The sequence below is a fragment of the Momordica charantia genome, assembly GCF_013281855.1.
Source record: "Momordica charantia cultivar OHB3-1 chromosome 8 unlocalized genomic scaffold, Mcharantia_2.0 BLBB01000008.1, whole genome shotgun sequence".
Taxonomy (NCBI): domain Eukaryota; kingdom Viridiplantae; phylum Streptophyta; class Magnoliopsida; order Cucurbitales; family Cucurbitaceae; genus Momordica; species Momordica charantia.
The window spans coordinates 12772711-12886441 of NW_028275166.1; the positions used below are offsets into that span (position 1 = coordinate 12772711).

Genomic DNA, 113731 nt, shown 5'->3' on the forward strand with positions numbered 1-113731 from the left:
AGTTTAATCTCAAACATTAGTAAAAATTAAATATATTTTATGAAAATATAGGATAATAGCCTTGATTTTGTTCTTCAATATTGCTATTTTTAGGTTTGGACTATTTTGTAATTAATTTTAATATCATTATTTTTTATTTTAAATATTTTTACCTATTTAAAATTGTTAGGTTGTCTGTTTTATTTAAATACGATAGGATTAATCTTTGATTTTCTCATATACATGAAGAAAAAATAACTATCCTATCATTTTATTTTATGATATACTTTCAATGAACATTAAATAATATTTTTAGGAATGCAAAGTAAAAAAATAATTTTACTAAAACAAATATACCATTATCTAAAGTTATTTTATTTAAAATAAAAAGTTAAAAGTAATACGTGTCTTCATAATTAAAACTTTGTTTGAAAGTAAATTTTATTGTTAGACACACAATAACATTAAGGTCTGTAGACACCGTATTTGGTCCGGCTTAATTTTTGTTATTTATCTATTTGTTTTTATTTTTTATTATTACTTTATTAAGTGGTATTTTAATTGTTTTGGTTTAAATTATCCTAAGTTTACTTTATCATAAAGTTTTAAATGTAATGTTTTAATTGAATTAAATATTAAAGTCGGTTATAAAAAGAATTTGTTTATTATTATTATTATTTATTATTTATTTATTGTTTAAATGGTCAAGTAAAAGAGAGTAATTTTCGTTCTTCCCCCTGTTTTTTCTCAAAATCAATTTTACTTCCTATTTTGGCTCACATCTTCCCCTATATAAGGAGAGTCTTTTTGGATTCATAGGGGGCAGAGAAGAAAAGTTGGCTGAAATACTAAGCATACTCATCTCATAAAATCACTCAATTCCATCACTTTCATTCTTCTTGTACCAAATCCCCAAACCTCCATTTGTTCCAATCTCTTGGTGGCGTTGGGTTTCTTTCTAGCCATTGTCTCCAACTAACTTGCAGCAACTGACACAACGGGACTTCCAACGACGACATAGCTGGACCTGGCAGTAAGAATACAAACTCTAGTGACCCATCCTGGTGTAGCGACGACCAGCACTTCTGCGACCTCCATTCCGGTGATTGAGGGCAGCTTAAGTGAGTAAAGGAGGTGTTTTTTTATTTTTTATTTTTTTTGTTAATAAACAAAAATGATTTTGTAAAATGTTTGTTTGTTTGTTTTTTTTTTTACCAGTAAACCAAACCAAAATTTTTATAAAAGGTTTTGAAACAAAATCGAATAAGAGTTTATTTTAACTAAGTTGGAAAAAGTTTTCTTTTAAAGTAAAGTTTTTAGGAAAGTAAATAGGATATTTTAAAAGGAAATAAATTTTGCTTTTAAAAATACAAAGTAATATTTGCTTTTAAAATGAAATAATTATTAAATAAGGTTTTGAAAAAATTGAATAGGAATTTATTTTAAATAAGTTTGGTTATATAATTTTTTTATATATAAATAAAATAGTTTTAAAGGAATTTCAAATCCCTAAAATAATTTTTTTTTTTACTTTTCGTTAATATATTTTGTTTAATACGAATTTCGAAGATAACTTTATTGTTTAAAAAGACCCTTAATAACATATGTTAGAGTATGACATAGTGGCAAAAGCATTCATGTTACAAGTTCAGTCTTCATGTGTAACTCAAAATGATTTATTATTTTTTTTAACTTTATTTCATCTTTTTTTATTGCTTTTACCAGATAATCATTTTAAATAAAAATATTTTTTCTTCTTTTTAAATAAAGGATTTTCGTTTATTTTTTTAAAACAAAATTCAAAAATAAAAAGTTCGAATTATAAAAAAGAATTTTAAATTGTATCCTAAGGTGTGCGCACATTGGCAAGGCACTTGGGTATTAATACTCAGGATTTTCAAGTTCGAATCCTTATGTGCCTCAAATTAAATTTCATTTCATTTTTTTAAATCATTTTTTTAAATAATTATTTCAGAAGCTCCAATGACGAAAATTGTTCATATTTTATTGCAAAATAGAACGAATAAATTTGGGACATTTAAAATCAAACACTATTTTTCTATTTGGACCAAATATAATACGATAATTTTTGACAAAATATGGTACCGTTTTCGAACGGGCGTCGTAGGGTGTAACACCTTCCCTATGCTCAACCGACTTCCGAACCAAAATTCTGTTTTCGTAGACCAAGTTTTTTTAAATAGGTGACCGATCACACATGATTGGTGGCAACTCCAACCCTAATCTCGAAAGACACCCGTCAAGGGATGACGTCGGCCGCCCCGCGTAGCGATGACGTTGCAACAGGGCCAACCAAAGCATAGTTGATCAACGATTAATGCACGTTTATCCAACCATGAGGTTGTTGTGAATATATATAAACTAATTTATTCAATCAAATTGTGAGCTATTTATTTTAATAAGTGTTAGTAAATTTTAAAAATAATAAATAATTATCAAAATACATTGGAAAAATCACTTATAGATAATTTATTTTGTTATAAATAAAAATGATTGTAGTATTTGATTGATTCATAACTTTTTTATAACTAAAATTGACGTTAATATATGGTTCGTGCATGACACGTATTAAATTACTAGATCTAACAAATATACGATCAAATAAAGAAAGATGAATTACAGATAAAGCTTTGGGCTTCTTCAATCTTCTGTTCATGCAATCCGATTTGATTCAATGTCGGATTTTCTCCCAATGGTTGAGGATTGGCATCTATTGAAATTGATTCCCAAGATTGCATTTTAACAACCCAAAATTGGTAGTTTTCACCACTAAAGTTTGGAGGAGAGGTAACACCAAAATTAGAAGACATTATCAAATAAGAAATTTGAAATTCTCTCTCAAATAAAATCACAACCCTTTAAATCTAAGGCTCTGATATAAGTGTTGATTAAAATGTTGATTAAAATGAAAGTGATAAAAATGATGCAGAAGCAAGGGTAAAATTCTCAATGTTTAATGAACAATGAACAAATATGAAATGTGAGAGAGTATAATTCAATAGAAGAAAAAATCAACTTCTAATTGAAGAATAAACAAATGAAAGTACAAATGTTGGGGATATAAACTTCTAATGGAAGTTCACCCTTTTATAGGTAGAATGCTTGGCCTATTTAGTAACCAACATATCATTTGAAACATTAAAAAACTAGAAACTTACGAGTTATAAAACTGAAATTTAAAAGATAAAAAACATAAAATTAAATCTAACCATTAAAGAAAGAAACTTAGGTGTTATATTGGATTTGAAACAAATCTCGGATCAATCTAATGGATTCATCATTCAATTTGAATCACTTCAAAAACAGAATTTGGGGCATTCCAAAAACTCGGAGATCCAAAAAGCAAAGGTCGAGCTGTAGGTCATGTGACCTACACCAAGTTTGTGGCTGACTGCGCCTGCAAGGAACGTGAAGCCCTTTTCAATATCTTCCACTCACTCACTGGATCCAGGAGGCAAGTTGGTGAACCTTGTGATGGGAAACCTGAGAAATAAAAAACTGAAAATCAAACTTGAGTTACAAGAAAAAACTCATAACTCAACCATCTTTACACCATCATCAACGTGTAAATCACTTCTCAAATACTTTGTCATACTTGTAAGGGAAATGCTAGAGATATTATCAGGATATTAGGAGGGCATATTGGTCAGAGAGGGTTACTAAAGACATTTATAATATAAATATAGGGAGTTTGGGGTAGGTAATTTCTGGAAATAGTTTGTGGGAGAGCTTTAGGCATCTCAAAGTACTTGAAAAACTTGTAATTTGACTTTTTAATACCAATACTTTTTTCCCTCTCTTTTTTTTTTTAAATATTCATTTTGATTTCTAGTTCCTATCATACCCCTCAAGTTTCTCTGATGTTTTTAACTAATGTTTTGGTATTGTATTCATGACTGCCATTTCCTGATCCCTTGTAATCAAATGCACAAGGTCTTTATGAGGTTTGGTATGTTTAGCTAATGCTTGGTTTCGTATTTGTATTCATGGCTGCCATTGTTCTATTTTTTAATTTCCAAAATCATATATAAGCAATTTTCTCCATTTTATATTCTCTAATCAAATGCACGAAGTGTTTAATTATGAGAGGATTGATGTGTTTAACTGATGCTTTGGTATTGTATTCATGACTGCCATTTGTCTATTATCCAAATTCCAAAAACATATTGGAAAATTTTACCTTTTTTCTAATCTCTGTCTGATAAAATTCACATGGTCTTTATTAGAGGATTGATGTGTCAGCTAATGCTTTGGGGTGACCAAAAAGCAAACCTTGAGCTTAACCAGTTGTTGATGATCACTTTTGTGGTTCCCAACAGGGATTGAGATTTCAATCCAGTATATGTTAGAGAAAATATATATATAGGAAATTAAGGAAACACAAAAATAAGGAATCCGACCCCAACAGTAGCGTTGTTTCTTTAAGATAATTTTGTTTCCTCTACGGTGCTCAAGGTTTCACGAATAATTGTCTGGATAGGACAAATTTACCAACCTGTAAGTTCAGTACTTAACACACAGGACTCAACGAACTTTAGTATTTATAAGTACTCGTACAAAAGGAAAAGATAGAATTTTGAGAGATCAGTTTTCTGTTTTTCAAAATTGAAAAGAAACCACAATTTATAGACTATTTGTGACCATGGTCACATCTTTTCGTATAATATCTTTATACATATCCTTTCATATAGGGTTGTACCCTTTACAAAAGACACATCCTATCACGAAAAGTTGTGTTTCTTTATTTTATCAAAAATAATTTTATTCAAAAAATTCCAACAGTACAAGAATACCTTTTTCGTGATTCACCCTTTTCCTAATCTCTTATAATCAAATGCACAAGGTCTTTAGGATCAATGTATTTAACTAATACTTTGGTACTAAATTCATGGCTGCCATTATAATATTATTGTTGGGTTGGTAAGAAATACAAACAAAATCCCACGTTGGCTAGGGATGAGGTGATCCATGGTATTAAGGGAGAACAATTATCTCCATTGGTATGAGATATTTTGAGTGGAACCAAAAGTAAAGCCGTGAGGGCTATGTCCAAAGCGGATAATATCATATCATTGTGGAGATATTCAGAGTACGACGAGTACCGTTATCCTCAACAATTATCCAAATTCCAAAAGACTTCATGAGCAATAATTTTCACCTTTTTCCTGATCTCTAGCAATCAAATGCTGTAAACTTAACCATCATTATTGCCTTTAAGGTTTGTTTTCTAATGAATGAAGTTGTTCCAGGTCAGCATGTTTATGTTGAACTTTGAAGAGATTTCTGGGACAGGTTAATAGAGAAGCTTTCTGTGGTGGTAAGCTGTGAAAGAGAAGGCATTTAGGTAAGCCCACCAATTTGGTTGGTTTTTGTTTCGACTTATTTTGATAGACATTGACATTCCACAAATACTTGGTCTTTCTTTGTTCACTCTCTTCCCCAAACTTTTGTCTCTCAATTGTCCTTTTTAGTTGGACCACCATCCACTTCAAATCTTCTTTTGTGTTTTTCGAAAATTTTTGTATTATGATGTTAGATCATTTTCTCAAGGGAAAAAAATCTGGTTTGTTAATGGAATAAAGGAATGGTTTGGATGAGTTCCCTGTTCTTCAGCCAAATCTTTACAAGAGAGCTCAGTGTTATTGAGAATGATATTAAAAATAAAAATGTCAAACGATCGTTTTTTTTTTGCCCGTTTAGTAACATTTTTATTTCTTGTTTCTCTTTCTTTATTTTTTATGAAGAAAAATGTATTGCATGGAACAATATTTTCATTTATGTTTTGGAACAAATTGGAAATGTGAACAAGAAAGAAAAAACTTGTTTTCGTTGTTTCTAAAATTTATATGCAATTGTGAGAATATTTCCAAAAAATAGAGAAACAAGAAACAAAAGGTCTGTTTGATAACGTTCATGTTTCTTATTTCTGTTTCTTTATTTTTAATGAAGAAAAATGTATTGCATCATTCAAACTCCCAAGAATTAAAGTATGATAAAACAATCTTTTTATTTATGCTTTGAAACAAATTTGAAATGGGAACAAGAAAAGAAAAAGTTGTTTTGGTTGTAATCAAAATTTCTATAAAATTGTGAGAATATTCTCGAAAAAGGAGAAACAAAAAACAAAATTAGTTGTAAAATGCTTAGATTTCTTAAGAAAATTGGAAACAATAAACAAGAAACAGTAACTTTACCAAACGAGCCCAAAGTTAGTCGTAAAATGTTTAGATTTCTTAAGAAAATTAGAGACGAGAAACAAGAAACGGAAAGGTTACCGGTAGATATCCATAAATGAATTAAATTTACTCAATCTATCAGCTTAAGTTTTTTGGTGGAACGATAGTTTATTCATCCTTAAAAGTTACCAAACGGTCCTTTGTTTCTTGTTTTTTATTTGTTTTTTTATCAATTAAGAAAAAAAAATACCACATTTGATAATTGTTTGCCAAACATGTAACCATTTTTTGTTTTTATTGTAAATTAAAATTAAAATTTTAGATTAAAAGAAAACTAAAAGTTTTGTATTAAATTTATTTTTTTCGAATCTTGTTTTATTATTCTGGAATGCACGGCCATTGGGACCTGCAATTCTATTTTTCTTGTTTGGTAATGTTACCAAACAAGTCATTACCAAACAAGAAAGACTTGAAAGAGTTGTTTGGTAACATTTCCGTTTCTTGTTTCTCATTTCCAATTTTCTTAAGAAATCTAAGTATTTTTCAATTAACTTTGTTTCTTGTTTCTCATTTCTTGGGAACATTCTGACAATTGTATAGAAATTTTAGAAACAACCAAAACTAGTTTCTCCTTTCTTGTTCTCATTTTCAATTTGTTCCAAAACATAAATAAAAATATTATTGTATCATACTTGAATTCTTAGAGGTTGGAACCATGCAATACATTTATCAAACGAGCATGAAATGTTATCAAACGAGTCTTAAATGCTTACCAAACGAGAAACAAGAGATAAGAAATTATAACATTATCAAACAAGTCCTACAATTTCAGATTCTTAATTTTAATAGTTATGTCAATTTAGTCTCTAAACTCTAAATTTCTTAGCTTAGGTTCAATGAGGGGCCGCTCTCTTTTTTGCTCTGCATCAATCCCCATTCACCACATATTTTACTTTTTTTTTTTTGGGTGTATAACACCTTAAATGTTTAATCTCATCAGTTTGATCCTTAAATAAGTAGTTAAATTAATACATCTTAAAAGTTAAATTAGAAAATTTCTCATGAATTGAGGAACAATACTCAAAATTGAACTAAAGAAATGTTTAAAATAAACCATGGAAATACATGAAGATAGTCATAAATTTAATTGGGTTAAAAAAAGTGTTCAAAACTAACAATAAAATGTTAAAGTTAACTAAAAGAATTTTTAACCTGCCTTAAGCAATCAATTTAATTAGACGTATATTCGTATCTAACCACAAATTGAAAATTGATTTCGATTTAATTTGATGAATTTTAAAGTCCTTCCAAATTGGCTCATTCAGCCTAATAAGTACTAGAGGTAAAACTTTATCCAAAAAAAAAAATGTATATATAGTAGAGGTAAAAATAAATAGATTTTCTTAAAGTTTTCATTGGGTAACTAAAATTTGAATTGTAGCCTGTCATTAACATGGATAAAACTAGGCAACATGGAGGGCCATCAAAATAGATGAAAATTGGATCTAAAAAATCAATTAACAAAAAAATATAAAAAAAAAAACTTTGTTTTTTACTCTCGTGTTTACTTTTCACTCGCAGGATCATGGTCTCTCTTCTATAAATATAAAGTGAAGCAAAGTGCATTACATTGAGGTGAAGAAAGATCAATAAATACGTAAGAATACGGTGCATAACTCAACATGACATTTACTAAGGTTAGAAGTTCAAAGTCTCAGTAATTGAAGTTGAACGTTCTTTTTTTAAATTTATATAAGTATTGTGTTGTAAAATGAAAATTTGGTTTATCGGCTTTTTCTTTGTTCATTTTGGTACATATGCTTCTATTTTTTTTTTTAATTTTAGTCTCTATATTTTCAAAACATCATGTGGTTTTTTGACTTTAAAAAAGTAACCATTTTGGCCTCTATTTGTAAAACATTTAACACAAATTTGGTACACTTTGAAAATTATTTAATATAAATTTATAGATACATTTTAAGAATTTACTAAGTGAAGTAGTAGGTTAAAATTTTGATTGAAATAAATAAGATAAAAATAAAAATGAAAAGGAGATGTTGGGACCAAAATAGTATTTTAACAAAAAGATTTTAGGATTTTTTTTAAATATTACAAATTTTAAAACTTATTTAAGAAATATTTTAGATATCAAACCTGTTCTAAAAGTAGTACATTTAAGTAGCGATAATTGTCATATATAACGTTGTGTTGATCCCTACCCACTACTAAAACAAAATCTCCTTACATTTTTGTTAAATTTATAATATTTCAAAAAATATAATCGAATTACGAGATTTATTCGGATGTAGATTTTTATTAAAATAGAAAAGATTTCCATATATTGTTCATAAAATTAAAAAGATATACACTTATTTATTAAGTTGTTATTTTCTTTTTCCTTTTACAATATGTTACAGTCATCTTCAAAATTTGACCTTGAATAAAGAGAATATACCTTTATGAGAAAAAATAAAATAAAATGTGGCACATGTGCCACGTTTGGAAGTCACTTTGCGTTGAGAAAAATCTTTTAAATTTTTATGTACATTGTTTATTCATTTAAGGAAATCAACTTTAAGAAAAAAAATCTACATGGAATAAATCTTATAATGTAATTATAATATGAAAGAGACTTATGCCAGTCTCAAACATTAATTTGTTGGGAAAAAAAACTTAGCTGCATGTAAATATTTTGAAAGATTCAGAGATGACCTACATGTGATAAAGTTTGATATATGAAATTATTTTGAAATAAGTTTTAAAATTTGTAATATTTAAAAGAAAAATCCAAGATTTCAATGTAAAAAAGTTAGAAAAAAAGGTCTTTCATAAATTGCAATATGACCCGACCCGACCCGACAATTGGATATTTTTGTAAATTCCACTGCCCCACTTTCCCCATTTTGCACCTCAAAAATAAATATTCCCACCAACCGTCCACCCCAAGAAATATAAAAAATGAAAAATAAAAAAGTTCGGACTCGCGGATTTAAGCTGCGATTCTATTTGAAGCCCAAATTTTCACTCACGAATATGTTCTTTGATATATGAACTGAAATCGCGTCTTGTGTCCGCGTGTTCACAACTTGCCGAAAGATTGATATAAAAAGGAGGGAGAGAGAGAGAGAGAGAGGGATTTTGATTGATAGAAGCTGCGAGAGCAAGCAGTCCACAGAGGGGATCTTCCAAGCTTTTTTTTCCCTCTCCCATGGCGGCCTCTGCTCGAGCTTTTTTCCTATCTCGCGTCACCGACTTTTCAATTAAACCACGCCTCCCTCCCCAACCACCGCCGCCGCCGTCGTTGCCTTCTTTTTCGTCTCCACATCTCGGCGTTCTACGACGGCGGTTTACCAGCTCGTCTGGAGCAACTACTGTGAGCTGCCTTGTCTCGGGAGTGGATGGCGGTGGAGTTTCCGATGACTTCGTTTCCACTCGGAAGTTGAAATTCGATCGCGGATTCTCCGTAATCGCGAACATGCTTAAGCGGATTGAACCGCTCGATACCTCCGATATTTCCAATGGCGTCTCTGATGCTGCGAAGGATTCGATGAAGCAGACTATCTCTTCAATGTTGGGTTTGCTTCCGTCCGATCAGTTCGCTGTCACCGTTAGGGTTTCAAAAAACCCTCTCCATAACATCCTCTCTTCGTCAATTATCACCGGGTAATAAGTTGATCGATTCTTTGCTTTTTATGGAAGTTTGGTGGAATTGTTATTGCTTTAGGTGTTGTATTCAATGGGACTTTCGGAATTGAGATGAGTTGGTCTGCACAGGTACACCCTCTGGAACGCGGAGTATCGGCTGTCTTTGATGAGGAATTTCGACATCTCGCCGGATAATTTGACGGGTTTGAACAGATCAAAACCAATGGAAGTTTCGGACGTTGAGGAGACTCTTGTTGGCGTTGATTCCGATGTGGAAGATTTGGATAGAACAAGGCCTCGTCTCTTAACCGATTTGCCCCCCGAGGCGTTGAAGTACATCCAGCAATTGCAGTCGGAATTATCGAATCTCAAGGATGTAAGGGTTTACGGAGTTTACAATTTCCAGTCGTGCTAATTGGCAATAATTTAGTTCTACTTATCGTCCACCCATGACTTGCCGAGCTGAATTCTTAAAATCATTTCTAATTTCTCTTTTTATTAAAATAAAATATTAGTTCTGAAAAGAAATTATCCTAAATGGGGCCATAGCCTTTCATTTATTTATGATGATTTAATTTCTAATAAACAACAAAATGAAAGGTTTAATTTACTATTTTAAGATGTAAAGTCTGTTGGATAGAACTCTAGTTTGATAATATTAGCTATGTAAGTTAGTGCGTGTATCATAATTCATACTCGAGACGAGGAGTTACCACGTTATCTCTGTATATAATTGCATTCTTAGTTTTTTATGTCTAATGGTCTACTGAATCTTTTTGTTAAGGATTATCATATGTTTCACAACAAATTTGATTTTAAACTTATTATCATTCAATTAGTAATTGCTTGTCAGACGCCATAAATAAATCAGTTTCTATATATAATCAAAGACAAGATGTTATTAGACTCCTGTAATTAGTTATACTATTGAGGGCTTGAACAATTGAAGTAGTACATGTTTTCTCTTCCCTTTCAGCTATTTACGTAGTTTTGCAACATTTTGGAAGTATTTGTAGTGAGATTCAGTAGTTTTGTTTTGTTATTGGCTTATATTTCATGAAGTTCATTGTCACCATCTTTATCTTGGTTATTTAGGGGGCATCCGGTTAGAGGTTATGAATTTGGTGGGAAAATATCTTCTGTTAGATGATGTGATTCATCATAATAGATCTGGACTCCAATTTAGCCAAAGAAATCATCATATTGGCTATCAAGTTTAGTAGTACATGCTCAGATTTGTTGTTTTGTGGTTGACGTAACCTGCTATCAGCTAACGCTCTTACTCTTAGGTTTAATCATATTCAGGCGCCCTTAATTTTTATTCTATGGATTAAGCCATTAAGGCGAAATAAACAACTGCTTGATTGCTTACTGATATTATCTGCCTTTTTAGTATATTTCATTCAGTTAAGATAGGGTGGTCTTCGTCTTCCTGTCTATTGGGATGGGGTTAAACGTTTTTTCTGGCTTGTTAAATGCACGCCCCTGCATCTTACTTGAGGGAAAGAAAAATCTTTATGATTCTCTGGCTTTACCTTCCCATATTTTTGTTCTGAATGTGCCAGGAACTAAATACTCGGAAGCAAGAAAACATGCAGATGGAATATGGCAGAGGAAATAGGAACAATTTGTTAGAGTATCTGCGTTCTTTGGATTCAAATATGGTACTTCATTGTTTTTACTTCTATAGCTTTACTTTTGTGCTTAGCTGCCTTTATTTTCCATCTCGCCAGTAGGCCGATGCTGGTCGGTGCCCAAGCTGTTGAACACCTCCATGTTTTATTTGTTTTAGGTGACTGAACTCTGCAAACCATCTACGTTGGAGGTGGAGGAAATCATTCATGAGCTTGTTGGAAACATATTGCAAAGGTTCTTTAAAGATGATGCTAGCTCTACTTTCGTTGAGGATTCGAGTGTGGCGGATTTAGGGAAACTTGCTAATGCTGGCGATGAGTTTTATGATACTGTAGGCACTTCTCGGGATTACCTTGCAAAACTCTTGTTCTGGTTAGTTGGCACTCATTGGCCTTCATGTTATCTTTAAGTATATATTTCTTTTAGTTTTGGATTTATGGAAACTTGCTATTTAGTCCCTCTCATGAATTTGGGCCTTGAGTGATTTATTGACCTACACTTAAGAAATCCCATTACAACTTAATGAGATTTTCATGTTACAAACTAAATTTTTGCAAATTTTACAAATTTTAAACTATAGAGGTTGATCATCTCACATTTCAAACTATAAAGACTAAATAGTGACATACTAAACTATAGTCGCATGCTAAAGTCTAGAGAGTAAATCATTACAAATTTTGAACTATACGGACTGAATTGTTACATGTTAAATGTATGGAGTAAATCAGTCACTTGGATGAATTACAATGTCTTTTAATCCTTATTTTAGTTTCTTGTGTGCACAATACTCGAGAAATGAGCCATGCCCAAGGAGCTAACTTGTTGAAGCAATTTACTGCTGCAGGTGTATGTTATTGGGTCATCACTTGAGGAGCTTGGAGAATAGACTGCAGTTAAGCTGTGTCGTTGGGTTGTTATAAGAGAAGGAAGTGTACATTCTCTCTGTACTTCCCCCCTTAGCTTTATATTATGTCTATACCTTCTATAATTGTTCTTCAATAAAAGGAATATTTTAGCCTCTCTTATATTTACTTATGATTACCAAAGCAAAATATCGAAGTTCTCGAACGAGCAATCGAAAAGGTCCCAGCTATTGAGGTATCCCCTTCGTTCTTAATTGTCTCAAATCCATGAAGTTTCTCCTTTTTTCCATAATGAATGTGGGAGTAGTAAGTAATTAATGGTCTCGAACTGTACTTGTTTGATTTGGTCTTTATATTTTCACATGCAGGGCCCGATAACCATTTCTGTTTTTAGGTTTTGATTTTTGGTTTTATTGTTTTTTTTTTAGTTTTCTGATTTTAAAAAACAAAAACCATATATGGTTGAGAACTGGTTTTTATTTTTTTGTTTTTAAAAAATAGAAAATCAATTTAATATTTTCTAATGATATTCTCTCTCTATACAAATTTAATATTTTTTCCAAACTTTTCTCATTCTCAAATTTCACTTTTCTTTATCTAAATGTTTTCTCGTTCAATTTTCTTTCACTTATAACTCTTCTTTCTCTTTTTATTTATTTACATTCTATAATAAATATATTTTTAACTTTTTCTTGTCTATTTGGGTAATTCGAGTATCTCCCTCGCCAAGAGTGATAGGGAGTTCGATACATCCTTCTGAAATGACACTTTCCCTTGAGAAACCAATTAAAGGTGTCGAGCTTTTCTTCAACTGAGCTTTTCCCCATCCAGAAGTTATGTAGGTCGAGAGGGATAGAATGTTGGTCGAGGTGCCAGCATCTATGAAGCCACGTCGCACCATAACATGGTCGATATTGGGAACTATGACCAAGACGTCTTTGTGAGGCAGGTGGATGGCTTGTAGGTCGACATTTGAGAAAGTGACAAGACAGACCTTTGGCTTCGCCTATATTGATCCGATCTCATTTCGAGCTTCACAAGCTAGCTCTTTGCATTTGTGGCCAAATTGGCCTCCATTAGGTCCTTCGTGAATAGTGTTGATCACTGGAGGTCAATCCTCACGCTTTTGAGGGGTCTTGGACCTCTCCCTTTTTCTCGTATTTTTCACTGCTCTCGATCCTTCTTACTGACGTACTTCTTGAAGTAGCTTTGTCGAATCAAGCCTTCAATGTGTTACTTCAAGTCGTAACAATCAGAGGTATGATGGCCGTGATCTTGGTGGAAACAGTAATAGTTTGACCTATCTCGTTGGTTATATCTCGTTGGTTAGGGTCTTGATGCAATGGTTTGAGATCTTTCAGTAGATTGAGCATTGCATCTTGAATTTGGGGACAAGGTCGTTGTAATTGCTCCGATTGGCGATTGTGACTGTTGGTTGTTGGGCCTGAGGTGAAAAACCTCAGTCAGCTTTTAATCTAAAACATGCAAACTTGATCTATCCTGTCGGCTTTATTGACGACTCGGATGACACCGAGTTGAATCGTCAAGTCCACGTGTCACGGTGTATTTTTCATGCTCAAGATGTATGTCCATTTAATTTCAACGATCCCAATTAACAAAAAGATTGATCAAGATTAAAGCAAATTTATCTCAATCCTCGTATAAATTGTGGAACCCTCTTTGTCTTTGTTCAAACACACAACCTTCACTTTCATTTTTTTCAACCATCAACCACTCTTCTATTTTTTCTTTCCAAAGATGAGTCTATTGTCTTCCATTTTTTCCAATGAGGAAGAACAAAATGGCTCAGAATCGAATTCTTTTACTTTCATTTATATAGATTTTTTTTACTTTTATTTTTTTTTCGAGTACAACAATCCATATCTCCAAAACCATCAAATTCAATTTGACCCAAAACCATTATTTTAAAATATAAGAGTATTTTTGTAATCTCACCTTCGTCGTCCAAAGAAAAGAAAGGTTAGAAAAACTTTTTTCTTTTTTTAGATCTGGGTCAATATCCTAAAATCAAAAAAATTTTAGGCCATTTTTACATTTTTCCAAAAAAATTTTAACAAGTGAAGTGTGATAATAAAATTATAATTGAAAAAATGAGATAAAAATTAAAAATAAATTGGTAAAAATAGATATTTTGAAACTTTTAAAATTAACAAAATTAAAACTATGGTGAAAATACATCTACCAAAACAATATTTCATACTTCTAAGTTTTAACCATTGCTTGAATGTTGGGGACTAGAGTAGACCTTTTTGAAGATTTATAACGAAAAAGAAAATATATTTGAAAGTTGAACGGCTACATTTTAAAAAGTTTTATCATTAAAATAAAATAAACAAATATTTAGCCGAAGAAAGGTGAAACAGAGACGAATAAAACCCAAGACGAAGCTCACCGATACAGAGGAAAGAAAATGTGGAACAATGGCAGTTCCAATCGGAATCCAAAGAAATTTCTGTATGGAAGAGTTCGATTCAACCAATTTTCAAGAGAAAAGGGAAGAAAAATGGAAACAAATGTTCCATTTTCTAAATATAGAAACACAACCCTGCGAGAAAATTGGATCTCCAATGGAAAACGAGGGAAAGAAAAAGAAAGAAAAAGTAGAGACAAATTTCCCTCCCACCACCGGATGCTACCATTTCAAATCCTAGTTGTTCGAAATCCAGAAAAAAAAAAAAAAAACAATGAACAGAGGTTCTGATTTGCAGAAATGGGACCCAATTGGAGAAGAGAAGGCAGAGATTCCGTAGTGTGATTCATCGGCGATCAACTTTGGCATCTATGTTCTCCATTTCCACAAAATGTTCGATTGTGGTGGATACAAATCGCAGTACATCGGCGGCCACAAAGAGAAATTTGTGAGGTACCTTACATTCAATTCTTCAAAACCTAAATCATCGATTACATTCTAATTTGTGGATTCAATCGAATGTTTGAATGGTTGTTGTGTGGTCAGGTTGGATGATTTGGATTCAAACTTGTCAATGCCATCAGGAACGAGCGGGATGAAGAGATGCCGATTCAAGCTAGAGGGCCTCCCACTGCCATTTACGAGCCGATCGAAGCACCGAAACGCGTCGAAAACGTTCCGGCGCGGCGTCCAGAGGAGCTCCGACGGGCTGGTCACCCTCGGCCGCTCCCTCCAGTCGAGCGTCTCCCGCGTCATCTTCCCGGAGGATCTCAAGGTCTCGGACCAGAAGATCTTCGACCCGCAGGACAAATCGCTGCTGTTCTGGAACAAGCTGTTCGTGGTGGCCTGCATCCTCTCGGTCTCCATTGATCCCCTATTCTTCTACCTCCCCACGTTCAACCACGCCTCCTACTGCCTCGGCATGGACTCTCCCCTTGCCACCGCCACCACCACCATGCGCACCATCGTCGATGTCTTTTACCTCATTCGGATGGGCTTTCAGTTTCGGACGGCTTACATTGCGCCATCGTCGAGGGTGTTTGGCCGCGGCGAGCTTGTCATCGATCCGGCCGAGATCGCCAAGCGCTATCTCCAGCGCTACTTCGTCGCGGATTTTCTCTCCGTTCTGCCTCTGCCTCAGGTCTGTGCTGTGCTACAATTTCTTAAATGAATTCTTTACATTGATTTTGTTGGGTTTGCAAGAAGAATGCAAATAAAGTCCTACGTTAGTATTAGTTAAGAACATGATCAGACAGAGGTCAATTATCTCCCTTGTCATTATATTTGATTTGATTTGCATTACATAACTGTGGCTCAGGTGGTGGTTTGGAGGTTTCTTCACAGATCAAAAGGTTCGGAGGTGTTGGCGACGAAGCAAGCGTTGTTAAACATAGTGTTTCTTCAGTACATTCCCAGATTCATCAGATTCATTCCTCTGAACATAGAGCTTAAGAAGACGGCAGGAGTTTTTGCAGAATCCGCCTGGGCTGGAGCTGCTTACTATCTGCTCCTCTACATGCTTGCCAGTCATGTAAGCCGAGCCAAGCCAAGATTGTGTTGTTCCTAAGAAACTGAATCTAAATAAATGTGAATATGGTTTGAAATTGATGAACAGTTTCTTGACAGATTGCAGGAGCGTTCTGGTACTTGCTGGCGGTGGAGAGGAACGACGCGTGTTGGAGGCAGGCGTGCAAAGCGAGCGGGAAGTGCAACATAAACTATCTCTACTGCGGGAACAAGCATATGTCTGGATATAAGGAATGGCGAAACATCAGCGTCCAGGTTCTGACCAAGGCCTGCTCCGCCATCGGCGACTACTTGCCCTTCAACTACGGCATTTACACTCAAGCCATCGCCTCCGGCATTGTCCAGGCCAAGCCTTTCTTCCCCAAGTTCTGCTACTGCTTGTGGTGGGGCTTGCAAAACTTGAGGTCCATTTTAACTCCACCATTTTCCTTCTTCCCCTTCACCCATTTCCCTTTACATTCTTCAAACTTTCCATGGTCTGTGTTTCCAACAGTACGCTTGGTCAGGGCCTGCTCACCAGTACCTATCCTGGAGAGATCATCTTTTCCATCCTCATAGCAATCTCTGGCCTTCTTCTTTTTGCCCTCTTGATTGGAAACATGCAAGTAAGCAAGATTAGATCTTTACCATCCCTTAATTCCATTGGCAACATTTATTGAAGAAGTTACTAGCTTTAATTCTACTGGCAACAACAGACGTACCTTCAATCTCTGACGGTCCGGCTTGAGGAGATGCGCATCAAGAGGCGAGACTCGGAGCAGTGGATGCACCACCGGCTACTTCCGATGGACTTGAGAGAAAAAGTTAGGCGCTACGATCAGTACAAATGGCTGGAGACCAGAGGAGTGGACGAAGAGAGCTTGGTCCAAAGTCTGCCCAAAGATCTGAGGAGAGACATAAAACGCCATCTGTGTCTGAACTTGGTGCGAAGGGTGCCTCTGTTTGCGAACATGGACGAGCGGTTGCTGGACGCCATATGCGAGCGGCTGAAGCCAACGCTGTACACGGAGAACACGTACATTGTGCGAGAAGGAGACCCAGTGGACGAAATGCTGTTCATCATCCGCGGCCGCCTCGAGAGCGTCACCACCGACGGCGGCCGGAGCGGCTTCTTCAACCGCGGCGTCCTCAAGGAAGGCGACTTCTGTGGGGAGGAGCTGCTGACGTGGGCGCTCGACCCCAAGTCCGGCGCCAACCTGCCATCCTCGACGCGTACGGTGCACGCGCTGGCGGAGGTGGAGGCGTTCGCGTTGGAGGCGGAGGAGCTGAAGTTCGTGGCGACCCAGTTCCGGCGGCTGCACAGCCGGCAAGTGCAGCACACGTTCCGGTTCTACTCGCAGCAGTGGCGGACGTGGGCGTCGTGCTTCATTCAGGCGGCGTGGCGGCGGTACTCGAAGAGGAAGCTGGCGGAGCTGAGGCGGAAGGAGGAGGAGGAGGAGGCGGAGGCGGAGGCTGCGGCGTACAGCTCGTCGCGGCTGGGAGCCACCATTCTTGCTTCGAGATTTGCGGCCAATGCGCTGCGGGGCCACCGGATGCGCAACATCAGCGGGAGGACCTTGATCTCTTTGCAGAAGCCCCCCGAGCCCGATTTTTCCGTCTACAAGGGAGAGTAGAAACAGAAACAGGGTTTCAAATCCTCCCTCCACTTTCTAGATTTTTCTTGGTTTTATTTGAACAATATTTAGACCCGGTTTACTCGAGGAATGAGAATAATCAAAATTTTTATGGATTGGATTCCACTGGTGACATATCCAACTTTGCAATCACTGTGTTAAAATAGTGTAATCATTCTTACTCTTCTCTGTTAATCCTGGATTTCATTCTCATTTCTTATTCAGGACTCTTTACAATAATTAATTATTTTATATTTTTACTATTTAGACTACTAATCATTTGATTTTATTATAAAATATTACAAATTTCTATTTAATTTTTTAACTTTTTAAATTTACTTTGTTATTATTAATTAATATCACTGTATTAATTCATTATTACTAAATATTTGAACAATAAAATTTAAAAAGTTTTTGCTTAAGGGGGTGATTATTAAAAATTATTTTAGTTAATGTAATTTAATTTAATTATTTATTATTTGTTAATATTAAATAAATTGTTACGATAAAAAAAATATTTACTATCAATAAAATAGTAATAAAATATATTTTATTACTATTTTTAAAAAACAGTATTAGTTTATAATTAGCTAGAAAGGAGAAAGAGGTATATTTTGAGTAAACAACATGCATCAAATGAATGACATTCTCATTTCGATTGATTTTCAGTATGATCCATTCTCATTCTGATTTCTTGTAAGTAAACGAGGCCTTGTAACTGTCTGACCATTTTTTGGTGATCATCATTAAAATCATTAAAATTTTGATAAGTAGATGAGAGAGATGTAGAAATTGAGATATTGCTTTTGCTTTTTCAAAAAATTAAAAAAGATGTAAAATTTTTGTTGGTGATAAGCATGAAGATAGATGATCACATGTTAGCACCTAAGTATTATTTATTTGGTTTTTAATTTTTTTTAAAATTCTCTATATTTTCTTTAGTTCTCAAATGTGCTTTTTAATTGAGAGATTGTTACGTTGAATTATTGTTTTATTAACATACTGATGTGTTGTAGGTTTATTTCTAGGCATGTTAACAAAATAATTTAAAGAAACATTAATTTTTTATTAATAAATTTTAACATCTCTGTATTATAATACCTAAGTGAGAGTTTTAACGTTGTATTTATAATATATATGCAGTAGATATTTCATATACTATTCATATTTTCTTTAAACCATAGTTATCTATGCAATGCAACATGCTTGGTTTCCAACCAATGTAATGTTATATAAAAGGGTTGAATTATAATTTTCATCCATATAATATTATGTTAGACTTGTACAAATGGTAGGTCCGACATTTGGCAACTAAGGGGTAGCTTATTAATGTATTTTTTTTTCTTCGTATTGTTGAGATTTACAGCACAAATCAATAATCAATGTATTTATAGATGACTTGATGCTCACTAATTGCTGAGATATGATTATTGTGCTTGGTGGCACAGTTGAGTGACTCTGATTCACATAAAATAATCTCTTTAAAATTTTTGTCCCTTGACATATGGTGTTGTGAAATTTTGGGAGGATGTACTAAACTTATTTAAAGGAGGATAATGAGGGTATTTAGGCTCTTATAAAGCACCCTGAGAAATCCAAACAGTGATGGAGAATAACTTTTCTTTTGGTCTCAGAAAGTAAAATTGTTACCCTATCATAATCATTTTTGTCTATTAATCCTGCGTATGGTTATAACCCTAGTTGTTTTACTTTCAGGTATTGAGAGTTGCCTTCTATTTTTCAATGGTGGATTCCAATTTATATATCTGCTTATTTTTTAGGTTTTGTGAACCAATAAGATCACGTGGGTAGATACCGTATTGCGTCTGGGTCATTTTAACTTTATTTGATATTTGTTATTAAAAATACAAAAGGTATAAAATAACAAAAAAAATATATATTAAAATGAAATTGAAATGATGGATTTAGAGATGAAAGTAGAAAATAGAAAATAGATTTTTTTAAAATATATAAATATTTCTGTTTAATTTCTTTTAATATCTTTCTCTCACTTCCATATTTATCTCTTTCTCTCTCCCCCACTCTTCAAGTTTTACTAACTTCTCCATCTCTCCCAAGAATATCTCCTTCACTCTCACATTTTACACATAGGGAGGGGGATCGTGTCAATTTCTCATCGAATATCAAAACGTGCAATACCAGAATCTTCATTTTTTATAAAGTGTTTCATCTCCAAAATCTCTCTCTTTTTATCCCCACAAAAAACTTCCATTTTTTTACTTACTGTGATACAGAAGAGATTCTATCCAAAAACTCTCCCATCACTACTCTCAGTATATATAATCCATTTTTTCTTTTTTCCTAACAGATACAAAAGGTATTAGTTGCCAGTATTTAATCCACGAAATCCTCTTGTAATCAACATTTACTAAAAGGTTCGAAATTCCATTGCCTTTTGTTGATGCGTGGATTTTGACCCTCCGGCTCTTCTTCTCGCACACACCAAACCCGATGATAAGGGAACCGATACCTGCAAAATCAAACCGATCTAAACCGGTGTGACCTTAGTCACACGGGCTCCGATGCTTAAGTTAGCGAAGGAGAGTTGAGAAAATAATTAGCTAAAGATTAGTCACCCCTTTTCAGGGTTGGATCTCACTGCTACTTATAGCGGTGAAGATGATTCCAGAACCTTCGTAGCCAAATCCTAATTCGGCTTTGCAGGGCCCGAGGGATCGTAGATCGTAGGCTGGAGATTCATGGGTTGGGACGTGGGCTGAGCAGGAGTCGGGACCGAGAAGTGGTTGGGACCGAGAAGTGGTCGGGATCGAGAAGTGGTCGGGAGTCGAGAAGTGGTCGAGACCGAGCAGGGGACGGGACCGAGCCCTCTCGGCCAGGTTAGTTCTCCGCCAGTCGCTTTCCTCGTTCTCTGCCCCGGCGTTAGGTCGTTCTTTGGGCCGGCCCGTTACGTCACGGGCCGGTCTCCCCTAATCAATGATCTCAGACTTCAACTCCTTGTCCCGTTTTAGGTCGTTTTTGTTCTCCATAACAATGACCCCCACTCTTAAAACAGAAGACAAATAATTGTGTAAAGATCTTTGTTTTGAGAGTACTTGTCGCTTGTCGTTACCACGAGATCATTGTATATCAGTGGCTAAAAATGAGAAGGTTGCTAACGCACAGGGCTTCTACCAAAAGCTTTTGATCCAATTTTGGATTTCAGTGCTTGGTTCCTGCCACTGGTTTTGTGCCTTGAACTTGTCAATACTATTCATGAATTGGAAGTTTTTTCCAATTTTCGTTGATCATAATCAAGTCTCCTGAGCCTGGTTTTATTCTCATCTGAGTTTAAACCATTTACTTTTGGCCTTGGGATCTAACTTTAACAGAACTAATGTCGATACATTTGGGTTTCTAACCTATTTGGCTTTTGCCCATGTTTTATACCTCAGGGTTTACTCTCGGGTTTCTAACCCACTTGGCTTTTGCCAATGGCTTTTATACCCTGAGTTTAGTCGGCACCTTTAGGTTTCTAACATATTTGGCTTCTGCCGGTTTTTTACCCCAAGTTAAATCAACACCCTCGGGTTTTTAACCTATTTTGGCTTTTGCCATATGATTTTCTACCCGTGGGTTTCGTTGATCGGTTAGGCTTGTCTGTTTTCTGTTTTAACCATGCTGGGCTTGTACGCATGCCTTTTTCAGCACTTCGAGATTCTTTTCCCTGGTTTCACTGATTGGCTTTTAGCTTTTCGGCCTGCTTCTAGGTCCGTCCCAATGTTGAGTTTCTTGATTGGTCCTAGATATGTAGATATTCAGGTCGTAGATATGTAGATATTCATATGATGCCCCCTGCTTGAGAAATTTATTTCAGAATGAACATAAAAACTCAAGTATCACGTCGAATGTCGAATACTTTATTAGTAGGAAGATCGTCCTGTCGAAGATTTAGTTACAATAAGCTTAGTTGGTCCAAATAATGGAGAAACATAAAAAATGTCTAGAAATATGTCGAACTAGTGGTAGTATCTTTTGAGGTGTTTGGCGTGCCACGGGTGTAGTAAGGTCTTCCCCCGTTGGTCTTCTAAAGCATAAGTGCCTATTCGCACCACTTTAGTGACTTTGTATGGGCCCTTCCATGTTGGCCCAAACGCACCGCTAGTTGAATCTTTAGTATTGGGCATAATCTTTCTTAACACCAGATCACCTTCTTTAAAGTCACGTTTCTTAACCTTCGAGTTGTAGTATCGAGCTATTCGATTTTTGTATTCAGCTGTCGTAGCCGTGCTGTTTCTCGATGTTCTTCTAATAAGTCGAGGTAGAGCTTTACGGATTCGTTGTTGTCAAGTAGACTGAACTGCTCTACCATTGGGGAGGGGAGTCCAATTTCGACTGGCACTACCACTTCAGAGCCAAATGATAATGAAAATGGCGTTTCTCCTGTCGAAGTACAAGGTGTTGTTCTGTAGGCCCATAATGCGTTGGGAAGTTCCTCTGCCCACAACCCTTTGAGCTTTTCTATCTACGGGGTGTCAGAGGCGGTCAGGTGCTGGGTATTCTCAACTACATTAAACGAGTCAGCCAGAATATGGTTCCGACAATTAAAACGAGGGTCAATCTCGAGTTTCAAGAGCCTGGCCAGAGCATTCGTGACCCTGTTTGTAGGGGGACGGTGTCGGAGCTGACCCGTGGCTTATCTTTTAACTATTAAACAGAGGACGAAAGAGAGTCTACACAACTACGTAGCTCGGTTCAACGAGGAAAAGCTGCAGGTAGAAGGCCTTACAGACACTGTATCTCTGCTAGCCTTCATGTCCGGCGTCAGGGATGAGCATTTGTCATTTTCGTTCAGAAAGAAAACACCGAGTACCTTCTCGGAGGAGCTGAGCCGAGCTCAGAGGTACATGAGCGCTGGTGAGTTCTTTTACTCAAAAAGGGAGCCAGACGAAAAGCGAACCGACCAAAAGAGGGAGAGGTCGGGAGATAAACCACCGAGGTCGAGATGGGAGAAGAGGGATCGGAGTAGCCAGAAAGATCCACCCCAAAAATTTGAAAAGTATACCCCGACCACCGTTCCACTCGAGCAAGTGCTGATGGAGATCAAAGACCAAAGGTTGCTTAAGTGGCCGGAGAGGATGAAGGCCCCATCAACTAAACGAAGTAAAGGCTGATATTGCCTTTTCCACCAGGATCACGGCCATGCAACTCAGGATTGTTTTGATCTCAAGGAAGAGGTGAAAGGGCTAATCCGAATGGGCTACCTCAAAGAGTATGTAGAGGACTCTAAAGCGACACAAAACGGCGAAAGCGACAAGTCCCCTGCTCGAGAGATTCGAACTATAATAGGAGGCCTAATAGAGAGAGAATCTGGGAGAAAAATAAAGGCAGATGTGCAAGAAGCTAGGGCGAACCGCAAACAAAATGAGGTCTACCACGCGTGTATTACAGACCGGCTGGTGACGATCGAGTTTTCAGAGGACGAGGCGACTCACTTCCTCCACCCTCATAATGATGCACTGGTTATCGCTTTGAAGATAGCAAATGTGAAAGTACATCGAATTTTGGTGGATGGGGGCAGCTCGGCAGATATCATCTCCTAGACGGCCTATAAAGCTATGGATCTAGGAGAAAAAGTGCTCAAGAGCAACTCAACACTGTTGGTAGGATTTGGAGGGGAACAGGTCATTCCCGAAGGGAGGATAGAGTTGTCTGTAATGTTCGGAAGCGGGCCGAAAAGTGTTACCAAGATGGTGGACTTTTTGGTCGTTAACTACACATCCTCCTACAATGCAATATTGGGAAGACCGACAATGCATATGCTCAAAGCGATACCATCCACATACCACCAGTCCATGAAGTTCCCAACACCGGGTGGAGTATGAGAGATAAAGGAGAACAACAAGTGTCGCTGGAATGCTACTATATCTCAATGAGGGGTAACGACAGGACTTCTACTAAGGGGGGTTGTTGATCTTTCCTTTTTTCCTTCAAGTGTGGTTGTTTTTGTTTCTCTACATTTAGTAAGATTTCTGATTATTATTTCTTTTATTCAATAAAGTATTCATTTGTTTGGTTCTCTATCAACTATGTCTTCTAAATTCAAAACGAGATGCCAAGCGACTTTGATAAAACACCTTGCCTCGTCTACAAGCGTACTCTCAAAAGATATTGACAATACATTACCTTGAGAATAGGGGGCCATAGGTACCGACTACTCGGCGACGTGAGCTTGGTAAATCCAACTCTACACGACGATGGTAAAACCAGCTCTAGCCGAGCAGGTCGAGCAGGGCTCAGGGCCGAGTGCGAACGGGCACAAATCTACATTAATCGGCAATTTTGAACTATGAGATAAATATTTGGTAGCCTATTTTTGTCAATAGGCGTTATTTTCGACTGAGCAAGGCTCGGGTCCGACCACCACTCGACGCCGACCACGTGCGATGGGGCATGAATCTACTTTAATAGACACATTTGGAAAGAACAATTAAACAATCTCAACATGGCCAAACCAGAAGCGAGGCGATTGACCTAGCACGGTTAAAACATGAGATGGAGTAAAAAACCAACAACGGGTATAAAACCATTGGTTATGGCCAACGGGTTAGAAACCTACGGAAATGAAAGCAACAAAACCCCATCATAGATGGAGCCGTAAGCCAATAAGTGATTGGTAAGAGGGTTAATTGATAATTCCAAAAAGAAATACAAGCAACATAGTGACAAAACACATAAAAGTCAACGAGACACTAAACACAGTAAAGCGACTCGCTCAAGCTACCTTATTACTCGTCGTCGTCATCATCCATGTCGTCAAGAGTGTCATGCTCGGCTCTAAAACGCTCCGGGAGGAAGGAAAAGTCAATGTCAGGGTGTTGAGTAGAAACCTGGCGAAGAGACCAGGAAACACTGCACTCCATGGCAGAGTTTTGCAGGTCGACGTACTCCTGAGTTTTCTTGAATTCTCTGGCCAAGAATTCAGAATTAGAGAGTCGAGCGTCTGCCTCGTCAAGTCTCCTCTGCAGGTTAGCCAGCTCGTCTCGAGATTTTCTCTTCTCCGTTTCTAACTCACGTTGGGTACCCTCCAGAAGGCTGTTGGCCTGGTTCAAGGAAGAAATGGCCTGTTCCAACTCCTCCCGAGGAGTCTAATGACAGCGGAAGTGGTTAATTTCATCAGCAACCCAACCCGAGAATACCACCAGACGATTGAAAATCTGCCAAGGACAGAAATCGACATTAGGAGAGGATGCTATGGCAAATACTTGAAGCTACAAAGCACTCACCTGGTGGAGATCACTAAGGCACGTGCTGATACTGTGCTGAGGATTTGACAGGCCAAAATCCGACCCGCTTGATGAGTCGCCGAGGCCTTGCCAAAGACCAAATGCTCTTTCCAGGTAAGCTGTCCCATCAGCATCAACATAATATGGGCCAGAGAAAGGGAAGATTGAGGCTTGATAGGAGCTCCCTGGATGACCTCGAGGGGAGGACGGGACAGACGTCCCGTGAAGTCGGGCGGAACGCCTCGGAGCTGTCGGAGGCATGGAAGATCGAGCATGTTGTGAAGGGAGCCCCTCCTTGGTCAAATCAGTCACTTCGATATCCGAAGCTCAACTAGAGCCAGCCTCCAAACTTCGGGCATTTCAACGACGCTTTCTTTCATACAAGTAAGCACTCCGTCTAGACATTTCTACAAATAAAGATAAAGGTAAAAAGCGACGTTCATGCAAAGTGAAGAGAAGATTTCGACAAAGACCTGAAGGGTTACGTGGGAGAGCCAAGCCAAAATCTACTAAGTTTTGCTCCGTAACCAAATCTGGGCCCCAACGCTCGATATCCGGTAACTGGATAACGGTATGATAGAAAGTGGACGCCTCGACGGTAAGCTCACAATTGCGAGAAACTGCCAACAAGAAAAGAAATATCATAATCGATATCTACGAAAGTCCCGATGGAGCTCGGAAGCTACTTACCCAACTCCCTACACTCGGTCGGGACGGGAGCAAAGAACCATTCATTCTTCCAATGCTTCACTGATGAGGGACCCATAACAAGAACTTGGTTCCGGGAGCTAACATAAAAATGAAAGTTATCCTCGGGGCTATGTTTGAGGTAATAAAGCGACATAAAGTCCGTGGCGGTTAGAGGCTGCTCGCCCCCGAGGTACAACCACAAAATAAAGCAACTGATCAAAGTAGACCACCCATTCAGGACGATTTGGGAAGGAGCTACTTGATTAAAAGCTAAAAAGTTTTGAAGGAAAAGAGGCAACGGTAGGCGGACTCCAAATTGGAACATCGCAGCATAAAATACAACTTCACCGGGAAAGGAGCCATCAATACTCTCCTGGATTCAGAAGACAAAGGCTAACCAAATCCGGGATACGGTATTTCGAACGCAAGCGACGCAGGTCCTTCGCTGTAAGAGTGGAGTTATCCATCCAAAACGGACGATAGGACTGAGATTCTGATGAAGGATGCGACGATGACCCATCATCCGAGGAGCTCCATTCGAAATTAAGGCTAGCCATAAAAAAACACGCAGAGCAAAGAGATGAATATCTTGTAAGGAGATTGACAATAAATGGGGAGGATGAAGGGGTTTAAATAGCCCTTAGCTCATAGCATGGTTCTCGGTCTAGAGGTCTTTACCCAACGGACCGAGGCGTGCACGACATGGTACCCAACACTCTTGTGACTACTCGACTCGGTACCCAACACTCTTGTGACTTCTCGGCTCGGTACCCAACACTTCGTGATCTCAAAGTCACGGGTCTACTGTAGATGTGACAATTGCATGGCAATTGCCTCGGGTCTTACAAGGAAAGGGAAAATCGACATGCACTTTCTTGTGTCTCGTGAAGATAAGACAACTCACTGCGGCTAGGGTACCACGGGCCCCACAATGATTCGACAACTCAATCGGCTCGAGCCACGGTCCTTGACCATTAGATCGAAACATTCTCGGTGCGAACCCCGAAAAACTTGCATTCTTCTGGATCACGGGCCTACATGACAAGATAAGTCACTACAAAAGCTATACTCCCAATGAGATCGAAAGCATCGCATTGGGAGTAGGGGCAACTGTTATGCAACGGGAATCGATAGTCGAGCTACAGGTCACGATCGGAGGGGAGCCCACTGGGCCACGAGGGGCTCGGGCCCGACCCGGGCTCAGTCCCAACCCGTGCTCGGCCCACGGCTCAGCCAACAATTCCCCATCTTCGATCGACGATTTCGCCCAGGCCTTGCAACGGTGAATTAAGGTTAGCTACGGAAAGTTCTGAAACTACCTCACGGCTATAAGCAGCGATCCAACCTTAGAGGTAAAGACATCTAAAAGTTGACTACATTTACATTATTCTCTTACTAATTTAAGCATCGGAGCCTGTATGAATAGAGTCACACCGGTTTAGCTCGATTTAGTTTTGCAGGTACTAGTCCCGAATCAACAAGTTTGGTGGGTATGAGGAGGTGAATCAGAGGACCGAAATCCACGCATCAACAATTTGGCGATATCTGCAAAATCAAACAGATCTAAACTGGTGTGACTTTAGTCACACGGGCGTCGATGCTTAAGTTAGCGAGGGAGAGTTGAGAAAATAATTAGCTAAAGATTAGTCACCCCCCTTCAGGGTTGGATCTCACTGCTACTTATAGCCGTGAAGATGATTCTAGAACTTTCGTAGCCAAACCCTAATTCGGCTTTGCAGGGCCCGAGGGATCGTAGATCGTACGCGGGAGATTCATGGGCTGGGCCGTGGGCCGAGTAGGGGTCGGGACCGAGAAGTGGTCGAGACCGAGAAGTGATCGAGACCGAGAAGTGGTCGAGACCGAGCAGGGGTCAGGACCGAGCCCTCTCGGCCAGGTTAGTTCTCCGCCAGTCGCTTTCCTCGTTCTCTGCCCCGGCGTTAGGTCATTCTTTGGGCCGAACCGTTACCTCACGGGCCGATCTCCCCCAATCAATGATCTCAGACTTCAACTCCTTGTCCCGTTTCGGGTCGTTTTTGTTCTCCATAACACCTTTCTTTTTCTTTATTTAATTATTATTATTTTAAATTAGAATTGGAGGGAATGCAATTTGCACTGTTATTTTGTGGAATATAGTTTGATGTAATTTGATTTACATCACAATTTCAATTTCACATATTAGTTAATGTGTTTGAGTATTGGCATCTTTTATGTCATGTAATATGTATTCATTGAACTATTGTTTAGAGTTAGTTTCATTTAAATGTTTTATTATTAGATAACATAGAAGATCTAATTTATTTTCTTATTAGTTATTATTTTATAGGAATTAAAATCACAATGTGAAGCAATTTACTGTTATATATCATTGTATTCTTTACATCCATAAAATTTCATGTATCTAAACATAAAATGTCAAAATAAAAAATAGAAAATTAATCAACTACAATTTTCTTTTCCCTATAATTTCAAAATAAATTGGAGAAAATAAATATAAAATTTTTTAGGCTTGATTAGTGTTCTCTTTATGAGTTTTTATTAAAATCTCATAAATACATAAAATTCCTCCCAAAATATAATTTTACAAAGTTCCAAAAAGTCAATTACTTTACCAACAATAACAATCAATAATTTTAGAATTGGTAGTGTTCTTTTTTGTGAATTTTTTTTAAGTTCATAAATACACGAAAATTCTCATGTAAATAAAAATATCAATTTTCATAATTTTCGAAAAAGTAGTATTCTCTTTATAAATTTTATAAATTCCATAAATACATGAAATTTTCATTCTAAAATGATTTTCAATAATTAAAAGCAAAATTTTCATTAAACAATTAAAAATTCAATTCAATTCAATCACAAATTTTCTAAACAAACAAAGGAGAGATGCAATAGTTTTTTTTTTGAATTTATTAAATTCCTTAGATACATGAAATTTATCCTAAAAATAAATTTCAATATTTTGAATGACATTTATGTCACCCATAATTATTACCCATGTTTTATTTCTAAAATGTGGATTAATAAACATAGAACATTTAAAAATAAAATAAATAAACTTTTGTGGACCTTTAATAATTTATAAATCGGATAATAAAAAATAAATTATTGGTAACCGTTTTTTACGGGTGTTGTAGGATGCTAATACCTCCCCTACACACAAATGACTCCCGAACTCAATCTGATTTACGTAGACCAATTTTATTTAATTTCTAATTGGGTGACCAGTCACACCTTTGACATGATTGGTGCCGACTCCAAAATCTTTTATTTTAAGGGACTCTTAAAAGAGGACATCGACCACTCCATGTCGTGATCACGTTGCGACTACGTGAAAGATTATATATAGGTATAATTGTAAATGCCAATTAAAGCTAACAATTGACTTAGAATTGTGTGAAAATATACACTTTCATTGCTTGAATTCAGGTCTTATATTACTTCCACGAAGGACAACAGAAAAAGGGAAAAAAAATTAAGCTAACAACTAGTCAATGACAGCTATAATTCTGGTTTGCTATAGAAGGCAAGAATCCTTGATTATATTCTGATTACCAAACTAGCGGAAGGCAAAATTCAAGGCAATATTCTGTTGTAAAAGGAATGAGTATAATGCTTCAGCTTCACTACGTTTCTATCCTTATTTATGTTTCAATTTAATAAGACAAGGTTGGGAAATTGTTGGTGACTGATTTGCAACCTTTATGAAATTATTTCACCATTGATAGTAACACATTTGGAGCTAAATAAGAGTTGTAAGAGCTGTCATATTGTCATGACACATAGAGCTAATTTCACATCAAAACCAACAACGGATTTTAGGAAGCCATGTTCTTAAGCCAAAAAATTACAACAGCTAAGTTATAACCAGCCATATCAAAAATCAAGCTTTAAAGCTAAAAAATTACACAAAAAAATTGTAGTAGTCAAGTTATAACCAACAACACAAAAAAATTACAGCAGCCAAGTTTACAACGGTGGAATAGCCATAAGTTTACACAAAAGAGAAAAAAAATGAAGTGTAGCTCTCCACCACCCCTGGGCCCTGTGGCCTGAGTGAGCTACCCCATGGCATATGCGTGTGTCATGGCATGGGAGAGCGTTGCAAGACCAAGGTCTTGGGTGTCTTCCTTCGAGAATGGGAATCTCAAAGACATTGTCGGACGACATGAGTGTGCCGACATTGTGCCTCGTCCCATGGGCTGAAGGTTGCACATAGGGGCCGTTATGCGTTATGGTATGCTCGAACGACACGACACTGGAGCAAGAGTTGTTGTGCCTCGATAATGTCCTGATGACTAGATGTCCGAATGCTCCTGATCATAAATACAAGTCCATGGGTCGGTTCTCGGTATGCGTGCCCAAGTGAGCAGCGAAGTCTGATGACATCCCGATGCTCGGGGTGGCATCCTACAATACCGGTAGGCACCCGGTAAGTGAGAAAAAGCTTGTATTGGCCAGGTAAGCGGCAAGACTCATCCTGGTTGCCAAGTTTAGTCATTCCTTGTCCGGATCTCAGTAGGAATCATCCCGGCAGTACCCGGTAAGGCCATTTAGCCCGTTATTGACTAGTTTCTCGGCAGAAATGATCTTAGAGGCGTCGGATGGGCCCAACAAGCTTGTTTTGACATAGTTAAGCGTTAGGAATCTCCCGGTTGTACCCAGTTGGCATTTTAAGCTCGTTCTAACCCCGTTATGGGTTAGAACTCATCCCAGTAAGGTCCTGGCTCATCGTGGGAGCGGGACGACCGAGTGGTCGAGAACCAAGATGGTTGAAAAGGCGAATTGAAGCTCAGTCGAGGAAGAAAGAACCTCGTCTAAGGTTCGACGAAGCCACAAAGGGCGCAAAAAGTAGATTAGTGCTAGAGTTCCCCGCAAGGCTGGCCATGGTCGAGATTAGATCATGGCGCGGCACGGTTGAAAAATGTACGACCGTGACACCTAGCGCCTCGGCCCATTCCGAAAATTCGAAAAATTATGATTTTAATTTTGGAAGTTAGCTTTGACTTCAAATAAAGGAGGGTACAATAATTTTTCGTTTTTAATCAAATTTAGGAGGTTTTTTAAAAAAATGGAGAGTATATGTGTTTTGGACTTTATTAAAAATAAAGAGAAGTGAGCTTTTAATTGTTTGAATCTTGTTGTTCTTTTTTTCCAAGAATAGCAAGGGATCATAGAAAGGGAAGTTGAGGGGTGCGTAGCATGAAAGTTGATGAGAGTTTGAATGCAGAAATTTAGGCAAGCCACTTGGCGCCTCCCTCTGTGACAATGGTCAAAAATTTGAGAAAACGCGTCGGTTCAGTATATTTATCTAGTGGAACAGTGAAGAGAAGTAGGGAGGATAATTTTTGGAGGTATACATTTAAAGAATGGGAAGCAATGTTTGAAGATGCCAGGAGGTTGGCCAGTCAAATCGCTTGAAGAGCTTGCTATATCTAACCTCTTGTGCAATCACCACTTTAAGGGAAGTTTCATTCTTTTTCTTATGCTTGTTATATTATTTTTGGGATTTAGTTGCATGTTAGGTTTTGGTAGGATCGTATTGTGAATCATTTCTGGTTGTTTCTGAGTTTAAATGTGAAAATATGACAATCTAGTTTCTTCCTGTTTCAATTATGTTCTCGCTCTTGGCCTTAACAAGTTATTTTTCTTAAAAAGCATGTTACAACCATAATTTTATTTAGCATTTTAGAGTGTCTTTTCTTATTTTTCATGTCGATGATGATTCTTAAGGATTAGATAAACCTTGTTTTCTTTTTGTCCAAAAAAGCCATGAGCCATTTGTGACCAAGTTCTTTTCAATAACATGTTTTCTTTAGTTTTCTTCTTTTTGAAACTTAAACTTTTTCAATGTTTTATGAAGTCCTTGTTCTCTTTCATTTTGATTTTTGCATTGCCTCTTAAAAAATCTTTTCCCAGTGAGGACACTGTCTCTCTTAAGTTTGGGGGACAGTCTTTTGCTTTTAGAAAGAAAATGTTATTTTTCCATTCATGAAAGAACATGCTATTATTTTTGCGAAAAAGAGTCACTAGAAAGAAAAAGAAATTGTGAGAGAAAAACTATCGGAAAAAGAGTCGAAAAAGAAAAAAAAAACAAGTTTGCAAATAAAAGGGTTTTTGTTGCTTGTGAGAAAAAATAGAGTGGGGAAAAGATTTAAATTGTGAGAGAAAAAGAAGAGAGGAGGGAAAAAGAGTGGCAAGAAAATGTCTTCATTTTATCACTATAGACACTCGTTGTAGCTTAGGTCGAGTGGCGTGAGCAACTTCGAGGGTACCAATTGAGTCTAGTGTAACATCGTGCAACCCACAGTAAATATGTTATGACCGGTTGTTACTTGAAAGGCCTCTACAAAGTTGTGGAGGAAATCCCCGCATAGGCTAGTAGTCATTCCTTCACTGTTAAATTTTAAGTGAAAAAGGAAGCGTGCAAATTCTAGATCGTTGTCAAAAAGTTTTCATGTTTTGAAAAAGGAAAGGATTTTAAGAAACTTTTTATTGTTTTGAACTTTGTTGGCTTATAGTAATTTGACTTTTGAAGATAGAAATACGATAAGGTTTTGATGATCTTTCCTGAGACACCATATGAAAAGCAAGTCTAGTCTATCCTTATTTTCGATGTTCCTTATGATTGTTGCATGTGATTTAAGAGATATAAATTGTTAAGTTTGCTTAGGGACAAGCAAAAAGCCAAGTTTTTGTTTATAAGGGTAAAAAGAAGCTAAATTGGTAATGTTTTCTAACGTTTTACATTCAGAAATCGTATTTTAAGCTTATTATAGTGTCCAAAACATTTAATTTGGAGTTATCTTAGGTTATACATGCATATAGGGCGTTTTACATCATTTAGAGTTGATTTCTAACGAAGTTGTAATCACTCAACCTTGGCGAATCGACCGAGTGTTGCTCCCCAATCTTGAAAGAGAACGGGTTATGGTCATTCGGATTACAACTCCACCATTTCCAGCTTGTTTTAATTCTACTCATCTTTTAATCATGTCGTCTACTTCAATCAACGTTAAATTCTGTTTTTCCTTTATCGTCATGAGATAAATTTATTTTTTCCAATTGCGGTTATGGATAGTTAGCTAAATTTTTTAAAAATCCAACAAGGCAAAAGGCGATTTTCTCCTCTTTTATCACTTAAAGTCGTTTTTCATAAGTTAAAACTTGATTTGGCCAATTAATGTTTTAACCAAGCATTAATACTGAAAGGATTGATATATTTTTACAACTATAATGATTTAACTTTGGAGAGAAATACTTTAGACATAAAGATTTTGCTCGGGTAGCCTAGACATAGGACCTCGACCTAAGGTTACGGTTGGTTTTTATTAAATTAATATCTTTTTTCTAATAAACATATTAGGAATGAACTTATACCTTCAAAATCACTTAGACATAAGAAGATGACGAAGTAAAACCGAAGAAAATTTACGAGAGGCGTCTGGCGCCTAGTTGGAAAAAAATTGTTGTATTTTTAGCTAATTTGAAGTAATTGGGTTGAGTTTATTGCATCGAGTCTTTAAATATCAGAACCAACATTATCCTTATTATTTGTTACCCCAAAGTCAATTACAAAGTCATCAATCATTAACATTTCTTATAAAAAGACTTCATTTGTCCCTGAGGATTGATACTCGGAATACTCATTCCGTTTTACTACTTGTGACGGGTGTACACTTGCGTTCTATCATTTATTGTCATTCCAAAACCCCAAATAGAAGCCCCCTAAAAAGATGATGAATTTCATGGAGAACAAGCTCACCGCGCGTTCAAACACAACAAGTGCATGCAAACCTCGCATGGATATGCCCTTCGCACGCTCGCCTACGCTCCACTGCACGCATTTGTGCCCTTGCATGCCCAACAAGATGCACGAGGCGCATGCCTCACCGCGCGCGCGCCCCTGCCGCACGCCCATCCATGCTAACCTCATAAGAGGCGGCACCTAACCCAGAGCACGCGCTCGCCGGACCGATGCCAGCACCCTCGCCAGCACGAGCGTCTGCCTGATGCCAATGCTGCCTGCTGCCCACGCCAAATGCCTTTACTGCGCGCCCACGCTCACTACCGCACACGCCTCGCACACGCCATTTGCCGCCCACGCCCCAAGCGTATCTACCGTGCCAATGCCTCACCCATCCGCACGCCGCTTGCCTCCAGCATTCTAGCGCGCGCCCACCTGCTCCATGCGCGTGCCTATGCGACGCCACATGCACGCCTGCCTGTCGTGCTAACGCCCCTGCGCACCTCACCTGCCCACGCGCCTCGCGCGCCCTGCACCGTTGCCAATGCGCTCGCTCACCGGCGTCAGCTTCCTTGCACGCACGCCACATCCCTCATGGGCACTTCCACCATTAGATTTTGCCACTCCCATGGGTGCCCCCTACTTGCCTTGCCACCCCACTCCTCCCATTTAAAGAATAGATTTCCTTATGATTTTGGGATTATTTTGGTAGATTTGTTTTGGATTTTATCTTTGATTTAATTGTTTTATTTATCATTTTTAAAATTCATATTTAGGAAAGTTTTAAACACTTTAGGAATATATCATTTTTAATTTTCTTTTTAATTTTGTTATTTTCCTTAAAAGGCCATAGGCCTTAGCCTATAAATAGGCGTGTACCCTCATTGTTGAGAATCATCTTTTGAATGACAATTTGAATAAAACCAAGAGTGTTTTTCCCTTGCTGTGTGCAAATTCCCCCTTCAAATTTTGGATTCCTTTGTGTGGTTGAACTTAGGCGTTCGTATTTGACCCTTCGGAGCATACTTGTTTGACTGGTCATCAAACTCTTTGAGTGTTTCCTGCCTCGAGCATAGTGAGTATTTTGTCTGCTCAAGGTAACGACTGCAAATGTAATCCCTCTAACTCTTACCCTTTCAAGTTGAACCATCTCTATGATTGAATTCAAGTGGCTTCTAGCTCAAGTAGCTCAATACGCATGGGTTGTCGCGTATCATTTGGTATCAGAGCTAAGGCTCTAGACCGGGATATGTGTTTATTTTCTATCTTTAAATTCTTGTCATTATCTTTACATTCCTTTATTCAAAAATCTCATAAAAAGTTCCATTGTTCTTGTCTTCTGCGTGCCATTCGATCTATCTATCTTGCATGAGAATTTCTGATTTCGAAAATTTCTTTAAAGTGTTCAAAACTTGTTTGTTTGTGTTTGCACCTAAAAAGCTTTCCAACAAACCAAGTTTCAGTTTAATCCGAGCCTTATAGCCAAAGTTATCAATTTTTCTTCGAATCCCAGAAAAGTGAGAGAAACTTGCAGAGAGCATAAGAGCTTATGGAAAAAATACATACATGCGCAGCGGAAGTGAGCAAGGATTGAAATAACAATCTAAATGCATAATACAACCTAGGATTAAATATGCATGATCATACATTATGATGCTTAGAGAAAAGTAGAGAAAAATACATACCTTTGTAGTTTTTCAAATTTCTTCAAATAGCTCCAATGAGGACCACCAAGAGATCTTCCTAGCTATTCTCAAGGCTTGGAATAGAGTGGTGGGACTCTTTTTAGAGAAGGAAAATTTGAGAGAAATATCGAGCTAAAATGAGCTATGTAAGCTTTTTGAAAAACCTCAAATGGCCAAAGGTTCCAAGAGATTTCAATGTTTGAACAAAGACCTTTTAAATAGGCAAATTACATGCAACTCTTGCATGTCGAAGTTCACCAAAAGCTTATAACACATTCCACTCATGCATGACATGGCTAAGTGTCAAAATGCATGTTTAAGTTCACCAAAAGCTTACAACACACATTCCACTCATGCATGCCATGGTTAAGTGTCAAAAAGTGGATTTTTTGAGATTATTTAAATGTTCCACTCAACAAGTTAGTGGAATTTTCCACCAACTTGGTTAAAAACATTATTTTAATCTTCTTAGTCAACCTTTGACTTTCTCTGGTCAAAGTCAACTATTTGACTTTTTCCGAAATCCGACTATTTGACGAAATCCATACCTCCGATTATGAATCTGCGTTCATAATTTTAATATTTAAATCCTATTTAAATATTTTGACCAAATTTCTCAATTTGATATCATATATCAATTACTTAATCATATCTCATATGATTAACCTAATTCGTACTGTTCGAATTATTCCTTCAAATTATTCCAAGTTTATTCCTATATGAGCTAGCCAGGGGACCTTATGGACCTACAGATCATGAGCTCCAATGATCCGAGATTAATCGGTTAAACTCTTTAACCTAGTTAACCAACATTCGTTAACTACTGAGTCACTCCACTAAAGCCCGTAGTTGCACTCTCCTCACTGTAGATATATTATGTCCATTTGATATAACCATGATCGGTAAGTCGATCCTTCACATGTTGTTCGTAATTACAGCGGGTCAAAATACCGCTTTACCCTTGTAATTACCTCTTGTTCCTTAAGTCCCACTGATCCTCTAATGAACAATGATTTGTAGTCCAACTATCAAATAAAAAAAATCCTCTTAAACCTTTTGACGAGGGTAGCGCCAATTGTTCAATACCTGAATTCAGCCCTTAAGAGAACAACCTCTCTACTATCCCAAAATTGGGTAGAAGCGAATTCTTTCTTGCACCCTATGTCCCTAGCTATCTACTTGGTCTTACCCCTGAAATGGGAGGCTTATTAAGCCAGCGTTGTTGAGCTGCTCTCACCCATGCAGATCTAAGGATAATCTCGAGTAAACAGAAGTTCATAGTTAGCTCAGGATTAAGATCGAGTTACCTAGGCTATCAAAGTCGAGATAGTGAGTTTCAGGCAGTAAACGGTGTTATAAAGTAAAAGTAACTATCTCATGGTCCGGTCTTATGCAAACTCTTTGCACGGGACGTCCTCACTCGCATGTCTTCACATGAACAAATTAGGATCACATCGTTTGTACTAGCTACAAAGTGGGCCGCATCCATAGTGTCCCAAGAATAAAGTGCCCAACCTTATTCCTATACTATAGACCATTTAGATTGTTAACTCAAACTTGATCCATATTTATATCTCTACATAATGTTTGAGTCTCATGTAACAGTCTAGGATCCTTAGTTTATTGGATTTAGATCTATTAAGAACATTTTATTAGATCAATAACTACTTATTGAATAAAACCTTCAATAACAACTTTATTGAATGATAAAAGTATATCCAGCATTTTCAAACTATTAGTTTTAGGACACAAAACGCAACAAGAGCCGACTTAAAAAATTCATAACTTTTTGCTCAGAAGTCCAAATTGAGTGAAACAAGTACCATTAGAAAGATCACTGTATTAGCTTTCCATAGAGTCTATAATAAATAATTTTCGATAAGTGGTTTGGAAGTTATCGAGTTTTCGAAAACACTGTGTATTCTGGAAATCCTGCAACCGCTGAAGAAGCAAAGTCGCAACTTCGATGAATCATATCTTACTGATTTTTTACTGAATATAGTCAAATCAGGTACCAAATTAAATGTCTTTTAAAGAGCTTTCCAGGAACATATAGAACGTCACCATCCGAGATCTGTAGCAGAAGTTATCGGCAAAAGAAGAGAAGATATCCAAGCAAAAAACTTTCCATATTTGAAGCTGGACGTTTTTGGATAAAATCTTTGGGTCACCAAATCTTGTCCAAATTAATTTCTTTTTGATAAATAATTCTAACATTGATTATATTTTGATTTAAAAATATTGTTGGATTATTTTGACCTATTTGGACAGCTCAAAAGGAGGACAGCCGCCTACCTACTGGGCCACCCGAGAGACCCCGTTGTGCAGCCCCAGAATTTTATTTGAGAGAGCAGCCCCCTCCAATGAATTCCAAACCCTTTGGCAGCCCACACACTTCAAGTACACTTGTTGTGCTAACTTTTACCACTGGTTGGAGCCCCATCCGAGTTGTATACATCACACACCCTTCACCCAAAGCTACCATATTTACCGCAAAGGCCACTGTTTTGTTGGTAAGTATTATTTTGTGTGTGTTTGCACTACAAATTGGATTTTGTACATCTTTTTAGATTATTTTTTATTTCATTGATTTTATCCGCATAGTTTTTTCTTTGTTTAGCTTTAACTTCAATTTGCATATTGTAGTTGAGTCCCTAGAACCAAGAGCATTAGGCTCAAGGTTGTCTATACCTTTGCTTGTCTTTGATCATAGCTATCTTTTGGTATCAACATTTGGTATCTTTGTAACTATCATTTGTTATTATTGTAGTCTTGTCTTTGGTATCATCTATACCATTGATTTCTAGTAAAAACAAAAAAAAAGATATTTTTGCAAGTTGCTTGTAGGCTTATACTCACTTGTTCTAAGACCGATTCGCCACGAGCATTCAATTGAGCATCTTCAAAGAGTATTCACACCAACATCCACCCTACTAAAGGAGAGGAAGCCGAGAGGATAAGTAAGGGAGAGAGTAAGTTATAAATTGTTATTTTGTTCTAACTTTACTTGTGTAGGATGGAGTCAAGAATAGAGATTTCACAAAGAGCCACCACCAACTCCCAAGGAGTAAGTCCACATTGTAAGTATTCATTAGATGCTAGGAGATGTCTCAATGCACAACCTAGGGAAGATTCCTTGGAGAAACATAGAGATAATTTTTTTTTACACTAGATGCATAATAAATACCACACCTTATAGTGTTTGTATTGATAGTGGTAGTTGCACTAATGTAATTAGCACCTATATAGTGGATAGATTGAACATAGCCATCACACCACATCCATGTCCATATAATTTGCAAGATTTAACTAGTAGTGGTGAAATAAAAGTCCAAAGTCAAGTTGGATTTTCTTTTGCAATAGGTAGGTTAGAGATGAAATTATTTGTGATGTTATATTTATGCATGCTTGTGACCTTTTATTTGGAAGTCCGTGGCAATATGACAAAAAGGTAAAGTATGATGGTTTTATAACAAGTACTCATTTGAAAACAATGATAAGAAAATCATATTACTTCCCTTACCTCCAAAAGAAGTGCAAATTGACCAAAGAAAGTTGGAGGAAAGAAGAAAGGAGTTCACAACCAAGGAGGCTACCAAGTTGGACGAAAGAATGAAAGCGGTTGCAATCAAGGAGGCTACCAACATCCAAGAGGAAAAGGTATGTGGCCCCAACCAAGGTGAGAAGGCCGAGAGCCTCAAGGTAAGTTCAAATGAGGTTGACTATAAATTGTCTTGCGATGATATGCATGTTGACCATATTTTACTTGATTGCATTCAATGTTATCTCCTCTTGTTTATAATAATATATAGACATTAAATTAAGAATAGAAAAATAACAATGGCTCAACAAAAAAACTAAAAATAGAATAACAAATGTATCAAATCCTAACTAATGCGAGATCTTAATATTTTCAAATATAGTATGCATTGAACAACACAAGGGCATGAGATTCCCGTCAAATTCCACTTTCTACAACTACATTTTCTATTATCTACGTCAATGGTATATTGTTCATTCCGGACTTCAACCTCAAATAACATATATCCACACCATTTAGATATACAAGTTCTAGAGACATCATTCGCAACATCCAATTCTTTCCTTGTGGTACTTATTGAAGCGTTCCAAAAACAATTCTTAATATGCAATCCCTTGTACATCTTTTGAAAGTTAGCATACGAATGTCTAGCACAAAACCTATGGTTCACACTTGGAAGGAAATCAGCGAAGGCTGGAACTAAGCCCGGTTAAAAATGGTTAAAACAATACAAACTTATCCAACAACATAAAAAATATACACATTAAACATAGCCAATATAGTTAAAAGAGTAAATGATATAATATATTTTGTTGGTCTGACATTAAAGTGATCCCTTTAAACTAAAATGGTTTGATGTCATCTTGTAACAACCGAATAAATCAAGTGGAACTATCATTTGTCTCTGCCTCTATAACAACCCAAGCAACTAGATAAATGAAGTTGTTATCGTCTACTCCTATTGCAGGCATTAATTGACCCTGACATGTACCCTTCAAGTGACATGCATCTTAACAAATAAATGGTCTACGATAGACAAATCCATCTTACATGCTTTGAAGCACATATATATTCATTTGAATATAGGGCCACTCAAATCATCAAGCCTATCACATTCAATCTCAACTTTACTCCCCTCATTGGACCGAATAAGTTATTCACAATAATCTCACAACCTTCTATATTGCTCAACTAGTGAGCCATTCAACTTTTTGTGGGCCTTTCTCCTTGCTCTAGTAGCTTGACTTTTTGAAATGTTAACTCTAAAGTCTACTTTAACAAGTTCTTGAATCTCATTTAATTTCATGTTAGGATTCGATTTAATTTGATCTAAGAATTTCTTTGCTACCCATGAAGAGTTCACATTTCTATTATGGAACTCAAAAGACAAGTGTGATTACCAAAATATCATTTTACTTGAAATGTGAGCTCACCAGGGATCACCGAGACATGCAATTTCCAACTACACCCACCAATACAAATAGCTCTCACCCGTACTTTATCATTCTTAATCATTTTAACATTATATGCACCATTCACAACATATGTCTTGATAGCTTTCCACCTCCTTAGTACTAAATGACATTCCTACTTGAAATGCAACGACCTACAAATCAGTCTCAATCTCCAACCTAAATACAGGATAGCTACGGACCTCCTCCTCATTCTTAGATCGATATGGAGATTTTAAATTCAAAGATGTAACATAAGTGAAATCACTATCTCCATCATTTAAATCTCGAAACAAATTCATTTCAATGGTTGACTCACTTGACCCATTAGAAACTATATCATCTTTAGGAAGTCGATAGAGCTTTCACTAGATCCTTTAGAAGAGAAAGTGGGATACCGACATAATAGTTTTACCTCTTCATTTGGATTATGTTTAACATAGATATGCTACGTCTTGTTCTCACGAATTTACTTTACCAGATGATGGGGCATACAAAAACAAAGAAATAGTTCAGAATAAGAGAGGAATCAGGGGGATTCACTATAAATGCTTGCACTCAGTCCCAATGAATGCTCTTGCAAAACTTACAGTGTTGATTGCCCAAGTAGACATAGTTCTCTCCCGAGATACTCATACATGCTCATTCCCAACTCTCGTCGTGAAACAAACAAGCATAAAATACCATTTATAAGCACGATAGGGTGAGCCTTATCCTTAAGTACTCACCATTCTATAAAGAGAGTAATCTAACACAAATAGAGATTATCATGCATCAAAAGGATTTTTCCAAGTCTTAAGGAAGCTAACAAACTGAAAATGCTGGCCAAACACCATCATTAACATGAAAATATTAAAACGTCTCTATTAAATCAGTAGAGTAAGCAGCTCCAACAACACTGTTCGTAAGCTACGGTGGCTATTGCATCTTGATTGACGGTGAAATCTCAGCTTCCCTCTTCCTTCGGTTCTTAGATGCATGCTCTGGTGAGTCAAATGTGCCCATTTATACAAGAAACAGTTTCACTTCAAATTCTTTTGTGAGAATTAAATTAAATGGTGTTTATTTAATCAACAATTTTATATTTCAATAAATTCACTTAATGGTTTAAACGCTTCACTCACCCTTCCATTTGGTTCACGACTTAAAACAATAAATAAAAAAATTCACAATAAACAAAGGATAAATTAGGCAATAGGTATGCAAGGAAATGTATTATCCAAAAAAATGTTTCTTCCACATTCGTACTCTTAAATATATCTAATTTCGTCACGATAACTCATTTTTCTTGATGGTTTTTAAACGTCACAAAAAGAAAATTTGTGACAGTTTAAAAATGTCACGAAATCATTTTTCTTGACGTTTAAAAATCGTCACGAAAACCTATATTTTGCATGACGCTTTTAAACCATCACGAATGTTACTTTTCGTGACGTTTTTTAAAACATCACAAATACCTTTCGTGATAGAGGCATAGGTGACGTCGTAAAAAACATCACGAAAGGATTTTGTGACGTTTAAAAAATGTCACGAGAATCCAATTTGTACTAGTGTATGTAGACGGTGGCTACTGCATCTGGATTGATGCTGAAATCTCAGCTTCTCTCTTCCTTCGGTTCTAAGATGCATGCGTTCGTGAGTCAAGTGTGCCATTTATACAGGAAACAGTTTCGCTTCAAATTCTTTTGTGAGAATTATATTTAATGGTGTTTATTTAATTAGTGATTTTATATTTCAATAAATTCACTTAATGGTTTAAACGCTTCACTAACTCTTCCATTTGATTCACGACTTATCACAATAAATTAAAAAAATTCACAATAAACAAAGGATAAATTAGGCAATAGGTAATGAAAGGAAGGGTATTATTGTTCAAAAAATGTTTCTTCCACGTTTGTACTTTAAAATATATTATAGATATAGATATCAATATAGATTATAGCTTTAGATTTGGAAAAGAACTCTCACATTGAAGCACCACTAACCCATTTATTTACTAAAATAACTCTCTTTTTTAGAGTTATCAATGGGGGTGCGTCGTGGGCGTGCATGGGGGCGAAGAGGCGGGTAGGCAGACTTGGTGTTCATTTGGGTCGATGGGTGTAAGTGCGCGGTGGATTTAAGCATGCACATAGTCGGGTCTATTGGAGGCATGGGCAAGGACGTGCGCGCAGAGGGCACAAATTACCAGAAGCTGCTAAAGGTGCTGGCAATAGCATGGCTATGCTAGTGCGCTAATGATGGCGTACGCATGCACACTATGGGCGTTCATCATGAAATGATACTATCCTCTTGGCGTGACTTGGTTCCAGGGACTTGGTGTCAGATATGATCGTATCATGATATCTATATAATAATTTATAAAATATTAACGAGGACTAAAATTGATGTTTTATGTTAAGTTTAAGGTCTAAAATATGTCAAAATGATTAAAATTTTAAAACTAAAATGTGAAAGTTTTAGGAAAAAATAAGATTTCAACATTCATGCGTCTCATACATAAATATTTTAAAAAGAGGTATATGTTAAAGAGAGAAAAATTTTGTAGAGATAAAAAAATAGATAGAGAGAAGTTAGAGAGGGAAGAAAATTAAAAAGAGAGAATTTAAAGCTAGAGACAATAGTTAGAGTGATGCAGATGGAGGTAATTAAGTTGAAAGGAGAAAAAATTGAGCATGAAGAAGAAAAATTAAAAAACAAAAATTTGTTTTTCAAAACCTAAAAACGTAGTCTATTTGATCACAAAATAGATCTTCTGGCTAAGTTTGGACCAAGGAAGCTGATCTACGCTTAAAACCTACTTAGAGAGAGAAAAAGGCTCCAACACTCAAGTCAATCTAAGTTCGTTATATCACTCAGAGTAAGTGGAATAGATTAGCGTACCTAAAACATGGAGTGGGTCCCCCTATTTATACGCTTGGATCAGCGAGTCTCACTTGCTCAATGATTATAATCCTTCCAAAGTTCACAACATGTTGTCGAAAAAGCGATTAAGAGTAATAGGGGGTGTGGAGTTGTGATAATTGGCTCGTCCTTTACTAAGGTCGATCTTAAGATTCGTATTGGTCAGATTGGCTTTTACGAAGGCACGCACATCCATATGATGCGCTCATTGGCTTAGCCAGGGAAAGTGGTCAAGCTACTTCATTGTTTATTTAGACTCATGCATTTACATAATAAGTTATTATGCTGATGTGGCACCTTCGAGCCTCTAGTTCTTTAACATGTGGAAGTCGTTAAATTGCCTCCAACATAGTCAAACAAATATATTAAAAACCAGCTGATTGGTTATGAAACAAAATCTTAATTTGTTAATTTTATAAATCTAAGTATGAACGAAATAATAAGTTAAAAGGTGAGTGGTTAGATCTCAACTACTATCTTATAAAATCTATTTTCTTCTAAGAATATTCCGTACCCTATCCCACTTTATGAGGAAACAAAGACCTTTACTTAAAAAAGTTGTTAATATTATAAATATTATTATATAATAGATGCATGCTAATTTGCTTAGTGTTCCAAAATATGCATGTGTCTCATTGGCTATGCCCCATATGTTTAATCGTCAATGCTTCATGTGTTTAATTGCTGCTCATCCTTACTGTCTAATTTCTTACACCTAATGTTTGTCCAATTGCCTATAAATAAAGGGAATTTGTAGTTCATTAATTCACACAATTTGAGAAGAAAAAATTTCAAGAGAAAAGAAAGAAAATAGAAAATTATTTTCTATTTTTATATTTTGTCAAATTTTATTTTCCTGTTGTTCTTTCTCACGTGTTGCCTTATTTTCTTTTTCAATTTGACAACACGTTATATGCACGAGTCTCTTTCATTTTCCCAGCTAAAGGTAGGTCTTAAAGGTAGGTTGTTGTTTTCCTCTTTGTTATAATGAGGTAAGTTATATGTTGTTTTTCATAATTTTTAATTATAAATACATTTCTTTATGATAGTGTTACCACGACAAATCTACTAAATTAGAGTTTGCTACCCTTGACATCAATGGTAATAATTATTTGTAATGAGTGCTTGATGTCGAAATTCACCTAGATGCCATGAACCTGGAGAGACTATCAAAGAAGAAAATACGACTTTAAGTCAAGAAAAGTCAAAAGTCATGATTTCCCTTCATTATCATCTCCACAAGAGATTGAGGATTAAATATCTGATAATAAAAGATCCTCGTGTTTTATGGCAAAATTTGAAATTGAGATATGATCATTAGAGAAGAGTTATTCTTCCTAAAGCTCGTTATGAATGAATGCACTTAGGGCTCCAAGATTTCAAATAATTAAGTGAGTATAATTCAGCATTATTAAAATCAGTTCAAAATTGAAGTTATGCGGAGAAAAAATTACTAATAGAGATATGTTAGATAAGACATTTTCTACCTTTCATGTTTTGAATATGCTTTGCAACAGCAATATCGAGAGAAAGATTTTAAAAGTATTCTAAACTTATATCATATCTTCTCATGGTTGAGCAAAATAACAAGTTGTTGATGAAAATTATGAATCTTGACCAACTGGAGAAACATCATTTCCTGAAGCAAATGTTGTGAATTTTAACAATCATGCTCGAGGTCGGGGTCGTGATTGCGGTAGAGGAATAAATATTTATTCATTTCGTGGTGGTCGTATAATTATCTAAATTTCAATAGCACCATACAAAATGATGATTATAAAGGAAAAGGTCCACAAGATAAGAGTTTTATAAGTGTTGAACATAAATGCTTTCAATGCGATATGACTGGACATTGGGCACGTACTAAACATCAAAATACTGAGTTGGTCTCTATATACAGCTTCCCTAGAGGAAAATGGGAAAACTGTGGAAGCAAACTTTTCCTACTAGGATGATGATATATTTGACCTGTCCAACATGACACATTTGGATGTGGCGACTTATTTGAATATTCTTAAGAAAAAATCGGCACAATTTATGGAATAACAAGTGCTTCTTTTGATTAGGAGAATATCTAGAGTTAATGTTGTTTTTTTTTACATATATCTTTGTTTTTCTAGCTAAGGTTGAACTTTTATATTCCAAGTTTTTTTTCTTCTTATTGTAATTGTTTTGTCTAGTGAAGAAGCATGAGTATTTTTCATATGTTGGATGACTAAAAAATGAGTAATGAAGATTTATGTTTGGCAGATAAAAGTAGATGGACAAGCAAATATTTTTCCAAAGCATAAAATATTTCTCCAGAAGTCAATACAATCTTAGGTTCTGCAAACTTGATTGAAGGTTTTGGAAAACAAATATCATTTTGTCAAGACGAACAAACTTTATAATTGACAACACATTGTTCTCTAGTCAATCAAAGATAAATATACTAAGTTTTAAAGATATATGTTGTAATGATTATCGTCATATTGAGACTGATAGTAAGAATGATATGGAGTATCTCTATATTATATCTATTATCTCATATGGAAAACGTATATTGGAAAAGTTGTCTGTTTTTATCTTTTGGATTATATTATACTCATATACGAGTAATGGAAACATATGCAACAATGAACCTGAATTATAAGATCCATATATAATTACTTATTTGACATGACCGATTAGGTATCCTAGGTCTATAAATAATGACAATAATTATTTAGAATCCACATGAACATCAACTAAAGAGCCGGAAGATCCTATATCAAAGGGAAGCCAATTATTTTTTAGGTTTAAATACTTTTTTATCCTGTAATTTCGACTTTATTCATTTTGGTCTATGTATTTTTGAACTGATAATTTTTAAAATGACTATTTTAGCCATACTTTCAACTTTTGTTTATTTTAGTACCTATATTTTCACAACGTTCGTTTTGGTCTCTGTATTTTTAAAAAAATGACCATTTTGATATCTTCATTTTTTTCCTCATTTATTTTGATCAAAATTTTAGCATGACACTTCATCCACTGAATTTCTATAAATGTAGCCACACATTTGTATTAGAGGGTTTTTATTGTGTTAAAAATTTTCAATAGGGATCAAAATGGTCGCTTTTTAAAAGTACATAGACAAAGATGGATGTTTTAAAAGTATATAGACTACAATGAAGAAAGACCAAACTAACATTTAAACTCAAGAAAAAAAAAGCCAATTGAGCAATTACTAATTAATATTTAGTTTAAAATACTATTTTAGTCCCTGTATTTTAGTGTTAGTTCATTTTGGTCCATGCACTTTCAAAATGTTCAATTTGGTCCATGTATTTTAACTTTAGTTAATTATAGTACCTGTACTTTAAAGAGAGACCATTTTGGTCCCTATTTATAAAGTTTTAAAGTCATGGTTACATTTCAAGAAATATATTTAGTGTAGTGTTGTGTTGAAATTGTGATAGAAAAAATGAGATTATAAAGTACCAAAATGGCCAGTTTGTAAAAGTACAGAGACCAAAACAAACATTTTAAAAGTATAGGGACTAAAATGAACAAAAGTTGAAAGTACAGGAACCAAAATTTTACACAGACCAAAATGAACCAAAGCTGAAAGTAATTGTATGACAATACTAGAGTAGGGGAATATGATTGCTTACCAACTTTTTAATTTAAAAAAAAAAAAGAATTCAAGAATGACAAGTGATCGTAAAAAATCAAATGTAGTTTTAGATGCAGAAATTAAAAGAGGGTAAAAGAAAAGAAATGACACCTCCCAATTAAAAGAGGCAACCACTCTTTTTGTGGATTCAAGAGTAAACATCCTCCCAATCCTTTTGTAGGTTTAGGATCCAACTTAACCAATCTTTTTCACTCGTTCAAGATCAAATCACTATAACCTTTCTCACTGAGGTAGATTTACACAAATTTTGTACTAAAGTAATGGCTAAAGAGCCATACTCTAATGTATTTCTAAAAAAAAAATAATTGTTTTTTGGTGTAAGAGTGAATTTTTTTAGAGCAAAAAATTGAAGAAGAAAATTTTATTTTGCTAGGATAATTGGTATAGATGAGTCAACCTAAACATATTTCAACTGGTTAAGGCACCTATCTCTAACTATAAGGTCGTGAGTTCAAATCTTCACCCCAACATGTTTTACTAAAAAAAATTGGCGTGGAAGAAGATGAATTTGATAACTTTAAATAAAATTTTCAAGGATTAAATTTGACCACTGAATTTATGGTAAAAACGAATGAATGGTAGAGATTAAAAAAAAAGATAAGAAAAAGAAATAAAGAAATTGTGGAGATTAAGTGAGACTCTGAAAATTATTATTTATGAATTTATTTGAATGCGCTACTATGTGTCGTCTTCTCACTCATACGATGAACTTCTGTCAAATCCAACATGTACAATTGTGACAACTCGTATTGTCACGTGTCGTTACATGATTTGTCAATATTCTACATTGGATGCCTTCTGAGTGGTCTACTTGTCGATGTCACTAAGTTACTTAAGTAACTTAGTGATTTCACGAAATTGTGGTCGCTGCGTGCGATTTAGGACGAAATCGCGACCTATGGCTGCGATTTCACTAAAGTCGCAGCCAACGGCTGCAACTTCGATTTGACATGGCTCCACGTGGAGCCACGTCTCAAAAGGAAGTCGCAACCAGGCTGCGACTTCCCTTCTGACGCCAGTCGCAGCCAGGCTTGCTAAGGTTTCGGTGGGGACAAAATTGTCCCCACCCGTGGCCTCCTCCCCTATTTCCACCTTTTCTTTCTTTCTTCCCATGGTCCCCCCTCCCTCATCCTTCACTGCCACCGTGTGAGCTCCGCCGCCCCCTCCATTGTTGCCTCCGTTGCTCCATTTCTGCCGCCGCTGTGACCGTACGTCGACCGCCGCTGGTATTTTTTTTTTATTAAGTTGATTTTGTTGGTAAATGTTTTTTTATTAGTTTGTTTTGTTTGTATATGTATTTTTTTTATTAATTTTGTTTTGTTTGTATACATTTTTTTTTATTAATTTTGTTTTGTTTGTATACGTTTTTTTTTATTAATTTTGTTTGTTTGTTTGTATTTATATGTCTTTTTTTTATTAATTTTTTTTGTTTGTTTGTATTTATATATCTTTTTTTATTAATTTTATTTTGTTTGTATGTCATTCTTTGTTTGTATATATATTTTTTGTCATGAATTATTTAATTTAGACATAGATGAATTAACATTGGATTATGGTTAACTTTTTTAAATTTATGTTATATGTTATGAATATTGTTGTATGTTTTTTTTAAATAATTCGTTAACATAGTTATAAATATTATACAGTTATGTCATTAGATTGTGATGAAATTGTGATACTTGAACCTGGAAATGGATCTGCTTCTAATATTGAGGTGGAAGTGGATGAATTGTTTGGAACTGAATTGTGTTTGAACATTCCAGTAAATTTGAATCCTCCACTCCCTAATGAGGAAGCTTCATCGATGTTTACTGAAATAGATTTTGAGATTGTAGACTCTATATGTGAAGAAGGTTCAAAGTTGGAAGAAGGGTCAATGTCTCCAGAAATGAATGTGGATAACATACGTATATGGTCAAAATTTAGGACCAAAGAAGAACTACAACTTGCTGTCAAGAAATATTGTATTTCACAACATTATCAATTTGTTGTAATTGAATCGAATCAAGATATGTGGTATGTAAAATGCAAACAGTGGAATGATGGTTGCAAGTGGAGACTTCGTGCTCGTCGACGTAAATCTCATGGGATGTTTGAAATCAATGTACTTGAGGAGGTTCATTCGTGTTTATATGTCGAGCTTACACAGGATCACTCACAATTGGACTCAAATTTTATATGCAATGAAATTCAGAATATTGTACGACGTGATCCTAGTACGTCTGTAGCTTCATTACAAGAAGTCATAAAAAAAGATTTTGGATATTGTGTGAACTACAGACGTATGTGGCAAGCTAAACGAAAAGCACTAATTAAAGTTTTTGGAGATTGGGAAAAATCATATGAAGAGCTCTCATACTGGTTGAATGCTTTAGTGCATTACAATGCTGACACTCGAGTACTCTGGGACTTGATACCTTCGAATAAACCTGGACATCTTATTTTTGGGCGAGTGTTTTGGTCATTTGGTCCTGCAATTGAAGGATTTAAACATTGTAGACCATTAATCCAGATTGATGGTACACATCTATATGGCAAGTATAAGGGAAAATTATTTATTGCCACCACAATTGATGCAAATGGACATATATTCCCTATTGTTTTTGCTATTGTGGAAGAGGAAACTACTTTTAGTTGGTCGTGGTTTTTGTGTGCCTTGCGAAATTTGGTTACCGAACAAGATGGAATTTGTCTAATTTCTGATCGACATTGAGGTGTTTTGGTGGCTGTGAAAAATAAGGAAAATGGCTGGAGTGAACCAAGAGCACATCATTGATTTTGTCTCCGTCATGTGGCTAGCAATTTCAACAAAAAATATAATTCGAAGCCTTTAAAAGAGTTGGTGTATCGTGCTGGGTGTCAATACCAAAAGCGTAAATTTGAAAGATATATGAGGGAGTTACAACAATTGAATCCAGATTGTATTGATTTTTTCACTCATATAAACATTGAAAAATGGACACAAGCACATGATCAAGGGTTTCGATATGGATGGATGACAACAAATCTAGCAGAGTATATTAATGGTGTTTTCAAGGGAGCTAGAATGTTGCCAATTACTGCATTGGTGAAGTTTACGTTTTTTAATACTATTACTTATTTCCAGAAACGTAGAGATGATATCAGTGAAGTAGTGAATCGGGGTGAAAAGTATAAAAAATATGCTTTAAATAAATTGAGGAGGTGGGAGAAAAGAGCGACGGCACATTCAGTGACTTCTATTGATCGAGAGACACAAACTTTTCAAATCGAAACATGAATAGATATGTTCTCTCCTTACAAATGCCAACATACTCAAGTAGTTTGCTTGAAGGACTATACATATACTTGTAACAAGTGGCAATCTTTCAAGATACCGTGTTCTCATGTAATTGCAGTCTGCAATCATGTTCACTTGCCATATTTGCCTTATGTCGAGAAGTATTACGAATTGTCATGGTACCAACTTTGTTATGCATCTCGATTCTACCCTATACAACATAGGGACTATTGGCCGGAAGTGAAGTTTGATATTATTCATCCGAACTCAAATTTGTTGAGGGAACATGGACGCCCAAAAACTTCTTGCATTCACAATGAGATGGATTGGCGGGAGACGGGTACGAAAGTTCATTATGGAATATGCAAAAAAGAAGGACATAACAAACGTACATGTCCAACTCGCAACTCTGGTGCTTCATCTTCGAGACAAATGGGTGATTAAGGTGGATTTCTTTAATTATTTTTTTAACATACTGTTACAAATCAATTAATATTGAAATCAATTCTATATTTTCTATGTACAGGTTGAAGCATATGCGGTGATATCGTTCTCAATTAGTGTGGGATTGTTGCTTTGTAATACCCTATATTTTATCACTTACTCAAATTCGTGCTTTGTAATACACTATGCTTTATTGAATCATTTGTTGCTTTGTAATAGTCAGATATTTGGAATTGTAATGTACTATACTTTATGTCATGTTATTTGAAATGAACTTTGATTATAATTGTGTTACTTGTCTTATTATATTTCAGCATTAATTATGGATCCAGGACTTTTGGATTCCCATCAGCTATACTTACAACGATCACATCGTTCACAATTAGTGTGGGATGATGGATCTACCATAGTTTTGCAATGTCGAAGAAGAGAGACCGTAGTATCTCATAACATTAGGCTAAATAATCGTATAGTGTCATATCTACAACCGTCTGGATTTGGGGGGTTTCATAGATAGACTTCACTCAATTAGATTGACATCTTATTACTGCACTAGTGGAGCGATGGAGGCAGGAAACTCACTCGTTTCACATGCCTGGTGGAGAGTGTACTATTACACTACAAGATGTTGCTGTGCAGTTATGGCTACCTACTGATGGAGAACCCATTACAGGATCCTTGCAATACGATTGGGCACAGTTATGTGAGGACCTACTGGGAGTACGACCTCCTCAACTTAAGGGATCTAGGTTGAGTATTCCTTGGCTAGCGGCACAATTCATTAAATTACCACAAGATGCTGATGAGGTTATGATACAAAGATACGCACGAGCATATATTATGCAGCTCATCGGTGGATTTTTATTTCAGGATAAATCTAACACATTAGTTCATCTCATGTTCATTCCGCTACTGACTGATTTCAAGGAAGTTGGACAATATTCATGGGGTAGTGCATGCCTCGCATGGTTATATCGAGAACTCTGTCGGGCTAGTCGAGTTGATGCCTTGGATATAGCAGATCCGTTGATACTTTTACAAGTGTGGGCGTGTGATAGGTTTCCTACAATTGCTCCACAACACCATGTACTCACTCCTGAACAATATGCTGGACGTCCTCTCAGTGCACGGTACATTCATTTCCATTTATTTATAAGTGATTTTTAAATTATATGTAATTGAATAAGTTTTACATAATGCAGATGAAATGAAGTTTTAATAGCTTTTGAACAATCTACGAACATGTTGGTTCAATATCAAACATGTTTTGATCGACTTAAGCCCAACGAGGTATATTACTTAGAAATAAATAATTATAATTAACTTAATAATAATATTAATTCTTATTTATTAATGATTTCAGATTATCTGGACACCGTACAATCACGACATTATGACTCTATTACCTGAATATTGTCATAATGGGCGAGATATTTGGTTGACTTTAAGCCCTCTTATATGTTTTCATATTATCGAGTGGCATCTACCGAATCGAGTGTTGCTATAATTTGGGCTTTTACAGAATAAACCGTTATATTGTAATACTGACACGGGTCTACATCAGATCGACCTACGAGGAAAACATGATCACAATTGGCAACGTCAACATGCAGTATATATATCACTATGGCGTCAACGTCGTGATCGGTGTGCATTTAGTGATGCGACAGATATGCCGGCCGTGTCAGATGATTATTAACAGTGGTATGATTCGATTACAAGAAAGTATATCACACGTGAATCTGCTTATCACGGTTACGTGGTTAGTATTATATTTCTTATATTTTTTAATTACAATATTTAAATCAAATTTAATATTAATAATTATTATATCAATAAGGATTCTTTTATTAGCAACGTACAAGATTTTGCAATACAAGAAAATCTACCTGTATTAAAATCAGTGTGTGATACTTGCATTAGCATAACTGAATCAAATTCAGTTTATCTAAGAGTAGCTTCAAACTTCGAAATGAGGCGTCCTCGTCGTAGGCGCAATCAAGCACAGCCAAATGAAGAAGTTCAAGAAGAAGCACAAGAAGCTCAACAAGTTCAGGAACAAAATGAAGATGCTATAGGAGATGAACAGATTATGAATACTCCTATACAATCACATTTTCTAATGATTCCTCTGCCATGAGTTCATTATTTATTTAATTTACATTTATTTAGTTATTATTTTTAAATTAACATTATTTTTGTAATTTCTTTTTAAAATGTCATTATTTTAAAACTTAACCCCTAATATTCAATTGGATTTTGTGATATTTATTTGCATTTCTGTTTATGCTGTTTTTACGCAAGGGTTGGGGGTTGCGAGTCACGTGCCTGACCCACGCAGGGCACTGGGGGAGTGTAAAGTCCATTTACAATTTGCACCCACTTCCTTCCTGCAAATCAACGTTCTCTGATTCTCTCCTTGGCAATCTAGGGTTTTTTCCTTCTGAATTTCTCTGTTTTCTGCTGCTCTTCTTCTCCCCAATTCCTTCCCCTTTCCGTCACTCTCTTTCTGCTGCTTTGTCGGGATGAAGCTTACGGTTAAGACCCTCAAGGGAAGTCACTTTCAAATTGAGGTTCAGCCTTCAGACACCGTGAGTTTTTCTTATTCTTTTTTTTTTTTTTTGAATCTTTAATTGATTCCTCGCTTCATGTTTGGTTGCGTTGGATAATGGAAAATTCACCGGATTGAGATAGAATATCGAATTTCTGTTAATGCGCTTGTGTTCTTTGGTGGATGATGTGAATTGGAGAGAGGGGTCCGTGAATTTCTATTTTTATTGATTTTGGTTGGCGAATTTTTATTGCAAATTGAAGTTTCCTTTAGAGGGTCATCAAATCAATGGTGGTATAGATGGTTGCATATTGACCACAATGTTTCCCTTCCAGGTTATTGTTTCTTCACCGTTTTTATGTTCCTTTTGTCTGTTTGTTCGTTATTTGCGTTATCAGTTATATTTTTGTAGGAGATGCTGCCAACCCATTCTATATTTCGAAGTTCAATTTCTGCCGGGCACACTTAAATGTCGATTTGAATTTAAAAGTCAGCTTTTGGTTTGCATAATAATGCACTATTTGCTTTTTCATTACTTGGAGCAATGATATTCTTAGTTTTTTCTTTCTTTTTAATTCTTTGTTGTTCTACTTTGTGATTTATTATGGTCCTCTATTTTCTTCTAACTTCCAAGTATTCTACATGGGTTTAGGTCTTCATTATTTATTGCTTCCATTATGATTAAATAATCAGTATGTTAAATGGCCCTTTTAGGAGTTATGCCTAGGTTGACCTTGAGGCGTGACAATTTTTTTACCCTTGTCCTTTTTGGTTAATAAAAGGTGTTTGCCTCTTGTTAGAATAGCCCAACACCCAAAACGGAGTGAGGTTCAGTTCAGAAGTTTTGTAATTCATGCAATGGCTTGAAATACTGCCTATTATTTAAAATTTTAAAGTACAAAAATTCATTATGTAATTAATGCTACTACAACATGTTGTTGTGGTTGTTTGGCATATTAGTACTTGAGCCAGGAATAAACAATAAGGTGATCACACTGATGTTAGAATCTTTACTAAGAAAGAATGCTACAATTGGTGGACGTGAGACTTTTTTGTCTTTATACTTTGAATAACCATTATATTTAATAACACACGATTTTGTACTTTATGATTTTTTTTAGATTGAGGTTTACGTTCACCTCTTTGGGACAAAAATAGTTGAGGTCAACTTTTACCCTTTTTTTGGCCTGTTATAGAATATATACAAGTAGGTGATGGAACTGCACATTTATGTAATATTTTTTAGGAAATTATCATATAACGACCAGGACAACCAGTATTTAGAACATTCAAGGATTTTAAATGGAAATCTTTGTTCCATTTCTCTGCATCAACCTTTTACTCCCCGTTATTTTATGTTGATTTTCAGGTTGAAGGTTATTAAGAATACTTAGGATTTTGTTTGGATGATGACCCTTAGAAGGATTATACACATGGTGAAAATTAAAAAGAGGCACCGTCTCGCATTCCTTAATCTTCTGAAATACAATCTCCATTAGGAAAGTGGGGGATATTGATGACTTGTTTGTCCACTATCACCTTGGCGGGAACTCATACAGTAGACTCTGAAACATGGTCCAGCTGTGTTGGGTTACTTCGATTTTGGTTGGAGTTGAAGTGAAGGCACCCCTTTTTATTTAACTTCTGTACGGACTTCTCTAAATTATTTTGTGGGGTGCAGTTTTTGCTACTTCTGTGAGATAGTGGAAGTCAAAGTTAGGATTCTAATGCCTGAGGGAGATTAAGGTCATGAGATTTGGGACTGATTGTGTGTCATATATCTCTAAGAAGAAAGGGGCCAAAGATCTCACGACCACTCATTTTTTTATATTGGTTAGCTGGAGAGCGGTTTTATTATATCTCCAATCTGAAGTTGATTTTGACTCCTACGTATCTCTTTAGTGCATTTGTTTGTCCTATTAATTGTATCTACAGCATTACTTTATGCCATAGTATGTTTTTATGAGTTCAATCCTAGCTCGTCCTGCCCAGTACCCTCTATTAGCTTTATTTATTTTACACATTTTTATGCTATTAATTACATCTATGACATTATTTTTATGGCATTCTATGTTTTTATGAGAAGTAAATTGTCTATTAAAGAGCTTAACATATGTCGGTGATTCGTAAATCATGCTGGAAATGATTTCTTTTACACAAGTTAAATGTCTTTCTTTTTTTAATTTTATTGAATATTCTTCTACCTTTTGTCCACCTAACTAGGTCTTGGGTGTAAAGAAGAACATTGAAGATGTACAAGGAAAAGATAATTATCCTTGTGGTCAGCAATTGTTAATCCACAATGGGAAGGTTTTAAAAGATGAAACAACCCTAGCAGAGAACAAGGTTTCTGGAGATGGTTTTCTCGTTGTTATGCTTAGTAAGGTATGTTGTGTTGTAGCTAACTTGAATACCCTTTAAGAAACAATAAGGCTGCTTTTCTGACTATTATATTGCATATATACAAATGGCTTTGGCTATGATGAACTACTACACGATTATCTTCTTTTATATTATGAGAATTGCGGATTAAAGTCACTGTAGTATACTATTAGTATCCATCTTGTGGCTATCATTGGCCTAGTGGCTCATGTTTTGATGTTCAACATCTGTCAAAGTGTGAAGTTATATTGATGTTACTTTAACACCCAAGGGTAAATATTAGAATTTTTTTACACTTCCATGAAAAATATGATATGTTTGGTAATAGATATTTTCATGCTGAGATGTCTTGTGAACGACAACAATAACTATATTATGAATCATTCTCTATATGCAAGAAAATTTAATCTTGTTGTTGAATATATTCATACAATTCCTTTCATTATTTCAAATGGTATCTTAAAATCATTGTTTTAGGAAACGGTTCTTTCTAGAATGTCTAAATAATATTGTTCTTTGTGACATAGATGATGTCAAGATAGTGGTTTGATGATTATAATTTTGGCTCCAAGGCGCAGCCCTGTTGGCAAGGACTTGAGATCTCTTGGTCACATTGGCTTAGAGGTCTCAGGTTCAAACCTTCTGGTGAGTTTAATACCAAAAATCCTTGATGTCTCTGGGTCTGGGCCTTGGGTGGGTGCGGGTGCCCTTGGGTAAAGCTCCGACTCCCAGTTATAAAACAAAAAAAAATTTATAATTTGCCATTACCATTCCTTAATATAAGTTTGATATGTATACAGGAGTTCTTGATCTTTATTCCGTTTCGTTAAATAGTTTCTTCATGCAGTAAGTTGGTTATTGGGGTTAATCCCTTACCGATAGTTATTGAGCAGGATGTGAAGTCTAGATCTGCTTGTGGGAAATAGTGCGAACTTTGTTTTTATGTTTTATGTTGACTACCTATTTGGTTAAATGGGAGACATAGTTTTATCAAAATTTATGGCTTTGCATTATTAGAAGCAGACTATGTGGCCAAAGGTTTTGGCTTCCTTTTTCCTATCTGGGAATTCCTTTGGGTGGCAATTATAAGAAAAAAGCTTTCTGGGATCCTCTGATTGATAAAGTAAGGCAAAAGATAGACAAATGGAAGAACCTCTTCGTTTCAAAAGGTGGTAGACTCACTCTCGCGCAATCGGTGATCACAAGTCTTCCCCTCTACTTCTTCTCAATTTTAAAGGCTCCTATGAAGGTCATAAATGAAATTGAGAAGCTGTCTCGAGATTTCTTCTAGAAAGGGAATGGCGATAATGGCTCTATTTCTCACCTGGTGAATTGGGGAAAGACCGCTCTTCCGTTGCAATATGGAGGTCTTGGTATAGGAGCTTTACAACGACAGAACAATAGTTTACTCCTTAAATGGATTTGGAGATTCACTCACGAAGACAATGCTCTTTGGAGGAAGGTTATAGTTAGCATTTACGGTGAAGATCCTCACTGGTGGAATACCCTTCCTCCTAAAGGATGTGCCAGGGGAAGACCGTGGTTCGATATTTTCAAGTATAGCTCGTTTTTTTCCAAGTTCCTTGAGTTCAAGATGAGGAAAGGGAATGTAATTAAATTCTGGTCAGACATTTGGATTGGGAATGATTCTCTCCAAAAGATGTTCCTTGACATGTTCAATCTCTCTACCAAAAAGGAAGCAATAGTCATGGAGTGTTGGAATGCTAATGAGAACGATTGGGAGAGGTCTTTTTGTTTGGGAGCTTGAAAACTGGATAAATCTTATCCAAGTTATCGATGTGGTGAGATTGGGGGAGGGAGAGGATCGGGTTTTGTGGTCTCTAGGAAAAAATGGTCAGTTCTTTCTCGCTCAGCCTGTTTGAAGCTGATGGATCGTAGCCCTTCTTTGAGATCACCCCTCATCTCGGCAATATGAAATTTTAAGGTCCCAAAAAAGATCAAAGTCTTTCTTTGGTCTCTAGCTCATAGAAGCCTTAATACACATGAGAATTTACAAAAAAGTGCAAGAATTGGGTGTTATCCCCTTCGGTCTGCTCCTTTTGTTTGAATCACAGTGAGAATATAGATCACATATTTCTGCACTGTTCTTTTGTGGAAAAGAACTGGTTTCTCCTATTAGACACCTTTGAAATCTCTGTTTGCTTCCCAAAAATGATAGATGATTGGATGGTTGAAGTGCTATACGGGTGGACTCTTCCTAAGAAGACTAAGTTTATTTGGAAATGTGCTTCGAGGGTTCTCCTCTGGAATCTATGGCTAGAAAGAAATTCTCGCATGTTTGAAGATAAGTTAACTACTTTTTTGTAGGAATGTACAGCACACGACCTCTCGGTGGCGTATCAATTATAGCAAATTCTTTTGTAATTACAACCTTTCCATGTTTATGCACAATTGGAAAGCGGTTGTTTAGCTTTTTGGTGGGGTTTCCTCTACCCCAGCCTCTAGTTTGTTCTTTCTTTTTTGATCAATACAGAGAAGTTTCTTATCTAAAAAAAAGGTTTTAAACGTAGTTAAATGAAATTCATAAGAGTTGTGATAAGATAATGTGAGAGTTCTAATAGGGATAGTTTGGGAATAGTATTAGTATATTAGTTAGGGACATTATGATAATAAGTTAGGGGTAAGTTGGATATAAATAGAGGTAATAGGGAGAGAAGGAGGACATCTGGGAGGAATAGTTTAAGATGGGAGAACATAGTATAGGTCTTGGGAGAGGTATAGCCCTCTTGAAAGGCTATTGATATTGTAATGTCTCTTTGATATTGCAATATAGTTATCTTGTTACTTTCTTGCATTCGGGTTCCTAACAAATTGGCATGAGATCATCAATTCTGGCCATGGGTCTTGTATTAGAATCAGTGCTGAAGTTACAGAGATTGTTGGTCGAAGATAGTGAAATTATGAGAGAAATTCAATGGGGTTTACCGGTAGAAGAAGCACGATGGATAATGCGATAAATGAAAAATGGGTTAGCGAAGTCAAATTGTTGAAAGGATCAACATCTAAGAGACCCATCCTATAGCTATTAGGCGTTCGGAAGCAGGGGCGGAGGGTTGTTAGAAGGTGGCGATCGAACCCAAGAATCCCGACTAGAGTGCTATGGAAAATCAATCAAGGTTTGAAAGCGTTTCCGTGCAAGGATCATCCTTTGAAAACATACGAGAAGAATAGTCGTTGACCGAGGGTGAGGATATTGAGAAGGAGAAAAAGGAGGCAATGACCACGACAAAAAAAGCTTGAAAGGAAGTACGAAGGAGAAATAAAATGGCAAAGAGGGAACTACAAGATTCTGGTGGGCATGGGGTCAGAGTTGCACGGATGGCGAACGAAGAAGCAGCAGAAGGGAAGTAGGTGAAGATGGAATGAGTTCGAAAAGCAAGATGAAGGAGAAATCGGAGGGTGAAGAAGGAACGACAAGAGTTCGGCGTGCATCAGATCAGAATTAGATGGTGGCTGACAGAGGAAGAAGTGGCAGAAAAATAAGTTGCGTAAGAGGGTTGGGCGACTATGGAAAAGTAAGGTGCACGGGGGGAGAAAGCATGAGGCTAGGGTTAGGGTAACCATACAAGGTTGTATCTAAAGGAAATAAACTATTTAGGCTGGAGCTAGGGCTAAACCAATTTAAAAAGGCCGATTTGTTAAAAAGACAAAAATATTGGATACTTTGGCATATGGATTTAATCCCAAAACTTGACCCGATTTGGCAAACACCCTACCCATGTGGAGAAAGTAACCCTACTCGCCACAAGAAACCCTCCAACCGTCGTTCACCTGCACCACCAATGTCGTTGTGCGAGGGCAATTTTCACCACCGACGTTTCTACTGTTGCCCTTTTCCACACGACTACATGCAGGGTGCGATGTCGCACCACAGAATGGACTCGGTGTCATCCTCCATCTCACGCAGACTCTGCTTCTACGATGACCGCTGCTGCCCGTCATGCATCTGTCGAACAAGTGTGCTGCTGTCTGCTGCATGTTGTTGTCCGATGCGTTTGTCACACACCAACGTCGCCATTGTTGTTGCACACCATTGCACGCCATTGTCTGGCGTTGCCACTACCCTGCCGACTCGCACACCATCACCACCGGCTATCGTACTAGGTTGTATGCCACCCACCACCACCATCTACCGCACGAGCCACCGTCCGCCGCACACCCATCAGAACAACAGATTCAAAACCTAGAGTTAGATATCTGACTAGGTTTCTAATTTTGTTGGTGAAAAAAAAGGTTAAATTTGTTTAACCACACCTTGAGGTCAAGGTGTCTTTGAAGGGTGGGGTAATGTGAGAGTCCTAATATGGATAGTTTGGAAATAGTATTTGTATATTAGTTAGGGACATTGTGGTAATTAGTTAGGGGTAAGTTGGATATAAATAGATGTAATAGGGAGAGGACATCTGGTTGGAATAGTTTAAGGTGAGACTTGGGAGGACTTAGCATAGTTCTTGGGAGAGAGATAGCCTTCTCGAAATTTTTTTGATATTGTAACGTGGCTTTTTTTTTTTAATACAACATCTGGGGGTGGAGGGATTTGAACTCACGACCTTCTAGTCGAACACATATGTCTTAACTCGCTATGCTATGTTGAGGTTGGCGATGTTGTAACGTCCCTTTGATATTGCAATATAGTTAGTTATCTTGTACTTTCTTATATTTGAAATCTTAACAAATAACCATCATGGATTGGTCCAGTGATCCAAAGGGGGTCAAGGTAAATTCTAAAGAATTTAGAAAGAATGGGTTCAAATCATAGTGGCCACCTATCTAGGTTTTAATACTCTATGAGTTTTCTTAGCAACCAAATATTGTAGGGTCAGACGGTTGTTCCGTGAGATTACTTGAGACGTGCGCAAGCTAGCCCTGACATTTACGAATATAAAAAAAGAGTTGTCATAAGATTGGTAATGTCACAACAAATTGTATTATTATTCCTCCGGATTGTCCACCTAAATAGTGGTTACTTGTTATTTGTTAATTCATTGATTTTTCAAGAGTTTTTGTTCAGTCATGCGTTTGTTTAATTTATTGTCATCACTTTTTCTCTTTCTGAGATTCCTGGATTTGTATCGTTATTTATTTATTTTGTCTCACTGGTTTTCTTAATGACAGAGTAAAACAGTTGGTTCAGCTGGGTCATCATCTACTCAGGTTAAATATTTTACCTCCTTTTTTTGTGGGCAATAATGTAATTTATGTGCATTTCTGTCTGAAGCTGATTTTGTATGTCTACTTGACAGACAACTACCAATGCACCAACAACTACTCCAACATCAAATTCTACTTCCACTCCTGAAGCTCCTACACAAACACAACCACCGTGAGTTTATTGATGATCCCAGTATAGTGTCCTCTCCCACTTAGCAGCACTTCAGTTAGATAATCCTATATTGCTTTTGCAGAGCCTCAAGGGATGTCGCTACTTCAGATGTGCCAACAACAAAGTATGAGCTCTGTTTCTGCTTACTACTGTATCATTTTGAATCTATAATTTGCTGCCTGCAAGTTTTCTTGTTCACTTTTGGAGATTCTTTATGTGATTGGGTCAATGCTCTAACTTTAATACCATGAGGTATCTATCTAATATTTTTGTTATGCTGTGAAATTTTTGGAGGATAGGTGGGATTTGATTAGATTTAACATAACATTTAGAGGGGTTAGAATTCTTGGGAGGAATCATAGGATTTGATCAGATTTAATACTTCTTTGTGGGCTTTGGTTTCAAAGGTTTTTTTTTCCCCCTTTTTTGTAATCATCAGTTAGATGTGGATTGGAGTCCCTTTCTTTAGGGTTGACCGGTTGAACTCATTTTATTAGGCTGTTTTGTTTTTTGATATGCCTTGTATATTCTTTTATATTTTCCATGAAAGCTTGGTTTCTTATAAAAAAGAATTATATACACATATATATATCTTCTTATGCTGCAGTGCGCAAATCGATACATATGGACAAGCTGCTTCAAATTTAGTTTCTGGGAATAACCTTGAGCAGACTATTCAAGAAATAATGGATATGGGTGGTGGCAACTGGGATAGAGAAACGGTTACCCGTGCACTTCGTGCAGCTTATAATAATCCAGAGCGGGCAGTAGATTATTTGTACTCTGTATGTTTAAACTGCTTCACTAATAGTCTTTTTAGTTTTGTGTCAAATTAGTTACTGGATGTGGCTTTATTTTCAGGGTATTCCAGAAACCACAGAAGTTGCAGCTCCGGTGGCTCGTCCCCCAACTAGCCAGCCTATGGAAACAGGTGGTGCAACTGCTACCCCTGTTTCTGGAGCTCCTAACTCATCTCCCTTGAATATGTTTCCACAGGTAGGACTTTGTACTTGGTTTGAAATTTTGTCATTTTTTATCATTTTTCTTCTTTTTAAATACTCATTGAGAGCTAGTGCTTTAGGAGTCCCTTGGTGCTACTGCTGCTGGTGGTGGTGGTGGTAGCCTTGGATCTCTTGAGTTCCTTAGAAACAATCCACAGGTATTCTTTATTTCTCCCCGTTTTTTTTTTCTCTCTCTTTTATTTTATTTTTTATAATGATTTTGGTATGACTATAATGCCATAATGCCTATGGCCTTCTGATAACTTTTTCATTGGTTTTGAAAATTTTCATTATTAAGAACAATTTTGATCAGAACATGTTCATCTTTGCTGCCTAGCTTACTGAGCCGTGGCATCTTCTTTGAAGTCTCATGCTAATTGAAAAGATGATCAGTCAACTTGAGCATAGTATTGCAAACAATTGCAAAGTAAAAAATACATTACAGCCAAAGGGCATTTCTTTATGTCACTTGATTATATGATCTGTTTAGGCTTCCATTTATTTGCATTAATTCTGACAAATCTGACATGTACTGTTACCATCCACACGAATGTTAGTTCCAAGCATTGCGGTCTATGGTGCAAGCCAATCCGCAGATATTACAGGTTTGTCTTATTCTTCTTAAAGACTCGGCTTTGAATCTGTGGTTCTTTTGGCTAAATCTCAAGTCGTGTGAACTTTACCTCTGTTTCAGGCCATGCTTCAGGAGCTTGGGAAGCAGAACCCTCAGCTTTTGAGATTAATTCAGGATCATCAAGCAGAGTTTCTCCAGTTAATAAATGAGCCTCTTGAGGGCTTCGAAGGGCAAGTCTTCTCGTCCATTTGTTGCCAATGCTTTATATTTGTTTATAGACATGTGTCTGAATTTTTCTTTTCTTCCAGGGATCTATTTGATCAGCCTGACCAAGACATGCCCCATGCTATCAATGTCACGCCAGCTGAGCAGCAAGCGATCGAACGAGTAAGTTATCTTCATTTAAATACGTCCTGATATCAATCAACAATCTATTTACTGTCTTCTCTCTTGTACACCCATTGTAGCTGGAAGCAATGGGGTTTGATAGAGATCAAGTGATTGAGGCATTTTTAGCTTGCGACCGCAATGAGGAATTGGCTGCCAACTATCTCTTGGAACATGCTGGCGAATACGAGGATTAAATGGTGAACTTCATCACATTCGATGAATAGTTTTTAATTTTTTTTTATCCGTTATTTAGATGGATCAATGGATTTGTTAGCATCTAAGGTTTGGATTTCTTGCTGTACTTTCAATAATGTTTTTCTTTTGAACATTAAAAGTTAATTGGCACATATGATCACCAAATATAGAATGTTGAGAGAATAGCATTTAGATTAAGCCGAAATGCTGATTGTTTTCAAGTAGCATAAATATAAGCTCAAAGCTACTTTGCTCGTGTCAACATTTCAGGTCATGTCGAGCCTGGCGTAATTAGACATTCGAAAAGGTGGGTTCTTTTGATTTCTATTGATTATTCTTTGAACAGAACTGAAATTATGTTTGTTCATTGAGGAAGACACATGTGGAAATTCTTTGATAGGGAGCATGTCTTTTTTGAGTTCCCAATGATAGTCAAAAGTGTCACTAGGCGCACGAACGCAAGAGATTTTGCTCTTTGATGAACAGTTTCTGCTTATTGTTCAACTGTTTGGGTGTGTTTGATGACTTTGGTTTAAAATTAGATTTAGTAATAATTAAAAGATATATTTAGGTTGATCTTTTGGAGTGATCTTCAAGGAGGGTCGTGGATCGCTTTAGGGACCAGTTGTATCTAATACGACCTTGAACTTTAAATGAGGTCTAATAGGTTTCTAAGCTTTTAATGTTATCCCTCGAACTTTAGGAAGTGTTTAGGTCCAATCTCTCATCTTCACATGTATCACAAAAAATTTATACTATATTAAAAAAGAAGGTAGGAAAAATATTTTTGGATATTTTTGTCCCTTAATAAATTTATTAATTTACCAACTATGCCATTAATATATTATTATAAATATTAAAATAATTTATTAATTATTAATTAACAATACTAATAAATGCATTGGATTTAAAAGGTTAGGAATCCAAAAAGTTTCCTTACAACATCAAATTAATTTGTTCTTTGATTATAATTTATACTAGAATTTAAAAACTTTTAGAACATCAAAAGTTTCTCTAACTTTTTATCTTGTACTATTATTTTTAGTTTCTTCAAAACATCTCTCAAAGAATCTTGAAACATCTCGAGATGTTGGTGGCATATTCATCAAGTTGTAAAGGAACCGTAGTAGTTATTAAGAGTGAACATGTGTATTTAGGATTGAAATATTTTTTTTACTATTGTTTTTTTTGTTGTTCTTTTATAATTAATGTTCTTTTTTGTTACTATCATTTGAATTTCTTTATTTTTAATTTGATATCAGGTTAAAAAGTTCAACATCTATAATATATTAAAAATGGAAGATCGGAAAAATCATTTTTTGACTATCACCTTTTCTTCAACTTATAAACTTATAAAATATGGTATATAAAATTAATGTTAAGTATTAAATTAATTAATTAATTATCAATAATAAATAACAAATTAATTGTCAATTATAACAAGTATATGAAATTTAAAAAGTTGGAATACTAAAAGAGTGTTATTATTAATTTTTTAGTATAAATTAAAATGTTATTATTTAATTTATGAACGAGTGAATGATTTCAACCATTTTAGATCTATAACCTATTAAAAAGTTAATTTTAAAAAAATGGATCTCAACAATTTTAGATCTATAATCTATTAAAAAGTAACCTCTAAAAAAATAGACTATTTTATCCATTGTCAAATTTTAAATTTACAAAATATCTCATTAACAATTATTCTTGAATAGCAAATTAATTAATTATTAACAATAAATACGCAGAGGGTAAAAAAGATAGAATACGAAAAGATTTGCCGTTTCATTCCTCAATAATTTAAAAAAAAATTTCAAAAAGTTTTATAACTTTTTTCCGTCCTCTGCTATAAAAGGAGGCATGTTTTAGTCTCTCAATCTGTCGCTCTCAAGATCTCTTTAATTTTGAAATTGAAGTAGCTCAAGATATGTGATACATAAAATTTGGATGAGATTAGTCAAATCTATATCTCAAATCCAGTTCTAGATGATATAATTTCACTTAGATGTAGTTTAACAATGATGTTTGTTTTAAAACTATGAGATGAGACAAATTCTATTTTAACAAATGTGTATATATCTAGATTTTTTTTTGTTTTGCTTTTTTACATACTATTTTTTTTTTTCATTATTCTTTTATAATTCATATTACTTTTATTTTAGAATATTTGTGCTTGCTTTGAAATTTATTAGCTTAATGTCCTGTAGATTCAATTTGTCTAAGAAATTTAGCATGTTTTAAAATTATTTTTGTCTTATTTTCTAATAACAATAATATAAATATATTATCATAAAAATTTTAAAAGTGAGTTACCAAATATTTGAGAGGAATAATTGACAAAATTATTTAATTCAAAAGGAAGTATTCAATTTCTTTTTAGTGTTTATTATAGTCCTTAATAATTTTATAATATTATAATGTTATTTGAATAAAAGGTTTAAAATTTATTATTAGTTCTATAATATATCTTTTATTTTTCAATTAATAGGCAGGTTAATGTTTAACATTAACCAATTTTTATAAAACAAAAAATTACATAAAATTAATTTTTGATTATTTGACAAAATTTTAAATGGTATAATATCTATTAATAATAATTAATATATTATTTATATTTCATGTTAAAAATTATTCTAATAATTATAAAAAGAATTATGTAATTAGATATAGATTCATAGGGCACGTGGTAACAAACTAGTTTAAATAATTTCTTGATTTTAAGGAATATCTAATAGATTACATAATCACAAAATTAAAAATTTTGGGACGTTTGTGGACCTATTGAATTTAATATTCTAAGTTTAGAAACCTACTAAATACTAAGTTTTAGGAATTTATTGGAGAAAAGTTTAGGTAGTAAATTATAATTTTAAGTTTTTTTTTTGATAATATGTTTGCGTCACTTATTTTCTTTTAATGGAAATTAAGGATAGTTTCTCTTTGTTTTTGGGGTAGTTAATTCGGATGGATTGTTTGGTCATTTTCAGTCTTTATATTTTGTACTGCATTATTTTATGTTTTCATCATTAATTTGTCTTCAAATTTATTCTAAACTTGTACAAATACATCACTTAATTTTTTTTTTTTTGTTAAATGTACAGAACACAATTAAATGATAGATTTTTAATTTGAATTGAAATTAGTGTGAAAGTTAAAATGGTTAAAATAAGATGAAAAATGCATTAATTATGCAAATGCGAAACATGATTTTTTTTAATAGCACTAACACGAAATATTATAAATAACAATGGGGTATTAAATTGTTTTAGAAATTGCCAAAAGTAAGACCTTTTTAATAGGGTTAAAGAGATTTAATACCACTTTTTCATTTAAAGAGTACTATAACTTTTAAGAGATGAAAAATCATAACTATCCTTGTTACGGTTCCCCTTCCCCCAAATTTAACTCCCACGTGAAATCCTCAATTTTGAAACCTCCTCACACCGAAAAAACACTCACACATGTCGCTGACCTTCAATTTCTTATGACGACCAAGCTTCCATTTATTTTGAAGATTGAGGCGATGACGGCAGTGCTAAACCCATACGACTGAGGTGTGACATGAACAAACTCCCAAACGAACGAAATCTAGCAAATCTTTTCCTTGTAGCACATGCGAACAAGACGACAAACTCCGGTGAGTTTGCTTCAAGCAGCGACAACAAATTTCAGTAAGCTTGGTTCAAGTATGCTCTTACTCGATGACATAACCAAACACTATTTTAGTTCCATCAGCTCTCTTTCTTGGTTCTTCGTTTTAATTTTGTTATTCTTCTAAGCATTCTCATCTTCGTAGCTTGTATTTTCTTCTTCATAACTTGAATTTTTGGTTTGCTTGTTTGATTTTGGCATTCTAAAATATTACAATATATTGTAAGAAAAAAACTATAACGTAAAATGGTCATTTCTATTGGATACTTTTGTTTCTCTTTCATAGATTTGCTTTATTTGGAGCCATCTAGAGATGATATTCAATCCATTTAATATGTATTTTTTACAGGTTCTTGCTTAGATTTTTGGCATTGCAATATATCGAAAGAAAAAAAAACAGAATGGAAAATAGTCATCTCACTTGGATATTTTTGTTTTTCTTTTACCAATTTGCTTTATTAAACTATTTAGAAAATATAGATGATATTGAATCGATCCAAACTTGCATTTTTATAGGTTATTGCTTGGATTTTGGCATTGCAATATATTGCAAGAAAAAAAAACATAATGTAAAATGGTCGTCTCTCTTAGATATTCTTGTTTTCCTTTTACCAATTTGATTTATTTGGAGCTATTTAAAAAATATAGATGATAGGGTATGAGATTCCCTCCCGTTATATTATACAATAGAAGAGATGACATTGTTTTTACTTTTTTGAGTTAGTGCAAATATTAATGTCATTGACGTTGCACAATACTGGATTCTTTGATAGCGGAGATGCGTCACTTGAACGTGTGCAGCTTTGACAAGTTGTAATTGTAGATTCGACACCAATTCAACCTAATGACATAATGGTAATGATTGCGGTGTATTTATGATTAAGTTTTTCGAATACATTGTAACTGGTGCTCATTTTGGAACTCTAAATCACGAGAACATGAATTATTTTACAAGACAACTGGCCTTCCAATTATGGACAAATATTCCTTTGTATTAATGATTTAACTTTGCCATTTAGATGGAGGGAAGTTATTTATTGTTATAGATGCTCTTGAATATTCTTGGTTATTGTTTAAATTTTTGCATTGCAATAAAAAAGAGCAGGTTAAATGAGAATTGTTGGATTGTAACTTGGAGTTTCATAGGTTATTGTTTGGTTTTTGCATTACACTATATGCATTACAAGCGGAAAAAAAAACTAAAACTGACTACTACTTTTCCATTTTTGTTTTCTACCCATTTGCTTAATTTGAAACCATTTGAAATTCAAAGATACTATTAAATGGATTCAAACTTGCATTTTCATAGGTTATTATTTAGTTTTTTGTATTATAGTTCATCGCAATATGTTGCAATACAGTGTATTATATTTAAGAAAAACATAATCTAAAAATGACGGACTACTTTTTATTCTTACTTTTCTTTAACTCATTTGCTTTATTTGAAACCATTTCGAACTCATAAAGATGTTATTAAATGGATTGGAACTTGTATTTTCGTAGGTTGTTGTTTGACTTTTTGCATTATAATACATTGCAATTTGTTGCAATACAGTGCAACATATTGTAAGAAAAAAAATATATAAAAATGACTTCTACTTTTATATTCTTGTTTTTCTTTAACTCATTTGCTTTATTTGAAACTATTTCGAACTCATAGATGCTATTGAATGGATTGGAACTTGCATTTTCACTTTACAATAAGTTGTAATACTTTGCAATGTCGTAATATATTGTTGCAAGAAAAAAAAGCAGAATCTAAAATGACCATAAAATTTGTGATAATCAATGTACCTGGAATTGCATTACGAATCTAACAACAAAATTTGTGATAATCAATGGACCTGAAATTGTATTACGAATAAAAAAGTTGTCAAAAGCTGAATTACATAAGTTATCCAGAATTGAATTGCAAACAGGAATCGCAAACAAAAATTGCATGCAGTCCAAAAAGCATTTAGTTTAATTCAATACATTTCACTTGTCCTTATATGCAATGGGATTACGATATGTCAGTGGTCACATCTGCAACATCCATGCATTTTCAGGGTTTCACCTACGGATGTAATTCTTTTTTTCTAGAGCCAACCAACCATTATTGCCACAAATTTTGGATATAAGACTTCTATTTCAACATAGTCTGATGGTATCTTCCACTCAGAGACATTACCAACTAAAAAAATAGCCTTTGCAAGCCGACAAACATTCATTAGTATAGTAATGATCACATAAACTATATGCTTTTATATTCCGCTCCCTTGCAGCAATTGCCACTACAAGAATTTAAAGTTTTGGTGACGAGACCTATGACAATGCAAAGCAACTTCGTCGCTAAAGGTATCTTTCAACCATGAAAGTGATGTTCGTCGCTGAAAGTCCACACTATCGACGACAAACATCATTTTCATTGTTGAAAGTCCACACTTTGGCGACGACAATGATGTTCGTCGTCGAAAGCCCGAACTTTCAACGACAAATCCTAATTTCGTCGCCAAAAGTCCTAGTTTGGTAGAATTTGGATCGTCAGAAGAGGCTTTTGGCAACGGAGTGCAGAAGTCATCACTAGAAATCTTGCCTTTTGGAGACGACTTCTAGATTCGTCACCAAAAGACTCTTTTGGCGCTGAATCTGGAAGTCGTCTCCAAAAGTTGGGTGGAATTTCACCCACCCAATTTTTTATTTCTGTCTTTTGGCGATGCGATGGGGGGCTTTTGGTGACGAAACTTATTTCGTCCCCAAAAGTCCCCAAAATCGACTCTCCTTCTCCAATTTCAATTTTGTGTCGATTTGAGAACTCACCCTTGTCCGCGCCTCGTTCCGTCCGCCGCCAACCTCGTCTCGCCTCGTTCTGTCCGCCGTCGCTATCCGACGCCTTCTGTTCGCCACCGTTGCCGTCTCACTCCCCTTTGAGGTCAATTCTCTTTCTCCCTTTATTTTTATGTATAAAGTTTGATTTATGATTGTTATTTTGTTTTTGGTTATAGTTTTAGGGCTTACACAAATGCATGTATGTAGATGATATTGTGTTTGTGGAATTAGTTAGGAGTTGTTTTTTGAGTTTGTGGAATTATAATTAGTTGGAAGTTGTTGTTTGAGTTTTTGTTTTGGAACTTTATTTTGTTAGTAGAGAGAGATGAACTTGATAAATCTTGAAAGTGAGTGTGTGGGGGAATTAGTAGGTACATGGTCTTAGTCTGTGTTTTGAGAATTTTCAAGATTTTGGAACTTTATTTGAAAATTTGAGAATTTTAGGATTCTTTGTGCTTCTTTGTGTTTCTAAAATTTGGAGATTTTAATTATGACAACTTTTCGGTGGATTTGTATTGATTTCTATTCAAGTGTCCAAATTATTAGTGAATGAACTTTAATGGGTAGTTTGATTGTGACTTAAATGTACATATAATCTTAGTTATATGTGTTCTTTGTGATTTTTATTTCATGTGTTGTTGTTAGGTTTGAATTTATAAGCTTGATGTCGCAACGTCACCGTGATGCAAGCGGTCGACGTCATCCCTTGAAGGGTCTCTTTCTAGATAAGGGTTTGGAGTCGGCACCAATCATCTATGAGGTGTGATTAGTCACCTAACAAGAAAATTTGGACTACGAAAACAGAAATTTGGTTCGGGAGTCGACTGAACGTAGGGAAGGTGTTAGCACCCTACGACACCCGTTCGAAAACGGTACCAAATTTTGTAAAAAATTAACCTATTATTTTATTTGGTCCAAAAGAAAATTATTTTTGTATTTTGATGGAAATGTCCCACGTTATATTAATTCACACTTTGTTATAAAATATGAATTAATAGGTAAGAGTGGCACGAAGGTCATTAGAAAAATTTTATCATCTCGAGAATATTGGAAGATTCCAATTTCCGTCATTGGAGTTTTCGAAATAATTCTTTAGTAAAAAAATTATAAAAAATAAAAAGAAATCATGTTACACATAAAGGCTCGAACTTTTATTATGATAGATAACATCCAAAGTTCTTGCCAGATACAACTTAAATTCTGTTTCAAAATATGAACGTTTTATTTTTTAAATTTGTTAAAAAAAACGAAAAGTTTTTTTTTATTTAAAATATTTGTTTAGTAAAAACAATGATATAAAAATAAAAAATAATAAAATGAAATAATTTTAACTTGGAGAAGCAAAGACTCAAACTTCGGAAATGCAAATTTACTCTCAAGAAACCTACCACTATGCCAACACCACAAGATACAATCTTAATTTCCTTTTCAAAATAAAAATATTTGTTTTGCAATTTTGTTAAAAAAAATAAAATAAAATAAAAAAATAAAACCAAAAATAAAAAAAAAAAGACTTTATTTTGTTTTAGATTTGAAATCTATATAAAACAAACTTGCTTTAAAACTTACTTAAAAAATCCATTTAAAACAAACTTGTTTAAAACAAATCATATTTAAAGCAAACTTATTTAAAAAAAAATCATATTTAAAACAAACTCATTTTAAAAAGAATGTTTAAACAAACTCATTTTAAAAAATCATTTCCAAAGCATTTTTTAAAAACACGTATTGCACAGAGGAATTCCTTGGTGTGCCCGCGAGTTTGAAGTCATGAAGGAGCACTTGAGCTATGGTAGGAGTCGGGTCGTCGGAGATCTATACGTCGATTGTAGATATTGTCAAAATTTCGTGCAATTGCAGGTTGGTAGCCCGATTCGTTGTATTATTTCTGTCTATCAGGATTGTAGAGCTTTGCGTCAGACTACTGTGATGCGACTGGAGTATCGTCGCCGGAGGTCGCCAGTGTGGGTGAAGAAGAAGAGAAGATGATGGTGGTAAAAAAACAGAATAAAAATAAAGGAGGAGATGGTGAAGGAAGAATGAGAAGATGATGGTGAATAGAAAGAAGGAAGTGAATGAGATTTATTTTGTTTCTCTTCTCTGTGTGTTTTCCCTTTACATTGCAGCCCTCTTTAAACAAATATAATGGTAAAAAAGAAAAAGAGGCGAGAGAAAGAGCGAAAAAGAGGGAGGAGAATAAGGGAAGAGCACTAGGAAAAAATCAAAGGAGATAAAAAAAATATTAGTTTTTTAAATCTTATAATCAATTAAATAAAATCCTAATAAAACCAATTATTTTCAAACAAAATCTAATTTTAAAACTTAATTTGATTTAATTAAAACTTATAATAAAGTAAATTATGTTATTTTAACATAAATCAATAAACATAATAAAATAATAAATAAATCAATAATAATAATTTTTTTAACAAAAGCGAGCCAGACCAAATACGGTGTCTACAGCTTGTCTCCCTTTGTGTATCCTTCCAGAATTGAAAGGGTAGACAAAGGCCAAAGACAAAGTATTGGGAAGGTGAGATTTTTATTAAAATAACGTTAGGATGACAAACTTTGCCTGACAGGCTTGACCACGATCTTTGATCGGGTTCGATTTAGCCAACAAGAAATTAAAAGGTAACGGACCTAGCTTGACACAGGTTTCGATCACGATCTTTGATCGGGTTCAATTTAACCAACAGGAAATTAAAAGGTAACACACCTGGCTTAACTCAAGCTTCGATCGCGATCTTTGAATAGGTTTGATTTAACCAATGGGAAAATTAAAAGGTAACGGACTTGACTTGACACAGGCTTCGACCACGATCTTTGATTGGGTTCGATTTAACCAACAGGAAAATTAAAAGGTAACAGACCTAGCTTGACATAGGCTTCGACCGCAATCTTTGATCGGGTTCGATTTAACCAACAGGAAATTAAAAGATAACGGACCTGGCTTGACACAGGCTTCGACCACGATCTTTGATCGGGTTCGATTCAACCAACAAGAAATTAAGAAGGTAATAGACTTGGCTTGACACAAGCTTCGACCACGATCTTTGATCGGGTTCGATTTAACCAACGGGAAAATAAGAAGGTAACAGACCTGGCTTGACACAAGCTTTGATCACGATCTTTGATCGGGTTCGATTTAACCAAAAAACACGCTTACTTGAGCAAAAAGAGATGTCACGAAATTTCCTGCCCTAAGGCTTTTTGGAGATTTCTTCAAGAAAAAATGTAGAGAATGCATGAACAATGCATGAAATGCGTTTGATGCATGATGATAATAGAAAATTTTATCTTGGATGTGAAAAAAAAATAGAGTGAAATCACTTGTTTTTGTAATAAAACTTGGGATTGTCCAGATAGCCGGATCACCGTATTTTGCTTTCCTTCAGAACCCTTTGAACTGAATCGAGAGTACACAAACGAACTGAGACTTGGCCAAACTCTTTAAATGAGATGACGACTTTGCTCCTAATAACTTTGTAACGTCATATTTGCCCCAACGATTCTGAAGAACAAATATCTTTATCTTTAGGCTTCCTATGCCCCTCGAGTAACAAGTGACCTTGGAGAACGTGAATGTAAGCAACTACCGTCATTCATAAATAGGAAGAGATGAATAGAGAACATATTTTATAAATGATATCTCCAATTATGGCAAAAGACACACATATAAAAAATGTTGTTCGAATTTGTAGGTTATAATAGAGAATGGATACACAAAATATCTTTCAAGTAAAATATTGAGATCAAAGTGAAAATTTTCGAAATACATTGGAAACTATGCATAATAATTTCGATCATGATCTGAGTTAATTAGATTTAAAAACTTGTTGCCATCCATGTTGGCCAGAACTAATGCTTCTCCAGAGAAAACCTTTTTCACCACAAATGGTCCTTCATAATTTGAGGTCCATTTGCCTCGATGATGTTTCTGCAATGGAAGGATTCTTTTTAGAACCAAATCTCCCTCTCTAAACATTCTTGGGTGCACCTATAGGTTTTCATCATTCTTCTTTGGTAAAGGTGTCTTCTGTATAATGCTATCAACCTCTTTTCTTCTACAAAATTTAGCTGCTCATAATGTCTTTGGACCCATTCAGCCTCTTGTAACTTAGCTTCCATGATAACTCTCAATGATGAAATTTCTACTTCAACGGGAAGAACAACTTCCATACCATAAACTAATGAAAATGGCGTTGCCCCAGTTGAAGTACGGACTGAGGTGCGATAACGATGTAAGGCAAACAGAAGCATTTCATGCCAGTCCCTATAAGTTACAGTAATTTTTTCAACGATTCTTTTTATGTTTTTGTTGGTGGCTTCCACTGCACCTTCCATCTTAGGTCGATAAGGAGTTGAGTCGAGATGCTTGATCTTAAACTGCTCGCTTGTCAATTTATTGTTCAAATTCCTTGCATTATCAGAAATTATGGTTTCAGGAAGACCATAACGACAAATAATTTATTTCTTGATGAATTTGACTACAACTCTTTTTGTCACATCTCGGTAAGAAGCTGCTTCTACCCACTTAGTAAAATAATCTATGGCTACCAAAATGAATCGGTGCCCATTTGATGCTTTAGGTTCAATAGGTCCTATCACATCCATGCCTTACATAGACAAAGGCCAAGGAGCTGTCAAAGTATGCAAATGAGAAGTAGGAGCATGAGTCTTGTCCAAGTAAATTTAACATTTGTGACATTTTCTTGCATATTTAATACAATCTGTCTCCATAGTCAGCCAGTAATAGCCAGCTCTTAAAATTTGTCTAGCCATCATGTGCCCATTTGCATGAGTACCACAAACTCCGTCATGAATTCCCTCCATAATCCTATTGGCCTTTCTTCCTTCGACGCACCTTAGGAGAACCATGTCATGGTTTCTCTTGTACAATATCTCTCATTTTAAGAAAAACTTCATTTCCAACTTGCGGAGGGTGCGCTTATCATTTTCTGAAGCATTTGGTGGATATTCTTTACTCTTGATATATTGCTTGATGTCATGAAACCAGGGGTTACCGTCAGGTTCTTCCTCAGTGCTGATACAAGAAACTGGGACATCTCTCCTTCTAACTTTAATCAGACGGACATCCTCATTGAGTTCTAAATTGAACATCACTGTTAATGTGGCTAATGCATCTACTACTTGATTATTTCTCTTGGCAAATAATCAAATGAGATTTCATCAAATTCTTGTGACAATTCTGTTATGAGTTGTTTGTAAGGCAACAATTTAGCGTCTCTTGTTTCCCATTATCCTCTTAGCTGATGAATTACTAGCATAAAATCCCCAAAAACTTTAAGTTTCTTAACCTTCATATCAATAGTAGCTTGGACACCCATCGAGCATGCTTCATACTTGGCCATATTATATGTGCAGTCAAAACGTAATCTGGCGGTAAGAGGGTATAGTTCCCCTTTGGGTGATATCAAAATAGCCCCTATCCCATGACCTAACTCGTTAGAGGCACCATCAAACATCATGGTCCAAGTTTGTGGGTCTAAACTTTCCTCACTTGCGGTTATGATGGAGATATACTCATCTGGAAAGTCGAACTTCACCGGTACATAGTTATTTATAGGTTGTTGAGCTAGGTAGTCGGCCAAAGCACTCCCCTTAATGACCTTTTGAGTCACATAGACAATATCATATTCGGACAAGAGAACCTGTCACCTTGCAATTCGACCTGAGAGAAATGGCTTTTCAAAAATGTACTTTATGAGGTCCATCTTTGAAATGAGCCATGTGGTATAATACAACATATATTGTCTTAGATGTCGGGTAGGCCAAGCTGGAGCACAACAAGTTTTTTTCTACTTGAGAGTATCTAGTCTCGCAATCGGTAAACTTCTTACTCAAATAATATATGGTATGTTCTTTTCTACCCGAGTCATCATGCTGCCCCAGTACATATCCCATTGAGTTTTCAATCACTGTGAGATATAAAATAAGGGGTCGTCCTGGAGTTGGTGGCACAAGAATTGGAGGGTCCTGCAAATATTGCTTAATCTTATCAAATGCTGCTTCACAATCTTCACTCCATACCCCATCATTGTTCTTGCGGAGCAATTTAAAGATGGGTTCGTAAGTTGCTGTTAAGTGAGATATGAACCTTGCGATGTAATTGAGTTGTCCTAGGAACCTTCTAACTTCTTTCTGCGTCTGTGGAGGTGGCATCTCTAAGATTACTTTGACTTTATCCGAGTCAACTTTAATGCCTTCTCTGCTTACTACAAAGCTCAGAAGTTTTCCAGTGGTTGCCCCAAATATACATTTGTTGGGATTAAATCTCAATTTGAACTTCCTCAATCGATCAAATAGCTTCCTTAAAATAATCGTGTGCTCCTCGCCCTGTTTTGACTTGGCAATCATATCATCCACGTAAACTTCAATTTTTTGTGCATCAAGTCATGAAAGAGGGTAACTATGGCACGCCAGTAGGTTGCCCCAGCATTTTTTAGCTCGAACGGCATAACTTTGTAGCAGAAAGTTCCCCATATCATAATGAATGTGATTTTTTCATGTTCCTCAGGTGCCATCTTGATTTGATTGTATCCTGAGAACCCATCCATAAAGGAGAAGGTTGAGAATCCAGCAGTATTATCCACCAACACATCGATATGAGGAAGCGGGAAGTTGTTTTTTGGACTTGCACAATTCAAGTCTCTATAATCCACACACATTCTTACTTGTCTAATTTCTTTAGTACAGGGACAATGTTCGCCACCCACTCAGGGTAATTAGATACCGTAAGGAACTCTGCATTAATTTGTTTCCTTACTTCATCTTTTATCTTGATCAACATATATGATCTCATATTTTGTAACTTCTACCTCACCTGCTTGAACTCTAGGTTGATTGGCAATTTGTGCACTACAATGTTTGTATCTAAACCAGGCATATCTTGATAGGACAAAGTAAAAACATCAACATATTCATGAAGTAACTCTATCAACTTTTTGCGACTCTCTGAAGACATATTAATGCCTATTTGAACCTCTTTATCCTCCGCTTGTGAACCCAAGTTAACTGTCTCGGTTAATTCCTCATGGGATCCCAACATCTTTTCTTCTTCTTCTAGCATTCTTAATAACTCAGCAGAGGGCTCATCATCCATTTCCTTATTAGACTCGACGTTGTATATAGGTGTATCGAGCTTGTATTTCAAATCATTATCACATTCAATCTCTATATTGTTTGACTTATTATTTATAAAAGACGGTAGCTTTAACACGCTCCAATTGCTCAGCTCAAAACCGTTTGGGCACAGGAAGACAAAAGGTCTGGCTTGCTCTCTTTCTTCTGTCACTCAGCCACCATAGAACTCTCATCGTACTCCTTATGGTTTATGCCGATACTTCTGAAAGAGTGGCTGAGGGGTGGAACAGTCCTCCTTGGGTAATCATGCTTTCTATTCTCAAATCTTGCTACACATTTTGCTTTTTTACGGTTCTGCACTCTGGTGATGTCACCTCTATTTGGCTTATACCCTAGCTCGAACCTCCTTGTGTTCTTAGCCATCCTCAGCAGCTTGTCTAAGCTCCCACTGTGCCCCTTAAAGGCGACCTCTAATAGTCGTGGTTTAGGTCCTCCAAACCTACCATGTAGAGTTGTAGCATTTGCAATCTCAAATGATTGGAATGATGACTCAGAAGCTTCTTCTGCTGCTTCAACATATGGCATCGAAGCGAGTCTTGAGACCAGAATGTCTTCTTGTCCTAATATGATCACCAACTTTTGGTCAACTGCAAGCTTAATTTTCAGATGTAAAATGGATGGAACTGCTCTTGCTTAATTTATCCACGATCGCCCCAGCAAAAAACTATAAGCTGATGTAATGTCCATAACCTGAAATGTTATGTCAAAGGTGCAAGGACCTATCTGGATAGGGATCTCAATATCCCCAACAACAGTGCTGCGAGCTCCATCGAAAGCTCTTATTATCACAGTACTAGATCTCATGTGGGACATATCGACCGGTAACTTCTTTAGCGTGAATCTCGGCATTATGTTTAGAGAAGATCCATTGTCAACAAGGATTTTCGCTACAAGGAAGTTTTTTTACTTAACTGAGATGTGGAGAGCTTTGGTATGTCCTGTACCTTCTGGTGGTATCTCCTCATATGTAAAAGTGATGGAGCTACATGCCGTTATATTGCCAACAACGTTGCTCAAATTGTCCACTGTGATGTCTTGTGAAATGAAAGCCTGCTTCAAGACCTCCAACAATGTATTTCGATGCGCTTCAGAGGATAAAAGCAAAGACAATATAGAGATCTTTGCGGGTGTCCGACCTAATTGTTCAATAACTTTGTATTCACTTTGCTTCACTAACTTTAGAAACTCTTGAGTCTCTTCCTCGGACACGGGTTGTTTAGGACTTACATCCTTTACAACAATTGCCTCCACCAATTCATCATAAACATCCTCGTTGAGTTTTGCCTTCCCTTTCTTATCCTCTTCCACCTTCTTCTTCTTCTTCTCACTTGCTTTTTCTTTATTATTTTCACTAGTAGGCTCGTTCATGTGCTTAAGCAAGCTATCTGGTGTATAACATCTCCTAGTTCGTGCCAAACCTCTTACTCTGGTGATATTGTCAACTGAGAGTGAAGGAGATGATACCTCTTGCCCGATAGTTACCTTGCACTCATATCTCCAAGGCACTGCTTTGGAACTTTTATACTCGAAAAGAGCTAGGACAGTGATAGTGATCGGTTTCCGATTGCTGCTGGGTGCATCAGGCTTTTCACGGTAAAAGATGGTGAGAAGTTTTGACTTAAGAGAGGCATTTGAGCTTTCATCAGCCGAGACATCCTCCACGACATTTGAGTCTAACAACTTTTGAACTCTCCCTTGAAAACGGTTGCATTGCTCTAGAGAGGTCCTTTTGTCCCAGCGTGGAACGAACACGTCAGACTTTCATCATACCTTTTATACTTGAGGGTTGGACATAGATACTCCACTGATACATATCCACTGCTCCAAGAGAATTTCAAATAGTTCCTTCATAGGGGTTGTAATTTCTGTAGCCTTACTCTTTGACTCGATCTCTTGGTATTCAACTTCATTTATTTGGAGGTTCGATGATTCGGCAGCAGATTCTTACTTACATCAGGCCCATTTTCATTTTTAAAGTTCAACCATCCTGCCTTGATTAAAGCTTGAACTCTATATTAAAATGCGGTGCAATTCTCTTTTGAATGCCCTATGGCTCCTGTGTGATAGTCACAACGGGCATTTGCATCCTACCATCTTGGGTATGGAGGCTGGATCGGATCTACAGGTACCGGTGCCAATTAATTATTTTGAAATAATTGAGGCAGAAGTTCAGTATAAGTCATAGGGATTGGGTCGAACTGAGTCTGTTTACGTGCCCTTATGTTATTCTGCTGCCCAAGAGTATAGAATGTATTATGTTGCTGACTCCAAGGTTGAAAATTTTGACAGGCCGGGGATCGAAAATTTTGACAGGCATAAGGAGAGTAATGTGAAGTTGCATTATTCACATATGGTTGATTATACCTCTATGGCGTTGGGTAATAATATGGAGCATATCGTGGTGTCCAACCATACAGTTGTTGTTTCCAAGAGTGTCGGTCTGCTCCTACCATTTGCACCTCATCCTCTTTCTTCAAAGAACTTGCCTTCTTCGTGGCCAATGTCTCACTAGCAATACTAGTTAGTCGATTATGCTTGACACCGTACTCGATTCTTTCTCTGATGGTCATAATATCAGAGAAATTAGTGGAAGCGCTTCCTATCATCCGATCATAGAAGGGTTGCTTTAAAGTGTTGATAAACATGGAAGATAACTCCTTATCAGTTAAAAGAGGTTGAACCTAAGCTGCCGTGTCCCTCCATCTTTGGGCGTATTCCTTAAAGCTTTCTGTACTCTTCTTCTCCATTATTTGTAAATCTAAACAGTCTGGAGCCATATCTATGTTATGCTTATATTGCTTTAGGAAAGAATCAGCTAGATTCTTCCATGAATCGACATGCGAGTTATCTAACGGCATGTATCAACGAGAAGCTGGACCAGATAGACTATCTTAAAAGTAGTGTATCAACAGTTTGTCATTTTGGACGTACGGTGTCTTATTCCTGCAGTGCATTATAAGGTGGTTCTTAGGACAAAAAGAACCATCATATTTCTCGAATTCTGGTACGTTAAATTTTGGAGGGAGGACTAATCCAGAGACCAAACACAATTGAGAGGCATCAATATTGCCAAAAACATATGTCCCCTCTACTGCTCTTAACCTTTCCTCTAGAACTTCAAACTTCTCATTACTGGGGGCACTTTGTCCGACTGGGTCTGTCTTGACTGGGAGACCACCAAGATTAAGGACTATAGGGGGTGACATCATTTGCTCGGGCTCTCGAAAAATAATGTTGGCTGGGATTTGCTGAGCTCCCTTAACAAAGGGATGTGGATACTGACCAACCTAGACGTCATACAGAGGGTTGTACGTTGTATGTTGTGGCATGAAACCCTCTGCTACTGGCCTAAGAGGTGGACCGTACCCAGGTCAATAAAGGCGGGGTCTGTAGCGACTTATGGACTGGTTTCTAGATGTAGCAAGATTCACAGCCGTCTTTCCTTTTTCTAGTGCGAGGAGGATGACATCTAACTTGTCTTGCAACTCTGCAATATCTTTTCTTGTTTTCTCCTGCTCAGCTTTTTGATCTTCCATTATTATTCTCGCCCTGCGTCTAATACGTTAAGTGCGATGCGGTGCCCGTGAGCGAGCTATCTTGAACAATCTCTTTTGTTTTTTTTTAGAAAAATAGATGATAAAAGGAGAGAAAACCATAAATAAATAAGTTTGTGATTTCATTATAAATAAATGAATATTACAAGAGTGAAACAAAACAAACGATTGTGTCAAATTTAAACCACAAAGCTTAAGTCATTAAATTGGAAATAGATTAAAGCAGAGTATCAATAACACTATCCCTAATGCTCTAGATCTCGTCTTTGTTTGCGAAGGCATTTGAGCATTTTTTTTCTCTAAGATATCCAATTGACAAGTTCCTTATGTGCTTTGAAACAGTGCTATGACATCCTCCAATGCGAGGCATCGCCATAAATATGTTGTTTGCTTTTCGAGCATTTGCGGACAGTTTCTTGGTCTTCCTCTTCCTATTATTGGGTCGGAATTTTACTATAACTCATACTTTAATTTACTGCCAATTAGTGATTTAAAACTTAGGTCAAAGTTTGCACAATTTGTGAGAATTACTTTAAAGGGGAAAAAGAAAATTTTGCAAAACTTTTTAGAAAAATATTAAAAAAAAACAAATTAATTAATTAATAATAATAATAATAATAATAAAATGATGAAAATGAAAAAGTTAATGTCAATGTAACGAGTCTCTTCTTTTCAATGCACTAAGGCCCTTTTTTTTTAAAGTAATGAGACTTTTTTTTTATTCAATGAGACATCTCATTTTTAATGCAATGAGACCTTTTTTACGCATCACTTTATTAACACCAACCCCAAACAAAAACAAATAAATAAATAGCGAAATGTTATGTTATGGCTAAGATGAGTGTAAAGTTAATGCCTACACAACCTAGAGGAATATGACCCCCACATCTTCCATACGCTTTCGCAGTATGGTCAATCTGAGTGGAGAAATTCATGCGCCTGCACGAGAACCGAAATTCCACGAAGGTCGCACTACTCAATCTCCAATCTTATCTTAATGGTAAAGCCCGGGTAGGAGGCTTGTGAATTTGTGCGAGATGAATTTGATGCCAAATAATATTACATTATACAATAGGATATTTAAAATAATACAACATTTCAAAAAAAAAAAAGAAAAGCAAAGCGGACAAAAAAAAAATATATAATAGGATAATAAATGACTAAAATAATGGCTTGACTCTCTAAAGGTCCCCAGTGGAGTCGCCAAGCTGTCGCAACATCATCGCGAAGCGGAGTGGCCGACGTCATCCCCTGAAGGGTCTCTTTCGAAATAAGAGTTTGGAGTCGTCACCAATCATCTACGAGGTGTGATTGGTCACCTAACAAGAAAATTTGGTCTACGAAAACAGAAATTTGTTTCGGGAGTCGACTGAGCGTAGGGAAGGTGTTAGTACCCTACGACACCTGTTCGAAAACGGTACCACATTTTGTCAAAAATTAACCTATTATTTTCTTTGGTCCAAAAGAAAATTATTTTTGTATTTTGATTGACATGTCCAACGTTACATTAATTCACACTTTGTTATAAGATATGAATTAATAGGTATGAGTGGCAATAAGACCATTAGAAAAATTTTATCACCTTGATTGGAGTTTTCGAAATAATTCTTTAGTAAAAAAATGATAAAAAAATAAAAAGAAATCATGATAAAGGCTCTAACTTTTATTACGATAAACAACATCCAAAGTTCTTGCCACTGTGCCAAGATCTTAAGATACAACTTAAATTCCTTTTTAAAATATAAAGGTTTTATTTTTGAAATTTGTTTAAAAAAAAAGAAAAGTTTTTTTTATTTAAAAAATATTTTATTTAAACAGTTGTCTAGTAAAAACAATGATATAAAAATAAAATAAAATAAAATAACTTTAACTTAGAGAAGCAAAGACTAAAACCTGGGACAGACAAATTTACGCTCAAGGAACCTATCACTATGCCAACACCACAAGATACAATCTAAATTTCCTTTTCAAAACACAAATCTTTGTTTTGAATTTTGTTTAAAAAAAAGAAAAATAAAAAACTAAAACCGAAAATTATAAAAAAAAAACTTTATTTTGTTTTATATTTGAAATCGGTATAAAAACAAACTTTCTTAAAACTTACTTAAAAAAAATCCATTTAAAACAAATCATATTTAAACCAAACTTAATTAAAAAAATATATTTAAAACAAACTCATTCTAAAAAGAATATTTAAAACAAACTCATTTAAAAAAAGAAATCTTAAAACAAGCTCATTTAAAAAAGAAATTTTAAAACAAACTCATTTAAAATAAATCATTTCCAAAGCATTTTTTTAAAACACAGAGGAATTCCTTGGTGTGCCTGCGAGTCTGAAGCCGTGAAGGAGCACTTGAGCTATGGTGGGAGTCTGAGATCTGTGCATCGATTGTAGAGATTGCCAAAATTTGTGCTATTGCAGGTGGGTAGCCCGATTCGTTGTATTATTGGTCTATCAGGATTGTAAAGTTTTGCGCCGAACTATTGTGATGCGGGTTGTTCCGCTGGAGTATCGTCGCCGGTGTGGGTGAAGAAGAAGAGAAGATGATGGTGAATAGAAAGGAGGAAGTGAATGAAATTTCTTTTGTCTCTCTTATCTGTATGTTTTCCCGCTGCACTACAACCCTCCTTAAATACACATAAATATAATGGTAAAAAAGAAAAAGAGGCGAGGGAAGAGAGAAAAAGAGGGAGGAGAAGAAGGGAAGAGGACACCTATAAAGTAAAAAATCAAAGGAGAGAAAAAAATATCAGCTTTTTAAATCTTATAATCAATTAAATAAAATCCTAATAAAACCAAATTACTTTCAAACAAAATCTAATTTTAAAACCTAATTTGATTTAATTAAAACTTTACATTAAAACTTATAATAAAGTAAATTATGTTATTTTAAATTAAATCAATAAACATAATAAAATAATCAATAATAAATAAATCAATAATAATAATTTTTTTTAACAAGAGCGAGTCAGACCAAATACGATGTCTACACTTGACTTTGAGCTGTATCGCATTGGTTCCCAAAGTTCGTTGTAACTTTTGCTGAAGGTATGTTGTGAATTAATTTGTAAGTAGTTTGATTTTGACTTGATTATTTATTTTTTTTTTGGTTGTGAATGTGCTAATATTACTTGTTTGATTTAATTTATTGGTTTGGTAATAAGTATTAACTATTTTAGTTTGAAGCATGCTGGTGTGATTATGAACTCGTTAATTAAGTTGTGAGCGTTATTTTGGTTGTGATTGTGCTGATTTTATTCCGAATTCGTTATTTTGGTTGTTAGTATGTTGATTTTATTCTGAATTCGTTATTTTGGTTGTGAGCGTGCTGATATTGGTTTAGATTTTAAAAAGCTTTAAAAACGATATGCAAAACATAGAAAGATCTAGGTGAGTCTTCTAAGTATATATTGATTCTTTCCTTAGTGGCTATATCTTAGGGATATACATGCTCTCAATAATACTTTCAAACTCCCATACTTTTAACTACAACAATCTTTCCTCAACAATGACCACTTCTATCATGCTCATCACACCTTGAAAGCAAATTTTAGATATTTCTATTTTCAAAATATCCTTAGGTTCATGACAAAACAAAACTAATCTTTTGTCTGGTTCTTTTAGGATTCAACATTGCCCATTTATACTGAATTGAAGGTTATTTGAACAATATTAACATTGAGAATGAATAAAGATTGGATTAAGGTTAGAAATAGATTCTCGCCCGAGTATGTAAAAGGAGTAAAACAATTCACAAAATTGGCAAAACTTCACGTCAACAATACGGGAAAACAAGATGTCCATGTGGATATTGTATGAATACAAAGTGGCATTCAATTGATGGCAAACAAGGTTCCCTTTCCCTTCAATACATAAAGAATCTGGATGAAGCATGGGAATGTTTCAAGGAGCTACTAAGGAGTTGTCCGAAACTAGGAATTCCAGCCAGTGTACAAATAGAACATGTCTATCAAGGTTGTGATATACCAACGAAAATTATGTAAAACACAATGTGAATGGAAAGTTCACTTCTAAGACATTTGTCGCAACGTATCGCGACACGAAGCAGCCGAAGTCATCCCCAGAAGGGTCTCTTTCGAGATAAGGGTTTGGAGTTGCACTAATCATCTACGAGGTGTGATTGGTCACCTATTTAAAAAACTTGGTCTACAAAAACAGAATTTTTGGTTTGGGAATCGATTGAGCGTAGGGAAAGTGTTAGCATCCTATGACACCCGTTCGAAAATGGTATCACATTTTGTAAAAAGTTATCCTATTATTTTATTTGGTCCAGAAAAATATTTTTATGTTTGATTGAAATATCCCACGTTATATTAATTTACACTTTGTTATAAGATATGAATTAATAGGTATGAGTGGCACGAAGGCTATTAGAAAAATTTTATCACCTCGAGAATATTGGAAGGTTTCAATTTCCATCATTGGGGCTTTCAAATTAAAAAACAAAGAGAGCTAGCTAGCTAGAAACGAAGCTCTAGTTGAAACGCTCCAAGCCCAAGGACAGGTAGTAGTCATTAAAAATGGCACTGTTTGGGTCACGGCAAGAGGCAAAGAGATACCTTCCACCTTCCCTCCAGAAGAAGAAGCTACCTTTTCTCACCTAGTGATACCTGCCATAAAGATGGACAGGTAGCAGTTATTCTAGCAAATGCCATTTGAAGTACAAAATCAATTTTCTGACCATAGATGAAGAAACACGACAATCTTTTCTCTATGCCATCAGAAGCGAAGAAGAATACTCTTCCTATTCCAAGTCTTCAACAGATAATGATGATATTGATCTCATAAACGATGAAGACTCAAATGAGGAAACCTTTTTCTCTCAAAGTGATTCCTCTGAAGAAGATGAAGTCATTCCTTGCACTGGCCATTGCGCGGAAAAATGCCACGGCCACATCAATGTCATTAGCAAAAATCAAGAAGCACTCTTTGATCTAATTGAGCAATTACCCGATGAAATCTCTAAGCGAATGTGTCTCATCAAACTAAGGGAAAGTCTCGAAGCTGAAGCTCTTCAAAGGAAGCCAGAATTGAACCTAATAGAATATTCTTTCCAAGATATTCTAAAAAAGGTCAAAGGAGAGGCTAAGAAATCTATCCAAATTAAAGATCTCCACAATGAAGTGAAGACTCTAAAAAAGGAAGTTGTTGATAGTAAGCAACGTCTTTCTACTCTTGAATATGCCTTAAAAAAATCTCAAGAGTCAGAAGCCACGGAAGGAGAAACTTCCTCAAAACCTGAACAAACTTTACTGACTGGTTCACCAAGCGGAATCAATTACATTAGTAAAGTTCAAAACCAGAAGTGGATGTCCAAGATTATCTTCAAAATCAGAGATTTCCAGTTGGAGACTTACGCCCTTATCGACTCTGGAGCCGATCAGAATGTCATCCAAGAAGGTTTAGTACCTTGTAAATACTTCGAGAAAACCAAAGAAGTTCTTAGCGAAGCCGAGGGAAATCCGTTGAACATCAAGTATAAATTATCTAAGGTCCACATCTACAACGACGACGTGTGCCTTATCAACACCTTCATCCTGGTCAAAAACCTTAATGAAGGAGTCATACTAGGTACCCCTTTTTAACTCAATTATATCCTTTTTCAGTCACTGATAAAGAGATAGTTTCAAAGAAGTTCAACAAAGATATAATCTTCAAATTAAGTCATCCGATGATTCCAACATATATTTCATCAATTGAAGAAGATATTAGTCTCTATATCAATAGCATCGCAAAGAAGGAAAAACAAATTGAATTCCTTCAAGATGATATCAAGACCTGTAAGGTGGCAATTCAGATTAATATGCCATCCGTTCAACAAAGACTTCAAAACTTCCAAGAAAAGCTTGAAAAGGAAGTTTGTTCAAACATCCCGAATGCCTTCTGGGATAGGAAAAAGCATATGGTTAATCTGCCATATGTTGAGACATTCAAAGAGGCCGAAATCCCAACAAAAACTTGACCTATTCAAATGAGCAAAGATCTGGTCAAGACGTGTACAGACGAGATAACAGATCTTCTCAAAAAAGGACTAATCAGCCCTTCCAAAAGCCCTTGGTCTTGTTCGGCTTTCTACGTGAACAATCAAGCTGAGAAAGAACGAGGAATTCCCAGGCTCGTGATAAATTACAAGTCTCTTAACAAAGTCCTCAAATGGATTAGGTATCCTATACCGAATCGACAAGATTTGCTGAAAAGAATCACTTCAGCAAAGGTGTTTTCAAAGTTCGATTTAAAATCTGGGTTTTGGCAAATTCAGATTCATCCAAGTGACCGTTACAAGACGACTTTCAATGTTCCATTCGGACAGTTTCAATGGAATGTAATGCCATTCGGATTGAAGAATGCTCCTTCCGAATTTCAGAACATTATGAATGACATCTTCAGCAAATACCAAAATTTCACAATAGTCTATATTGATGATATTCTGGTATTCTCGAATACTGTAGATCAACATTTCAAGCATCTCCAGTTATTCCTCAATATTATCAGAACAAATGGTCTCGTGGTTTCCCAACCAAAGATCAAGTTGTTCCAAACGAAGGTTAGATTAATCGGTTATGATCTTAATCAAGGAATCATCAAACCAATCCAACGGTCTCTGGAATTTGTGGATAAATTCTCAGATGTCATACAAGACAAAACACAGCTACAAAGATTTCTGGGTTGTGTGAATTCCATTGGAGACTTTATTAAAGATCTCCGTACAATCTGTCTGCCAATATATGATAGATTGAAGAAAAATCCAAAGCCTTGGACTGTAGATCATACACGCGCAGTCCAATCCATCAAATCACTGGCGAAAAGCATCCCGTGCTTATCTCTAGTGGAAGACAATGCACGTCTCATAGTAGACACCGACGCGTCATAAATTGGTTACGGCGGTGTACTCAAACAGGGAATTAACGGAAAAATCACGATTATCCGTTATCATGCAGGCATCTGGAATAGTGCCCAAAAAAACTATTCCAGGGTGAAGAAAGAAGTATTAGCAATAGTAATTTGTGTTCAAAAATTCCAAGGAGATCTTATCAACAAAGATTTCACCGTTCGGACAGATTCAAAAGCAAGTAAATTCATCTTTGAAAAGGATGTAAAGAATCTGGTCTCAAAGTAAATCTTTGCAAGGTGGCAGGCCATACTGTCTTACTTTGATTTTCAAGTCGTGCCTATAAAAGGAAGCGAGAATTCCCTTGCTGATTACCTCTCAAGAGAACATCTCTTGAAAACTCCTAAATCAGCTCTGACCTCTCTTCTTTCTTATGGAACCTCCTCTCGGCCGAAGACGACCAAACACTCAGCGGCCCCCACCGCAAAGCAACCAGCGACCCCCGTCGCCGAGAAATGAAACCACCATTTCTCCCCAAGCAGTAGCATCCTCTTCAAGAGCTACTACCTCAAAGGGCAAAAGGCACATTTCTCAATCATCTGTACCATCTCTGATGAGTGCAGAAAACTACGTCATGGATATTCAGTTTGAGACTGTATCCAGACGTCAACAGGGTTCTTCACAAAAAACCTTGTCGATTCAATCAGGCCCTTCAAGCCTTCCAATTCCTTCAAGCACGTTGCTACGCCCCTTCAGCAATACAACGAGAAATAGGCATCTTGCTATAGCAGCCACCTCTTCAAGACCTACGGTTCCGAGGAATCCCTCATCGTTCTCTCAAATAGTCAGGCCAAAAGTTTTTCAACCAAGGCCCCCAATTAATGGTTATTTCACCAAAACTACCTTGGTGGACTCAACCATCGAACCAGAATTCGACGGACCTTCGGTCCAAGAAGCCTGTAAGCAAATATTTCCTCATGGCTTTAACTTCCTGCCAGAGGATACTCAAAAAACCCGTACCTTTTATGAGTTTATTCTGGTAGATTCCAAATCTGCAGAAATAACTCATATTCCAGATAGAAATGATCTTTCTAGGATCATTTATTCAAAACTCAGAATCTTCTGAATCCTTACCCATTCCTATTGGAAACATGGTATGTTTGTAGGAAAGAAACTGACGAGGACCTTCTAACCTCAGACCTACAACTATCGCGACAACATGAAAGCGTGGTATGTTGTTTTCTGGTTGCAAGGTTACAACCATTCTTGGTTTGTGACTTTTTGTAAGCAAGCTTACAAATCTCACTTCCCAAACTGGTTTCAAAGCTTGTGGACATATTTTAGACTTTCCGAGGAAATTTTCCCGGTCAAAGTTCAACGATCGTACCATCTCTTCCAACAAAGTATCTACTCGTCTCCCCTCTCTAAGACGTTTAGATTTGCTTTGTATTTCCAAATACCATGGATCTTTTGCTGGAATTTCTAGCAAGGACCCAGTGGCAATTTTAAAGCATTGAGCAAAGCTTTACGCATCAAGTGGTGGGAAAAATTTGATTATTCCTACTTAGAAGCCAAAAAGATGAAGAACTGGTTCAAGACCAATGTTCATCTTCAAGACTTGACGAGGCAGGAAGACGAGAGTTTTCTTCTAGCCAAAAATGCCGTCATGAGCTCACTAGTTGGAGCCGGATCTCAAGCCGACTTCAACTCAGTCCTCAATACAGTCCTCGACCAATAAGGGCAAGTGCTCTTTATAGAAGAGAACCACTAATTATTGCAACTGGCTGCAATTATTGGTTTCTTACTATTGTCTTAACACTTGTCTCAACGTAATTGGATACAACAAAAGAGATAAAGATTAGCCGACAAGACAAGTCCTTGACTGGCATCTTATCTCTTTGGAATCTACTTTATAAAAAGCAAAGATAAGCGTGGCCGACAGGGGGCATCTTATCTTTTAAAAAGTAAGAAAAGAAATAAAGAAAAGCAGAAAAATATTACAAACTGACAAATTAAAGTAAAGACAGAAAGTGAAAGCTAATATGGCTGTTTTTGGACTGCATTGAGGACTGAGTTGAAGTCGGCTTGAGATCCGGCTCCAGATAGTTAGCTCATGACGGCATTTTTGGCTAGAAGGAAACTCTCGTCTTCCTGCCTCGTCAAGTCTTGAAGATGAACATTGGTCTTGAACCAGTTCTTCATCTTTTTGGCTTCTATGTAGGAATAATTAAATTTTTCCCACCACTTGATGCGTAAAGCTTTGCTCAACGCTTTAAAATCGCCACTGGGTCCTTGCTGGAAATTCCAGCAAAAGATCCATGGTATTTGGAAATACAAAGCAAATCTAAACGTCTTAGAGAGGAGAGACGAGTAGATACTTTGTTGGAAGAGATGGTACGATCATTGAACTTCGACCGGGAAAATTTCCTCGGAAAGTCCAAAATATGTCCACCAGCTTTGAAACGAGTTTGAGAAGTGAGATTTGTAAGCTTGCTTACAAAAAGTCACAAACCAAGAATAGTTGTAACCTTGCAGCCAGAAAACAACATACCACGCTTTCATGTAGTCGCGATAGTTGTAGGTCTGAGGTTAGAAGGTCCTCGTCAGTTTCTTTCCTACAAACATACCCTATTTCTAGGAGGAAGGGGTAAGGATTCGGAAGATTCTAAGTTTTGAATAAATGGTCCAAGAAGGATCATTTCTATCTGAAATATGAGTTATTTCTGCAGATTTGGAATCTACCAGAATAAACTCATAAAAGGTATGGGTTTTTTGAGTATCCTCTGGCAGGAAGTTAAAGCCATGAGGAAATATTTGCTTACAGACTTCTTGGACCGAAGGTCCGTCGAATTCTGGTTCGATGGTTGAGTCCACCAAGGTAGTTTTGGTGAAATAACCATTAATTGGGGGCCTTGGTTGAAAAACTTTTGGCCTGACTATTTGAGAGAACGAGGAGGGATTCCTCGTAACCGTAGGTCTTGAAGAGGTGGCTGCTGTAGCAGGATGCCTATTTCTCGTTGTATTGCCGAAGGGGCGTAGCAACGTGCTTGAAGGAATTGGAAGGCTTGAAGGGCCTGATTGAATCGACAAGGATTTTTGTGAAGAACCTTGTTGACGTCTGGATACAGTCTCAAACTGAATATCCATGACGTAGTTTTCTGCACTCATCGGAGATGGTAAAGATGATTGAGAAATGAGCCTTTTGCCCTTTGAGGTAGCAGCTCTTGAAGAGGATTCTACTGCTTGGGGAGAAATGGTGGTTTCATTTCTCGGCGACGAGGGTCGTTGGTTGCTTTGCGGCGGGGCCGCTGAGTGTTTAGCCGTCTTTGGCCTGGAGGAGGTTCCATCAGAAAGAAGAGAGGTCAGAGCTGATTTAGGAGTTTTCAAGAGATGTTCTCTTGAGAGGTAATCAACAAGGGAATTCTCGCTTCCTTTTATAGGCACGACTTGAAAATCAAAGCAAGACAGTATGGTCTGCCACCTTGCAAAGATTTACTTTGAGACCAGATTCTTTACATCCTTTTCAAAGATGAATTTACTTGCTTTTGAATCTGTTCGGACGGTGAAATCTTTGTTGATAAGATATCCTTGGAATTTTTGAACGCAAATTACTATTGCTAATACTTCTTTCTTCACCGTGGAATAGTTTTTCTGGGCACTATTCCAGATGCCTGAATGGTAACGGGATAATCGTGATTTTTCCGTTAATTCCCTGTTGAGTACACCGTCGTAACCAATTTATGACGCGTCGGTGTCTACTATGAGACGTGCATTGTCGTCCACTAGAGATAAGCACAGGATGTTTTTCGCCAGTGATTTGATGGATTGGACTGCGCGTGTATGATCTACAGTCCAAGACTTTGGATTTTTCTTCAATCTATCATATAGTGGCAGACAGATTGTACGGAGATCTTTAATAAAGTTTCCAATGTAATTCACAGAACCCAGAAATCTTTGTAGCTGTGTTTTGTCTTGTATGACATCTGGGAATTTATCCACGAATTCCAGAGACCGTTGGATTGGTTTGATGATTCCTTGATTAATATCATAACCGATGAATCTAACCTTCGTTTGGAACAACTTGATCTTTGGTTGGGAAACCACGAGACTATTTGTTCTGATAATATTGAGGAATAACTGGAGATGCTTGAAATGCTGATCTACAGTATTCGAGAATACTATAATATCATCAATATAGACTATTGTGAAATCTTGGTATTTGCTGAAGATGTCATTCATAATCTTCTGAAATTCTGATGGAGCATTCTTCAATCCGAATGACATTACGTTCCATTGAAACTGTCCGAATGAAACATTGAAAGCCGTCTTGTAACGGTCACTTGGATGAATCTGAATTTGCGAAAACCCAGATTTTAAATCGAACTTTGAAAACACCTTTGCTGAAGTGATTCTTTTCAGCAAATCTTGTCGATTCGGTATAGGATACCTAATCCATTTGAGGACTTTGTTAAGAGGCTTGTAATTTATCACGAGCCTGGGAATTCCTCGTTCTTTCTCATCTTGATTGTTCACGTAGAAAGCCGAATAAGACCAAAGACTTTTGGAAGGGTTGATTAGTCCTTTTTTGAGAAGATCTGTTATCTCATCTATACACGTCTTGACAGATCTTTGCTCATTTGAATAGGCCGAGTTTTTGTTGGGATTTCGGCCTCTTTGAATCCGTCAACATATGGCAGATTAACCATATGCTTTTTCCTATCCCAGAAGGCATTCGGGATGTTTGAACAAACTTCATTTTCAAGCTTTTCTTGGAAGTTTTGAATTCTTTGTTGAATGGATGGCATATTAATCTGAATTGCCACCTTGCAGGTCTTGATATCATCTTGAAGGAATTCAATTTGCTTTTCCTTCTTTGCGATGCTATTGATATAGAGACTAATATCTTCTTCAATTGATGAAATATATGTTGGAATCATCGGATGACTGAATTTGAAGATTATATCTTTGTTGAACTTCTTTGAAACTATCTCGTTATCAGTGACTGAAAAAGGATATAATTGAGTTAAAAAGGGGTACCTAGTATGACTCCTTCATTAAGGTTTTTGACCAGGATGAAGGTGTTGATAAGGCACACGTCGTCGTTGTAGATGTGCACCTTAGATAATTTATACTTGATGTTCAACGGATTTCCCTCGGCTTCGCTAAGAACTTCTTTGGTTTTCTCGAAGTATTTACAAGGTACTAAACCTTCTTGGATGACATTCTGATCGGCTCTAGAGTCGATAAGGGCGTAAGTCTCCAACTGGAAATCTCTGATTTTGAAGATAATCTTAGACATCTACTTCTGGTTTTGAACTTTACTAAGTAATTGATTCCGCTTGGTGAACCAGTCAGTAAAGTTTGTTCAGGTTTTGAGGAAGTTTCTCCTTCCGTGGCTTCTGACTCTTGAGATTTTTTGAAGGCATATTCAAGAGTAGAAAGACGTTGCTTACTATCAGCAACTTCCTTTTTTAGAGTCTTCACTTCATTGTGGAGATCTTCAATTTGGATAGGTTTCTTAGCCTCTCCTTTGACCCTTTTTAGAATATCTTGGAAAGAATATTCTATTAGGTTCAATTCTGGCTTCCTTTGAAGAGCTTCAGCTTCAAGGCTTTCCCTTAGTTTGATGAGACACATTCGCTTAGAGTCTTCATCGGGTAATTGCTCAATTAGATCAAATAGTGCTTCTTGATCTTCGCTAATGACATTTATGTGGCCGTGGCATTTTCCCGCGCAATGGCCAGTGCTACGAATAACTCCATCTTCTTTAGAGAAATCACTTTGAGAGAAAAAGGTTTCCTCATTTGAGTCTTCGTCGTTTATGAGATCAATCTCATCATTATCTGTTGAAGACTCGGAATAGGAAGAGTATTCTTCTTCGCTTCTGATGGCATAGAGAAAAGATTGTCGTGTTTCTTCATCTATGGTCAGAGAATTGATTTTTTCCTTCAAAGGGCATTTGCTAGAATAATGTCCTTTGTGGTTGGACTTGTAACAAGTAACAAAGGATTTATGAGAATGATTCTTCGAATAATTCTTCTTTCCTTTGTTCCTGTTGTAATACTTCCGGTTACGTCGTGGTAATTCGAAATCTTTTGATTTACTCTTTCTAAAGAGTCGCTTGTTGGAAGATTTCCTTTTCTTCTTCTTTTCATCTTTGGGTCAATGATCAAGACTGTATTGTTTGCAGAAAGTCCCTAATTCCTTTCGGTAGTCGGGATCTTTGATAACTTTGACTGTATTCTATTCTCTAGGCAGAGATTGACGCATATTCCTTGAATTGTGGCAGTGATATCTCCATTGGTTTACTCTGACCAATTGATTTGATTGGTTGTAGAGTTTGCTACTGCCGTTTGGTAGAATTTTTGAGCAATATAATGCGGAAGTCCTTCAACAAACTTTTGTTTCTAAATGTCTGCTCCGCATGTCGTAATAGTATAAAGACATGTTAGGAAGGTGTCTTTATACCATTTATAATTGCTCATTTTCCGACATCGAAGGCCTAAAAGAGCTTCGGCATTGAGGTCGGAGTATACTTTAGTACTACCAATGAAATTTTTTGTCATTGCATAAACTAATTGATTTACCATGTCTGGTTCATCAATCTGCATTACATTTGCTCCTCCTTCCTGTTTTACAACTGTTTTAGTTGCAATCAGGATTCTTGTCCTATCCTCTTCTGTCTGCTGGTTATGCCACCAGCTCCTTAGGTTTCTAGAGAGACCCGAGATAAGGATATGGCGGTCTGTAAAACCGTCTTTTTGGTGCTGAAGGCTGTAGCGGCCATCATCATTTCTTGAAAAGTATTCATCATTTGAGTTTCAGAATATCCGTCGATATTCCAAGTAACTATAGACGTTCCATCATAAGCTGGATGATCATGGGGGAGATCGTCCCATTCTAGATCAGGGGGAGATGGTTGAGGATAATGACTCTTCATTTCCGTATGCATGATGACCGGAAGGATTGTTGAAGATGAGGCTTGAGTTGTAGTTGGTATGGCAGCAACTACGTTTATACTTTTAACCACATCATTCTTTTGGGAAGAGTCTCCTTTATCGATAGACAAGGAAGAAATTCTTCTGTTGATCTCAAGCAATAGACCTGAGGAGTCTTCTTTGAGAGGTCCAATCTTAAAACTGTTTGGTTGAAAGATTGGTTGACAGGGGTCTACTGGTGGGATCCCAGGGATTTTGGAGACTGTAGGAAGAACCGGATTCTCAATTCTTTCGACAGCTCGAGAGACTTCAGAAAGAATTTTGTTTGAGTAATTAAGTTGATGCTGGATGTTTTTAATTTCTCGAACACCAACTTTCTGGACTTTGTCTTCGTCTATTGTCTTATAGGGTGAAGACACCATCTTTATGGCTGGTATCATTGGGGTGAGAAAAGGTAGCTTCTTCTTCTGGAGGGAAGATGGAAGCTATCTCTTTGCCTCTTGTCGTGACCCAAACAGTGTCATTTTTAATGACTGCTACCTGTCCTTGGGCTTGGAGCGTTTCAACTAGAGCTTCGTTTCTAGCTAGCTCTCTTTGTTGTAATTTTGAGGTGAAATCGCTAATACTCATGACAGGTTTCCTTGTTTCTTTTGGTGCGGCAATCCACATATCGATGTATTTGCCGTATAGTTAGTTCTTCTTAACGTTTCTCCGGTTTTGAGATAACGTTTATTTGGTTGAAAGCAGGTTCAGTTCTCCTTTCCATGTCGGACTGGGTAGGAGAGAGTGATCCTTTTTCATAGTGAACGTCAGGGATAGGATGAGTGAAGTCTACCGATGCTCGCATTGATTCAAAACTTTTAAAAGATCTACTAATAGTGTTTACCAACCTTGTATCTGAAGATATACTCAGACGGCTACTCATAACTTCTCTAATTCTGGGGTATCTTGCGTCAGAATTAAATTGTACTTCGACGTTTCCATCAGGAAATTCGGTAATTGATGCCTCCTTACTAGTTCTTCTGACGGGGGCTGATACTCCTTGGAGCCTCCAGATAGTGTTTCTAGAAATCTCGTCCCAACAAAGCGTCTTCGGAATGGTCATCAAAGATTTTTCGATATTGACTTCCATCAGCATGGTGTAACCTTTTGGAGAAACACCAAGAGCTTTTGGAGAAAGGTTGGTATGCATCAATTTGTAATAGATGCGATAAGAAACAGCAAACGGGAGAGATCCGTCATTTAGTTCTAATCCTTCAGAATGAACATCTAGGCATAGGACGTCCATAATGTTCTTATCTTGAAGGGAGACGGTAAGACTGGGTTTGCAGTTGAAGTATACTGGGCTTTGTACCAGATTAGATTCAACGATCCCTAGCAGAGAGGGAGTAAAGTTGAGATGCCTCTTATCTCGTAGGGCGAGATAAACTGGGACATCTAAGCCTTCTCTGAAGAGTGGTTTCAAGGCAACTTGAAGACATCCAATATGGAGGTACTTGAATTTGTTCCTGACTTTGAAGAGGGTTTCTTCAGGGAGAAGGGTGATTTCGGTGAATTCATCCTTCATAGCAACGTTTTCCTCGGTGATGATGATAACATCTTGCTGGGAAAAATTGAAGGTATTTATCTTATATACCTGATTTGGATCTATCTTGGGTATAGACCAATTTTTGAGACGGTCTTCAACCTTTGCAAGATGGGCTTCAGCTGAGTTATGCTCGGCTAAAATTTTTGAAAAATCATTTTTTGATTTTCGTTTGCTAGAGGAAGAGGAAGAAGAGGAAGCTGTGTCAACGATCGGTTGTGAGTGGGGAGAGATTTTTTAAAGAAGTTTAGAGAGCATAAGAGAGGGAAAGAGAGAATCTGGAGATATCTAGGAGATGGAAATAAAATCTTAGTAAGATTATATTCTTTAATTTTGATAATAATCTATCTCTTAATTAAATTAAATTCTTCGATCAATCGATCTATATCCAATCATCTTCATATCTCCTGACTAGAAATTCTCAATCATGAAGGTTAACCACGCCTTTATCATGATTTCTGAGAATAGGTAGCTAGAAATATCAAAAGATTGAACAAGAGAGATACCCGAATTTGATTTCATTAATAGATAGGTTAAGAATCAAAAGAAAAGAATGTAACCTTAGAGCGATATTAGTTTAAACTAATAATAGAGTAAAATGATGTTATTTTTAACAAAAATAATTAAAATAAAATTTAATAAAATAATAATAATAATAATTAAAAATAAATAATAATAATAATAAAATTTGAGCCGGACCAAATACGATGTCTACAACTTGCCCCCTTTGTGTATCCTTGCAGAACTAAAAGACTAGACAAAGACAAAAAGACAAAGTATTGGGAAGACAAAAAATTTATTTAAATAATGAACAAAATTGATGGGTCTAGCTTGATACCAAGCAGCAAATAAACATGCAAAAAAGGTCTGCAGTAGATTCAAGTCTCGACCTCGATCTTGGATCGGGTTCAATTTAACCGAATATAATATGCAGCGGACCTGACTTTAACATAGACTTCGACCTCGACTTGGATAGGATTCAATTTAACTTAATGATAAAAATGTAATGGACCTGACTTTAACACAAGCTTCGACCTCGACTTAGATCAGTTACAATTTAACTGAATATAATATGCAATGGACCTAGCTTTAATACAGGCTTTGACCTCGACTTGGATCGGGTTCGATTTAACCGCATGATAAAATGTAACAAACCTGACTTTAACACAGGCTTCGACCTCGACTTGGATCGGGTTCGCTTTAACTGAATGATAAAATGCAACGGACCTGGCTTTAACACAAGCTTCGACCTTGACTTGGATCAGGTTCGATTTAACCGAAGAATACAAGTTTTATCACAAAAATTACCAAGCTTGTCAGCTCGGTTTGAGGATGATCTGAAATGTGCTGAGCAGGAGACCTACAAGAGAAAACACTTCGACGCCCAAGTTAGAAAGAATTCGAGAGAAAATATAGTGTTTGCGTACTTGGGATATAGTCAAATGGTTTCTATATATAGGCAAGGTCTCTGACAGGATTCCTGACAAGGCCTTCAACATCTCTTTAATGTAAGCGTAAATCATAGCGTTTAGTCATGGAGTTTGTTGGAATATGAGGCTGAGCAAGACACATTTGGGTCGGTTCAAACAAAGAGTGGATCTTGTCGGCTCGGTCATAATGGTCGTTGGCTCGGTAGACAGTGGAAGTACCGAGGTGATAAAACTTTGGCCTCGCAGACTTAAAGTCATGTGTTTTTTTCTCTTCCAATAAGGATGTGCCACATGTGAGGTAGAAAATCACCTCTAACAGATTAAAATGTAATTTCCAGAAAAAGGCTGAAGGTATTTGATTTATTAGGAAGTTCTTGACCTGAGTTCAGGATTTAGAAATCCTGTTAAACTTGTTAAGTGCATGAGATATGCACTTGACGCATGATGATAAGACTAACAAAAACCACGTGTTCATGCAAATGCGAACTTTCAATGACAATATGCAGTACTTATCATAGTAGGAGTCTGATATCCGAGCAACAGGTCAGACCAAACCAATTCATCCTGGCAACTGACACTACACTATGTATGTAACTGTGCAGGCGTTGCGTCGGTCAGTCCTAGAAACGATCGCAGCAGCGTGAGGAGTTAACGACTGGAATGTCAGGAGATCATAAAGGATGGGATAGGAATGGAACGGTGGAAAGCTGTACTCATATTAAACTGTGTCCCCTGATTACGCTTGTTTACATGCGTAAAAAGAAGGTTTTAGATGCTGTTTTTACTATGTTTCAGCTTTGTTTCGGATTTTTCTCGATCGTTTGAGTTTCAATTCATGCAAAATTCATATACTATGGTTTGTGGATGGCTTATGTTGTATTTATGACATTTTAGGACCATTTGGGAGTGCAAATTAATCAAAAGAAGCGAAAAGACGAAAAAACACCTCAGGAGGCGCCAGGCGCCTGGGATGCCTGCAGAAAAACAGGTTTTCTTCCAACTTTGCCCTTAATGAAACGCGTCTTCCAATGCGTTTTGGTGGTTCCAACCGATGCATACGTGTAGAAGAAGTGTTCCACTATCAGTTTGAGCACGATTTGGTCAGTCAAAGGAGTTGGAAATGGGTGATTCACCATCGTTTTAGGACCTACCTAACCAATTCTGCACAGCTATAAATTCCAGCAACTTCTCCACCAAATTAATCAAGCCTTGCTTCCTTCTCTTGATCATTTTTAGTGTTTCTTTGTTGCTTTCTAAGTACTTTTGAGTTGCTTTCATTAGTTGCTTTTGGTTTTTAAATCCCGAGCACTTTACATTCTTTTATTGAGCTTTGTTTTGTTTCCATTTGTACTTAGTTATTTTCTACTTATTCAAATATATAAAAATCTAGCACTTTGCTTATCTTCTCTTTGTCTTTACTTTATTTTTAGTTAAGAGAGTTGTGTTTTTGGAGGAAAGAGCACGTGACACTCTCCCTTGCTTGAAAGAGAAGGGCGAAGCTCTCAATCCCGATAAAAACTCTCCGTTAGTTAACTTTCGTTTTTCACACATGCATTCCACATTCAACCATTTTACTTGCTGTATTTTCTTCAATATGTCTTTCTAAATTCCCGTCTCTAGCCCGGTTATGGATAGTTAGCCTTTTATGTCTAAAAAGGGTTTGCTAAGAAGTAGTGTTTTTACTTTCCATTCATTGCTCAACATGTTTTCCCAAAAAGTTAGGATTTAGAGAAGGCCACTGTAAGTCTTAACAAGTCAATACTGAAAAGGTTGCTTATTTGCATTGTTGAGTGGTTAAACCGAGGAGAGGAGCGCCTTAGACATAAGGGTTCCGCTTAAGTAGCCTAGACATAGGACCTTAACCCGAGGTTGCGACTATTTCCATCCTAAAACTAAGATATATCTCATAATAGACATATTAGGGAATGTCTTAGGACTTTGAACTTGCTTAGACATAAGTAAAGTGAGAAGCGTAGTCGTTAGTTTCTAAAGTAAAATGCATATTATCCTTAGCATGTCCTTGATTCTTTGTTGGCTAACTTGAAGTAAATCGGGCTAGGTTTTATTATTATAAGTCCAAATCCCAAATCCAAACCATTATTTGTGACCGCTTCCCATTTTACAAGAATCACTCATTCCAACATTCACTATTCTTTAAAACTTTAGAGTTTGGAAATTGTTTAGAAGTCCTTGAGGATCGATACTTGGATACTCCATCCATTTTATATTACTCTGACAGGTGTGCGCTTGCATCTATATAATTGTTACCACGCTTAGCGCGTGCGTTCAGCATAAACATCCCAGTCAAGTTTTTGGCGCCGTTGCCGGGGACTTTGGTTTTAAAATTATTTTCAAATTCTTTTAGTTTTTATTTTTGTGAATTGTTGTTGGGTGTAATCTCCATCCACCGTTTTTGTTCTATATTTTTGGTCGTTTATCTCACAAGGGTAAGTTAAAGTGCATGAGCACAAGATCTTTTCTTCTACCCGTTGACCCTGAGATTGAGCGGACCCTTCGAAAAACTCGAAAGGAGCAAAGACTTCGAAAACAACTAGAAAAGCAAAAAGAGAGAGAAGGTGAAATCAGTCCTGAAAGTGAGGTAGAGAGTACGAGCACATCAATGGCAGATATTCCACCTCGTGATCCGGTTGATCCACCTGCTGTTAACGGTAATATGAGGGATCATGCAAGAAATGATGAATTCAACCATATCCAGATGGCGGACAACAGAGACGTGGCAATGCGAGAATATGCCGCCACGGCTTTTCAGAACTTTGATTCAGGGATAGTCAACCCTATTCCAGCCCACGCAAACTTTGAGCTTAAACCAATGATGTTCCAAATGTTGCAGACAATTGGACATTTTGGAGGGCAGGAACATGAGGATCCACATGATCATCTGAAATCATTCATTCAAATTGCAAATGCATTTCGATTACCTGGTATAACAGACGATGCTCTGAGACTAACACTTTTTCCATTTTCTTTGAAGGACCAAGCTAGAGCATGGCTCAATGCATTTCCACCGGGATCCATCACCACATGGGGGTCGTTAGTGGAGAAGTTCTTAACAAAATTCTTCCCACCTACTCGCCACGCTGATATCAGAGAGGAGATCATCTCCTTTAGACAATATGATCGTGAACCTGTTCACGAGGCGTGGGAGAGATTTAAAGAACTAATCAGGAAATGTCCGAACCATGGCTTGCCGGCATGCATCCAGATAGAACATTTCTTTAGAGGCTTAGATCATCCTACTAAGATGATGCTAAACAATGCTGCCAACGGAGCCTTTACAAAGAAGACATTCAACGAGATAGTTGACATCCTAAATGACTTAGCTTCACATAACGAACTATGGTGTTCGCAAAGATCTAGGGCAGCACCAAAGAAGCAAGATCCAGCTGGAGTTTTGGCTCTGGACATTGCGACCTCGATGCAAAAAGAGATGGTTACAATGAACCAGAGGCTGAAAGAGATGGCATTGGGAATAAAAAATCCATTAGCCACGCCGATACAACCTGTGCAGTCGGATTATTGCACTCCTGCCCCTGTTTGCCAAGTCAACGATCTCATTTGTTCATTTTGCAGTGAAAACCATATTTATGATAATTGTCCACATAACCCTGCTTCCGTTTTTTATGTAGGACATGGGAACAATAGGAACTTTAACCCATATTCGAACACCTACAACCCAGGTTGGAGGCACCACCCTAATTTCTCATGGGGAGGACAAGGAGGTTCGAGCGGTTTTAATCAAGGGCAGAGCCAGCAGAATAAGCAGCCCTATGTTCCACCTACACAGCAATACATCCCACCACCGCAACAGCAGTACAATCAGAGAACACAGACTCCACCAATTCAAAATAACAACTCAAATCTTGAGAATATGATGAAGGAGTACATGGCCCGAACCGACGCAGTGATACAATCCCAAGCGGCATCAATGAGGAATTTCGAGACCCAATTGGGACAGCTCGCCAATGAATTGAAGAATAGACCACAAGGTTCTTTTCCAGGCCATACTGAATTACCAAAACGAGAAGGGAAAGAACAGTGCAAAGCTGTCACCCTCAGGAGTGGACTGGCATATGATGAACCAACAATGCCAACAACAGATGTACAGATTCCGTCCACTGAACCAATTGTAAAGATACCAGAAAATCCAACAACACCAGAAAAAGAAAATATTAGAAAAGGTAATGAGGACACCCCGAGTGTTCCTCCACAGGTACAGCCTTCTTTTACCCCTACTCCCCCGTTTCCACAAAGATTAGTTAAGAAAAATAATGATTCCCAGTTTAGAAAATTTTTAGATATTTTAAAACAACTGCACATAAATATACCATTAGTAGATGCTCTAGAACAGATGCCAAATTATGCTAAGTTTTTGAAAGATATAGTTTCTAGGAAGAAAAAAATAGGAGAGCATGAACTGGTAGCCATGACAAAATGCAGTAGTGAAGCTGTAGGCAGCCCGCTACCCATGAAATGTAATGATCCTGGCAGTTTTACCATTCCATGTTCCATAGGAGGAAAAAACTTAGGTAGGGCATTATGTGATCTAGGCGCTAGCATTAATCTTATGCCATTATCAGTTTTCAAATCTTTAGGCATAGGAGAAGCTAGACCTACTACGGTTACCCTTCAACTAGCAGATAGATCTATCATAAGACCTGAGGGAAAGATAGAAGATGTTTTAGTCCAGGTGGACAAATTCATTTTCCCTGCGGACTTTATCATTCTAGATTGCGAGGCAGACTTAGACGTTCCCATTATTTTGGGAAGACCATTTCTAGCCACTGGGGATACAGTTTTTAATGTGAGGAAGGGAGAAATTACAATGAGGGTAAATAATGAAGAAGTTAAATTTAACGTTCTAGACGCCATGAAATTACCAGGAGACTTTGAAGAGTGCTCTGCTATAAATAGCTTGAATCCTATTATGTTTGATGAGTTTTATGACTTATTAGTTACAGAGATTGAAGAAGAGCTTGATAAGATAGCAGAAGGACCAGAAGATGTGGCTAGTCCTATTGAAAAAATACAAAAAGAAGAATGCAAGTCGTTACTTCCGTCCATAGTGGAACCACCCACGTTGGAGCAGAAGCCGTTGCCGTCGCATTTGAAATATGCGTATCTAGGGGATAACGACACTTTACCAGTTATTATAGCTTCCAATTTATCACCTACTAATGAATATTCTTTATTGCAGATTTTGGAGAAGCATAAAAAGGCCATTGGATGGACGATAGCAGATATCCGAGGGATAAGCCCGGCCTTTTGCATGCACAAAATTCTATTGGAAGAAGATGCTAAGAACTCTATTGAGAGTCAAAGGCGATTGAACCCGAAGATGAAAGAGGTTGTAAGGAAAGAAATTCTCAAATGGCTTGACGCCGGTGTTATATACCCAATATCCGACAGCAGCTGGGTAAGCCCAGTACAGTGTGTACCAAAGAAAGGGGGTATAACCGTGGTGGCCAACGAGGAGAATGAGCTCATCTCAACCCGAACTGTGAGCGGGTGGAGAGTTTGCATTGATTATCGCAAACTCAACAAGGTAACAAAGAAAGACCATTTTCCTCTCCCGTTTATTGACCAGATGCTCGACCGTCTGGCAGGTAAGGATTTCTATTGTTTTTTAGATGGATATTCGGGTTATAATCAAATTACTATTGCTCCAGAAGACCAAGAGAAGACAACATTTACGTGTCCGTATGGTACGTTCGCTTTTAGGCGAATGCCCTTTGGACTATGCAATGCACCCGCGACTTTTCAGAGGTGTATGATGGCCATCTTCTCTGACATGGTAGAAAATATTCTAGAAGTTTTTATGGATGACTTTTCTGTTTTTGGAAATTCTTTCGACGCTTGTTTAGTTAATTTGGAGAGAGTATTGGAGAGATGTGAACAAACAAACCTAGTCCTAAATTGGGAGAAGTGTCATTTCATGGTACAAGAGGGTATTGTTTTGGGTCACAAAATTTCCAAGCAAGGAATAGAGGTAGACCACGCTAAGATAGATATCATTTCAAAGCTACCTCCTCCTACAAATGTCAAAGGGATTAGAAGTTTTTTAGGGCATGGGGGATTTTACCGCCGCTTTATAAAAGACTTTGCTAAAATTTCTAAACCCTTGTGTCAATTGTTAGAACATGATAGACCATTTGTTTTTGATGATGACTGTTTAAAATCATTTGAAATGTTGAAAGTTGCTCTAAGTTCAGCCCCTATAATTATCGAACCTAATTGGGATTTACCTTTTGAGCTCATGTGTGATGCCAGTGATTATGCAATAGGAGCTATGTTAGGACAACGTAAAAACAAGATCTTGCATCCTGTGTATTATGCTAGTAAGACTCTGACCGGTGCACAACTCAATTACACTACTACTGAAAAGGAACTGTTAGCAGTTGTGTTCGCCTTTGATAAGTTTAGGTCTTACTTGATAGGCACAAAAGTCATTGTTTTTACTGACCATTCTGCTTTAAAATATTTATTTGCTAAAAAAGATGCTAAACCACGTTTGATACGGTGGATTTTGTTACTTCAAGAGTTTGATATTGAAGTTAGGGACAGGAAGGGTACTGAAAACCAAGTTGCTGATCACCTGTCTAGATTGGAATCCCCGCTCTGTGATGATGGAACTGTTATTCGTGAACAGTTTATTGACGAGCAACTCTTGCGAGTTGATTCAGTTCCGTGGTATGCCGATATAGCAAATTATTTGGTAAGTCGAATAGTTCCTTATGAGTTCAACAAGCAACAGGTAAAGAAGTTTCTAAATGAAGTTCGATGTTATCGTTGGGATGAGCCTTTTTTATATAAGCTAGGACCTGACAATATCTTACGCAGGTGTGTCGTAGAAGAAGAGCACGAGGCGATATTAGACGCTTGTCATATGTCTCCATATGGAGGACATTTTGCAGGACACAAAACCGCAGCCAAAGTTTTGCAAAGTGGGTTCTTTTGGCCCACTCTGTTCAAAGATGCACATAAGTTTGCCCAGGTTTGTGACAAATGCCAACGGACAGGTAATATATCTAAACGCCACGAAATGCCTCAAACCCCGATCCTGGAGATTGAAATATTTGATGTGTGGGGTATAGATTTTATGGGTCCATTTCCATCTTCTAATGGTAAGCTTTATATATTGTTAGCAGTAGATTATGTTTCGAAATGGATAGAAGCCATTGCAACTGCTACCAATGATTCCAAAGTTGTCATTCGTTTTCTGCAAAAGCACATTTTTACACGTTATGGAACCCCGCGTTGTCTGATAAGCGATGGGGGGGCTCATTTTGTGAATAGGTCTATGCAAAAGTTGCTGACTAAATACAATGTGCGTCATAGGGTTGCAACAGCATATCATCCTCAGTCGAATGGGTTAGCCGAAATATCTAATAGGGAGATAAAAAACATTTTAGAAAAAACTGTAAATCTTAACCGTAGGGATTGGTCTTTTAAGCTTGATGATTCACTTTGGGCATATAGGACAGCATTTAAGACTCCCCTCGGCATGTCCCCCTATAGGCTAGTTTTTGGAAAAGCATGTCATTTGCCTCTTGAGCTAGAATATAAAGCATTTTGGGCTACTAAGAAATTAAATTTTGATTTGTTGGCTGCAGGTGAAGCGAGGAAGTTACAATTGTTGGAATTAGAAGAACACATGCACTTTTCTTATGAGAATGCTAAGTTGTTTAAGGAAAAAACTAAACAGTGGCATGATAGGCGTCTTCGGCCGAACAATCTTCAAGAAGGTGATCTGGTTCTGTTATTCAACTCTAGGTTGAAACTTTTCCCTGGAAAACTTAAGTCTAGATGGTCTGGTCCCTTTCAAATTTTTAAAGTCTACCCATATGGGGCAGTGGATCTAGTTGACTCTAAGGGAAATGTTTTTAAAGTAAATGGGCAGAGACTTAAGCCGTATTTTGGAGAACCAGTGGATAGAGGAAAAACCTCTATTCAACTTTCAGGTCAATAAATGTTTGCGAAAAATGTTTTTCCTTCTTATCCGTTTGGAAAGAACAAAAGTAAAGGAAGGAAATTTTTGTATCTTACATTCTTTTTGTCTAATTATAAAAAGTTTTGCTTATTAAGAATGTTTTTGGAAAACGTTGAAAAACAAAAAGAAAGAATGAAAAAAAAAAAAAAAAAAACATTGAAAAATTTTTACGCAGGCGCCTGGCGCCTGCTCTTTGCGAAAATAAATCATGCAGGCGCCTGGCGCCTGCCCTGTTTTTCCAGCATTTCGAAAACTCTCAGGTTCGAGAAGTCATGCAACATATCTACAACTTAAGGGCTTCATTGGATTTTGCGGTTTTACCTTCATGGCCTCCAGCGCTAGCTGCTATCCTTGGTCATCCATCTCCCAGTACTGACACTGATCCTAGTCCACAACCTCCGACTTCATGAAGGGGAGGTTCCTTCTTTGCTATTTTTTGTGTTTTATTCTTTTTGGTTAATGACGTAGTTGCATATTCTAGCATTACTACGCATGTTTTTTTTTTTTTTTGTATTGATTATGTTTCGAGCTCAGTTGAAGCATGAATAAATTAGTATCGTTTATCTTCTGATCACTTAAAGTATGCCTTCACTTAACCTTAGTTTAGCTTTTCACATGCCTATTTTGAAGCATCTGTGCTGTGCATGTGATTTCATGTCGATGATGATTATAAGAGATTGTTGAGTTTTCTGTTCTATGCCTGACTAAGCTTTGAGCTATTTCCTTTGTTTATGTGATAAACTCATTTTCTTTTATGTCTTTTTGATCTTTACAGACTTTAAGCTTTTTCTTTGCCCCTATATAGGAAGTCCTTGTCCTTTTTACTGTTAAGCCTTTTTCATCCGATGCAAAAGTCTTTTCCCAGTGAGGACACTGTCTCTCTTAAGTTTGGGGGGGGACAGTCGTTGTGTCAGTCGTTGTTTCAAAAAGATAAGGTGTTATTTATATTTAAAAAATCATGCTATTTTCTTTTGAAAAAGAGTCAGTTGGAAAGAAAGAAAATGTTGAAAAAGCACTTAGCTAAAAAAAAATATATATATATATATATATAAAAACGAAAGAAAGAAAGAAAAAAGTTGCAAAAGAGTAAAAAGAGTCTTGTTGAGAGAAAATAAGAGTGGGGAAAAGACTTGTGTTAGAAAGAAAAGAGTGGTAAAAACAATGAGAGTTAAAGAAAATGTAGTTATGATTTCCGAGTCCTACTGTAGACACCCATTTAGTTTTAGGTTGGGTGTTGACTTTGAAAATAGCAGTAAGGATGGTGATAAGTGACTTCGTGTTTCTCATTGTCGTCGTTTTATGACCTAACTGTTAGTTTCAAAGTCTTTCTACGAGTAGCTGTGGTTGAAACCGATGTTAGTGTGTGGAAACCTCAGGGGCTAGTAGCCGGTCTTTCAGATGTAAAAGTCTTAGTGTAAGAAGGGAGTGTGCAGATTCCTTAGGGGTATTTGAAAACGTTTTCTGTTTTTGAAAGAGAAAAAAGATTTTGAAAGTAAAAGTTTTTATCATTTCAAACTTGGTTTATAGTGACTAAGTTTACAAAGGCAATAGAATGGTAGGCTTTGACATCTTTTCCCTGAGACAATTTATGATTGAACATCTCGGTTGCTTTTGCTTTTCCTTGTCCATGTGTTAGAAAGCTGATTAAAGTTGCTAAGTTTTGCTTGAGGACAAGCAAAAAGTTAAGTTTGGGGGTGTGATTACGCTTGTTTACATGCGTAAAAAGAAGGTTTTAGATGCTGTTTTTACTATGTTTCAGCTTTGTTTCGGATTTTTCTCGATCGTTTGAGTTTCAATTCATGCAAAATTCATATACTATGGTTTGTGGATGGCTTATGTTGTATTTATGACATTTTAGGACCATTTGGGAGTGCAAATTAATCAAAAGAAGCGAAAAGACGAAAAAACACCTCAGGAGGCGCCAGGCGCCTGGGATGCCTGCAGAAAAACAGGTTTTCTTCCAACTTTGCCCTTAATGAAACGCGTCTTCCAATGCGTTTTGGTGGTTCCAACCGATGCATACGTGTAGAAGAAGTGTTCCACTATCAGTTTGAGCACGATTTGGTCAGTCAAAGGAGTTGGAAATGGGTGATTCACCATCGTTTTAGGACCTACCTAACCAATTCTACACAGCTATAAATTCCAGCAACTTCTCCACCAAATTAATCAAGCCTTGCTTCCTTCTCTTGATCATTTTTAGTGTTTCTTTGTTGCTTTCTAAGTACTTTTGAGTTGCTTTCATTAGTTGCTTTTGGTTTTTAAATCCCGAGCACTTTACATTCTTTTATTGAGCTTTGTTTTGTTTCCATTTGTACTTAGTTATTTTCTACTTATTCAAATATATAAAAATCTAGCACTTTGCTTATCTTCTCTTTGTCTTTACTTTATTTTTAGTTAAGAGAGTTGTGTTTTTGGAGGAAAGAGCACGTGACACTCTCCCTTGCTTGAAAGAGAAGGGCGAAGCTCTCAATCCCGATAAAAACTCTCCGTTAGTTAACTTTCGTTTTTCACACATGCATTCCACATTCAACCATTTTACTTGCTGTATTTTCTTCAATATGTCTTTCTAAATTCCCGTCTCTAGCCCGGTTATGGATAGTTAGCCTTTTATGTCTAAAAAGGGTTTGCTAAGAAGTAGTGTTTTTACTTTCCATTCATTGCTCAACATGTTTTCCCAAAAAGTTAGGATTTAGAGAAGGCCACTGTAAGTCTTAACAAGTCAATACTGAAAAGGTTGCTTATTTGCATTGTTGAGTGGTTAAACCGAGGAGAGGAGCGCCTTAGACATAAGGGTTCCGCTTAAGTAGCCTAGACATAGGACCTTAACCCGAGGTTGCGACTATTTCCATCCTAAAACTAAGATATATCTCATAATAGACATATTAGGGAATGTCTTAGGACTTTGAACTTGCTTAGACATAAGTAAAGTGAGAAGCGTAGTCGTTAGTTTCTAAAGTAAAATGCATATTATCCTTAGCATGTCCTTGATTCTTTGTTGGCTAACTTGAAGTAAATCGGGCTAGGTTTTATTATTATAAGTCCAAATCCCAAATCCAAACCATTATTTGTGACCGCTTCCCATTTTACAAGAATCACTCATTCCAACATTCACTATTCTTTAAAACTTTAGAGTTTGAAAATTGTTTAGAAGTCCTTGAGGATCGATACTTGGATACTCCATCCATTTTATATTACTCTGACAGGTGTGCGCTTGCATCTATATAATTGTTACCACGCTTAGCGCGTGCGTTCAGCATAAACATCCCAGTCATCCCCTTGTAAACGAAAGAGCTCCTGCCAGAAAAAGCTAATGAAGATGGGGTACACTGTCACTGACAATTGAGTGTGGTCTATCAACTAGCTCTAACTCTAAAGGTCAAGAAAGAGAAAAAGAGATCTGCAGGAGGCTCCACGGGAAGCTGCTACGTGACCTCTTGGGCAACTATCTTATGATGGATGGGTGCATCTACAAATGTGTGTTGCCCCAATGTCATGAATGAGACTCCATTTTATTTTGTATTTATTTTTATCACTTGACAATGTGTGACAGCATATGATCTGTTTTTTATTTAGCTTAACCAATGAATTTGATCTTCAATGCATGATGCAATAATGTATATGCCTACTGAAAGTTAGAATGCAACATGTATGCATGAAACTAAATTTTGTTTTGAAAATGGAATGTGATTATGAATGCACAATGCATCATACTTAAATTTTCATAATCTAACCATGATATGAAAACGATTTATTTATTTTTAAGAATATATGCAAGTGATGTGAATGTATGATTTGTGAAAATATGGTTGAGAGAACAAGAAGTTTTTCCATATTTGGTAAAGATTTTGTCCTATGTCCACTCTTATCCATCTTATTAGCAATTATTTAGCAAAGAAAAACAATACTGTCGACATTGGAGGAAACCTGTCTACTATTTTTCTTTTTCCTTTTCTTTTGATATTTTTTTTAATGAACGCCTTAACTTGATAAGGGATATATACATCAAGGTAATTTATCAACCATGTCAGGTTTGGTGGGGGTTTCTTTTTTTAGATGTATCTTATGTACCAGTTTAGAGAATTATTAAAAGTAATTCATAGCATTATACATCTTGCTTGATTAAACTACTTCATAAACTCGGCCTTGTAATTGACAAGAAGATCGAATAAAAAGAAAACGAATTTGACATTAGGAGCAAGTGAGGTTGGAAATTGCAATTTTCAACAAAGCTTAACGATGAATAAAAATCAGAAGGCTTTCTTTTTAAAGAAAAGGAAAATAAGAGTTCAAGGATATTTTGTCAAATCTCTTTGAACGATAGAGACCGAAGCTTTTTTTGTTTAAAATGATTCAATTTCTTTGGATAAATAACTTTGGTTGTGTAACTCTCCCAAAAGTTCATCTCATATACCTCACTCCTTCTTTGAGCTTAGCTAGAGAAATTTGATGAAATCGTCTTTCTAGTGACATGGAGAAGTTGTTGTGGTTCACTTTGAATGTTAAGAACCTCTCTTTTTCTCAAGGTGTAGCTCTTATGATGTTGTAGAGTACACTTTGTGAATTTTGAAGATTTCTCAAAATTTAAATATTTTGTGGGGAGAGAAATGAAATAGTCTCAACATGAAGATGGTCTTTGTCTTAAATCTTTTGTATAATTCAGTTACCATTTTGCCCCAGTGTGACATTGCTCAACTTTGCCCCAGTTTGAAAATTTGTAAAGAAGACCTTGAAGCCTTTGAAACTGCTGTTGTTGATCTATGTTGATTGCCCCAGTCATTGAACTAAAGAATTGTCACGGCCTTGGATATTTCATATTTTCCTTGTCATGGCCTTGGACATTTCATATTTTCCTTTCTTTTTTTTTATCTTTCTTTTTCTTTTTCTTATCTTTTTATCTTTTTATCTTTTTTTTTTTGCCAGACACAACCTTTTTTACAAACAAAATAGGGTTCAATCGCATAAAAAAAAATTGATCATGCGTAAATCACCCTTGCAACTTTTGTCGTTGTTCCAAATTATTTCTTTGCTACCCTAGTACCATAATAAAATCGTTTCCAAGCAAAACTCATCAAAAGAGATTGATATCTTGAGACTATTTCTTAGATCACTAGCTTCCCAATTCTCAAAATTACTATCCTCAGTCTTGGAATCACTTTTTACTTAAGAGAAGAAAGTAGACGAAGAATTAAACTTGAAGAACAAGAATGGGATAGACCTGGGAAGAAAATTTTAGATATGAATAAAAGAAGTCAAAATAGGGAAATACTTGTTCAATCACAAGTACTAATTCATGAAGCAGTCAATCATAAGAGTTCAATCACATGAGTTTGAATTTAATTCTGAAAATATTAGAGTCAAACAGATTTCATCAAGGTAAAACGGTAAGTTACTTAGAAATAATAACTAAAACAAGATCCTAGACATAGGCTCTCTTACCCGTTAAGCATAAGTTGGAGTTTGATTTATTTAGGATTCTAGGGTTTCATAGACATATGTAAACGTTAGCCTAAGCTTCTAAACAAATCATGTTTACTTACAGCCATTAATTGAAGAGTTGAAAGAGTTATAAAGTACTAGGGTTCGTATTTACGATTGTGCGAGTGGTGAGTACTTTCAACTACATGCATCTCTTTTGTGGACAATTAATGATTTTCCAGCATATGATGATTTGTCGACCAAGCATGTCCCATTTGTAAGGAGGATAATTCATTATTTCAAATAAGAAACAAAATTTGTTTTATGGGATATTGACGTTATCTTCCTCAAAATCATAGTTAGTGTGGGAGTAGACTGCAGGATGGAAAGCTAGAGCGACAACCCCCACTAGTGTTAATGGATGGAGATGCGATTCTTCAACAAGTAAATACATTGAATTTTCCAGATTTTGGTAAGAATCCAACCAAACAAAAGAATAAAAGAAAGCGAGATCTAAACTGGACGAAAAAGGTATATTTTTTGAACTTCCCTATTGGTCCAAACTTATGTTAAGGTATAAGTTAGACGTGATGCACATCGAGAAGAACGTATGTAACAATCTAGTAGAACTTTGTTAAATATTGATGGAAAAACAAAAGACACGATCAATGCGCATTTGGATTTAGAAAATTTGAAGATTCGGAAATATTTACACTTATAAAAGAGGTGAATAAAGTTGTAAAACCACATGCTACGTATACATTGACTGTAGCTGAGAGTGTAAAATTTTGCAGATTTTTTAAATCAGCTAAGTTTCCAAATGGATTTATGTCAAACATATCGAGATGTGTGAGCGCAGAGGATGAGAGACTATTGGGGTTGAAAACTCATGACTGTCATGTTTTGCTAAAAAGACTCCTATCGGTTATCATTCGAGTTTAAGTACCAAAGTTTGTGGGTACGACTATCGTTGAGCTACGTAACTTCTTTCGCGATATATGTGCAAAGACAGTATGCATCAATGATTTGGATCGATTGCAATAGGACATTATAGTCATACTATGTAAATTGGAGAGAATATTCCCACCAGCATTTTTTGATGTAATGGTATATTTTGCAGTTCACTTGCCATACAAAACAAAAATTGTGGGGCGAGTTAGTTACAGTTGGTGTACCCTATCGAGTGAAATCTCCTAACATTAAAATAATATGCACAAAAGAAGAACAGAGCTCGTCCTAAGGATTCGATAGACGAATCATTCATCATGAATGAATTGATGACTTTCTGCTCATTGTATCTGACTGAAATTGAAATAAGATTCAATAAAGATGAACGCAACAATGATAGTATTGATGGTGATAAAAATTGTGGACATTTTGACATGTTCAGGCTAAGTGCACGATCTTTAGGGGCATCAACTTCGAAGATATTATCTGTCATTGAAAGAAAAGTTGCACACTGGTATATACTAAACAACTGTGCAGAGATAGAGTCGTATCGAGAGTAAGTTTGACTTATACTAAGTTCACTTTAAATTCACGCTAGCGAGTACATAGCACTAACTTTGTTTTTCTCCTTTTTTGGCATGGTAGTCAACATTCCAAGAGACAGTGTCATTGCCCTTTATGAACGACACAGTACACAATTTCCTGATTGGTTCAAAACACAAATAATATTGATTTTTAAGGTTTGAGTGTAGATGTACGCAAAACAAAATCATTAAGTATTTTGTTATGATGTATTACAGGTTTTAACATTACGGGAATAAGGTGAAATGGATGATGATCTTTATTCACTTGCGTTAGGGTCCTCATTAACTGCACGTTCATATAGTGGTTGTATTGTAAACAGATTATGCTTTTATAATATAGAACGAGATAGTCGTCGAACGACACAAAATAGCGGGGTCATGGTGTGTGGAGGAGAAGCGGATGACATGAATTTTTACGGTGTCTTGAGTGATGTTTGGGAATTAGATTATGGTAAAAGGAGATGTGTCATACTTTTTAAGTGCAAATGATTTGACATAGACTCTAAAAAGAATAGAATTCGAGTTGACATAGGTTTTAAATCAATTAATACGTCAAATTATTGGTATACAGACGACTCGTTAATTCTCGATGGTCAAGCTCAACAAGTTTTTCATTTGGATGACCCTAAACTTGGTAATAATTGGAAAGTTGTGTAAAATATTATAAATAAATGGGTATGGGATATTTCAGAATAAGAAGACGTTGAAAATGATCAAATTTCATTGTTAGAAGTAGGGCCTAGGATCGGAGTAGATGAATCCACTCAAGATAGTTCATTGCGTCGAGATGATGTTGATCCTATTGTCGTTGAGAGTTGAGAACATTCCAATAGAAGCATAGATGCGAGCAATGTGGATGATTTTATAAATGACGAATTAGACGATGTGTACTCGTCAACTGATAAAAGTATAGATGATGTTGATGATTAGTATAATAGCGAATAATTATTCCTCAAAGTACGTGGATTTGAGTGTATGTTAGATAAATTACACATCAAATTGATTTATTTTGAGTATTTTTTTTATTAATATAAAATAATTTTGGTTGTTTGACTAAGTTTTCAGAAAAATGAGACCAAACCAAGCAGATCAGTTACAAGCACATGTACAGGGTCTTGATCATCCACCAGCAGACCAGCCTGTTCCAGCTTTTTCTCCAGCTATGTCAAATTTAAATATATGTAAAATAAACAAGTTTTGTTTAACTAATTGGTTTAATGTATGACAATATACAGGCGTGTGAGGATACACCCGATTGATAAAACTGGAAAATCAAGTCCATGCAATTGGCAAAAACGTACATATCGAATGTGACCTCACAGTTAATAAACCAACTTGCCCTATAACCACCACATTTTCTATCGTGATCGGGGTACATACACAGGAACAATTTAACCTAAAAGCTAGCATTTGGAGTAAGGTCGGAGAAAGGGAGAAGATGACAATTAAGGTAATATATTAATTACTTAATATGTTTTATCTTTTTGTATGATGCAACAATATTAACACTTCGCTTGTTCGGTTTTTTTTTTTTGTAGGGTCATTTCGATTTCGACGAGTCAGACCCAGTTATGATGAATTTATTCGATCATGCAATGCAATCAACACATAGGGCTAAGTCATCCCACACCTGAGGTTGCTCGCAACAGTCCGCATGAGTAGTTGTTGGCAAGACCAAACGATTGGAACATGATATACGATAGATGGGAGATGAATGAGTGGAAGGTGCTTTACGATTATAACTTAATACTTTTTTTATATACTTTATATTCAATATTTTGATGTACGTTGCTTTTGTTAGCAAAAAATCTGAGTCCAACAAATGCTACAGGGTGAAGATCTCAT

At 36.3% G+C, this 113731-nt stretch overlaps 4 protein-coding genes, 1 non-coding gene and 2 pseudogenes across 7 annotated transcripts; 5 read left to right on the forward strand and 2 right to left on the reverse strand.

The window, feature by feature from the left end:
* The first annotated feature begins 9186 nt into the window (after nt 1-9186).
* Nucleotides 9187-12481, forward strand: LOC111018383 (seed maturation-like protein). Its single transcript, XM_022294437.2, has 5 exons — nt 9187-9839; nt 9951-10197; nt 11387-11485; nt 11614-11828; nt 12301-12481. The coding sequence occupies exons 1-5, from the start codon at nt 9385-9387 to the stop codon at nt 12374-12376; spliced, it is 1092 nt and encodes a 363-aa protein (XP_022150129.1). The 5' UTR covers nt 9187-9384; the 3' UTR covers nt 12377-12481.
* Nucleotides 12482-12616: 135 nt separating this feature from the next.
* LOC111018364 (putative cyclic nucleotide-gated ion channel 8) lies at nt 12617-18002 on the forward strand. The gene is made up of 6 exons (XM_088127403.1): nt 12617-15203; nt 15297-15891; nt 16069-16281; nt 16377-16681; nt 16771-16882; nt 16973-18002. Exons 1-6 carry the CDS (start codon nt 15142-15144, stop codon nt 17888-17890), a joined length of 2205 nt encoding a protein of 734 aa, XP_087983529.1. The 5' UTR covers nt 12617-15141; the 3' UTR covers nt 17891-18002.
* Nucleotides 18003-48455: 30453 nt separating this feature from the next.
* Nucleotides 48456-49520, forward strand: LOC148209542 (uncharacterized). Its single transcript, XM_088126905.1, has one exon. It carries the CDS (start codon nt 48456-48458, stop codon nt 49518-49520), a length of 1065 nt encoding a protein of 354 aa, XP_087983031.1.
* A 1312-nt stretch (nt 49521-50832) lies between these two features.
* Nucleotides 50833-52650, forward strand: LOC148209543 (serine/threonine-protein phosphatase 7 long form homolog; annotated as a pseudogene).
* A 231-nt stretch (nt 52651-52881) lies between these two features.
* Nucleotides 52882-63451, forward strand: LOC111018382 (ubiquitin receptor RAD23b). 3 transcript variants are annotated; one of them, XM_088127682.1, is made up of 14 exons: nt 52882-53101; nt 53325-53396; nt 55285-55446; nt 60580-60618; nt 60708-60787; nt 60870-60911; nt 61395-61572; nt 61649-61783; nt 61869-61946; nt 62346-62393; nt 62483-62592; nt 62671-62749; nt 62830-62949; nt 63218-63451. In XM_088127682.1, the coding sequence occupies exons 1-13, from the start codon at nt 53036-53038 to the stop codon at nt 62944-62946; spliced, it is 1206 nt and encodes a 401-aa protein (XP_087983808.1). In that variant the 5' UTR covers nt 52882-53035; the 3' UTR covers nt 62947-62949; nt 63218-63451. The 3 variants fall into 3 exon arrangements, with proteins under 3 accessions (XP_087983808.1, XP_087983807.1, XP_087983809.1); XM_088127681.1 differs by lacking the exon at nt 63218-63451 and having other exon boundaries at nt 52883-53101; nt 62830-63209; XM_088127683.1 differs by lacking the exons at nt 53325-53396; nt 63218-63451 and having other exon boundaries at nt 52886-53101; nt 62830-63209.
* A 10863-nt stretch (nt 63452-74314) lies between these two features.
* LOC148209544 (uncharacterized) lies at nt 74315-79143 on the reverse strand (annotated as a pseudogene).
* A 20888-nt stretch (nt 79144-100031) lies between these two features.
* Nucleotides 100032-100138, reverse strand: LOC148209545 (small nucleolar RNA R71). Its single transcript, XR_015793306.1, has one exon. It is a non-coding gene; the product is annotated as a small nucleolar RNA R71 (small nucleolar RNA).
* Nucleotides 100139-113731: the final 13593 nt, after the last annotated feature.

Coding starts and splice junctions, on each gene's coding strand:
- LOC111018382 (XM_088127682.1), top strand. CDS start 53,036: ATGAAGCTTACGGTTAAGACCCTCAAGGGAAGTCACTTTCAAATTGAG. Junction 60,619..60,707: donor CTGGGTCATCATCTACTCAG/GTTAAATATTTT, acceptor TCTACTTGACAG/ACAACTACCAATGCACCAAC. Junction 62,593..62,670: donor CCTCTTGAGGGCTTCGAAGG/GCAAGTCTTCTC, acceptor CTTTTCTTCCAG/GGATCTATTTGATCAGCCTG.
- LOC111018383 (XM_022294437.2), top strand. CDS start 9,385: ATGGCGGCCTCTGCTCGAGCTTTTTTCCTATCTCGCGTCACCGACTTT. Junction 9,840..9,950: donor TCTTCGTCAATTATCACCGG/GTAATAAGTTGA, acceptor TGGTCTGCACAG/GTACACCCTCTGGAACGCGG. Junction 11,486..11,613: donor GTTCTTTGGATTCAAATATG/GTACTTCATTGT, acceptor TATTTGTTTTAG/GTGACTGAACTCTGCAAACC.
- LOC111018364 (XM_088127403.1), top strand. CDS start 15,142: ATGTTCGATTGTGGTGGATACAAATCGCAGTACATCGGCGGCCACAAA. Junction 16,282..16,376: donor TCTACATGCTTGCCAGTCAT/GTAAGCCGAGCC, acceptor GTTTCTTGACAG/ATTGCAGGAGCGTTCTGGTA. Junction 16,883..16,972: donor TCTTGATTGGAAACATGCAA/GTAAGCAAGATT, acceptor TGGCAACAACAG/ACGTACCTTCAATCTCTGAC.
- LOC148209542 (XM_088126905.1), top strand. CDS start 48,456: ATGTCATTAGATTGTGATGAAATTGTGATACTTGAACCTGGAAATGGA.